General features: G+C 37.9%; 11 protein-coding genes and 2 long non-coding RNA genes across 15 annotated transcripts; 8 read left to right on the forward strand and 5 right to left on the reverse strand.

Moving 5' to 3' along the window:
- Positions 1–14,932: 14,932 nt before the first annotated feature.
- LOC130717799 (uncharacterized protein At4g04775-like) lies at positions 14,933–15,469 on the forward strand. The gene is made up of 2 exons (XM_057568165.1): positions 14,933–15,103; positions 15,200–15,469. Exons 1-2 carry the CDS (start codon positions 14,933–14,935, stop codon positions 15,467–15,469), a joined length of 441 nt encoding a protein of 146 aa, XP_057424148.1.
- An 8,016-nt stretch (positions 15,470–23,485) lies between these two features.
- Positions 23,486–30,090, forward strand: LOC130728903 (probable disease resistance protein At1g62630). The gene is made up of 3 exons (XM_057580480.1): positions 23,486–23,682; positions 24,194–25,803; positions 29,758–30,090. Exons 2-3 carry the CDS (start codon positions 24,194–24,196, stop codon positions 29,843–29,845), a joined length of 1,698 nt encoding a protein of 565 aa, XP_057436463.1. The 5' UTR covers positions 23,486–23,682; the 3' UTR covers positions 29,846–30,090.
- An 11,077-nt stretch (positions 30,091–41,167) lies between these two features.
- LOC130728904 (TMV resistance protein N-like) lies at positions 41,168–42,898 on the reverse strand. Its single transcript, XM_057580481.1, has 3 exons — positions 42,658–42,898; positions 41,608–42,451; positions 41,168–41,493 (listed from the first exon to the last, which is right to left on the reverse strand). Exons 2-3 carry the CDS (start codon positions 42,396–42,398, stop codon positions 41,406–41,408), a joined length of 879 nt encoding a protein of 292 aa, XP_057436464.1. The 5' UTR covers positions 42,399–42,451; positions 42,658–42,898; the 3' UTR covers positions 41,168–41,405.
- Positions 42,899–48,836: 5,938 nt separating this feature from the next.
- LOC130728905 (uncharacterized) lies at positions 48,837–51,470 on the forward strand. Its single transcript, XM_057580483.1, has 5 exons — positions 48,837–49,040; positions 49,662–49,745; positions 49,844–50,207; positions 50,560–51,173; positions 51,261–51,470. Exons 2-5 carry the CDS (start codon positions 49,686–49,688, stop codon positions 51,333–51,335), a joined length of 1,113 nt encoding a protein of 370 aa, XP_057436466.1. The 5' UTR covers positions 48,837–49,040; positions 49,662–49,685; the 3' UTR covers positions 51,336–51,470.
- Positions 51,471–60,393: 8,923 nt separating this feature from the next.
- LOC130728906 (actin-100-like) lies at positions 60,394–63,376 on the forward strand. The gene is made up of 4 exons (XM_057580484.1): positions 60,394–60,578; positions 61,368–61,761; positions 62,335–62,963; positions 63,087–63,376. The coding sequence occupies exons 1-4, from the start codon at positions 60,519–60,521 to the stop codon at positions 63,150–63,152; spliced, it is 1,149 nt and encodes a 382-aa protein (XP_057436467.1). The 5' UTR covers positions 60,394–60,518; the 3' UTR covers positions 63,153–63,376.
- Positions 63,377–71,544: 8,168 nt separating this feature from the next.
- LOC130728908 (uncharacterized) lies at positions 71,545–73,574 on the forward strand. The gene is made up of 4 exons (XM_057580487.1): positions 71,545–71,810; positions 71,901–72,211; positions 72,294–73,156; positions 73,262–73,574. The coding sequence occupies exons 1-4, from the start codon at positions 71,608–71,610 to the stop codon at positions 73,445–73,447; spliced, it is 1,563 nt and encodes a 520-aa protein (XP_057436470.1). The 5' UTR covers positions 71,545–71,607; the 3' UTR covers positions 73,448–73,574.
- A 164-nt stretch (positions 73,575–73,738) lies between these two features.
- Positions 73,739–74,702, forward strand: LOC130728909 (uncharacterized). The gene is made up of 3 exons (XM_057580488.1): positions 73,739–74,262; positions 74,355–74,456; positions 74,538–74,702. Exons 1-3 carry the CDS (start codon positions 73,900–73,902, stop codon positions 74,655–74,657), a joined length of 585 nt encoding a protein of 194 aa, XP_057436471.1. The 5' UTR covers positions 73,739–73,899; the 3' UTR covers positions 74,658–74,702.
- An 87-nt stretch (positions 74,703–74,789) lies between these two features.
- Positions 74,790–78,212, reverse strand: LOC130728907 (serine/threonine-protein phosphatase 7 long form homolog). Of its 2 annotated transcripts, XM_057580486.1 has the most exons (4): positions 77,911–78,212; positions 76,161–77,193; positions 75,330–76,090; positions 74,790–75,237 (listed from the first exon to the last, which is right to left on the reverse strand). In XM_057580486.1, the coding sequence occupies exons 2-4, from the start codon at positions 77,182–77,184 to the stop codon at positions 74,902–74,904; spliced, it is 2,121 nt and encodes a 706-aa protein (XP_057436469.1). In that variant the 5' UTR covers positions 77,185–77,193; positions 77,911–78,212; the 3' UTR covers positions 74,790–74,901. The 2 variants fall into 2 exon arrangements, with proteins under 2 accessions (XP_057436469.1, XP_057436468.1); XM_057580485.1 differs by lacking the exon at positions 77,911–78,212 and having other exon boundaries at positions 76,161–77,378.
- LOC130717838 (actin-1-like) lies at positions 77,759–81,139 on the forward strand. The gene is made up of 4 exons (XM_057568217.1): positions 77,759–77,800; positions 78,405–78,798; positions 80,404–80,502; positions 81,048–81,139. Exons 1-4 carry the CDS (start codon positions 77,759–77,761, stop codon positions 81,137–81,139), a joined length of 627 nt encoding a protein of 208 aa, XP_057424200.1.
- A 3,628-nt stretch (positions 81,140–84,767) lies between these two features.
- On the forward strand, positions 84,768–85,806 carry LOC130728912 (uncharacterized). Its single transcript, XR_009015822.1, has 3 exons — positions 84,768–84,988; positions 85,105–85,207; positions 85,418–85,806. It is a non-coding gene; the product is annotated as an uncharacterized LOC130728912 (long non-coding RNA).
- Positions 85,807–94,605: 8,799 nt separating this feature from the next.
- On the reverse strand, positions 94,606–97,413 carry LOC130728910 (epsin-3-like). The gene is made up of 4 exons (XM_057580489.1): positions 97,206–97,413; positions 95,966–96,088; positions 95,698–95,862; positions 94,606–95,213 (listed from the first exon to the last, which is right to left on the reverse strand). Exons 1-4 carry the CDS (start codon positions 97,310–97,312, stop codon positions 94,763–94,765), a joined length of 846 nt encoding a protein of 281 aa, XP_057436472.1. The 5' UTR covers positions 97,313–97,413; the 3' UTR covers positions 94,606–94,762.
- A 6,489-nt stretch (positions 97,414–103,902) lies between these two features.
- On the reverse strand, positions 103,903–106,360 carry LOC130728913 (uncharacterized). Of its 2 annotated transcripts, none has more exons than XR_009015823.1 (3): positions 105,886–106,360; positions 104,480–105,690; positions 103,903–104,399 (listed from the first exon to the last, which is right to left on the reverse strand). It is a non-coding gene; the product is annotated as an uncharacterized LOC130728913 (long non-coding RNA). The 2 variants fall into 2 exon arrangements; XR_009015824.1 differs by having other exon boundaries at positions 103,903–104,694; positions 105,191–105,690; positions 105,886–106,351.
- Positions 106,361–107,531: 1,171 nt separating this feature from the next.
- On the reverse strand, positions 107,532–111,243 carry LOC130728914 (epsin-3-like). The gene is made up of 4 exons (XM_057580490.1): positions 111,075–111,243; positions 108,787–108,909; positions 108,515–108,679; positions 107,532–108,148 (listed from the first exon to the last, which is right to left on the reverse strand). The coding sequence occupies exons 1-4, from the start codon at positions 111,179–111,181 to the stop codon at positions 107,803–107,805; spliced, it is 741 nt and encodes a 246-aa protein (XP_057436473.1). The 5' UTR covers positions 111,182–111,243; the 3' UTR covers positions 107,532–107,802.
- Positions 111,244–143,018: the final 31,775 nt, after the last annotated feature.

Here is a 143,018-nt window from a genome sequence, read left to right on the forward strand (position 1 = left end):
TGTTTGAAAGCATATTTACCTAAACAAAATCATCTTAAGGAGGCCAATAGGCCTTGGGCCGATCGCGCGAGGTGGTTGGTGGCGGACGACAAGTGGCAGGCTGGCGGCGATTGCTTTAGACCTTGAGGAGAGCAACCCCTAGGTGAGAGAGTGGGAGTTAATAGAGTCAAAAACAAAAGGAGAGAATGTTTCTAATTTAGGTTTTCATCATAGGATTTCTTCTCTTTTAATTTTTAGTACTTTTGTATTTTTTAGACATCATATTAAATTCATTAATATATTTTTTTTTTGGTTACAATTAAATTTCTTTAATATATTAGTAAAATATATTTATTAAATTATCAAAAAAATAACTTGGTAAATGGACCGGCATATCAGGCCTAATACACTTTTTTTGTAAGCCTAGACCTAACATTTTTAGCTAATCAAGCTTTTTTTAAAGCCCAAACCTGATCTTTTTAGCAAATAAGTCCGGCCTAGGCCTGACCTTTGGTATATTAGGTCGTAGACCCCTGATGAGCCGCTTGGCTTATTTCCACCCCTACCCACTACCATCTCCACTACATGTCTTCCAGAATAACATATTGTCAATGCTAACATGAATAATTAAAACTTTTACACTTATTTATGAGTTTTGGGGTGAAATCAAGACAATCCAATATATAATCATGAAAAACTAAAACAAAGTAGATGTTTATATGTTAGACAAACTCGGACCTTCATAATTCAAAGTGAAAATGTAAAAGAGAAAGGTAATTGTTATTGACACCCCCGTCATCTAATTCCACCTCCCTTACATATGTAAAATTTGAAAACACCATTGAATTTTTTTACCTACGCACGTAGAACACACACTTTAAAGTGTGTAGGGAGCTCTTATGAAAGTAGGTTGTTGGGGCTTTCTAAAAAGTGGTGATAAGCCTAAAACGAATAAAAGATGAGGGAGTTATGCCCATTACAAGTTATGCCCTTTAAAGTTCTTCCCTTAACTTGTAATGGGCATTACTCCGTCATCTTAGGCTTATGACCACTTTTTAGAAATATCTAACATTGTACTTTAAAGTGCGTAGGTAACACATTTTTAAAGTGCTAACGATTACAGAAATGAACATAATCGAGGGTTGTACCTTAGACAGAGGCAATGTGGGGCGCGAGGGCGGCAGAGATAGGGGCAACGGGCGGCGCTGACCGGTGCAAATGGGCGGAGAAATTGAGGACGAGGAGGAGGCTGGGTTTTGTGAGAGAAAGTAAGATGAGAGGAGGTATGAGGAAGAAGGGTGATGGGAGGAATAGGATGGAAAGAATTTTTTTTATTTTAAAGGGTATTTTAGACTTTTCTCCATTGTTGGATGAGTGTAATTAGATGATGGGTTGCCAATAATAATTATCAAAGAGAAAATAGTACAGTGATAACTCAAGCTAATTAAGACTACAAACTTTTCAACCTCTTCAATAATGGCATTATGGCAACAGCCCCCGTGTGAATTCTAGCATCAACTACTACGTATTCAATAATTTATTAGTTTATCAATTACTCCCTCCTTTCCACAAAGTTTAATTGTTGTTTCCAGATGAGAATAATCTGAGGAATTTTTATAATTCATATGTACTAAGCTTGAACATATAGATTAACAGCACTTAGAAACACCACCTTCTTCGTTTCTTCCTTTTATTTTAATAACTAGTATTTTTTACCCGTGCGATGCACGGGGATATTCATTTTTTTATGGCATAAAATTTTAAAATATGTGTTATTATTGTTATATGTATTAAAAGATAATAGACATTGATATTAATATCACCCACATCTATCATTATCATCCTCAATGTGTATCACACTTTAAAGTGTGTTACATTTTTTACCGCTACACATTAGGGTGGTTGGTATTAATAAGAGGGTGTGTAGTAATTTTAACAATAACCAAAGATAATTTACAGATTAATAAAGGATATAGTTTAATTTTAGATATAAGAACATATTAATTTGTAAATACTTTTTCATGATAAATGTGTTGGTTTTTGTCTTTGCAGAAAAGAAACTATTATATATATATATGTGTGTGTGTGTGTTTTTCATCCTTATTTATGTTAATCAATAAACATATAAAAAGAAATCTAAGAAATAAAAGGGAGTAAAAAAAGAGAGAAAAAATGAAAATACATAAGAGTTTTAAGCTAGGCAAATTTGATGTGAATTTAAGTAATTTTCATATAGATTTTTATTTTTTGTTTCATGTAGAATGAAAGTAACTTTCCCCTAAGAGAGATAACCTCATAATGATATGAATGTTCTCGACTCGAATCCTTCAAAGAAAGACGTCTTACCCAAAAAGAAAGTAATTTTCATTTTTCTGTGTGGAGGTAACAGTAGTTTTCATATAGAATAATTGTTCATTGAGCACAAAAACATTAAAAAATGGAAAATATAAATAGGTTTTGACTCGGGAAGTTTTAATTCAAGTCCTAGTATTGTGACCCGTGAAATACATGGAGATATTCATTTTTATTTATAATGTGTATTTTTTCATATTCTTAGTTATTTTTATAGATTTACTAAAAGAAGAATCATGAATTATAAGAATACAATTCATTTTAAATATAAAAATTGTTGAATCTGCTTCACATCGGTGCTGTCATGCCTGAAGCCGATGAGTTTAGTGGATGTTCTTGGAAGTTTATGCATCTTGGAGTTCTGGCGGATTTGTTTTGCGTTTTTTTAAGCCAGGAAAAGGTTTTTACTTAGATATCCAAATAACTTTACTATGAAGTATGTATATGAATCTCACATAGAAAAGAAGAATTTACCTAGAACAAATTGGTGCCCTTGACTAACTAAATCCCAAAATAATGTGTGCACTTGGTATTTTCATCATTGCACCTTGAATTAATCTCAGTTGCAAGGTCGTCAGAACTTACACTTAAGCTACTTAACGTCAATTCCTAATATGCTTCCACCAAACATGGTTTCCTTTCAACTGTGTACCCAACCTCGAACTCCATCATCAACATCGCAAGTTTTTGGTCTTACACGGATGAACTATCATAACTAAAATTTCTTCGTTATTTTCTTGGCTTAAGTACACCACCATCTGGTCTGCGTATAAGCCTGAAAGTGTATACACCAGTTGATTGCCTCTGCAATTTTCATTCTTATTTTAACAAAATAAACCTAATGATTTAGGGGAGTCTAAAATATTTAATATAATCAATCAATGTATGAAAAAGACTCACGTCGAATCGTGTAGCGCAACATTTATATGCATATTTGTCTTCCCATCCTTTTCACTTTCTATTAATCCACATTTTTTCAACTAAATGCCCATTAACATCTAACATAAAAAAAGATAAAGATTAATAATAAACTACAATGTGGAGCATGCAATTGCTGTTGTATGAGAAGTAACCTAGCAAGTATTAGTCATTAGCAAAACCCGTTTTGCTAGATTTTTTTAACCGTTTGGCTAGGTTTTGGTTAGGTCTGCAGAATCCTAGAGGGTATTTTTTGGCTGGTTTTGCTTTTTGGATCCCCTTTGAGGAGGGTGAATATCATGTATATCTCCTCATCTTTATTTCAATACATTTTCACTTTCAAAAAAAGTATTAGTCATTAGCGGTTGTCTGAATTTTAGGAAGTGGTACATTATCATATTTTGCTCCATAAATTGTGTCACTTGTAGTCTCTTTAACTTTAGAGATGCCCATTAAAGTAATCTTGTATTTATACTTTGTGACTCTACTTTTCTTAGCAGATGTTTGAACCACAAAATTCTGAATCATATAAACTTGTCCTTCACACAATGTGTCACTAAACTGTGCTATTTGACTCCACATAAAGGTTGCATGGATCTTCGAGTGCTGTTTTATTTTCAAAATGAAAATTTTCAATTATAAAAATTCATGGTTTTGTATGGTAAAAATAAATAGTTTGAATTAGGTACCATGAGAATGGGAAAAACTATTAAAACAGGATACATGTTCATCGATTAAGAGCAACTTAATATTATTAACAACTTGAGGTTTTTTGAAATCTCTTATTTCCCACACATGGAGCACACAAACTCTAAAATATCGGATACCTTATGCAAAGTTTGGGCCATCAAAAAGAAAATATTTTGTTAGGTGTTTCAATTTTACATGATGAAATCAAGTTGAAAATCATCATGAAAAAAAAAACATGTTAGAACACATATAAACATTCTAGGCTAGTAGATCAATAGTTACCCCTTGAATATATGTACCTGAGAAAAGGGCTTGAACCTTGAGCCTTTGAAAAAACAAAAGCAAATACATAAACAAAGATTATGTGAATAGCACATGTTGAATGAGCATTGACACTTAGTTATATACTTGTAGAGAGAAGGGTTATCGTATTATTTTGGTAAGATGTTATTTAATATTAAGTTTGTCTTTTTGAATCTCATAACTCCTAAGAAATAAATAATAATAAATTTATTTAAAATATTTTTGAAGTAAATAGTAGAACTCTATAGAATGACATTGATCAAGGAAGTTCAAGAGGAAGAGATATGATAATTTTTTTATTGAATGACCTTTAACTTTTAAGGTTTAGTATTACTATTAATTATCAGTTGATTAGAGCTTAAACAAATCTAAACTAATAAAATGTATCTTATGGAATGCCCTATGTTTTTTAGTGATATCATATTTAATATTAATTTTGTCTTATGAAATTTCATAACCAATATGAATTAAATAGTAATTAATGTTTTTAAAATAATATTGAGATTAATAGTAGAAAGTTATAGACTTACATTGATAGAGGAAGTTCAAGGGGAAATGGATAGGGATGTTTTTTTTTTCTTTTTCTATCACATATTTGGGATATTTATTTTTATAATTATGTATATTTTTATTTAATATTAAATTTTTATTTTTAAATTTCATAACTCATAAACAATAATAAATTTACTTAAAATAATTGTGAAGGTAATAGTAGAAGTCCATAGAATGACATTGATGAAGGAAGTTCAAGAGGAAGGAGTATATGGGTGTTTTTGTTTATTGAATGACCTTTAACTTTTGAGGTTTATTATTAATATTAATGATTAGTTGATTAATGTTTCAACAAATATAAACTAATAATATGTGTCTCATAGAATTCCTACTCTCAAGCGGTTAAAACTATAAAGACGAAGAAATGAATTGAAATTGAAACCGAAAGTTAGTATTTAAATAACATTTAATATACTTATATTATGGTTGAGTTATAACATAAAAAATTAAGATTCAAATAATTTAACTTGAATGTCATTGGTCCTTCAATTTCAGTCAAAAAATTAAGGATTTCATTTCAATAGGGAAATGAACAAAAAAAATGAAGTACACTCAACCAATAGAGTTGATATTTATATAAAAAAACAAATAGAGTTGATAGATAAAAGAAATAAGAAGGCAGAACAAAACCAAAAATTGAAAAAATAATGTAACGTTAGTACATTTGTAGTGTAAGTGACACCTAAAAATGACAAAATAAATTAAACCTAATGTATTCGAAGAGAAGAAGGACGATGAATATGACAATACTGTATAAAATGAAATAAAATAAAGATGACTCTCATTCAGTAGACCAAGTTGACAATCAAACAATTAAAAAGTACAAAAGATGCAAGAAACTTACATATTTTCAAGATAGTATATTGGAAGAGCGGTAACAATAGCAGTAAAACCTGAAAGAAGAAAAAATTGAAATGAAATCAATTAAATGTAAAATGAGAACAAAGAGACTTCATTGTATTAGATTAGAAGAAAAGAAAATCAGATAGTTGATTTAGTTGATAATGAAACTGAAAAGAAAAGCAAGAAACTTACATTAACTAAAGATTGAACTGTCAAAGAAATGGAAATAACATCATAAAATTGTGCGTGAAAAAAAATGAAACACAATAAGAGAAATGATAAAGAAGAAAACATAATAGAAGTTAAGAAAATATCATAGTAATTTTATTAATCCATAGAAAACTCTTACCGGATGGACGATGATGATGGAGAAGAACATCAATGCCTAAAGAATGAAAACTGATGAAGAAGAAGAAGTGACACATAAAAAAGAAGAGATGAAATAGAAAATTTTCTAACCTGACAGAAGATCTTCTTATGTAGGGGATGATGCTTTTGGAGAATTCAAATGAGAGAGATTTCTTCCATAGAAATAGAGGTTTTGGAGATCAAGATGGGAAAAATGAAAAGAATCTGAAAGTGGAATGGAAACGTGTTTCATATATGGGAGAAAAGGAAGAGACTCTTGCTATTTTTGTAACCACATTCAAGAGTTACAAAAGCAATAAAGAAAACAACCAAGAATGTCAAAAGGTTTCTCAAAGGGTTTTGTAAGAAAATGATGCACAGTTAGGATTAGAAGCAATCAACGGTCAAGATTGATTTTATAATTAATTATTCACAAATTTACATATATGCCCATGAAAAAATATTCACTCATGTGCATTGATTTATTGAATTACTATCTTACCCTCAAAGTTGCAAAAACTCTCCCTTTATATAGTTTATAGATAGATAGATAGATAGATAGATAACACAAAATCATGTTTGGTTAGATATAGTGTTTTTTTTAATTCTTTAAATAAATAAATAAATTAAGAAATCGACAACCCATTTGGCCGGAAAACAATTTATGTCTGAGACCCAAGGTAGTTGAAATTGGAATTTTTAGCCAGGAAAAAGAAAGAATTAAATGGATATGCACCTTAAGTGTAAATAAATTTTACACAATCATCCAATTGAATCCCGTCACGTCATAAAACATATATTTGTTTTAATTATGAATTAAAATGAAAGTTATTATTTCTCCTACGTGACATGTTGTGATTGGTTGTCAGTGTAAAATTATTTTACACAACTGTGCATATCCATTAAACTCAAAAAGATATACTGTTTAAATTAGATACTGAAAAAATGGATTGTAAAAACGCCTGAGTGCAAAAATGAATTATTTGTGATTTTAATGATACTTAAAATTATTAATTATAATAAAACCAATTTGAAACATTTTTTAATTATCTACTTTTATTAGTTCCTGTCTTTGTGTCGCCGTCTGAGGTAGGTCCCTGACCGGAAAAATTTGTGCAAAAGATCCTCGTGAATGAAAAACGTATGGAGCCAGTCCTCGCCGGAGCCCGGACCTCCGGTGAGTGATGAAATGGCATGATGACTGGATAAATGATGATGACGTGGCTTTAAAAAAAATAAAAAAATAAAAAATAAACAAAAATTAAAATTTAATTAACATCTAACCCTAACTTAATTCACTTAAACATATTTCCCCCTAATATTTACCTAATTCCCCACAAATTACCCCAATTCCCAATCCCAATTCAATAATCTGAGAAACCAACCCTAACTGTCTTCGTGTTCTTCATTTCCAGTGTCGTCCATCAACCCTAGCCACCTTCGTGTTCTTCGTTCTTCTTCGTTGTGCTAGTTCTTCCTGTTAACGCTCCTTCTTCATTTATTCTCGTCGGTGTTGGTTCTTCCTTTTGAGCGGTTTGTGGTGTTCGATTTCGAGACCACCGTTGAGGCCAAGTCTGAGCCCAGATTGACAAGTAAGTTCGATAATTTTCATCTCTTCTTCGATTCTGTATAAATTAAGCTTATTGGGTATGTTATTGTGGTGATTATTGTTGGAGTCTTATTGTTGGTGTGGGTTTTGGGGTTTTCGAGCGGGATGGGTTTTGGTGTGGTGTGGGTTTTGGTGTGGATTTTGGGGTGGGTTTTCGTGTTGATTTTGGAGTGGATTTTGGGTTCGTATGTTTTGCCTTGCTGTGGTTGGTTTTTTTGTTGCTGTGTTTTGGGTTGCTATTTAGGGATGGATGAATGTTAACTTGGCTTTTTTGGGATTGACAGGATGGGGTTTACCTTGCTTGTTCGTCATGGTGGTTGGTTTGGAACATCCCCTTACTTGCATTACTTTGGTGGTGTTGTACGTGCTTATACTAATCAAGATGAAGATATGTGGTCCTTTATTGACTCTGTTAACATGATCAAAGAACTGGGATACAAGGAGTTTAATTTGTGGTGGGTAACTGCTGAGGATGTTCCTCAACATGTCTTTAGGCATTACAAATCTGATGCTGATGCACTGGATATGGCTAGGTATGCTGCTTCAAAGGGTGAAGGTCTCATCCTTGTTGAAAATCTGTCACAAGAGCCTCCTCCCTGAGATCAAGGTGTACCCTATGTAGTGAATGAAGAGGAAAAAGCAAAAAAAAAAAGAAGGATCCATCAAAAAAAAATGAAAACTGTGAGAAGGTCTCATCGTTTACAAGCTGTGGTGAGGAAATCAAATAATAAGGGCAAGCCAGCTTCTTTAGTTGTTATCTCTGATGATGAGCCAGATGTGGAGCTTACTGATAATGTTCCAGATGAAGTCACTCTTCATTCTCAGGTGAATGAGCCAGATGTGGAGCTTATTGATAATGTTCCAGATGAAGTCACTCTTCATTCTCAGGTGAATGAGCCAGATGTGGAGCTTATTGATAATGTTCCAGATGAAGTCACTCTTCATTCTCAGGTGAATGAGCCAGATGTGGAGCTTACTGATAATGTTCCAATTCCAGAAGTTCAGTTGAATGAAAATGTTCCAATTCCTGAAAATGTACAGCATGAAGGAGTGGGGGTTGTTGAAATTTTGCCTGAAGTGCAGGTTGTTCCTGATGTGCCCCTTGCTGAAAATTTGCCTGAAGTGCCCCTTGATGAAAATTTTCCCGAAGTGATTGATGGAGATGATTCTCAGAGTGATGTTTCTGTACAAGGTATTAGACTTGAGGATAGTGATGAAGAAAGGGACCTTCAACCTGAGCATGATTTGACCAACCCAGCTTTTGTTGAGGTAGAGGTTATGCTGAATGAGCATATTAGACAAATTCTTAATAGCAGGTCTGATGATGGTATGGGGATGGCTTTTGGGGATGACCCTGATTTTGATGGAAGGTATGAGAGTGAAGATCTGGAGAGTGTGCCTACTGATTCAGAGGTGGAAGATGTTCCTAGGAGAAGGTTCCCAAAGTTTGTGGAGAAGCATATGGGCCCAGACTTCAAATTCACACTTGGAATGGACTTTTCATCCCTTGATCAGTTCAAGAGTGCCCTAACTGATTATTGTGTTAACAATGGCAGAGAATTCAGATACCTGAAAAATGATAGCATTAGGTGCAGGGTGGGGTGCAGAACTGAGGATTGTCTATTTCTCATTTTATGTAGCAAGGTTGGTAACAAACATACATTCAGAATCAAAACTCTAGTTGGAGACCACACATGTGCTAGAGTGTTTGATAATAAGTCAGCCAATGTGAAATGGGTGAAGAAGAAGCTTTTGAATAAAATTAGGACAGTGAATAAAATCAGCACTAATGAAATTGTAGATGACTTCAGAGTTACCTTTGGCACTGGAATAACCAGATACAGAGCATGGAAAGGTAAACAGTTGGCAACTGAAGAGGTTGATGGAGCTATTGAATTGCAGTACACTCTCCTGTGGAGATTTAGTAATGTTTATCCTTCTGCAAACAATGACTGTTGGAGCAGTTTAACTCCTTATGTATTGATGGTTTAACCTAATCTATTTGCTTGTCCAGTTTAACTCTAATATATTTACTTGTCTATGTTGGTTGTCTCTTTTTAAGCTCTTTTTAATAATGTTGAATGTGTATGATGAAGGAAGTACAAAGTCAGGCTAAGAAATAAATTCTTCAACAGTAACACAACAACTATGTTTAATGTCATTAAGGTTGCTTTTCATTAAATTCAGTACATGGTACACAAAATAGTTCCTTCCATGAACAAAATACTGGCAACATGCCATTAACAACAAACAAGTCTAGATGGATGACCTAACATAATTAAACTCCTTCTTGCTAGCATGAACAAATTACTGGCAACATGCCATTAACAACAAACAATTCTAGATGGACATTGAACTATCATAATTAAACTCACTTCCTTCAACACCTTCTTTCAACCACTTCTTTCACAACCTTCTTTCAACCCTTTCTCATACACAAACACCATATTGCTACAATGGAAGCAACCAGAGTAAACAAACATAAGAGCTTCTTCTGGAATCTCTCAACCTCAAGCTTCATCTTGAGCTTCTGAATCTTTTTATTCAAATCAGGAGCAACATTAACAGAGTTTAATGAATTCCCAATCTCAGAATTATAACTCATTGCATCACTTTGAACTTGAGGATCTCTTCCCTGAATTGCATCTCTTCCCTGAACTGTATCAGTTCCCAGATTTGGGTCATCAATCCAAAAAAAGAAACCACAACTACCTGGAACCTGCAACAAACATTCAAGTAGGTTACTCATAATTTCAACAAACTGCAGTTTAAACAACTTGACAAGAAGACCATTCACTTACTTGCCATTTTCTGCATCTGAGAAATCTCCTATCTTGGTTATGTCGAGTACCTGCAGTGTAAATGATGAGAGGAAGACCACATTGACATCTGGCACTTCCACCTGCAGACCTTGTCCTCGACCTGGAGCGAGATGACGAAGCAGATGAAGAATTCATGGTTTCAAAGAGAGAAACGAGTTACCACGAGCGCGATTGACGAACGAAGTTCAGGGCAGGAAGATGAACACGAGCGAGATTTAGGAAAGTTAAGAAGAGTAAGAGGAACGATTTGGGGATGAAGGAGAAGATCAGAGGAGAGGAAGAGAGGAAAATGTGATGAACCCTAATTTCAGCAGATAAGATGAACGAATTGGGTTTGGGAATTTGGGTAATTTGTGGGAAATTAGGAAAACATTGGGGGGAAATATGTTAACTGATTTAAGTAAGGGTTAGGATTATAACAACTTAATCTATGTTAAATAAATTTTAATTTTTGTTTATTTATTATTTTTGTATTTTTTTTAAAGCCACGTCATCATCATTTATCCAGTCATCATGCCATTTCATCATTCGCCGGAGGTCCGGGCTCCGGCGAGGACTAGCTCCATATGTTTTTCATTCACGAGGATCTTTTACACAAATTTTTCTGGTCAGGGACCTACCTCAAACGACGACATAAAGACAGGGACTGATATGAGGTTTAAGCCTAATAATAATAAGCGAAATAATGTATATTAAGTCTCAAACAAATTAAAGACTAATAGAGAAAATAAAGTATTATTAGAAAAATCTTCTAAGAGAGAAAGCATTGGTTAAATACATATTATTTTTAAGGCTTAATACATCAGAAGGCCCCTGTAATTGTAAAGGGAATCAAATTCAGGGCCTAAAAATTTTTTGCATCAAATTGGGTCCCTAGAAAAATTTTTTTAATTCAATTAAGGCCAAAGTGTGCCAGCAGACTATTTTATCCCAATCATCAATTCCACGTGGCTTTTATTATTATTTTTTAATTACAAAAATAATAAAAAATTATTTTTATTTCCAGCTCAATTAAATAATCAGAAAAAAATTAAAAACTTAATAAATCAATCCAGCCCTAATTAACTCATCTAACCCCAAAATTTATTTTCCACCCACATCTTCATCTTCATTCTGTTCATCTTCCACTTCCTCTTCTTCCATCAAACCCAGCAATCTAGAACCACCACCACCTCATCTTCTCTCTTCCATCAATCCCTAATCTAAACGGAGGATTTCTTTAACAAAAGCACAAGAAAACCCCTCCTCCACTATCGAAGCTTCATCACAGCCAAGCTCCAATTCCATCTTTCCTTTGCAGCAACCCACGGTAGAGAGAAGCAGAAACAACAGAGGCAAGGGTTTCTCGTAGATCCAAAGTTTACGGTTGCATCTCCAATCTTTACCCTAAACCCAGCAACACAACAACCTTACAACCTTCATGAACACAGACAGCAACAACAGCCTCCACCACCACAACCCACAACCTTCACCCTTTCTACAGAGCCCAGAAAAACAGACAAGAGAAGGAGAAGGAGGGATCCAGGGAAAGAGATCGAGAGAGGCAGAGAACCCCCGATAGAAACCTCACACCCCAACCTCCATCGAGATCGAGACGGAGGGGGGATGGAGAGGCGCGGTGCGAGGAGCCGAGAGACAGCGAAGCGAGATCGAGAGACGATGGACCACCACCATGCCTTGCACCTTCCACCGCAAACTCCAGAACCCACCTTTGCTTTGGGTTTTTTGAGATTGGTTGTTGTTCTTGGTGATGGAGGAGGAAGGAGAGATTGAGTATTGTCTGGGTATTTTTGGTTTCTTGCTGGAATTTTATTTTTGGTTGTTGTTCTTAGTGATGGAGGAGGAAGGAGAACTTGGTTTCTTGTCTGGGTTCAATTTGGGGATGGGGAAGTTTTGTAATTGGGTTCAATTTGGGGATGAAAGGATTTAATCAGGGATTGGTTATAATTAGATTATTAGGTTAGTTTATTATTTAGATTATGTAATTGTTTTGTTAAGAGATTATTAGATTAGGATTTTATTAAGTTTTTTAATTTTTTTTTCTGACTTAATAAATGAACTGGAATTAAAAATATTTTTTTAATAATTTTTATAATTTAAAAATAAATAAAAAAGCCACGTGGAATTGCTGACTAGGCTAAAATTGAAGTCTGGCAACATTTGTCCTTAATTGAATTAAAAAAAAATTCTTAGGGACCCAATTTGATGCGAAATTTTTTCAGGCCCTGGAACTGATTCCCTTTACAATTTCAGGGGCCTTCTGATGTATTAAGCCTTTTTTTAAAATAATGAAATATTACTAAAAAAGGTGTGAAGTATTATTAAAAATAAATTTCTAAGTTCTAAGAGAGCAAACATTAGTTTTTTTTTTGTTACAAGAGGAAAATTAACGACAAAGAAAAACTAACTAATAGCATCTAAGAACAGTGATACAAAAACAAATGAGGGCGGGTTCTTCCACACTTGAACTAGCCATCCATTCCTGCAGCCTCCCTTGCTAGACAATTTGTCGTGTTGTTCCTAGATCTATCAATCTGAGCCAGTTGGGCATCTTGAAACTTAGTCATGAGCTCACGCACACGCTTAATAGCTTCACAATCCCAGTAATTCGCAACATCCCTCCCTGATTGCAAGGAAGTCACAACTTGAGCACAATATGTCAAGCATTCGAATGACCTGTATCCATTATCCATTGTGTGCAGAAGGCCAAGTTCCATCGCCAAGAGCTTAGCCAAGAAAGCGCTGCCATGGTCAAAGCTCCGTGAAATCGCCGTTACCCAACGACCAGTGTGTTCTCTAATCACAGCTGCACATCCCATATATGCGACCCGTCCGGGGATCCCAGCTGCCATCCACAGTAAGACGAACCACCATCTGTGTGCCATTATCCCCTACGGAACCGCTAGCAGCAGGCTGGTGCAGTCGTTGCTGTAAGGAATGACGCTAAAGTGACTCACCCCTAAGCACACACATCAGTACCTGGTTCCGAGGTAAGGGGAAGAGGTGGACCGAACCTAGTACCTAGGAGCAAGACAAGGGGGCCAACACTCGGCTTTTTTCAAGATGTGCACCATTACATACATACATACATATATATATATATAAAATAATGTGAATACAAAAACTATTTAAGTTCCATTCATCATGGCAACTTTTTCTATAACCTTTGGGGGCAATGGTCTCCCCTGCTCTAAGGTAGTTATGTCAACCCTTAATACAAAGAAAAGAGAGCAAAAGAAAAGAAACACAGCAAAATAAAAACAAGAAACCAACTGACCCAAGGAAATAATCACCTACCCACCCACTGGTAACAACAACAAAGGCACCCAATGTACAGTAAGCAAATAAGACAAAATAAAATATATAATGATTTGCTGGCTGGATCATAAGGCAAACGATTATTGAAGAATGTGAGGTGAACGGGAAATGGTTTACATCTGAATTTTTGAAGTCAAAGGATCTGGACTTCCTAATCATAGAATAATTCAAAGATTGGAGTGCCAATTATGCTTCTTAGAAATATTGATCAAGCATAACGTTTATGTATTGGTACTCGACTCACTGTCACTAATACTGCACCAAATGTTATTGGTGCAACGGTTGTTACAAACTTACAGGAACAAGGCTAAAGGAAAATGTTTTTATCCCGAGGTTGGATATAACTTCATCATAATCTGGACTACCATTTAAATTCCAAAAGAGGTCGTTCCTTGTGTCATTTTGTCAATGACTATAACAAGAGCATGGGTCAGACTCTATCTCATGTTGGTTTAGATTTGCCCATATCAGTGGTTACACATAATCAATTGTATGTTACTCTATCAAAAATGAAATTAGAGAAGGGTTTGAAGATCTTGGATGAAGAATGAGAGCTTTCAAACACCACTAAGAATGTTGTTTATGAGAAAGTATTTCATAACATTTGATTGGTATATATGTTCATATCTTTTTTATTTCTATTTCTTTCTTCCCGTTATTTCTATTTATAAAATCTTCATGTGACACCAGATTAAATTTTTGGGTTAAGCGTCATATTGGTCCCTGTCTTTGTGTCGCCATATGAACCAGGTCCCTCCCCGGAAAATTTATTGATCTGGGTCCTCGTTTCTGAAATGTTTTTGGGACAGATCCTCGCCGGAGGGAAGAGCTCCTGCGAGTGCATGTGTGGCATGCTGACTAGCTTTAATGAAGTGAGGTGGAATTAAAAAATAAATAAAAATTCAAAAATAATTACACCTCAGGTTTTTAAACATAATTAACATAATCCTAATTAAACCCTAACTTGATTAACCAAAACTAATTTCCCCCCAAACTTAACCCAATTCACCTCACTTAACCCAAATTCCCAATTCCCAAATCAATCTGAAGATTTAGGGTTCTTCTTCTCCTTTTATCCTCTCTCTGTTCTTCATCGTTCCTCTTCTTCCTCTAGTGATTCTTCTTCCTCTGGTCGTTCTTCCTCCTCTGGTTGTTCTTCTTCTCGTTTTGGTTCGACATTTTCACTGCAGGTCATAGCATGGATGGTTCTGATTTGAATGGTTCTACTGCTTCGTCCTCTCGTTCCAGGCAAAGGTCATGGTCTGCAGGTTCAAGGGAAAAATGTGAATGTGGTCTTCCTCTCATCCTTTACACTGCTGGTACTCGAATCAACCCAAGTAGGAGATTTCTAAGATGCAGAAATTGGCATGTAAGTTTGGTACTCGAATGAACCCAGATTTTTGAGATTTTTATATTGAAATTCAATTTTTATTCACTTTCCTAACACCTAGCTTGGTTGCTGCAGTTACCAGACACATGTGATTTCTTTTTTTGGATTGATGATCCTGTTGAAGAAAGACAGCCCAGGCATGTAGAGGCTGATTCTGACAATTTTGAGAGTGGCAATTTATCCAACTCTGTGGTCCCTGAACCTGATTTGAAGAAGAAGATGAAGAAGTTGAAGAAGAAGCTTGAATGTGATACATTTCAGAAGAATGTTGCACGTTTGATTGCTCTGATTTCTTGGATAGTCTCAGTTCTGGTGTTTATGTATTACAAGAGTTTTAAGGGTTGAATTTTTTCAAGGGTTTAAATTGTATTCTGTTTTGGGTAGTTGTTTTGTGTTAGGGAATTGTTCAAATTGTTTGTGTTAGTGTTTGGAAGGTTGTTTGTATTTCTGGCCTTGAATTGAATTAGTGGCTTTGCTTTGAATCTTGGGTTGGTGTAGCATGAATTGAAGTTAATGAATTGCAAGAATAGTTGTTGTGTTTCATTCCTGCTTCCCTTACCATACACATTTAACATGAAAGAAAAAATAGCATAAGGACTTAAACATGAACTGAAACATCAGTATGAACTTAAACCATGAAGTTAAACTTCAACATCAATACATAAGGATGACTTAAACATCAACTTGTTGTTTGGACCATAGTAAGACAGCATACTGGACCATAGTAAGACAGCATACAAAACAACATAAAAGCACTTATAATAACAAAAGCAAGTGGGCATAGTACTGTGGTCCACAAATCCCCACTCCCTAAATATTACAAAAAATTAACCCTAGTGGCCATGTAGTCATTTGGTGCTTTTGAAAAAAAAAGATTCTCATCTGATGATTAGTCAACTTGAACCTCCAAGGGTGTTGTCAAGCACAACACTACACTGTGTTGGGATATGCTCTCCAGCTTGCTCCTATATTATCTCCATGTTATGTCCTGCATTTGCCACATGAACTGGATCTGAGCTGCCAGCTTGAGGATTTTCAACAACAGAACATGAAGTGCTTGCACCTCCATTCTCATCAATCAGTGCAGTTATGTATTTTCTTTTAATGCAGGTATCATCAACAGATCTGGGAATTTCAGGTACCTTTTCTTTCTGAAAGATATGTAAGAGAAAATTAAATAACAGATTTGGGAATTGCAGTCTTAAACTTCATGGTTCTCATAGGTGAAAGAAATACCTGTTTTCCAGTATTCTGAGGGACATGAACACTAGCAGTAGTTGGTTCCCTTATAACAACACCAGGAAGAGAAGTTTCATTTTGGGTTTCCTTGGGGTATTTCTTACAACTTGTCCTATAGTGACCATATTGTTTGCACAAACTGCATTTCCTAATCCATTTTTTCTGTTTCAATAAACAAGATGCAACATATTAAAAGCTGCAACTACAACATTTTAATCTAACAATATGTAATAGGGTTTAGTGTTAATACCTTTGCTTTATTCTGTCCAGATGTTGGTTGCTCTATTCCATCAACAACTTGAGAATCCAGGACTTCATCAACTGGAGTAGTAGTTGCTGCAGTGACCTGTTGTGTATCAGCCTCCATATATTGATCCAGTGCTGCATCAAATTGTGCATCAATCTCAGCTTCATTTATGTCTTCTTCAACTGGGTTCTTGCAGCCTTTCCTATTGTGTCCATACTGGTTGCACCTGCTACACCTCACAAAAGCACATCCTCTCTTCAATTTGTTTGGATTAGGGTCATCATATGGGTCCCTCCTTCTTAATTTTTTGGGCCTCCTGCACCTCTTTTAAACAGTGGTGACAGAATGCACTCAGGGTCATTTGGTATCACAACCCATTGGTTAGGGCCAGGTATGGCAGTTATTTCATGTTCATAAGTAGCCCTGAAAGCACCCCTCTTGTAACAGTCATCAACATAGCTCTTTGGATCATAACCCTTGAAGTTAATTCCACATACTGCATGCCTGCAAGGAAAGCCATTGATCTCCCAGAACCTGCAACAGCATGTCCTATCCCTCAAGCTTACAACATGTCTCTCCAAAGTAAAAACATGGCGAACTTCAAACTTCATTTCTCCCACTTGCCTAGGAATCCAATTCTTGCTCTTTCCCACCTTAAATGAAATTCTTTTGAGTGGCTTGGGCATAATCTGACCAGTCCACTTGTTCATCTTCTCCATTTGTTTTGGAAACCTCCCCATTACATATGTCCTAATCCACTCCATGACGATCGCACTGTCGCGGGTGTGTGTCAAAGTATTCTGCTTTGAATGCAGTACAAGGTGTTGAACACCAGGATCGATCTCACAAGAACTTGGTGATGTATTAATTGATATTAGAGTAAAACAAAATAATTAAAAATGGGGTTTGGTTGAATTGATTGAAAATTAAGCAAACATAAATTAAAAGAGATTTAAATCAAATAAGAGAAAGTGTTAGTCATCGGATTATAACATTCAAGTGGAACAAACCTTCATTGGTTACAAAAGATTAATTCTTCCTTATCAATTCCCTAATTCGTGAGAACTAATTAACTAAGCGAAAATTAATTCACAGTTTCCTAAACTAAGCGATCAAGAAACAGTTACGAACTAACATAAACTAAGCGAACATGCATCAACTCTTATTCATAAAACTCCGGAATTAAGCAAACCCTAGATCAGAAATAGATGTAAGATCAAGTTTTGATCTAGTAGTACAACTCTATGTTTTGATGATTACATGTTAACTATTGTGTATGAACAATTATGGTACTCTAACGTTGTTTTCTGAGTGTTTTTATGACAGGCTCTGACTCTGATCTAATTACACATAATTCAGAAGCACTTTGCTCAAAGAGTAACCTCTGCAACGCTTTCGCACTCACTATGTTCAATCTAAACAGTAGACTAAGCTTCAGAAGATCTGAAGATAGTAAAGCTCTGATATGGATTCAGCTCACTTGAAGCTCTGAAGGATCAGAAGCTCTGAAGGTCCGAAAGCTCTGAAGGTCCAGAAGCTGAGTAGTGAAGATTCTGAAGTCCAAGAGTAAGCTGGCTCTGAAGACCAAGTACTTCTCCTCTGAGTCCAGAAGCAGAAGGAACAAAAGTCAGAGGATCCAAGTTTCCCTCTGACTCTGATCACCAAGCTTCACAAGTTCCAACATGAAGCGTCGCTCTGATCAGAAGTAAACTAGGATAAAGGTCATGTCGCTATCCAAAGTACAAAATCAATTGTACCATTCCTGACGACCTTACCTAACTTATTCAGCCACAGCAGAACCTGAAAAACCAGATCTTCCCTCCAACGGTAGCATTCCATGCAAACTTCCAAACCTTATTCCTTGGAGTATATGAAGAGGCTGAAGATGAAAGATGCTTTTTTAGAAGAAACTTTGTTCAAGCTCACGCGATATTCAAATATTTCTCTTAAGCAATCTTTCTTCATATTGTACTAATTGCGTTTACCATTAGCTTTCTGATAAGCATTTCTTTGTAAACTCAAACTTTCAAACAGTTGTTTGTTTTTCCTTAAGGAGACCAAGATTGGTCGGATCCTTGAGAAGACTAAGAGAGTGAATCTTAGTGATAGCTAAGTCAGTGTATTGTTAGTCACTTTGCAGGTTGCAAGTGCAGTTGTAACAAACTCTGATTAGTGGATTGCCTTCATTCTAAGAAAGAAGAAATCACCTTAACGGGTGGATTGGATTAGCTTGAGGGATTTATCAAGTGAACCAGGATAAAATCATTGTGTGCTTTCCTCAACTCTTATCTTAGCACTTTTATCTTTGGTGTTTGAAGAGATTTGTTAAAATCTCAAGTGAGAAAGGTTTTAGATTGAAAACGCTATTCAAACCCCCCCCTTTCTATCGTTTTTCATACCTTCAATAGAGATGAAGATAATTAATAAGAACAAATTCGCATTAAGAATAGAACCTCAAGTTTGCAAACACAAGAATATTAAAAATCCTAAGACTAACTATGGAGTTTAGTAACTCATAATAGAAAAGAGAGAGAGAGAGAAAGGAGGAGGAGGAGGAGGTTATGGTGAGATGAGGTGAGGTGGTGTGGTGAAGAGGTGGTGAGGTGGTGTGTCTAACAAAAGCCTAAACCTCACTTATTTATACTAATAAATAAACTTGTCCTCCAAGTAACAATCCTTGTTATCTAAATCTTTTCTAAATCTTCACAAAATCGGGCCCACATAAAGGAGTAAGCTGTTGAAAAATCAGGCATTCGCGGGTCCCACAATAAGTCTGAATCTTCAATCGAGGTAAACAAGAGAGTTGTAGCTCTTTAAGTCAGCTTTGCGGGCCTTCAATCAGATCCTAATTCGGAGTTCTGTAGCCCAAGATATGATCATTTTAGTGCAGACTGTTCCAGACTCGCAGGATTAGCGACAGCAACTTTTCAAGGAAATTATGATCATGTTAGAAGCTTTTTCTCGAATTGGGATGAACATCAAAGTTGTAGGGCTTCGAGTTAGCTTTCCAAAGACATATTATTCATCATATTTAGATATTTTTAACTCCAGATTCAACCTGTTCTAGCAAAACAGTCACAGAAACTAAAAGTGTAGAATTAAGCTCTTTTCCATGAATAATCCAAATAAACACTAATGGTCAAAACATGGCTAAGTCATAACAATTAAGCACAAGAATGTACATAATGAAGCTTAGAAAGACAAACATAAAGTGAATCAATTATACGCTTATCACTCCATCATGGTGAGAATAGGTTTGTCTCTGGCCAAAATAATTGCTGCATTGAATGACTCCGAGAGATTTTTCATTATGACATCACACCTTGGATAAATGCTAAATGCATGCCTGCACCAGGAAGATGTTGGTTTCTCCATCAACCATTCATAAGCAAGCATATTCTTCTCCTTAATGAGCTGTATTTTCTCCCTCTATGCTTCTTCATATGTAGCTTTTGCTGCTGCCATCATTAAGTCCCTTAAAAGAACTCCACCACCAAACTTGGTCTTTAAATTTGCATACAGATGCCTCACACACAGCCTGTGATTAGAACCTTGCAGCAACTCTTCTTTGAAGACTTCCATCAAACCCTGCCATGATGACATAACACAAGACAGTCAATTAGATTATCACCATTAAAGCTATGTTTTAATTGTAAGAGAAAGAACATGAGAATATATACATTTACCTTTTGTTGGTCTGAGATAAAGACCCATCTTCTTGACCTTGTAGGGTCAATGTCGCCCATCAACAACTCCATAAACCACCTCCAACTGTCCTTGTTTTCAGATTCAACCACATCAAATGCAAGAGGGAAGTATTCCTCATTTGCATCACGAGCCATAGTTGACAAAAGGATCCCTCCGTGTTTAGTTTTCAGATGGCATCCAACCAAGCCAATGAATGGCCTACATCCCCTTAGAAACCCTCTCTTACACCCTTCCAAGCACATATAAAATCTACTAAACCTAGGATGCAAGCTATATCTTGGTGTTACAAAGTTCATCTTGCATGTGTTACCTGCATCCCTTCTTCTTAACTCATTGTTGAATCTCCATAGCAAAGTATATTGCATCTCAGTAGCTCCATCAACCTCCTCAGTTGCCAACTGCTTACCTTTCCAAGCTCTGTATGTAGTAATTCCAGTCCCAAGATTTACCCTAAAGTCATCAACAATCTCATTTGTGCTAATTTTGTTTACAGTCCTAATTTTGTTCAACAATTTTTTCTTCACCCATCTAACACTGGCAGACTTATTATCAAAAACCCTAGCACATGTGTGCTCTCCCTTAAGAGTTTTGATTCTATAAGTCTGTTTGTTTCCAACCTGGCTGCATAACATAAAAAATGGACAGTCCTCACTCCTGCATCCCACCCTACATCTCTTACTGTCATTCTTCAGGAATTTAAATTCTCTGTTATTGTTCACAGAATAGTCAGTGAGGGCATCTTTGAATTGTGTAAGTGATATGAAGTCCATACCCAATCTGAATTTGAAATCCGGGCCCATGTCATCCTTTCTGAATCTTTCAAACCTTCTCCTAGGAATGTCTTCATGATCACTATCAGTGGGGACACTCTCAAGGTCCTCACTCACATAGCCTCCATCTAAATCTGAAACATTTTTCCCATCACCAATATCCACATTACCACCAGTTTGTTGAAGCATTTGGGCAATGTGCTCATTTAGTAGGGTCTCAGCCTCAGCAAATCCTAGGTTTGTAACCTCCCCATTTTCTAAATCCCTTTCTTCATCACCGTCATAGAGCCTATCAACTTCTACAGAAACATCAGAGTCATCATTTCGGTCTTCCTGGTTACCATCAGCAGCCAATTCACCATTCACCCCATCTACTACTTCAGAAACAACAATTTCAGGCACCACACCATCAGGGGTAACAACTTCATGCACCAAAACATCAGGAGTAACAACTTCATGCACCACAACATCAGGAGTAACAACTTCAGGCACCACAACAGATTCAGGGAGAATAGTTGGCTCAGGGAGAACAGATTCAGTAGTTTCAGGGAGATCAGCTTCCAACCAATCATCTTCTTTTTCCAGCATTTCAAATTCATTATCAAATTGGTCATCATCAGATAAAACTACAACTTCAGGAGGGCCTGAGTTTTTGCATGTCTCACCATTGCTTGCAACCGATGTGACTTTCTCACCTTCAGTTTTTCTAGTTTAACTTTCTTCATAGCATCTATCTTCTTTTTCTTTACTGTAGTAGGTAGAGTGGGAGGGTCTTCAAATAAGGACTTTGGTGCATGCATAGGGGGGAGGTCTGAGGATAGATTGTCCACAAATATGTAAACTTCACCCCAATCATTTCCAGCTGCATACTTAGCCAACTCCACAACATCCATATCTGTTTTGTAATTCCTGAAAACATGTCTGGCAGCATCCTCAACAGTAAACCACAGTAAATCAAACTCCTTGTAGCCAAGTCCTTTGACAATTTCCATGGTCTTAGAGAACGACCAATTAGCCTCGTCAAGATCATGGAACTTAGGTTTGCCACCACCAAAGTAATGCCAGTAAGGAGCACTTCCAAACCAACCACCATGTCGCACAATCAAAGTAAACACCATCCTGCGAAATACCAAATTTATCAACCACATAAACCAAAAATGAAGCATGCTAATATAGAAACCATGAAACCCAAATTTAGCAACCACATAACCTTGCAAATATAGCAACCACGATACCCAAAACCCAAACCGAAACTCAAACCCAAAACTCAAACCCAAACCCAAACTCAAAACCAAAACCCCAAACATCTATCGAAGAACAAGGACAGAACAAGAACAAAACAAAAAGAGATTGAAGAGTAGAGGAATAACGAAACTTACTTCGAACAAGCACCAGCAGTAGACGCTTCAACGAGTGGCGACAACGACCGGCGAAGACAACCGGCGAACACGGCCAGCGACGGAGAAGTCGATGAAGAACGTCAGAGGAAGAAGGAAAATTAGGGTTCTTTTGTGTAAATCTTCAGATTGATTTTGGAATTGGGAATTTGGGTTAAGTGAGGTGAATTTGGTTAAGTTTAGGGGGGGGGAGAATTAGTTTTGGTTAATCAAGTTAGGGTTTAATTAAGATTATGTTAATTATGTTTAAAAACCTGAGGTTATTTTTGAATTTTTATTTATTTTTTAATTCCACCTCACTTCATTAAAGTTAGTCAGTATGCCACACATGCACTCACCGGAGCTCCGCCCTCCGGCGAGGATCTGCCCCAAAAACATTTCAGAAACGAGGACCCAGATCAATAAATTTTCCGAGAAGGAACCTAGTTCAGACAGCGACACAAAGACAATGACCACTATAACGCTTAACACTAAATTTTTCATGTCAAATCATGTAAAATGTATTAAAACAAATGTTGGGCCCGTGCGTTGCACTACAAATGCTAGTCTGGATATTATATAGAAAGCTTAGTCAATACATTTGTGGTGCAATGCACAGGTGCAGCATTAGTTTAAATACGTTTGACGTGATTTGACAGTTGTCTATGTCAATTCATCCTCCCTTCACCTTAAAGTGCGCTCTTTTGTCGGTTTGAAGTTGGCATCTACATGTGGATTAATCATTATATATATTTTATTTGGCCTTATTTGGTGGTCTCATTCAATGATTCTAAGTACCGCTAAGATTAAGAATCTAGACTTCTCGTGTTTGTCAGTCTTTTATTATGCACTTGCCCTCTTTTGAAAAAATTTAGTCATTTATATGGACTCTGGATTTAAGAAGGATGGGCAATTCTTGAAGTCTTTGAAATTTAGTATAGTATATATATATATATATATATATATATATATATATATACACACAAATGCAAGCCATGTTATCAATTAGCTGGCTGGATTTGTACACATCTCTCAATTTTACTATTACGTTGACCAAAAAGAAAAGAAAAGAAAAAGACCAACTTGTAATGCCCAACGTCCAGTTCCAGTATTTATCGATCCCGTGAGGAAAAGCTTGGTTAAGGCAGAAAACAAAATCAACTTTCTGGGTGCAGTGCATGCCATCTCCACATTTTGTGGCAGCAATTACACTTTGGAGTAAGTTAAAATTCCATTCATCACTTGTACTACTACTGTTTTCGTTTCTACATTCTATATATTTTCATATCATATAAGTGCTTTCCTTTTATCGATCGATGCTGAATTATGAATTATTGTCTCCCAGCAAAATTTTATATGAATGTTTCACATAATTTTTGAAAGTCGATTTTAAACTATGTAAGTGCTAAGTAACTCGATCATCCTGCAGGCATATATATAATTATAGATTTTATATCCTTATGACTATATATTGTGATTCTCTTACTAAAAAATTGTCTATTACATCATGCGGATTTTGCATTAGAATTTCCAGGAAACATGGTGGATAAATTCTATAAGACTTGCTTATTTTAAGTGTCAAGCATTTTTCTCTGATTTGTTCTGTTTGGTTAAGATATAGGCCTAAGATATAAATCAAATCAAAGAAAATGTTTATGAAGATAAAGAAAATCCTGTCATATGTTGATTAATTAAATTGATGATTTTCCATGTATTTTATCAAATTCAGATGGAGAGCTCTCCCTCGCCTACAATTCAGGCCAAATATGATCTTTTGAATGCACTACAAGATGATACATGCCATTCAATTGGACTGTTTGGAGAGAGGGGCTCTGGTAAAACAGCTCTAGTGAAAGCCGAGATACCCGAGTATCGGAAGATCTTTGATGCAGTTGTATTTGTCACTGTGAAACCATTAGATATCTGGAAGCTTCAACACCAAATTGCTCTCCAGTTCAGAATAAATATGGAGTCCGTTAAAAAACAAAGTGCAAGAGCATCAGTGATACATTCTGCAATAAAAAGTAAAAATAAAGCTCTTGTCATCTTTGATGATGTTTCCACAGGCACAGCTGACTTCAATCTACAAAACATTGGTATTCCTAATCCTAGTATGAAGTGCAAGATTCTTTTGATCACACATGACAAAAACTTCTGCAACATGATGAGATATTACTATTGGATTCCTATGCATCCCCTGCAGTCCTTCCCTTCCGGAAACTTTGGGTATTATTTCAACACTACAAAAGAGGCTTCTCAGAAACTTTTAGAGGCACTAAATGATGATAGCTGCTATGTAATTGGATTGTACGGGAAGAAGGGTTCCGGTAAAACATCATTGGTGAGAGCTGAGATTGACAAGTATAAAATGATTTTTGACAATGTTTTGTTTCCCACTGTGTCAAAAAATCAAGATATCTCAAGCATTCAAGAGGGAATTGCTAACAAGTTGGATAATGTTCATTTTGAAAGAGATGACAGTGATCGTGTAAGATTAATGAAAACAAATTCTGCATTTGATGCTATGGATGGAACTACTCTTGTCATCTTGGATGATTTCCCAACAATTTATAAACCGCAGGAACTTGGTATTCCTTATGGAGGGAAACAGTGCAAGGTTCTCTTGACCACACGTGATGAAGCAGATTGCATCTCGATGGAATGTGACCGTTCAATTTTTCTCAAGCCCTTATCTGATGATGAAGCTTGGGTGCTGCTACAAAAGCTCTCAGGTGTTAACTACAGATCCACTCTATTAGACGTGGCCCAGAAAGTTGCTTTTAAATGCAATGGGCTGCCTGGTCTAATCAAAGAAGTGACATCTTCCTTAAAAAAGAAGTCTGCTCTAGAGTGGGAAGAATCATTAGTCAGTCTAAGCCACTCGACCGCTCGTTACCAGATATTTATCAGTTTTCGAGGAATGGATACTCGAGATGATTTTACAAAGCCTCTATATCAAGGATTGTGTCGGGAGGGATTCGTGACCTTTAAAGATGATGAATCATTGGAGGGTGGGTCTCCAATCGAGAAACTCCTTGATGACATTGAAGAATCGAGGTTTGCAATTATTATTTTATCTAAGAACTATGCAGAATCTGAATGGTGCCTTAAAGAACTTTCTAAGATTCTTGAATGTAAAGATCAAGAGGGGAAGAATCAATTAGTTTTACCAATCTTCTACGAAGTGACACCCACGGAAGTAAGGCATGTAATAAACAGATATGCTGATGCCATGGCCAAACATGAAAAGAATGGAATAGATTCCAAGACAATTCAAGCATGGAAGAAGGCTTTGTTTGATGTTTGTACGCTGACGGGATTTGAAAAGCCTTCCGATTGGTACGTACGTAGTATATTTTTTATTTACTTTTAGTTAAGTTCATAATTTAGGGTGATTGAATGAATTGTTTTAAAATTTAGTATGTGTTGGGAAACTAAAATAAGGTAATGCATGCATTTAATCTTTTTAGGGTATTGAGCTTGGGGACATATTAGTTGGGTTGAGTGATCAGGAAGGTACAAGGATCAATTCCTAAAAGATGCAATTCTCTCTGATGTAAAAAAAATCTTTTTAGGGGACTTTAATACCAAATACTTAATCGGTTTGGGTATTAAATAATTAAAGGGTTGTTTTTTGTTAACATAATTAAGGACTGTTTAAATTACATATGAGTACAATTTTACCTCACTCTATTGGAAAAATATCATTTTCAATTGTGAAATGTCTTTTTTATTAAGATACAGTAAAATAAAAAGTTTTGTGATATATATACTTCTCTCATTCCTAGTTATAAGGCCATTTAAAAACTCTTTAAAAAAAAGGCTTAATCGCACTTTTGGTCTCCCACGAAAGCGATATGTGCCATTGGGATCCCTAAACTTTAAAAATCCCACTTTGCCTCCCAGACGTTAACCTCTGTTAACAACTTTGGTCCCTCCCCTCTTTTCCATCCAAAAACTAACAGGTTCTAGGACCAAAAGTGCAATTAAACTAATAAAAGAAATTTTAAAATAAAAATAAAATAAAAACCCAGAAACATTAGTATTGTTCTTCATCTTCATCTTCTTCCTCTTCAATTTCATCATCTTCAAACCCAAAACCCAGAAAAATCTATGAAACCCCAAATTAAGTAAAACCCAAAATACCCACACTTTTTCCCCTCTATCACCTTGTCTCTCATCATTGAATCACTCTCCATCATCTAACCTTTCGAGATCTGGTCATAGTGTGGGAATGATTACGAAATCAAAAGTGCTTCCAGTGGATGAGGAATCCAAGAACCCAAAATAAGAGAATGAAGAAACCCCATGATTCCGGAATGTAAAAAGATTCATACTTTTTCTAAGAAATTGAAGGGAGAAGAGGAAAAGGAGAAGGAGGTAAAACCCACGTCTTCCTTCATCACTTTCAGACTCGGATTTGCGAGAGGAAAATGAAAGGAGAAGAAGAGGTAAAACCCATGGCTTCAAACAAATCTATCCTTCCAGATTTGTTTGATTTCATATTCCAAATTGCATCTGTTGTTCTAGATATGCAGCAAAGAAATTACATGTTATGGGTTTTTAATTTGCAAGATTGAAATCTGCAGCAAAGAAATTACATGAAATGTTCTGAAAAGATTCAAAGTTTTCCATGGAATGAAGATGATGAAATTGAAGAGGAAGAAGATAAAGAAAGATAAAGATCAATAATGTTTTATGAGTTTTAATTTTAATATTTAATTTTTAATTCTTTTTTGGTTTAATTACATTTTTAACCTCAAAACCGTTAGGTTTGGATGGAAAAGAGGGGAGGGACTAAAATTGTTAACGGAGGTTAACGTTGGGGAGACAAAGTAGGATTTTTGAAGTTTAGGGACCTCAATGACACATATCGCTTTCGTGGGGGACCAAAAGTGCGATTAAGCCTAAAAAAAACTATTTCAAAACATGTTTAATTTAGTATTCGTGTATGTAAGATCATCTACTAAATATTTAGTAATATTTATTTTCCGTGTAAACCTCTCGTATTTATTGAATTTTCATAATTAATTCTAAGATGTTAATTACCACTAATTAACAAAGATATGTTATCTGTAGGATTTGAACTCTGGACTTGAGAAATTTTGTTCCATCAAGTTTCATTTAGGTCATTCTACCAGTTTTACCACTAACAATAATTCTTTTCAAAGCTACACAATAGTACAAATTAAGGCTAACTAGGGAAGAAAATATAAATATTTCTAAGCCCAATACATTAACTAACATCATTAATTTTTTTAATAAAGGTTATTATTTTAAGAGTGTCTTATAATTACAAATCTATCTATCTATATATATATGTAAAGGTTTTGTTGCACTCCTTTACATTAAATGCATTAAATACATTAGCATAAATTATTTTTTGAATGTAATTAACATAAAAACTTAAATACCTTGATATTAAAATATATTAAGTAATAACAAATTATCTTTGTAATCAATATATTAAATAAAAAAACTGAAAAAAAATTCTATTGTCAAAACTCAAAAGTTATTCAACTACTTACATTAATATTCACAAAATTATCTATATTAAATAATAATATTTATAATTTTAAAATATTAACTTGAGTTGAGAAATATTGACAAGTAAAATTAATTAATTATAAATAATATTTACTAATGAATAACTTAGGTAAATTAGATATAAAATTAATCAATATTTGTTATTAAATAATTATTGACAGTTAAAATTATCATAGAATATTTTTTCTATTTAAATACATATATGATGATAAATAAATTAAATAGATTAAAAACTAAGTCAATTAAATTAAGTGATATCTATAAAATATGTTATTTATCTCATGTTAATGATAAAAAATTAATAGAATAATATAATTAAATTTATTTGTCAAAATATCTTAATTTTAAAAATTTTGGCTGATAATAGTTATAGTTTTGATTTAAAATATGGTTTTTAATAATATTTAATATGAGTTTATAACCTCCGATGAGCTTTATCATTGTTCCACTCACCTACAATAGATTAAAAATGCAGTATACAATAAAGTATTTAATAAACTTCCTAAATGCAATTATATTTATGTAGCTACAATATTTCTTCATTGATAAAAAATAACAATCATTCTTAGCCAATTTGCACATTATTATCATTATAATCAGATGCACGAATTTAACAATTTTTTTTTCACTAAGCCCTTATGATTTATTTGTGTTAACCATATGTATCCTCTACTGAGTGAACCATGTTCTACTCGAGTGTAGTGAAAGTTAAAGGTCTATCATAAAGTACAGTCCTTAAAAACCGAATCTCAGTACTCATTATGCAATAAATAATATAATTTTTATATGTGTCACTAAGAAAATGTTTCGACATTACTTTCACTAGCACACTTCCCATAAAATTTCAACTGAAAACACTACTTTGATGGCCAAAACATGAAAGCAAGAGATAAATACCACTTTATAAAAGTCTTTTTACTTTTATAGAAGATTTTACACAAACACATACTAAATTATTCATCTCTAATGATATATTTTCATTATTTTATTTAATATTGAGAGTGCATTACTATTAAAACATATGGTCACCAAATGAATTGAAAATAATTTTTACTATTAAAGAAACATAAAATATGTGCTTTAATATACTGAAAAAAAATAGTGTACAGTAGATTTTTTGTTGAACTTCATTAATGTAATTACACTATATATGTTTATCATATTCTTAGTTATCTACTGTTTAATTTATTAACTTTTCACATGACATATATTATTTCTACAAATAATAGACACATAATAACTTAAAAACAAACCCGTGCCCCGTGCAACGCACGGTTTCTACGTACATTATACAATTACCTAGAGTATTCAATTCTATCTTTCGATTTTTGAAAAATGCATTGAATCAAGTAAATCCTTTTAACTTGCTCAAAAAAAAGTAAATCTTTTTTTTTACATCGAAAAGATAAATTGCACCCGTCAAGAATCAATCCCTGGACCTCCCCCTACCCAACTCATATGTCCCCAGCTCCTATCACTTGAGCTATCATACGGAGACAAAAAGTAAATCCTTTTAACAAATACATTATTGCCATATCAAATATTTTAATTAATGCAGATTAGTGTTCTGTGTGACCATATATTTTTTTGAAGAATTTTAAATCAAGCTTAACTTTTATAACTGTTAAGAAATAAATTGGTAGTGTTTTTTTTTTGGGTGCATCGAAAAGAAAAATTGGTAGTAATAGATGAAAATCAAATTGGTGCATAATGAATTGAAAAGTTTTATTTACTTTTAATTTGCAGGACCAGAGATCAATTCATAGGGAAGATCGTCAATTTTGCTTGTGAGCACAAACATCGCTTGCATATACAAAGCAAGTATATGAATTAGAAGATTTCAACTTCTCATTTTTTTTTTCGAAAACAGAAGAAATTTCAACTTCTCTTTTACAATGAGTGAAACACACAGAATTGGTTGTAGTAATGGTTATTGGCTCAAAAATGGATTGTGATTGCTTATCGTTTTTTATATAGATGTTCTTTGATTGTGATTGTAATTTGTACGTTTTGGACACATTTCTATGGATCGTATTTAGTATTTACTAATGAATTGAATAATAAAAATGTGTTGAAGAAGAGTAAAATTTTTAGGCGACGTGATATTTTTATTTTTTTAATGGAAAAAACAAAAAAAAAAAACTACACCACTAAGACATCATTGGAAAGTAAGGAAACGCCACACTGCTAGTGAGCACCTATTCCTGCTAGACGATCTACAAGACCACTAGCCTGTTTGGAATATGTCTAACATCTTGTTCTTGAAATAAACATTCAAAGAAGGGGTAGACCCCAAAGGCTCAGAGAAATCACACACACGTTCATAGTGAGTTAGTTTGTTATTGATCAAATTAGTCAAAAGTCCTTTACAACAGACCTTTGGTCCTCTATAATAGATGTCTCGTGGGCTTTTGAATTTCACCCTGATGAACCGGTTGGGCCGCACTACTTCAAGCCCAACTCCCTTACATACACTCCCCGCCCCGGGTGTGTACCCTAAGGAAAGAAACACCGACTCCTACTTAAATGAGACCCCGTCGGTGGGCGGGACTCTACGCCCTCTTATCCCTGGGCGAGCCTCTTCAAACCATGGGGGCTCGCCCAGTCCACAAGGCACCAAGCTCCTAGCATAGTGCAATGTGTCTTTAAAACGTGACCGCCAACTTCCGTTCCCATGTGATCCCACTAGCAGGTCGCCCGTTGCCACTTTCCACTTGGTACAACATTCCTCGGCTGGCGGTTTCGACCAACGTACGGGAACTATTCCCAAGCTTCTAGTTGCAATAGCTTCCCCGCCCAAGAGATTCCTAAGAAATGTTTCCAAACATCGCCACGCCAATCGCCATTTCAAATGTTCCATCGCCAATCCCTGCAGACATCACCCGCCCAGTCCACAAGACACCGAGCTTGAACCATAAGAGCATAGTGTGTATTTATTGCCCTCCTGACTCTCGCTACTCGCTTGGGCAGACCAAGTTTGTTACTCGCTACATGAGTTTGCGCTTCTCAGCTGGCGACCTTAACCAGCACGCAGAAACTTCGGGATACTCAGCATATCCCGAAAAATCAGGCTCTATTTTCAAAACGTCACATCCAAAATCAAAACGCCAGATGTCAATCAATCATTTCCTTTAATACATCGCGTCTTCCCAAGATAATCATGATTAGGCGTCGCCTCGATCTCCACTATTCTCCAAGCCACGTGCGCGTCCAAGAACGCACTCCATACCAAAGGTTTTTCATTAACCTATAAGAACCCGTTCAATCCTTCATTAGACATTTTCGATTGTCTTTCCTGTCAAACATCTGATCTCTTTTCTCCACTGACATTTTCGATTGTCTTTCCGGCGCCACCGTTCTCAAACCCCTTCATTCCTTCCGACTCCCGTTACACCGCCCATTCCGGTGAGTTCCCTCTTGACAACTCAACTCTTGCATTTCGTTTCACTTTATTTCTTTCCTTATTTTCTTTACACCATTCACCATGGCTTCAAATACCAAGCACAAAACCTCTGGCAGAATGCCAAAAACGCTAGTCCAGAACCATTCCCCTAACTCCGAAGTTGCACAACCTCCTTCCATACCTCAAATTTAGGCCTTTCTGCGTAGGACCCATGAAACTCTGCCTACACCAGTTCAAACTGCCCCTTCCGCAAAGGTCGTCGACCAGTCCTCCATATACTCCACCACCCTCCATGTAAAAGACTTATTCGAAAGGGTCGGGGGTTCTACCATGAAACTGACTTCAACCAAAAACTGCGTGTCGTTGGCTGCAACGGCGACGAACACCCCTAAGACTACTGGGCGCGCGATGACCCCAACACCCATTATTTCTTCGTTTATGAATTCATCTTTACTGAACTTGGAATAAAATTTCCCCTATCTCCCTTCTACTGCGAAGTCATGAGTTATATCAACTTCGCCCCCATCCAGTTGCATCTGAACGCATGGCCTTTCATGCGCTGCTTTGAGATTTTGTGTGACGCCATTCACCTAGTCCCCTCGCCAGTCCACTTCTTTTATTTTTATGATGTGGACCGCAAATCCTTGTCATCTCAATGATGGATTTCCATGAAGGCCCGCCCTAGCCGCCGGGGCTTCGCTCCCTCTAAGAGCAACGCCAAAAGCTCCTTCGCCTAGAGATACTTCAAGATTGGGATCCATCATGAGTACCCCGAGTTATTCACCCGCAAAGACGGGACCATTCGATTTCCACTCTAATGGACTGAAAAGTCGATTGGTATTATGGATATTGTCGATGACTCCTTGACGGACAAGGACAAAAGAATCATTTGCTTTTTCGCCAAAATTGCAAACATCCCAAGTCCTCAGCCAACGGCGAGACGACACCCAAAAAGGTGAAGAAAACCAAATTCACACACAAGCCCTCATCTTCCAACCGCCAACCCGAAAACCATGAGACGCCGACAATCCCCACCGGAGAAACCACCTCAAACAAAGAGACTGCCGCCAACCAAACCGGCACCCACAAACCAAGTCATCCAAACCGCCATCCCCAAAAAACAGTCAACTCTCCCAACCCTCAGTAGCAAACTCCACACTCTCCCAACCATGACAACAAATCCCCTCGAACAGTAAACGAGGAAGAAGATGGCGACCCGCACCATGTTCCTTTGCATGATACTTACGACCCTGTCACCTTCCTCCTTTCCCACCTCAAGCTTCAATACATAGAGGCTGCGACTGTTGAAAAAGGAATGGCCCACATGGCCAAAGAGGCTTTTATGGCCCTGCTTCACGTCGGGAGCCTGTTTGCGACTCCTTCCAATGCTATAAGACCGCACCAAAGAACAAGAGGCCATTGCTCACGGGAAGAGCCTTGACCTTGAAAACGGCGAACTTCGCTTCGCCGCCGCCCAAGCCAACGAAAAAGTCAAAACGTTGGAAAGAAGCCTAAAGGACCAAAAGGTCCTCTATGAACAGAAACTGAACCTCCTGGGGAGACAAGTGGGCCGGGCCAAGTCAAAATTGACTTGGAGACCCAAAATGACTTGATCGCCCAACAGGAAGCGAAAATCGTTGCTCAACAACAAGAACTCGACGCCAAGGAGGCAAAGCTGATCGGCCAACAATCGGAGCTTGAAGTTAAGGCCAAGATGATTTCTAGTTTGGAGCAACAGGTCGTTGACGTTGCAACAATGAGGCGTCAACTAGCCCTTTCCGCCGCCAAGCAGCGTGAAGAGGGTTTTTACTTGGCTCAAAACCAAGTTCATTTTTTGTCACCTTACGATGAATAATCTGAAAGCAGCGGGGATGAAGAAGAAGAAGAGGAAGAAAAAAATGACGAGGGAAATCAGAATGGCGACCGACCATAAAAATATTTAATGTACCTTTTTTTTTAATTAATGGTTTCGCCAGCCCTCCATGAAGCATTTTGTAATGACTTTAATTCTGCTCGCTTCGAAGAGCTAATGCTACTACGCTTCGTTTTTTTTTTGTTATCACCCCTAAATTTACTTTCGCTATCACCTTCAATATTCATTTGCGCCTTTGTTTCACGCTTTTATTTTGACTGAATTACGTTTGATGACCTTTCATGTGTAAATAAAGTGGGGCTTAGTGCTTGATTTAATTTGACCAAGGCTTGGACTCGCAAAGTGAGACTTTGGATTTCACAAAGTATTCGTCCATTTGGGGCTCAACGTGCTCGGATCCCAATGGCCATTTGGGGTTGCCCAAGGCTTATGCCCAGTTATAAATGCTCGCCCTTATTCCGGGGAGACTAAGGTGACTACTATAACGAAGAACAAAGCTGTTGGTGACAAACGCAGGAAAGCTAAAGTTTTCAATGTGGGAGACGATGTGATGATGTTCTTACGGAAGGAGAGGTTCCCAGTTGGTACTTCCAACAAGCTAAAGCCACGCAAGTATGGCCCGTTCAAGGTTAGTCGAAAGATAAATGGTAACGCTTATGTCAGTTATGTGGTAGCTCCCCCAGATTCCATGAATATTTCCAATACTTTCAATGTGGCTGACATTCATGAGTATCAGGCATATGAGGTCCCTTATCACGAAGAGAACTTGGGGTCGAGTTCTTCAGAGGTGGAGGAAACTGATGTAGCACGGCTAGCGGCACACTTCGAGGACGACATCGCTCGTCGGAAGGGCGGATTGCGTCCCACGTCCGAATAACTATTATTATACCTTTCCGGGCAGGGAATGGGTCAACAATCAATTCTAATGCTTTGCCTTATGCCTTATGCCATGGCTTGAAAACAACATTTTAGTATTATAGTAATTTCTTTTCAGTTGGTTTTGGGCTTATTTCAGGTTTGGGCCTATTTTAGTATCAGGGTTTCTTTCTTTTACTATCTAAACACTTGTAAGGCATATCCGTCATTAGTGTTTAATTGCAACTTTAGTCCTTGATGTTTATATAAACCACGATTTTAGTCCCTCACCTAATTTAATTACAAGATTAATCCTTCACGTTTCCTCCTGTTTGCAACGTTAGTCCTTCCGTCTAATTATTAACGGAGAAGGATTATGTGGCAACACACATGCCTCTCACTTTTGGTCCCCTACTTATACACATTATGCAGTTTTGGTCCTTAAAGTTCAAAATTACATTCAAATTAATAAAAAACAAAAGAAAAAACTGAAAATGATGAGTATTTATGTTCTTAAAATTTAATTACTTTATAAAATCATAATCAAGCATAGTAAAAGAAATTTTAATTTTAAATACTTAAAAATATATGTGCTGATTTGTTTATATTTTATAGAATATAAAAATATCTTTAATCAACACATTCAACCTAATACAAAAGATATCAAGAAAAAATATGGAGGATTGTCAATAAATAATCTCAATTTAAATTAAATAGGATAGAAAGGGAAACAATTACGATTGTTATCAAAACATTACTAAATAAGAATTTAAATAAATATTTTATAAAATCATAATCAGGCATAATAAAATAAATTTTAATTTGAATGCAATTTTTAAAGAAGATGTAAAGTCATCAGTTTTGTTTTGTTTTTTATTAATGTTAATGTGACTTTTGAACATTAAGGACCAAAACTACAAATGCGTATAAGTAGGGGATCAAAAGTGTAGTTAAACAATTTTCTTGGTCACATGAGAGGCATGTGTGTTGCCACATAAGCCTTCTTTGTTAATAATTAGACGGAAGGACTAACGTTGTAAACGGGAGGGAACGTGAGGGACTATTCTTATAATTAAATTAGATGAGGGACTAAAATCAGGGTTTTTATAAACGTCGGGGACTAATGTTGCAATTAAGCCTTTTTTCATTCATAATAAAATTTCAGAGTTTTCTTTTCGGGTGGATTCTAGAGTTCATCGTTAGGATTAGCGCTTGCTAATCTTTTTGTAGTTCCGACTGCATCAGTAGACTAGAGTCAACTTTGCTCTTGGAATACTCATCAGAGGGGCTTCCTATAAACTTGCATGGACAATGACGACAGATCTCGAGCCTATAACAAATACAAGTGTAGTTGTTCATTTACTTAACACACAACTCATTTTAATAAACTCCGAGTACTTTTAAGATCTTGAGATTCCCTCTTAACTCTCTAACTAACTTGGGTGTCAGAGTGCCTTATGCAAATATTCCCCTTACCGTGACGCGCAACCCTGCCACACTAGTAAAGTCGAGCCATGCGGTGTACCACCACTAGAGACAAAACTCTAGAATCACTCACAAAAGAATAGAGAAGAAGGAGGTCATTAGTAGCAGAGCGTCCCTGCAGATTAGAGCATCTCCAATGTTAGGTTCTTAGTTCTTAGCACTATTCACGTGGGCCCGTATTGCCACATGTGCTTAAGCAACTCTTTGCAGATTTTGCTCCAACCATGAGTTCTTAGTTCATAGAACTACTCATCTGGTCCCACAACACCATTATATTAATATTTTTTATTTCCATATAATTTTGATTTAAATTTAAATGTTAATTCAATACTTAAACTAAATTAGTTGATGAATGTGAGAGAAAAAATTAATTTTTTATGCTAACACTACAAGCAAAATGATTTGGCTTAATTTCACTTTTGGTCCCCCAACTTTGGCCTTCTTGCGAAAATCGTCCCCAAACTTCAAAATTAGCAAAAAACGACCCTGAAGTTTACATCCGGTTGCAAAATTGGTTTTCTGTCCAACTTCCGTCCAAAATCTAACAAAAAATGATGACATGACATTTCTAAATTAATTTTAACTAAAAATAATAATTTTTTAATTAAATAACAGCAGGTCTTTTTAAAAAAAATCAAAAATCATATTTTCCTAATTAAACATTAACTTTAATTAATTTTTAAAAAAACATTTATCCTTCTCTCTCCCTCTTCACCTCTTCTCTCTTCAAACTTCTGAAGCCATTACCACAACCGGCTGTACACTTCCAGAAACAACCAAAGAATCTTCTCTTCATCTCCTTCTTCAAAGTGTTCTTCAATTTCTCAACCTTTTCTCCCAGAACTATCCTTTTCTTCCAACACCAGAAGCAACCCAGAACCCCCCAAAATGCAAACCCAGATTCAATCAAAGCCCCATCTTCAAACCCCTAAATACAAAGAGAGATTTGGAGCACGAGAGCATGAGCGACGGAGAGAGAGAGGTAGAGAAGATCGAAGCTTCTGCAATTTCTGGGTTGATATGTGTTTTCCCCTTGGTTTGGTTCGATCTGTTACCACCAGACCCAAATCTCACCTGTTCTTCTTCCTCTCCTTCCTGATCAACGCTTAAAATCAAGGTTCGGTTCTCTTGCTCTTCGTCATCTATCTCTCAATCGCTTCCTCTTATCTCGATCTCATCAATAGAAGCTTGGGTTTGCAGGTTAGGGTTCCAGTTGGTGGTATATTTGGGGGGTTTGAAGATTGCTTGAATTTGGGTGAATGTGAATCCACCAGATGCATGTGGTGTCGCTGATAATGGAGTTTGTGAGTCGATTTGAAGGTAGGAGATATGAGATTTTGGTATGAGCAGGAAGGGTGGTGGTGGTTCTAGCGTTGCAAGAGTTGAAACGGAATGAGGTCGTGGTATTGTTTGGTTGCACGAGATTGATGTTGTTGTCCAATTAGATCTGCTTCTGCAATCCACCGGAAGAATTCTGTTTCTAATCCGTTGAGATTCAGAGGAAAGAAGTGTTATAGAAGCTGAAGGAAAAAGTTAAGGGTGGCTTTGGCTTCTCTTCACATGGTTTGAGGATGAAGGTGATGAAAATGTTAGGGAAATAGGTTGATGAAAATGCTCACTGTAACGTTGAGGAAGATGAAGAAATTTGGTGACTGAATTGTGACGGAGTTTTGACGGATTATCTCCGTCACTAGTCCCAAAAATAAAAAATTATATTTCTTAATTAAATTATTAATATTTTTCAATTAAAATATTATCAAATAATACCACGTCAGCAATCTGTTAGGTTTTGAACGGAAGTTGGACGGAAAACCAATTTTGCAACCGGGTGTAAACTTCAGGGTCGCTTTTTGTTAATTTTGAAGTTTGGGGACGATTTACGCAGAAAGGACAAAGTTGGGGATCAAAAGTGCAATTAAACCAAATGATTTTTAGCGACACTTTTGTTTGCGGCTGTAACATTATTGCCGCTAATTCCATCAGAAAATTAAAAAATTTGTGTTAAGTAATGAGTAGTCGGTAATAATTTGTCTTTACCAGGGAGCCGCACGTGATGTTCACTCATCGTTTCCCATTGAAACCTGAACTTGCCGAAGATTGCCCCTCTCTCACCGAAGCCACAACCATCCCCTGAAACCTGAAGGTTCACGCGAAGGGGAGAACAACAAGGAGATCGCGTGAAGGTTCTCTCTGTTTCTCGATCCGAAATCTCCTCTCCAACTTCGTTTATTCTTCCTCGATTTAATCTAGGGTTTCAACTGAAATGTTCCACTCACATCACTCACTCTCCGTTGTTTCTTCTCGTGCTGAGCTAGGTTTTGAGTTCAGAACCAAAATAGAGGCTGGCCTTCTTCTTTGGTGGTTCGGTACCAAATTAGTTTTTAATTTAAATCAATTTTACCTTGCTTATTAGATTTGAATTAGTTTCAGTAATAGAAATTGAGTTCGATACTTGTGACATCAATTTTAAATTTCAATTCTGCATGTTGGATTTTTGGTTGTGAAAAAATTGTTTTCTCTCTTTCGCGTGTCAGCACCAAAATTTCTATATGGAATCACTTGCCTTGAAGCTTTGATCTCATCATTTCAGGAACTTAATATTTTCCCTGTTGAATCTTGATTGCATTGGTTGTAGTCTTATTTCATAGTGAATCTAAATGTTTTTTTTATAGATTTTTAGATGCATACACCTGATGATATAATGATTGAAGCCTTTTATAATTGGGATTATGTGGTGGCGTGATCCTTGAGCCATTTTTTTACATCTGGCCTTCTATTTCTTATGCTTATGATTCATTTAGTAGAGCAAGATTATATGTCTCCATCTCTGCCAGTAAGATTGATTGTATGTCTGTCATTCTCATCCTCTTTTAAATTGAGAAATGCAAAGTTTAACTATGATCTAAACTGTTGAAAACTAACATAAAGTACTACAGCAATCGTTATCATTCTTGAAAGGTACTAATGAAGAGTTTGAGGAAAGATGTATTGTGAAAATTCTGTAGTGCAATGATATCAAGCTGTATAACTATGGTGCATTTAGGGTGTAGGCACTCTTGAGGACCTCTGGACTTTCTCATGCTATTGTAGCACTTTTCTATGGATATTCACTTGATTTAATTTGGAATGCAACTCAAGATAGATACCACTTGTTTACTTAGGAGTTATTATTTTTGACTAAGGTATAAGATTGCAAGGAATTGTCCCATCTAGTACATTTAAGTATGAGAACTTAACTTTTCTATCTGATTTTCTAGTCACATATGCAAGAGTCTTGTTCTAAGATAGGAAAATGCGGAAACCACAACAGCCTTTATTGAGTAGTGGGGTAAATATTGTTTGAAATGCCATGCTCATATTTGTTTCAGTGTAACTTATTCTTTCATTGGTGCAAGTGAAAGTTCTATGAGTTGTACATGTAAGTTTTTCTGGCAGCTAAGGAAACAATTTATGGCAGTCCGAAACCGCTAAAACTTGTTTTACATCGTGGCTATAGTAAATTCTCAAAAACATGAAGTTCAAAAAAAAAATTCTCAAAAACATGTTTTAGTGGCAATAACAAATGCCAGGAAATATAGCCGCTACAAGGTGATGGTTTTTCCTGGAAATTCAAAACGTCTTTACCAGGGGCGGTATAATTGCTGGCAAAGCTTTTATCGACCGCCGATACAACGGCTGAAATGCGGGTGCCGGTAAAATTTGTAGCAGCAATATTAATTGCCGCCAAAAGCAATAACTTTTGCCTCGAAAAACGCTTTTTGTTGTAGTGAGAAATCAAAAAGTAAAACTCTTAGAGCATCTTCAATGCAAGGTTCTTAGTTCTTATTTCTTCTGAGCTTGAAACTAAGAAATAAGTTTTTAACCATTGGAGGAGACTGACATAAAGTTATTAGTTCTTAAAAATAAGAACTGGTTCTTATATAAGAAATTTTACTTTTTGAGTTCATAGCATAAAAAATTAATTTTCTCTCTCTCATTCATCAATTGATTTAACTTAGGTATTGAATTAGCTTTTAAATTTAAAGCAAAATTTTATGAAAGTAAAAAATATTACTACTATAATGATATTGTGGGACCAAATGAATAGTTCTAAGAACTACTCCCTCCGTACCCAAATGGTTGTTGTTTAAGGAAATGCACACAATTTAAGAGTTCATTAATTGATACTAAAACTTGGCTAAAACACCCATATTTAAAGTTGAGTTTTATTAAAGAGAGAGAATGATGGTTATGGTTAAATGATAGGTGAGAATTGTGATTCGTGAGAATTGGAGGTGGTAGGTGTGAGATAGAATATTAAATGAGAGTATATGTGGAAGAATATGTGATAAATAGTCTTGAAATCCTAAAACAACAATCATTTTAGAAAATACTAGTGTTTTTTTCCTGTGCGTTGCGCGGAGAATATGTCTATTGTATTTGACACATCAATTAATCATGAACGTGATTATGCGAGTTCGTTTTCAGTTATTAATTTTTAAATTCTAAGTTATCTATGTTTTAATCTTTTTTTTAAGTTGTTCTCAATATGTGCTCTTTTCTTTCCCCATTAATTCCCCCTTAATTGTCATTTTTTCTCCCCCAATTTCGTCTCTCTCTCTTTTCTCTCATATGACATTTTAAATTTTAAATTTTCCTATATCTTTTTTCTCCCTGCCCATAAATTGTCATTCTCTCCCCACTCCCCCGATTCGCAAATTAGGGAAAATCTTAGATATGCATCATCTTAGATAATTAGGGAAAATCTTTTAAAGTTTTAATGGATTATAATCTCCGCACTACATATTTTATTTTTATATTGTAGATCATGAGAAAAAATAAAATGAGAAATCAGGGGATTCCTTAAATATATGCAGTAAATTAGGCTTGAGACTTTTCCTAATTTAAAGAGATAATGAGAACGGTTTCAAGATTTGTTTTGGAAATAAATTTAGTAAGGAGTAATCTAAGTAAATCTTAGATAATAAGGGTAAATCTTTTAAAATTCGATTTCAAGATAAAATAACACAAAAGAAGATGAGCTCTCTAACAAATTGACACGTGAATTTTTTCTTATGAGATTGAACCAGGAGTTGCACCTCACCAAATCAGTCTTATAAAAGTTATTTTTTTCTAATATATATTGATATTGATGTTAAAAGATAAAACAACAACCATTTTGGAACGGAGGGAGTTTAAACTAAGAATTAATGGTTGGAGCAAAATCTGCAAAGAGTTGCTTAAGCACATATGTCAGTACGGGTCCACGTGAATAAGAACTAAGAACTAAGAACCTAGCTTTGGAGATGTTCATATAAGGACTAGTTCTTATTTTTTAAAACTAAGAACTCTACGTCAGCCTTCTCCAATGGTTAAGAACTCAGTTCTTAGCTGAGAAATAAGAACTAAGAACCTTGCATTGAAGATTCTCTTACTCGTCTCACAACCCTACCAACGTCTTATACTCAGCTTAAATATTCCTTATCCAAACAACTAAAATTATGTGCAATTTAGATTTAGAATTTTAATTAGTGAGTTGGGATTAAAAAATGCAATATAAATTAAAGCAAGAGCACTTATATCATTACTTACGGTAAAAGCAAGCACAGCTTGAGAAAGTCTTCACAATAAACTAATTTATTATTCAAGATTAAACAATATCCTTGGAATAGAAATGTGTCCAAACAACTTCTTAATATTGAACACAAACATTACAACCAACCACTGTCCATTTGTGAGCTTTGTTGTGAGCCAATACCCGGTCGTATTAGCTCTATCTTGTGAAGTTGAATCTTCCCTTTAATCCATATCCATGCTTTCAATATTCAAGAAATCTTTATTTTTATTGGCTTCTGATACAATCTCTTCAATAAAGTCATCTTCTTTCCTACAAAAGTACACACAAGACTTCTAAAATCAGTTAGACATTTAGTATTAGAATGATTTTATCAACTATTTACACTAGGTGATACAGACAACCCTTTGGAATGATATTACTTACCGGCTAGCATCATAATGCTTTCCAGACAATTCACACACTCCATGCAAAGCCGATCTCCATTTCTTTACTTCCTCAGAACTTTCTCCATATCTTCTTTCGTGTTTAGCCATGGCATTGGCATAACTCTTTTTCTGAAACCTTACGTCTGTTGGATCCACTTTGTAAAATATCGGCCAGACCATCTGATCAACATTATCCATGCAGTCAAGAATCTTGATAAGTTCTTCGAGACACCAGCTGGACTCTGCATAGTTTTCAGACAAAATAACAATCGAAAGCCTTGATCCTTCAATCGCATTATAAAGAGATTGTGAAATTTTATCTCCGGTCTGCAATCCTTTATCATCTATGAAGGTCTTGAATCCCTCATCCGTCAAAGCTTGATAGAGATCATGTGTAAAACCATCCCGAGTATCTTTTCCTCGAAAGCTGAGAAAAATCTGATACCGAGGCATTAGACGTCTTAGATGCTTATTTTTTAAGGGATATCCCAAATCTTTGGCTGGGACTGAAAATGGCTCAAATTTACGGTTGGCATCAAGTGCCTTTATTTTCTCTATCATTTCAGTGTACCATGTGGAATTCATCACACTCGTTTTTTTGATTTGTGGATTCATCTCTTCAATGAGTTGATCCACATGTTTTAGCCACTCCCAAACAGCATCATTTACTTCTTCTGTTTTGTAAATTGCTTGATCAGCTCTACTCAGCACAAAATTTCGCTTAAAAAGCAGTCCCCTCTTCTCAAAGTTGAATTCTTTATGTAACGAAACTGGGGCAGAGATCTCCATCAGAAACTGATGTTCTTATATTTTTGCTATCCAATTAGTCAAAGGTAATAAACCTGGAAAATGATCATCAATTTAACATGTATATAACTCAGACTCGTCTTGACAGAGTTATGTTGCCAAGATTTTATCAACTAATTAAAATTATTTTTTGTTGTGAAACATATAAAAATTTGCTGAAAGGTCTTCAGAGAACTAGTAACCATGTCAATATATTAAAGATACAGAATTAAAGAAGAGGGTGAAAGGAATTTTAACTCACTCAGCTCTAAGGTGTTGCAGTTGCAGGCACAATAGATTGTGATCCCTTGAACCTTTCTGCAAAGAGATGATCTTCAAGTCGGCAAGAGCAACTGGAAAGTCAAAGATCAGAGTGATTTATTTGATTTGTGCTTAAACCAAACTGCTCACGGGAACAAATTAAAATATATTGATGGGAACAGGGCGTTAGGTTGGGCAATTCTTGTGCTTTTAATAAAATTTTGGCTTATCTAAAATACACCAGTTGGCTTGTTTTTTTTTTCTAAATTTCATTTGGAGATATAGCTGACCCAGTCAAAGGTTGTCATTGGGTCAGCACGGTAGCAAATTAAAGAGCACCTGTGAATTCATGCGATCGTGGTAGACAAAAGGAGCAGCAACTTGTTCAAATGGTGGATTAATTAACAAAGACAACTGGCAAATCATGTGAAACATTTAAGAAATTGTTGAAGACGATACAAATATGATGTATTTTTCCATATTATATATAAGGGGTTGTCTAAATGACCCATGATAAAAATTGGGTTAAATCACCCCATATCCAAATATATCAATCACATTATAACATGTGTCCTCTTATTATCCACCTCACTCAATTAACCTTATTTCTTTTATATTTTCGTAATTTTAATTTTATTAAATAATTTAATTGCAAAATAAACCTATTAATTTAGATAATAACATAGGATCCTTCTTCTGAGAGAGAAGTCCAGAGAATCCCTAATCCCCATTTTCTTCCACACTTTCTTCTCTGTACGTTAGCTTTTCAGATTTGATTCGATGCAAATTGTTTTTACATTTAATTCGATTCAACTTTTCCCAAACGCACACCCATAAAAATTGCAGCAATCATTCTATAATCATAGACTGGATGCATACAATACCAAACGATAATTTTAACTTTTTGGTTCATTTTCAATTGATCATTTCCTTTTATCTAATCACATCAAGGACATTGCAGCAATCAAGTAATCAATGATATTTTTCTTCTAAGAATAAAAGGAAAAGTCATGAATCTTTAACATCACGCCTTTTTTTTTTGTTATTGGCATTATAACTCTTGAGATGAAAATCAAGTAATATGGCAAAAAGAGAAGCATTGAAAAGATTATTGGAATCCTTCCATGGAGAAGAGCGTTCAGAAATTAGGAATTCTCTTTTTTTTAGGTTAAAAAAGGAGTACTATGTTTTATCCAAATTAATAGGTTTACTCTGCAATTAAATTATTTAATAAAATCAAATTTATGAAAATATAAAATAAATGAGTTTAATTAAGTGAGGTGGATAATACAATGACATGTGTTATAATATAATTGGTACATTTGCTCATGGGTGATTTAACCCAATTTTTATTATGGGTTATTTAGACAACCCCTATAATATATATATAGAAGGAATCATATAAAATAATGTTATTTTATGGATGGATAAAACTTATGTACATTATTTTAGGTGTTGTTTGTTTATGATACAACGCGACAAAAAACTCAACTACTCATTGTCTTTATTGGAGTTGTCTAAATGATTCATGTGGGTTACTAACTCACAACCCAATGAATCAATCAGATTATTTTTAAATAAATTAATAAATAAAATATAGAAATTTCAACTCACTTTTCTTCAGTTTGATTGGATGATGAATTATTTAACCCAAATTTTCTCATGAATCATTCAGACAACCCTTATTATTATTATAATTTCTCGAACTACCATTTTCGAGTCTGTGTGCATGTTCTGTTATAATAAGACAACAGTAAAAAGTAAAAACTGCACAAATAGAAATACTTAAATTTTGTCATAAATAAATATATTTTTTATATTTTTTTTAGTAAGACAAATAATTGTATTCAACCTTAGCACAAGGGGTGCTAAAGCCAAATACAAGAAAGGAAGAAAAACAGGTCTAGAAATTCAAAAACATGCTAATACTATGGTCAATGGCTACCCACTAAAACACAACCAACAAATGAGTTAACATCCAAGTGAAAGGAAATTATTTTAATTTATAAATTAGTTTTTTATTGTTCTGTAGACAAAGTCTTAAAAAATAGTGAGAGCTTCTTCGGAGCTATTTTTAAGATGGACTTAATAGCACTTTTGGTCTCTCACTTATCACGATTTGGTAGTTTTGGTCTCTCATGAAATTTATTAGCCTATAACGTCCCTCACGTTTACTAATTGTTGCAATTTTGGTTTTCCGTCAACTTTCATTTAATTTTTGACGGTTTTTTATTAAAAAATAAATTATTCCTTTATGAATTTAATTTTGAATTTTTCCAAAACTTATACAAATCAAAATATAATTCCTATTGTATCCCCAAAAGTGATACAAAATATCTTACCATTTATAATTGAAATTATGATCCCAATAAATACCAAAAGGCAATGCAATTAAAATTTATATGCATGACTATGAATAATTAGCATTTTAATCTTTAACATTCAAGACGCTCCCCACCATCACTGCTTTCCACCTGCGATTGGTCATACGCGAGCAGCACCATGCAAAGAGGATCCCTCTCCTGGGCAACCTCCATGTCGGACCTCCGCCATTGAAAAGACCCCGGAGGACCTTGCTGCTAACCATACGCTTGTGGCCACCAACCAACATAACCGTACCCACTAAAATCGTAGTCCCATCCCCACCATTGCCACGCACGAAGCCCATCATAGTTCACTACCTCGCCCCCATGAATGTTGTCGTCATCCTTAGTACTCCCTCCGTTCCTAATTATAAGACCTAGTTTTAAAATTTTCATGTTCCTAAATATAAGACCTCTTACAATAATCTAGCAAAAAGTTTTGTACTCTTCCATATTTACCCCTCACATTAATTGTATGTTTTCAATTCCAAAGTTACCACCTACCATTAATTACTACTAATCCAACTAATTATGACTTTTGGTATAAATGCAATGATTATTAGTGAGAGAAAATGACAAAGGATAAAAGGGAAGAATATATGAATTTTTTAAAAACCAATACACTAATTAGTCACATTAAGTACTCTCTTAATAAGCGCAGTTTTTTAGAATATGTCTTATATTTAGGAACGGAGCGAGTAGCATTTTGATAATCCTTATTGCATTTCCTACAATTAAAACCATTTCATGCCATACTCCACTTAAAACAAATTTTTTATGGACACCCACGATATGACCAACCTATTATTTTGGTTTAGTGGTAGATACGAACATGTTCTTAAGTAAATGTCTTTCACAATTTCATATGTCAACACAAAGGAATCCCCTTGAAAAAATGATAATATATAATAAAATATAAACACATAATCAAAACAAATTTTGATACAGTCCGAATTTATGGGATTTTGACTATTTAGATAGTAATTATTGTGGAAATCCCATTTATTTCCTTTAAAGTAAAATTGATCAACAGAGAAACACATAAAACAAAAATATGTTATTTAACATATGAAATTCAGTTGATTCGTTGGTAAAGAGATGATGGCAAAGAAAACATTAACAAAAAAAGAACATAAATAAAAGGGATCAGGAATATGTTAAAAAAACCAATTTTAGTTTTAGTCAAAATAATTATCAATACTAATTAGTAATAATAAATGTATTAATTAATAATTTAAAAAAGGATTCCAATTATTTTTTATCATATTTTTCGAATTTACGATGTATTTTAAATTAATGTTTGATTTATTTTAAAAAAATAATTTTTTATAATTAAGTTTAAAAAGGAAATAAGGATTAAAAAAATCATAATAAGAATCGTATTGTTAAGATACGATAGATTTCATTTTCTAAAAAAAAAAAGAATCGTATGGTTTTTTTTTCTTTGTGGAAAGAATTGTATTGTTTACAACTTTCAAAAACATAATATTTAAATATATACAATCAAATATTAAATAGGATAAGAAATTACTAATAATAGATGAAATTAAATAGGGTGATGGAGGGTAATCTGTTGAAAATAAACTTGGGGATGCCTTTTTTGTTTTGGAGAGAAACTAAATGATTGAGAGGGGGACACGTGACATAACCTTTAGAAATAAACCTTTTTTTTTTATATTATATAGATATAGATAAATTCTTTTATTCACATTATTAAAAAAAGCCTTGAAATCACATTCAAGACAAATATTTTAACTTCGATATTTCATATATTACACATTTCTAAATATCATGTCATAATTGGAATATTAACATAATTATTAGATTTTTACAAACACTTTCAAATAAAATATGAACAAATAAAAAGTAGTATAAAAATATAAATACTTCTATAAAACCCCGGACTACTTACCAGTGACAAATTAGGGACGTAAAAAATCCCTCTCGAAGATGATGAATTCAAACAAATACAGCAGCGGAATAATTCCCTCGTTATGCTTGCGAGGAAATTAGTGACAGGTTGGTTCTAAAAAGGCTAACTAGTTAGCAATTTTGTGTAATTAGTTAGCAATGGATTCTTCCGTCGCAAATAGCGGCGAAATAAGAGTTAACCTGGTAAATTATTTAGCGACGAAATGGTATATATAAGCGACGGAAATGTAGGTAGCGACGGATTTTTAAATCCTTCTCCAATAAATTATCGACACCACTTTCGGCCACAAATTATGGTCTGTTTCTAGTTCTATCACTAACATGTTAGCGAGTGATTTTTTCCATTTAGCGAGGGATTTCTCCCTTAGCTAATTTGTATTTTTAGTGGTGGTCTTACCAGCGAAGCGGATGGTTGATACGTGCTATCCATATTCACATGTACATATTGATATCCCTACTTACGTAGTAGCCAGTTTGGATATGATACAAACTCCCTCCGATCGTTAATACAATAACTAAATGAGAGGTGCACTTTAGTCTTTATTTAAGTGTCATATTAAATTCTACATCCTATTAATTATTTTTTGAAAATGTTACCCTTATTTAATAATATAAATATGAAGGCTTAATTGCACTTTTGGTCCCCCAACTATGGCCTTCCTGCGAAAATCGTCCCTAAACTTCAAAATTAGCAAAACTCGTCCCTCAACTATACACACAGTTGCACTTTTGGTCTTCCGTTAGCATTCCGTCAGAAATCTAACAGATTGGGACTAGTGACGGAGATAATCCGTCACAATTCACAATCCAGTCACCAAATTTCTTCATCTTCCTCATTATAACCACCACTCATCCTCCCCCTCCTCATTCTTCACTTTCTCCATCTTCATCAACCTCAATCCCTCATCCTCCCCTCCCTTCTCCTTTCATTCCTCTTCACCACTACCTCCCTCAACCATCAACACAAACTCTCCATATTGAAATTGAATTGGAGCGGATTGCTGGAGAGAAAGGGGTTTTGGGTTTTTCTTCAACACTCTTTGCAGATCCCATTTTCTCATCTCCTCATGAAATTAGAAATCCATTTCACAACCCAAAAGAAGGAGTTGCAGACCTCTCCCTCCATATCTTCATCTCATCTTTCTCACTCGCACCTCTCCCTCCACCGAACCCACACCAGCAAACCACAACCCAGAACCACCTCTCCCTCCACCAACCCCACCCCTCCCCAGAAACCCAACCGGAACCCACCCCAAACCCCACCCAGAAACTGAGCCCACAAACCCCTTCTTCCCTCTCACAATAGATCTACCATAACTGAGAAAGGAAAACCAGAGAAGAAAATCCAAGACTTTTTTTTTTCAGATCTCAAACCATTGTTACAGATACAACTTCAACCTATCATATGGTGTCTGGAGAGGGGGAGCTCGAAGCTTGTAACCCAGAAACCCGACCAAAAACCCAGAAACTTTGAAGCTTTGAACGAGAACCATGATCTACAGAAGAGGAGGAGGAAGAGGAAACGGATTTAAGTGAGCTTCTTTATTTTTTCAATTAAAATACTATTTTTTCTCAATTTTATTTTTTCTTTATTTTTTAATTCATTTTTAACGGAATATTCTGTTAGTTTTCTGACGGAATGCTAACGGAAGACCAAAAGTGCAACTGTGTGTATAGTTGAGGAACGAGTTTTGCTAATTTTGAAGTTTAGGGATGATTTTCGCAGGAAGGCCATAGTTGGGGGACCAAAAGTGCAATTAAGCCAAATATGAAATGTCTCATTAATTATAATCTCCTTTTCTCCAACAAATTTATGAGGAAATAATATTAAAAAAATGTGTAAAATATGACCCGATAATCATTTACAACAAGCTCCATCTTTCAGGTTCCGGCAGTAATATAATCAATTAATTACAAGCTTGGGTCAACTTCTCCACTCCATCCCTTATGCATTCTTTCTTGTAAGGATTTGTTAATTTTGAAGACCGGAATTCACATTCCACGGAAATTTCACTTTCAACGGTGGGTCTTGAAGAAAAGGAGGAATTGGTGTCTGGGTGGTTTAGAGGAAAAAGAGTTTGTAATACAGGTACATCTCTATCATCATCCCATTTTGTTTCTTTCCTGTTAATGCTTGAATTTGTGTTTTGGGATGAATTTTCTGTTCATATACACAACTTTTATCCTTTAATATTTCTATGAACTACCATATTTACCTCTTCTTTTCCAGGCTCTTGTTAAATTTACTTTCAGTCTCCAATATGCTACTATAAATTCGTTTATTTCTAACCTTCCATATTTATATCTTCCCAACTCTCCAGCTAAACATATCATCTCTGAAAAGCATGCTTCAGGGTATATTTCATCTCTTGTATATGTTTAATTTAAGCTGAAATATGAAGTTTTCTTGGTGTACAAATGCTGACAATGAAATTTGATGTCAAGATCTCAAGCAAGTTATTCAATCCCCTCACCAATAGTTCAATTCTAATGGTTTGACCAAGATAAAAAGATAAGGCTCAAAGTTGAAATTTTGTATACACAATACAAACAAGTTATTGGGAAATCTTGTGTATTTTGCCACAAGTCTCAGATTCACTAGAGATATGATCAGGATAGTCCTTAGAAAGAGTAAAACAACACTCACCAAGATATTTTGTGTATTTTGTGGATGTTTGCATTTGTACTCAACATTTCCTCATTTTCCCAGATTCCACCACATATATAGCAGAAAATGTCACACTTCGAGGATATTCAATCTGTTATTATTGACAATGGAACGGCCATGATTAAGGTACATAATGGATAAATGTTTATTAATTAGTTGTTTGTGTTAAACTTTTAAACGTATCTATTTTTATTTTTATCAGCAGCAATGTATCTATTTTTCAGGCTGGTTTTGCAAGATATAGTGAGCCACATGCTGTGTTTCCCAGCATTGTTGCTGATGTTGAAAAGGATGCATATGTTGGCGATGAGGCGTTGTTTAAGTATGGTACTTCGCCTCTCAAGTACCCCATCAAGAATGGAGTTATAAACAATTGGGATGATATGGAAAAGATTTGGAGGCATACATTCGATAATGAGCTCCGTGTTGACCCAGAAGACCATCCGGTTCTGCTAACCGAGACTCCTTTTAACCTCAAGGCTAACCGTGAGAAGATGGCCCAAATCATGTTTGAGACTTTTAAGACCCCTTTTATGTATATACAAAATTGTGCCACTCTTTCACTGTATGCATATGGTCGCACTACTGGTAAGTAATTTTTGAGTTGTTTGATGCATTTGGAAAGTGGAATTTGTGTCAATAGGAACCCAATCCTCTTATGATAAAAGCTTCACATGATATCGTTGTTAATCAATTGTGGAGATTTTCATAAGTTTTAGACATTCGTTGGCCCAACTATGATATTAGAGCCGATTCATGAATTAACAATACATTATAAGCTTATTTCCCTGTCTTTGGTGCTTCTTTATTTTAAAGCACCTTCCTGTACAAGTCCCCTTTCAGTTTGTACTTACCTCTTTTTTCATATATATATATATATATATACATATAATAGCTTATCTAAAAAAAAAAACATTATAAGCTTATTTATTTGTTGCAGGCCTTGTGTTCGATTCTGGTGATGGGGTTAGCCACATTTTCCCTGTGTTTGAGGGTTGTCCCCTTAAAGAGGGCATTAATAGTATTGATTTGGCTGGTTGTGACCTCACAAATTTCATGAAGAAAATTTTGACTGATCGTAAGTACTCTTTTAGCAGCTCAGCAGAGCGTGAAATTGTGAGGGACATGAAAGAAAAACTAGCTTACATTGCCCTTGACTATAACCAAGAGCTGAAAGCAAGTAAGGCAAGTTCTTTTGTGGAGAAGCGATATGAGTTGCCTGATGGAAAGGTGATCACCATTGGTGATGAGTGTTTCAGATGTCCAGAGTTGTTGTTCAAACCATCATTGATAAGAAGGGAAGAACCTGGCATTCATAAGGCAATATACAATTCCATAATGAAATGCGACGTTTATTTCAGGAAACACTTGTACAATAACATTCTCCTTTCAGGAGGAACAACCATGTTCCCAGGAATTGCTAATAGACTGAGCAAGGAAATTTCTTTAATAGCCCCCAAAAGTATGAAGATCAATGTTGAAGTGTTACCTGAAAGAATATACAGTGCCTGGATTGGTGGTTCTATCATGGCATCCTTGAAGGACTTCGATCAGGTTTTGTGTGTTCCTCCCTTCTTTTCAACTTGAAATTTTTTCATTATATGATTGCTATTATGACATTATTTCTCCTTTTGAGTGCAGATGTGGATTTCAAAGTTCGAATATGATGAATGTGGGGAATCAATTGTCAACAAAAGGTGCATATCAGCTGTTTGAGGATTAAGATACTGAAATGAAAGCCTTCTAAATTTTTAGAAAAATAAAATTATTGAAGACTAATATTTATGATTTATCATGAAGCCATAAAGTCTGTAATACATTAAACTACAAAGTTTACAATTGTTACAACCACTCAAGGGCGCAAAGAGCAAGTAGTATATTCATAGGAATATGTTTTAAATGTAAAACCAATTACTCTTTTTTTACACTTGAAAAGCTAAAAGATAAACCACAAGACTAAACAAGTAAGTCTTGACACAAAGTGGAATAAAATTGGAAGGAGATACTTCCAAGAACGCATAGGACCTGCATCCTGAGATGCTTGCCGAGCCAACACATACGCAACCAAATTATGCTCCCGGAACATGTAAAAAGGAGATCGTCACCGTTCATGCAACATGTCTCTAATCTTGTGAATCTTCTCTCTCCCAGTAACTATTGATGAAATGTACTGTGATGCAACTTTCTAAAGTTTATAGAAGTGTCAAATTATTAGAAGAGATACCAAGCATATCTTTCATGCGAAGACTAGGATGGTGGAGAAAATTTCTTAGTCATTGTATCAAAGAGTTATCTAGATAATTCATGAACATGTAAACCGACATACTCAAGCCTCTAAATAGGTAATGTGTAGTAGCATTTGTGGCGTGGAGAAATACCAAATCAACTCCACCAATGTACTTGCTAATTGTTATTCAAAATCAGTAAAACCCACACGACTTACTTCACAATCTTTGCTGCCCTGTTTCAATATTTCAACTATTTTCAAATCCAACAAAGTATTTGAAGTAAGCTTTTAGGTAAGCCTAACTCAACCCAGAAGTTAGCTAAGAGTTGAGGTTTGCATTACCATTTAACTCTAACACACTCCCTCACGCTCAGGGTTGAACATCTGGAGCGTGAAATGAAATGAGTGACCCACATATGAGGAGTCAACAAATGAATTTAAGATAAACTCTTATACCATATCAAGCAACCACTTATCACAAAAGCTTAAGCTGTTGTGTAAGGGTCATCTTAATGACTTTATATTATATTCTAACAGAACATACATGACCGAGCTCGATCCATTCTATGTCGGCTATTATTTATTTCAGCTACCCTATAGCCGTATTTCTCTCTAAGAAATTTTGTGTCTCTTTCGTACCTTTTTAATTAGTTCTACGAAGTCTTACTTTTCTTCCTTTTAATTAGTCGAGTCATTTTTTAACATATTTTTTTAATCGATTATTAAGACATTGAGTTTATAGTTATGTTAAGTCAGGTTGACTTTTTGGATAATACTTGTTTAATTTGATTAGATTAATTAAGGTAGTGTGAAACGTCCTTCAACTTGTAGCATGTAGTGTTTTAAGACTTGGCTCGGACAGACCAGTTGGACCGGGATTCGGTGACCTGACCGATCCGAGCCTCACTTCATATCGGTTGTGCATGCCACTCGGCTGGAACCGTTTTGAACTGGCCGGTTTAATGATCAAACCGGTGACTTAACCGATTTTTTATTGAACTGGCAAGTCACCCATTTCATGTTTTTAAATTTGTTTTATTAATTTTTTTTTTTTACGTTGGACCATTTATGGAAGTCCATTTTCCAATTGTCCAGTAATTATTTAACATTTTGAGCCTTTCAAATTGTTTTTTTTTTAATCCAGTTGGAAACATTTTGTATATAGTGGTACAAGGGGGTTCGAACACAGGCCATAGAGGAAATATAGAGGAAAACTAACCACTGCACCATCACGTTGTTATCGATTGGAGACATTTTTTATCATTTATATATTAACTATATTGATTTTCAAAAAAAAAACTTTATATTGCATTGGACATTTTTTATATTTTTAATATACACCGAGTCAAGCAATCGAACCAATGACTCACTGGTCCGACTAGTGACTCAGTAACCCGACCGAGTCGATGACCGAGCCGAGTTTCAAAACACTGGTAAGAAGTATGTTGTGGCCACGAAGGACACGACCATACGACCGATGAATGCATCAACCTTAGGGACACCGTGGAAAAACTCGTCTGAGATGTTAGACAAAGAAGTAACTTGAATGGGTGAAGAGCAAGGAGAACCAAATCCACGGGAAACCATGGCAAAGAACAACGAACCCCTTGTCACACATAAAATAATGGGAGAGAGTGACAAAGATCTCTCGTGATGAGGGAGACTAATGAAGGTCAACGTGCATATAATCTATCTAAGGTATTTTTATGGAGGAGGAAGCTCGAATTCCTGGAAGAAACACTTGAAATTTATCATATTGCACGGATAAGTCACAACGATGCACATATAATTTATCACGAACACAATTGTTAATTACAATTATTGGATATTTGATATTTATGGAGTGATATAAGTGATCTAATTTATTATGACCTCAACTGTTATTATTTTATTTAAATGGTTAAATGTTTATCTGTTATATTATGAATTAGATGAATTTCAAATGTTAACTGTGTTTGACACTTTCTCGATATCTTCTTTATCGCAAACTCCATGAGAGTTTTTTATACTATAACTTTAATGTAATTAAGACTTAAATATTTTTCCAGACCCTCAGAAATTAGGGTGTTTTGGTTTTTATCAGAGTAGGTTATACATAAAGTACTTCAATAATATGGAAAAGAGAAATATGACATAAATTTTAAATTGAATTTAAAACGATGGATAGTTAATCAAAAGTTTAATTAATTTATTACAAATCTACAATATCTTTTTGACTACTTATTGTAAATCCTTTGAAAAACTTCCTTGAAGACAATATTCTTTGTAACATCTTGCTCTGTAGTGTCTTTATTGTCTATTAATATCTTCAAACCAGCTCGACTCTTAACTATGGAAATAGAAACATACAATTATCCATGAGAAAAAACTGGATTTGGTAGATACACACCAACTTGGGATAAAGATTGTCCATGACTTTTGTTTATAGTCATCGCAGAAGCCACTACCATAACTCATTTCCCAATTTTAAACAAAAAAATGTCATTACTCATTAGTGAGACCTATGCAGTTTAAGTACTTCTTGTTGTTTGAAACTTGATATGCAACTGTTACACTAAATTCTATGGTATTATTGGAGATATGTTGCTGCATATTTTGCACACGATGCTATTATTGGTAAAATTCCTTTACATTAACTTTTGCATCTTTAAGGTAAGAATTGCATCTAAATTTTATATATCCATGGATAGATCGTTGAAGTGCTAGACTATATGGACATAGTTTTTTGTTTGATAATTATATCCAAGGTTCCCATCTCATTAACAAAATCGAACAGGATCATTCCTTATTAAATTAATGATTCAAACTTTGTGAGTTTGTGATGTCAAACATTGTACGCAGGAGACCCATATTTAAGATTACCAAATACTCGTGGGATAAGACGGAATATATACAAAGAATTTTAACTATCAAGTTACACAATCAAAACACTAATATACAACATTGTGTTGTTGAGATTGATATTTATTGGCTATATTTCCTCTTTACACCTTTTTGTTGTGAAGCCTACATGTTTCAATCTTTGCCATTCCCAGTTGCTTCAATTGCTTGTTCACATGAGTTGTCCAGAAAGTCAAATCTTAAAGAAAGTTTTAATTGTGTATCAAAATCAAACATGGTCATGTAATTTCCACCATGAAGACACCACTTTTAATTGTGTGCTTAGGAGGATTCTCAACTGTGGCAATCAAGTTAATAGCTTTTCTAGCATGCTCTGCCAGCTCACGACTGGGCTCATGTATCTGAGTATCAATATTAGAATTGTCTTTGCTCATCTCTTCTTGACAGAGGCTGGTTTAGTTGATGAAGAAAACCTCAATCTGAACTCTTAAATCACCGCACTCACTTTGGGCTTACCCATGGACCAGGGTTCTCTTTCTCTCTCCTCTCATCCGCACCAACTCAGCCTCAATTTGTTTATGTTTTTCCTCCAACCCTGCATTAGTCAGTAGGCCAGTCTTGCCAACTTATAGGCTTCTAAATTGTATAATTCGCCCAAATATCAAATGAAATTTCCTCACACCAGCAATTTATTCTTGTAATTTTACTCTTCATACTAAGATAATCTAATTATCTGCATCTAGAAATAAGCTAAGCATTGAGGGAATGAGAGAAGCAAATTATAAACCACCATGATGATTTTTTTTTTTTTTAATTATGTTTGGTCTGAAGTTCTCTCTAATCACCATCATAAATCTAAGCAAAAGAGTTTATGCAGATAGACATTAACAGTTGGGGGGAGATGAAGAAAGAAAAAGAAGTAAACTTACCTAAAACCTCTTGCGCATTGAGGCTTAGAGAAGGTTCTGTACATAGTTAATGTCCATCCATTTATGCACCACCTGTTACCAATAAGCCAAAAGACATGAAAAAATAGGAGTCAGAATATTAGCTCTAGCTATGATTGTTAGGACTGTGTCCAAGTAAATTATTGTCATTAAAAATCTTATAATTGACGGTACACATATACTCTTCCCAATATTTGTCTATACAAAGATGATTGGACACAGTAAAATATTTTAAATTTTCTATTTTGGGTGCTTATTACTGGGCTTGTGGAAAAAGACTTACCTTGCTGTAAAATTCATTTAGCTCAGGAAGAACTTTTTCAACAGCTTGTGATTTCACAAAGCACAAATTTCACAAATCTATACTTAAAATAGAAGCACAAAATCTGTTTGGGGTCATCCATCTCCTACCTTTGCAGCACCAGTAGAACTTGGGATTATATTTTAAGCTGCCCCTCTTCTCCCTCGCCTATCCTTTATTGAAGGACCATCTACAGTCTTTAGTGTTGCTGGTGAAAGAGAAAAACAATGAGATGTTACTAATGGCATTTGTGAGGATATAGTGTTATGGTTTATAAATGCAAAAGAGAAAGAAATCAACGGCTATATAATTAGCAAAAGTTCATAAGAGACATAGTTGCATGGACTGTTGTCATCAAACCTTCAAGTATACCAAACTCCTTGTGAACCACCTGATGAATAGTTTATATAGAATGGATGAGATACTTTTATGCATGTTTATGATAAAAAATGAGGGGCAGATGGAAGGGGAAGGCTCATGTTAAACTTAGCTATGTAAAATTTTGTTTCCAAGAAACCCCCTTCACTTCTCCTCTGTTAAGAGGTGAAATTTACTAATTGATCATATACCAAGATTGTGTACTGTGTATGTACAGCAACTTGCTAATAATATGCCAATATATAGCCACATGATAACATGAGTAGAGGACTGTCATCACAAAATTAAACTTAGGAAGAGTGAAAGTCAAAACAAAAATTATATTATATTTGACAACCACTCTATCCAGTACCAGGAAACAATAGTTAGGATCTTAATGAGTACTTGAAGAAGTAAACAAATCCATTCCTAGATCAGCCTAAGAAAATTTGCAGTATGAAACAACATAACCACATATAAGGAATCCACTCTTTTAAAAGGATTTACATGTAAAAGTTAAACCTCTTCAATAAGGAGCTATCCACCAAAGTCATATTATAATTGGGTATTAAGGAATATGGCAAAAGTATAACAAAAATCTCCCCTAGCAATCTTAGCCTTAAGAGGATGATAGAACTATAAGGTCCACATCAAGAATCAGTTAGTGAAGAAAGTTTTGTAAACAAAATCCATAAGATATAACATAAACAAATTCAAACTAAAGAAATACATCTGTACAATATGTGCTAAAAGCCTAAAACACCTTTGAAAAGAAAAATCAAAAGAAAGAGGAATAAGAAGGTGGATAAAAAAGCAATTAAGCTCTCTGGTGTTTCACTATAATTAAGAAGTGAAAGACCCTCAAAGAAACCATGGGCAAAAGAAACAATTTATTCATCATACTAATAGTCTAAGTTTATCATTGACTCCACCAATGATTTTAGGGAAAAGAAAATTAGAAATAAAACTCATGATAGAACTCTCTATCCAAAACGAAATTAAAAGAGAGGAAAAACATACCACAATGAGGAAAAACTCCATATCCATTCATAGGTCCAGCCATAAAAGAAATGACACTCATTCACCTTTTTTTATGGCCTATTAAGTTGAAATAGAAGAAAAAGTAATAACAGTGGCAGAAAATCTTAAACTAAAGTCATATTAGATTAGGTACTGATAAGAAATAGGTGAATATATACCTAACATCTTAATATGGAATAAGAAACATACTTCACAACATATTTAACAGTCTAAAAAAGAAATAACCTAGAAGAAGAATAAAAAAGGGAAATGAAGGAGAAAATCACATAACTAAGTGGCCTATAAAAGATAAAATGCAGTGAAAAATTAGAAATAATGTAAAAGAAGAATAGGCAGTGAAGCCCACCCCTCTTACACACTGAACATGCATATGACACCCCAACATTTGAGAGCAGATTTCTAAACCCAGCTATTTAGACCAGCAGGAAGAACATAACTTACAACTTATGACAACAGGAGCTCATATCTATCACCATAATCCATAGCTAAAAGAGTAATAAATCACAAAAGATGATGATGTAGGAGCATGAAAGCCATATGATATATGGATAGTGTTAGGAGCACAGTGACATATACCAATTCATACATCAAAATGACTTACAAATAGACATAATAATAGATTAATACAAAATACACTTAAGAGATGATGTCTATAGCACAATCTTCAACGTGGATAAACTTAGTTTCTTAGTAGATTACTCAACATCTGCATCTTCTTCTAGTGAAAAGGATCTTAAACTCTGAAAATGCCAGTTTTTCTTGTTCCCCTTGTTCCATTTCACCCTTTGCAGGCTTGGTCAGCACCAAAACACAGCAAGTATGCCTCTTGGTTGCTCCTGCGCTTGCAAGGTCCTCTTTAGATTGAAACCATTTTCCATTTCATGAACTGAAGTCACAACAGTTGCAACATACCTGTAGTATAAAAAGGGTAATCAATATAGATTTGTCATAAATAATAAGTCAAGATTTAGTATTCATAAGTAACAAAAATTCAACACTTCTAAGGCAAATGCCATTTTAGATTGATTTTAGGCAAGATTAAGCCACAAATTTCTGCCTTATTGGCTATACCAGTACTAATATACCTTCTAGTTGACTCCAATTCAAAATATGTTGCCATAAAATGTCCAGCAGTAGCCATGGTTTCAAGCTCATCAACATTGTAAAATTCCAACATTCCGTTTAAGCCATTCAACTAGTTAAAAACAAATAAAAAGAGAAAATTATCTTAGCATCAATCAAGACAAGTTGCAAATTTAGAAAGTTTAGCAGTAGGTGCCATCTCCCACTTCCTAATAAACCTTGGTCTGATCTTCCATGCTTCTCTATCATGGTTTCAAGCTCATCTACAATAAAAGAATTCAAACAGATCAGTGAAATGAGATGAAATAGAAGGATTGGGATATGAGAATGGTGTGAATGAGAGTTCAGAACATGGAGTATTTATAGCCAAAATTTGAAAGTGTACTGACACAAAAAGACCTCAATGAGCTGACAATATTCATCATATATACATGTGAAATCTCATTTAACAAAAATAAACAACAGGATATCAATTTCACATCTAGTACGAAATACATTCAAAAAAGGACCATAATTGATGAGGATTTGGATTGATACTGGCCATTTGCTAAAGGATTCAACCATAGCAGTTGGGGTTCTCGTGATGAAGGATGACAAATGAACAGTGGACCGTGTGAGCTGTCGATACACAATTGGTTCTACCATAATCGGCGGCGACATTAGCTTCAAACACACATCATGCGGCGGCCGAAAGTAATTGGTCATCAGATCAATCGGAAGAGACTATTTTGATGGATTGGTGAGAAGTGGGTGGAAAGAGGAAGGATAACACGGAAACACAGCTGGATTTGAGATTGATGTGGAGGAAAGTAAGGTTGTGAGAGAGGGAAATCGAAATCAGAAGGATATGGATTGTACGGTAGAGCACACCCGCAAGAAAGATCTAGGGTTGATGAGAGAGGATGAGAAAGAAACCTCAACTGAGAAACGACGTCGTATTACAATGGCCAAAGAGGAAAAAAATATGAACACGTGTCGCTTCGCCATTGGTGTTCTTTTAGCTACAGTAATTGAAGAATAAGAAGTAATAGATTGGTGACCTACGTCGAAAGTCATTTTTAATTGTTAAATGAGTATTATACTAAAATATCTTGGAGAAAAAAATATTAAAAATTTACTCTTGTCCTACATTACATCTTTAGAGCCAGCATATAACACCGACGCAAAATTAAATGCATTTGCGAGTGCCAAGTTGAAGAAGAGAGTTGAGTCGGCTAAGTTTATAAAAAATATATATATTTTTGTAAAACATATGTTAGAGGTAGTTAAATTATGGAATCTGGGTAACAGTAAAATTAGTCTCTGTCTTTGTAGTGAGTTTTAACTTTCATCCCTTCTCGAAAAATATTTAGCGATATCTCCCAAGTATTTCATGTGTTTTAGTATTAGTCCTTGCCGGAGGACACAACTCTGCTATTTCTCCCAACTGTGTTTTAGTATTCGTCCCTTCAACACAACTACTGTGCTATTTCCCTTATTTAACATGTTTAGCTTTTTGCTCAATTTTCCTTATTTTATTTCAAAATTCACTTTTTCACCTGTAATCTGTCCATTGTACAATTATTATGAACAGTGAGTTTTTTTTTTGGTATTTGAACAGTGAGTTTTTGTAAAAATAACCTAAGATATAATAATGAAAAATTAAAACAAAATAGATATTTATATGTTAGACAAATTATATAACTCGAACTTTCAAAGTAAAAATGTAAAAGAGAAGATTGTAGAGAGATAAAATAAAATGTAAAGATCAAGGGCTGTACTCAAAAGCTAAGACTACAAACTTTTCAACCTTTTCAATTTCAATGGCAACAGCACCCATGTGAACATAATACGTACATGTGCTAGCATCAACTATGTTAGCTATTCAATAATTCATTATTAGTTTATCCATCAATTAAAAATCGAGTTTACGCATTTGTTTACTCTTGGTGCAAGTTGCTTATAATTACTTCATAATTATTTTGTTTATATGACGAGACTCTAACAGATCGGGGTTGACCTTCATCATATTAAGTACCTCCCTCTTCCAATTATTTGTAGAACCTCTGCACTTTTACTCACAATTAATTCTCATCTGCCATTCCATCAGAGAGTAGACAGATATGGCATACTACGATGATATTCAACCTATTGTTTTTGACAATGGATCAGGAGTGTTTAAGGTACGTACATATATAATGAAACTGATCTTTTATGTTTTAGAGATGGCAATTTATCTTTAAGTGCCGCTATTTGGCACGATTAATATAGCTAGGCACGATGAAGCTCGACATGAATTTCAATACACAACACTTGTGGTCGATCTGTTATCATCCCTCTCCTCTCCCTAATTTTATCACCCTTCGCTACCTCCAGAGAGCCCCAAGGCCAAACCAAATAACCAAACAAGAAGAAGATTAAGACCCCAGACCCTGTAAGGGTGACTCTCCTAAGAACCATTAAAAAATCAATTTTTTTGTACAGTCCAATCAAATTGAAATATACGAGTTCAGATTGCAAGCTTCAATTGTATTGAACACGAATAAATTACAAAAATGAAAAATTGAGAGAAAAGGAGGAAGGGGTAATTGAGAAAAAAGGAGGATGAAGATGAGCCATGGCTCACTGCGTCGACGAGAGCGGAGGAGGTGAGGTGTGAAACTTATGGTGGTTGTGGATATTAAGGCTTGTCTGGGTACTTGCACTGGCCAGAAAAGTGAAAGTTAAAAAGAGAGAGGGGAGCCCGGTGGAGTCTGGATCGTGACGGTGGCCGCCTCACAGTGGTGCGGCCGCCAGAGCTTTGGGTGGTAGAGTTGCAAAGGATGATTCAGCTTTTATTTTTGTAATTTAAAAATATTATTTTTTAGACATCATGCGTATCATCGTGCATAAAGCTTTAGCATTTCCTTTATCTTTTTGTATCCATCGTTTATGATTATATTTTAATATGAGAATATTTTTTCACTTTTTAGGGTGGACTTGTCAGATATGACGCTCCGCATGCTGTGTTTCCCAGCATCGTGGGGCGCTCTCAACATGCGGGTATGATGGTGGGCATAACCCGAAAAGATGCATATGTTGGCGATGAGGCAGACTCTAGAAGTGGCCTTCTAACTCTGAAATACCCAATTGAACACGGAGTTGTGAGCAATTGGGATGACATGGAAAAGATTTGGCACCATGCCTTTTATAATGAACTTCGTGTTTCCCCAGAAGAGCATCCTCTTCTTCTAACCGAGGTTCCCTTAAACACTAAGAATAACCGTGAGAAGATGACTCAAATCATGTTTGAGACTTTTAGTACCCCTGCTATGTATATATCCAACGGTGCTGTTCTCTCAATGTATGCAAGTGGACGTATAAATGGTAAGCTAGCGTGCAATTCGTGATTTACTTATTTAATTTCACTCGTTCGAAAAATTGTAACTGCTAATCAAGTAGGTTGGTGTAGTGGTTCAGCACTTCATCCTTCAAGCAAGTAGTTGGGGGTTCGAATCCCAACTCTTGCGAATAGAGAAAAGTCCTTGGTCAATCCCCTACCGCTTAGTGCGCTGACCGTGGGGCGAGAGATTAGTCTCACGGCTGTCGGGTGTGGGGATACGTTGATCAAGACCAAAAAAAAAAAATTGTAATTGCTTATCCTTCAAGCTCAACATTTATCCTCACCCTTCCAATACTAGGAGAGAGTCATGAGTAATTAATAGGGGTAGTTTTGAAATTGAACATGAGTAATTTATATATTATGAAAAATATTTATAAAAAGGCTTAATGAAAGGATTATTTTTCACACTTCAGAAAATTTTAGGAGTTAAATACATTTTTTTAAACGTGAAGAATTAAGTCGCACGTAAAGCAAACAGGTTAATCCACAAGTCAAAATTAAGGGACTAAATTTATTTCATTTTCAAGTTTGTTAATTTATTTGCCTTCTCTTTGTAGGTATTGTATTGGAGTGTGGTGATGGTGTGACCAGCACTGCTCCTGTTTACGAGGGTTATGTCCTCCCACATGCCATCCAAAGTCTTAATTTTGGTGGTAGCGATATCACTAAATACTTGATAGATATTTTGGGTGAACGTGGCTATTCATTCACCAACTCCTCAGAGTGTAAAATTGTGAGGGACATGAAAGAAAAATTAGCTTACCTTGCCCTTAACTATGAGCATGAGCTAGCAACAGCCAAAACTAGTTCTTGTGTTGATTATGAGTTGCCAGATGGGCATGTAATCACTATTGGTGATGAGAGGTTCAAATGTCCAGAGGTTTTATTCCAACCATCCTTGATTGGTATGAAAGTACCTCACACTAATGATCCAGCACATGGTATTCATGAGATAATAAATGAATCCATAATGAAATGTGATTCTGAAATTAGGAAAGACTTCTACGGAAACATTGTCCTCTCCGGGGGATCAACCATGTTCCCAGGCATTGCTGATCGATTAACCAAGGAAATTACTAGTATAGCCCCTTCAAGCATTCGCATCAAAGTGGTTGCACCACCTGAGAGGAAGTACTCTGTTTGGATTGGTGGTTCTATCTTGGCATCACTTAGCACCTTCCAACAGGTTTCTTCTGTTCCTTCTTTCTAATTTACTTCAATCTTGACAATTGACATGCTAGCTATTGAGAGTTTTTTTTAATATATAAGACACATATACTAATAAAACAAATTGTCCTTGTGAGTGTAGATGTGGGTTACAAAGGCAGAATATGACGAGTCTGGTCCATCAATCGTGCATCAAAAGTGCTTCTAATTAAGTTGTTCGGAAAATAAGTGTTGTTATCCCATGGGAGGACTATCTGTAATAATATCTCCGGAACCGCTGCAGCTTGTAACACTTCTGTAGCTTTTATTATTTGGTGGAGTGTTTGATTTGCAAATTGTGAGGAGTTGTTTATCGACATAGTCCAGCTTTTTCAGTATATTTGGATGAATATATATAGAAAAAGATGGATCCAAAATCATTTAATTTGAAAAGATTCCACAAAGTATGATTGATTTACCACAACCCAAAGCCAAATTAATATTCAAGTTTATCTTAATATTAAGTACTTAAATGTTATTGGGTTGCGGTAAATCTTAACTTCAATATTAATATACAAATTAAAGATGTCTCTTGGAGCATTTAAGGCTCATCATTTATTGATATCAAAATACTTTGTTATTTTGCTTAACAAAGAGTTTGATCTTGCTAAAAACAATTCTTTGTTTAGCAATGGCTGATTTTAATGTTAGCGGTGGTTTCAAACCTCCTTGACAAAATTTCACTAATAACGAGACCCACAAACATCTACCAACCTATCAACTGAGAAAGAACCAGAATCACTATCTCCTACCATGGGAATATTAATTAACAATGTTCACCACAGCTCCTACCATTGAAATTTCAAAATTAGCTTCATAGAAGCCTGAAAGATTAGGAGGAATTTATTATGCACACCTAAAAACTTGTGTAAGGTTACACCATGTCATTTTTAATCTGCAGTAGCAGGTTTAGTAGGTTTTTTAAAAAAAATCAAAAAACATATATATTAGTAAATTAGTTAATGAAAGATTAGGTTAATTAGTGAATAAATTATCCTCCTCCTTCCTCAACCCATCATCTTCTCCCACCCATCAACCGCCGCAAGCCGCCATAAACACCACCACCGGACCCTGTATCCACTTCCAGAACAAGACCCAGATCCAGATCCATGATGACTCCGCCCGCACCCATCACCGCGTTTCTTCCCCTCCTTCTCTCGCCAAATCCGGTTCTGCTTCTTCTTCTGCAACTCAAAGAACGACCCAGAAAAAATGGTGGAAGGGCTTAGATGGTGGCAAGATCTAGTTTGATCTTGCGATTTTTGTGGTAGGGAGAGGGATTTTTGCGGTTGCTGGGTTGAAGATATGGGTTTCCCACGTTTCTGAGTTTCTTTTGGGGGGGGGGGGATGAAGGTTAATCTGATCTTCTAATGACTTTATCCAATGGTGTGCTTCCCCCAAATATTGACAGAATTTTTTGAACCCATTGAATCACTTCTTAGAAGCTGAGTTCTTCATGATATACAACAAACAACCCAGAAAAAGCCTCCACATGGAGTGCGAAAAATCCATCGCCAGAAAGGTCTGCGACGCCGTTTTGGAAGCCAGATCTAAAGCGATAACCCTCTCGACGAGGAACAGTGGTGCGAATCGTATAGAGGAATTCGCGAAATTGGGGACCGGAAAGAGGGGGAGTAGAGCGCGCCGATTGGAACCACGGATTTCAGGTAGAGCTCGCGGGACATGGAAACATGCTCGTCGAGCTTGAAGGCGCAGATGGGTTTATTTCTATGTGTTTTGGGTTTATTTCTCTTCTGGGATTTCTATGTGTTTTGGATTTATTTCTCTTTTGGGGTTTTGTGTGTTGCGTTTCTTCTCTTCTAGGTTTTATGGGTGTTTTGGGTATATTAATACATGTATTTTGTCAAGGTTCTATCTATGTGATTATGCTAGTTTGAGCTCGTTTTTTGGATAATGGATTGGCGGTAGTTTTGGGTGTTGATGGATTAGTAGTTGGTGATGAATTGCGCTGATTTCATGGTGGTTTGAGGCTGTAATTGTTTTATCTTTTGATGGCTGTAATTTGCTTTTTATATATTAAGAGGGATTAATTTGTTTTTTGCTGGGTGAGGTGAAGTTGTTTTACTGGGTTTTTTTTATACTATGGAGAAGAAGATGAAGATCATGGGGGAAGATATGAAGATGATGAATTTCTGGGTTTTGATGATGAGTCTGTTGATGGGGATGGGTTTTGGTGAAGAAGGGATAGAGAAGAGGAACATATTAAGGAAAAAAATATTTTGAAAATATTTATTAAAGATAAATGTTTAATTAAGAAAATATGAATTTTGATTTTTTAAAAAAAAAACCTGTAATAGTGGGTCAAAAGTGCTTGGTGCAACCTTACACAAGTTTTTAGATGATCATAATAAAATTTTCCGAAACATTAGGTGCAATAACAGCTACGAAAAGTGCAAACATTGCATTTAGTGTGACAATGAGAACAAAACGACATCCAGTCAACCATTTGTCATCATAATGGTGAATTTCATTTGAAGATGTTCCAGAAATCACATCAATTATTTGTGTAGCAATTTTACAAACACATTCTAAACAACGTTAAAGAATCACCAAGTTCAAACATAATTTTATTGAAGAGATTTCCTATCTATGAAGCTCTTTTACAAACTCCTTGTGAATTAACAGCATTAACAGCATATGTGCACAAACTGTATATCCAACACCTATTTGGCACTGAATTTCTTCGATCAAAATTGAGTTTTCATTGTTAAAATGAGTTACCTCTGACACAGTAACAAAATCCCCCACACATAATGGCAAATTTGTTGATTCTTGAATTCTGGATGGCAATGAGAGGAGCATCAATTTGATCCATGACTGAATTCTTCATCACAGGAAGATATAGCTTGTTTCTATTACCACTGCACAATGTTGATTGAACTTGGTCAAAGTAGTACATTGTGTCTTCTTCACAATGCTGATTCAAAGAGCCACACAAAATATGATTCTAAATCTGATAAACAAGAAATAGTCTCTAATTCTCGAAGAGGCAATTATTGTGTCGAAATCAACAAAGCATTGAAGTTATTGTTGGGATGTCAAGTGTGAGTAAGAAGTCTCATATTGGAAGATTAGAGGAGTAATGAGCACGTTATAACTGAGATGACCCATACACCTAATGCCTTAAGGTTTTGGGTGAAAGATGTGGCGTCTAATTCACTTGTGATTTGCTAATGTTAGCCCAATGTGGACGATACCCCCGGTTTTAAGCCTCTTGCGGCCCAACAGTGGTATCAAAGCCGATTGTTAGTGCGATCATGGTGACGGCTCTTTGTGTTGAAATGGTGGCTAGGCGGCGTGTCCCGTTGATGGAGATCCAACAGCGGGGCAAGTATTTGGAGGTTTTCCGCTTGAGATAGACTCACACTTGAGGGGGAGATTGTTGGGATGTCAAGTCTGAGTAAGAAGTCCCACATTGGAAGATTAGAGGAGTAATGAACACTTTATAAGTGAGAGGACCCATGCACCTAATGCCTTAAGGTTTTAGGTAAATGATGTGATATTTAATCCACTTTGGTGTGCTCATGTAAGCCCAATGTGATGATCTCCGATTTATCCTCTTGCGATCCAACAGTTATCAAAGATAAAAAGATGGATGTTACTATACAATTGGCTAGGCGTTTCAATGGTTCTATCAGAAGATGGGAAGGTTCATTTTTTGCAACATTCATCATTTTCTGCAACATTCGTCAGGGTGTGATGGTAGGGATAGGAAGGGTGGGGGCTGGTTTATATGGTTGGCAACAATGTGGCTCATTTGGAACCTCAGAAATAGCACACAAGCATGTTTTAAAAGCCAAACCAAAACCCCTATATCTACATAATAGGGAAAGACCCATTTGAAGTCGAAAAACAAAGACAAGTAACGGGATTTAATCAAACCGCACAACATCTATAAAATAGAGACCTAGCCCAACTCATCCCAACAACAAATACCCACCTGCTAGAGCACCATAGAGCTGAAACAACCTCAAAGAAAACATAAATATTATAAACATAAAACTAGTAAAAGACAAGAAATTGTACGGTAAATAAGCAAACAGCAGCGCCCAAACAGACACCAAGCCACCACTACCAGTCTTGCAGCAGCATCCGCCAAAGGAGAAGACGTTGAGGCCGAAAAGGGAACGTAGCCTCAACACCCTTTGCAGAGAGATGAGAAATGACGACAGGAATAGAACCAAACAGCTGCATCGCACCCACCATCTACCAACGAGCACCACAGCCTCACCCCTCAAACACCATATCCCCCTCTAAAATCATCAAACCGCACGCGAAAAGAAAAGCAAAACTTTTTTCTTATATTTAATTTTTTTAGTAAAAAATCTTACATTTAGTATTTGATAAAATATTATGTAAAAATATTAGATGTAGCTCTATTAAATTTATACTATTTATTCACAAAAAACTATTTTAAATTTGAACTCGACTCAGTCTTCTAATACTTGGAAATAATTGATTATAAAAATTAAAAAGGAAATTGAAATAATAGATATTTATTGAAATAGATACCTTAGAGTGCACACAGGGAAAAAGAAAAGCAAAACCTTTTTCTTTGCGTTATTTATTCAACTTAGAGTCTGTTTGAAATTGTTATGTTGTATAGTATAAGGATTGATAGTATTAAGTCCGATAAAAATTTAATAATATACAACATTTGATCATACACTGTATAACTTATCATTTCATTTAAATTAATATAAACATCTATCTCGTAAAATACTAAATAATGATAGATATTATAAAATGAGGATGATGTTAGTGGGTGATAAGAATGACGGTGGCGGCCAAGGTGGCTAGGACAACGGCAGTAGCAGTGATGGCGGTGATGGAAGGTGGTGGTTGTGGTGGTGGTGGTTCGTGCGATAATTAATGGTGGTGGCAATGGCGATGACAGTGGAGGGTGGTCTTGGTGGTGGATTGTGTTGGTGGAGAGTGTTGTGCTGGTGGCAGTGGCCATGGTGGTTCGGGTGGAGGTGGTGTTGGAAGATGGTTTTGGTGATAGTGGTGGTGTTGGGGTGATGGTGGTGATGGTTATGGTGGTGGTGGTTGTACAGGTGACAGTGGTTATGTTGAGTGGTGGTGGCGTGGAGGAAGGTGGTAGTGGTGATGATGGGTCATGGTGGCGATGGCAATGGCGGTGATGGTGGTGGAAGGTGATGGTGATAGATCGTGTTGGTGGAGAGTACGTATTGTGGCGGTAGCAGTGTTGTAGGGCGGTGGTGGTTCGGGTGGTGGTAGTGTTGGAAGGTGATAGTGATGATGGTGGTGGCGGTGGAGAAAGATGGTTGTGGCAGTAGTGGTGATGGTGGATCATGGTTGAACATAATGGTGGTAGCAATGACAATGAAGGTGAGGGTGGTGGAGGCGGCGACACAGTGGTGGATGGTGGTGGTGGTGACGGTCGCAATGGCGACATCGACGGTGGTGGTGGTGGCGGCGAAGGCGGAGGGTGGCGGTGGCGATAGTGATGACGATGCAGTGGTGACACTGGTGGAGCGTAATGGTGGAGGCGGCAGTGGTGGTGGTGGTGTAGGATGGTGGTGGTGGAGGGTTGTGGTGGTGGTGCTTGGTTAAATATTTTCATGTAACTTATACATCACATTCTTATCATGCCTTATTCATTATTTATGGGGTGGATTAAATAATCTATCATTTTAATGTATAAGAAGAGATTGATATACAAGCTTATACAATACAGTGATAGCAACAAACAATGAATAATCTATAATGTATTGTATAAAAGGATAAAAGGATCAGATGCAGGTTTCCTTGCTGGAAATTGAACTTCTGAATCAGCAAATTAAAGAAAGAATTTGAAGAAGAAATCAAATGACAGAATCTACATCTTCAACCTTAATAGATTGTTCCTACTAAAGCCTACTAAGGGAATAAATGAATATTCTAGCAAATCCTCGCAGAGCATAAAAGGATAAATTATGGCAATTTATCTTTCAGTGTAATCGTAGGATAGCTCAAGAAGTAGGAGCTGGGGACATATGAATTGGGTATGGGGATCCAAGAATCAATTCCTGTTGAGTGCAATTTATCTTTCTGATATATCAAACAAAAATTTATCTTTCAGTCCCGCTATTTGGCACGATTAATATAGGCACGATGAGACACGACATGAATTTCAATAGACAACACTTGTGGTCTGTTATCATCCCTCTCCTCTCCCTAATTTTTATCGCTCATTTTCTAACTTTCCTTTTCCACTTTCTTTTCCATTGTATTGTCCCTAAACCCACTCTGGTCACCGTGAGAAGCCTTTGGATATACCCATCGGCCATCACCCTTCGCCACCTCCAGAGAGCCCCAAGGCCAAACCAAATAACCAAACAAGAAGAAGATTAAAACTCCTAGACCCTGTAAGGGTGACTCTCCTAAGAACCATTAAGAAATCAAATTTTTTTTTTACAGTCCAATCAAATTGAAACATAAGAGTTCAGATTGCAAGCTTCAATTCTATTGAACAGGAATAAATTATAAAAATGAAAAATGAGAGAAAAGGAGGAGGGGGAATTGAGAGAAAAGAAGGAAGAGGAAGATGAGCCCTGGCTCACGACGTCGACGAGAGCGGAGGAGGTAAGGTGTGCAACCGAAAAGTGAAAGTTGAAAAGGGAGAGGGGAGCCCGGTGGAGTCTGGGTCGTGTTGGTGGCCGCCTCGCAATGGTGCGGTCGTCAGGGCTTTGGGTGGAAGAGGGATTTGGGTTTGGCACCCCACCCTTTAGGCTACGCGCCCCAGCATTTTTTTTTATTCCAAAACTACCCATCGGTAAATGATTTGCCGATGTCAAAATAACAATCGGTAAATGATTTACCGTTATTGTTCCTCAGTATGAACACCTTTATCCCATTACCCAGAACACGAAGAACAATATCGGTTAATCATTAACCGATTCTTATATTGATATCGGTATATCATTTACCGATTGGTAATCTGGCAGTTTGATCACCTTTTCACCATTACTCCTCCCTCCACCAACCCCTCCACCATTACTCCTCCCTCCAACAACCCCCCACCAGCCCCCCATAACTCGCCCAAACTACCTTATTCTACCATTACTCCACTCCTCCCTCACATTTCACCTTCCCACCACCACCACCATCTCCACATTTCCACCACCACCACCACCACCACCAAGGGAAAGCTTTTAACTTCTGGTAAGTGGTGTTAGCTTTGGTACTTTATTTATAGTTAGTTTAAGTAGTTAGTTGTTAGTTTAAGTAGTTAGTTTAGTTAGTTAAGTTGGTAATTTAGGCTGCTGAATCGTGAATCGAATCGGTAAATGAATTGCCGTTAATGTATCGGATTATGATTTACCGTTATTATACCGGAATTTGATTTACCGTTATAGGGTCGGTTATTGATTTACCGTTTTTGTTCCAGGGATGACAGAGTCCTTTTTCTTTGGTGAATCACAATTGATACATGCTGCTGGATTGGAAAATGATAATCCAGAGGAGCAACCATCACTAGCTGAACCTCCGATTATATCTATAGATGTCTCTCATTTGTATCATACTGATCAGGTACTCATTGCACAAATTTTTGCATGCTTTGTTTGCTTTGTTTATGCCTTGTTTTATGCCTTATGCCTTATGCCTTGTTTATCCTGAAACAGCGTTTCCCTTTGAAAGATGATCTTATGAAATGGGTTCGCGACATTTCTATGGCAAATAATTTTGTTTTGGTGACAACAAAGTCTGATAGTGGTGCGAAGGGAAGAAAAGAATATGTCATTCTGGGGTGTGAGAAGCATGGTGCGTATATTCCCTACAGAGAACCGGATCTTGTTGAAGGAACGTCAACACAAAAGACAGGTTGTCCTTTTAGGCTAAAAGGACGACGTACGAAAGATGATAAAGGTTGGTGGTTGAAGGTGATGGACGGTAGACACATCCATCTCGCAGCTGAGTCACTAATTGGCCACAATTACGCTGGTAGACTGAATAGTGAGGCGAAGGAGGACGTGATAAATCAGGCTAAGACTTGGGTTCCACCTAGAAAGATGTTGGCGTCCTTGAAGGAAAAAGATCCTTCAAACTTGACTACCATCCAACAAATTTATGGTGTTTGCAAGCGGTTCAGACAATCCGTTCGTGGGTCACTGACAGAGATACAATACTTGCTGAAGAAGTTGGACGGTGAGAAGTATGTTCACTTCGAACGAAATGAACCCGGATCGGAAGTGATTAGAGATATATTTTGGGCTCATCCGAATGCCGTCAAACTTTTCAACACATTCCCATATGTAGTGATCATGGATTGCACATACAAGACCAGCAAATACAAACTACCCTTGCTCGAGATTGTTGGCCTGACCTCCACGGATAAAACATACTCAATAGCATTCTGTTACATTGGCAGTGAGACCACAGAGGACTACATTTGGGCATTGGAGTGTATGAAGTCTCTGATTTCCGACCAATCCAGGTTGCCTAGAGTGATTGTGACGGATAGAGATCTTGCTTTATTGAGTGCTGCTTCACAAAGCCTTCCCACCACCACCCATTTAATATGCTTGTGGCACATCAACAAGTGTGTTTTGGCAAAGTGCAAAGAGTATGTTGGCACGGATGATTTTGCTCAAGAGGTTATGGACAAGTGGGCCGAATTGGTAGATGCTCCAACAGTTCCAGAATTTGAAGCTCATTGGATTGAATTGTTTAACATGTGCAAGCATAAACACAAGTTGAAATTTGCCACTTATTGTTCTACTACATGGTTGGTCCACAAGCAGAAATTTGCCAAGGCATGGACAAATCATGTGATGCATTTTGGAACAACAACAAGTAACAGGTACAAAAATTATGTTATGACTTGTTATATGTATTTCATTTCATAGATTATTACAGTATTAATTCTTACATGTGCGTTGTTGGTTTGCAGGGCTGAAGGTGCACATGCCAGCTTGAAGTTGATGTTGCGGAACAGTAAGGGTGACCTGGCCACATCATGGGATGCGTCGCATAGTTTGACCACCAATCGCCACACTGAGATAGTAGCATCGTTTGAGCGCAGTATGAATAAAATTGATCACCTTTTCAAGACCCCTTTCTACACAAATATTAGGGGATTTGTGTCAATCAAATGCCTGAAACTCATTGATGCTGAACTGACAAGAATGCGAGCCTGCGGCGGCAGATGCGATTGCTTATTGAGAGAGACTCATGGACTACCTTGCGGTTGTCAACTTGCAGGTTACCGGTCAACCACTCTCCTCTCAACTACTTCCAATTATTTATATTTGTGATTCAATGTAACATGTCTGTGAACTTGCAGATTATGAGAGGATTCCGTACGAGGCCATTCATCCATTCTGGAAGAGCCTAAGTTGGGAGCATGTACCTGTTGCAGATACTGGCAGCTCAGATATTTGCGGACTAAACCATGGAGAGATGCACCCAGAAGTTGAGGCACTGACACGTTATTTCCATTCTTTGGATACTGGAGGGCAGAGTATGGTAAGGAGGAAGCTTCAAGCGATATATTGTCCTGAAAGGAGTACACTATGTACTCCTGAGCTTCGGATAAAGTCCAACCGCACTCCTAAGTTGAAAGAGAGCAAACAACCCAAGGGTCGAGCAATAGGATCCTTGACTCGTGATCCTTCAGCGTTTGAACTTACAGACAAGAAGATTAAAGAGGAAAAGAAGTCTTCACAACCAGCAAAGAGGAAGAAGCGTGTGAAGAAGTCTGATACAAGCCATTTCATGTGTAACTTTCCAGCCTTTCTCCATCCATATATTGGCACAATTACAGATGTTGAGGATGATGGTAACTGTGGCTATAGATCCATTGCTGCATTAATGGGGCATTCCGCCGGTCAGGACGGTTGGCCTTGGGTTAGGGCTACATTGATACAAGAACTTGAGACCAATGTGGTAATGTATAATAGGATGTGGGGCACAGATGTTGTTTATGGCTTACATAATCGTCTCACTCTTCCTATTGGTGACCCGGCCACCCCTGACAAATGGTTTCAACTGCCAGAGATGGGATACCTTGTTGCCACAAAGTACCAATTGGTTCTCGTATCATTATCCTCTATGGGTTGTAACACATACTTTCCACTGATAGGAGCCGGCCCACGAGATGAGCATTCTGTTATAGCTATTGGACATGTGATAAATCACTGGGTACAGGTATATTTTGACCAAATACACTAATATTTTAGTTGCCTACTAGCTTGTCGATTAATTTTTGTATGTGGAAGTTATCTAATTTTATGGTTATTCTCTAAAATGCAGCTCCAATTAACTCCTGGACATCCTATGCCGACTATTGCTCCCCAGTGGGAATGGCACAGTGATCTTGCCTCCAAATACTGGCGCAACCTATATGGTCCACGTTTAGGCATGTATGATGCACAATTCCAAGCTTGGCTTGGTGCTTTTAGTGGTCATGCGGACTATGTGGACATCACCACAGATTGAATGTTCTTGTATTGTGTAATATTAATTTGTAAACTCTCTGTAATTTGGTAGAATGTGGCCCTTATCACAGGTTGTTGTTAATGATGAAAATCTAGACATCATCGTAGATTGGCAGGTTCATGCGTGTACTTTTGGTAATGTTAATTTGATGCACTTTTGGTAATGTTAATTTGATGCACTTTTGGTAATGTTAATTTGATGTACTTTTGGTAATGTTAATTTGATGTACTCTTGTCATTTTCATTTTCATTACCCTCCACCACCAACCCTGACATTACTCTCAACCACCAGCCCCAACCACTCTTCTACCATCCACCAGTACACCTTAAATGTTTTGACCGCACGCCTGAGCTATAAATATCTGTTGTGTCTTGCCTCTTCTTCTTACTCTTCATTCCTCATCTTCCTGTCTATTGTGTCTTGCCTCTTCTTATTACTCCTCTTTCTACACGATGGAACAAGACCCAAATCCATTCCTCCGCCATTGCAAAGGTCAAAGCAACAACTCTGGCAGCTCTCGTCCTCTCATTCCTGGCCCGGCTGGCGCCATCCAGGCTGCCATGTATGCCCGTAGATCCACCCCTAACACACCACTCATTCCGACCCAGGAAATCGTGAGGCGTGTGCTAGATCATGGATCAACCGAAACCGATCCTGATTTCAACTCACATGCTTGGCTATCAGCCCTGCAAGAGTGGGGAATAGCCACTCCGCTGGGCTCTCTGACAGCGAACGTTGAGAGGGTGGAGAATGTTGTTGCTGTTATCAAATCTTGCACTCCCAATGGGTTTGGAGATGCGAAAGTTACCCTCAAGGTATGTCTTGTCCTTGCTTTTGTAAGGCCTTGCTTTTGGTCCCCCTTGACTAACCGTTCTAATTTACTTCTCAAACGATTTCAAAAATTTAGGACCCCACGGGTGCTGTTGATGCTAGCATCCACCGCAAGGCATTTACTCACAGTGAATTTGCGAATGACATAACTGTTGGATCTGTTCTCGTTCTCCAAAAGGTCTGAAACCTAAACATGAAACTTGCTTCATTTTTTGGACAGTTAAGCATGGTTTAATTAAAGTATACATTTCACATGCAGGTTGCTGTGTTTGCACCTAGAGGAACTGTTTGTTATCTTAATATAACATTGCCCAACCTAGTGAAGGTATTCCCAAAAGATTGCGGACCCCATGACTTCATCGATATCACAGAGGAATAATTTTGTTTTCGGTGTTGCTTATGTTTAATTTGGTTGTGTAACCGTTTAACTTATTGTCATGGATTACTACATGCTTTGAATTATTTATATGTTGTCGTTGTTTCTGTTTTTTTCATTATAAGAGTCATAATATTAAGACTAAAAATATAACACATGTAAATAAAACGAGGCAAGAGTCATAACATAACATAAAAAGTCCTAACATATACATAATAATGGATCCCACATAACAAGTGTAATAAAATCACTCTCCCCGACCCCGCCCCCTGCGACCTCTGGGTCCACGAGCTCGACCTCCACGAACACCCTCTCCAGGATCACCCTCTCCACGAGCTCTGCCTCCACGAGCTCCGCCTCCACGGGGTCTGCCTCCACGAGCTCTGCCTCCACGAGCTCTGCCTCCCGCAGCTGCGGCTCCTCGAATAGCAGAAAAGGCAACTCCCTGGGTACCAACGAAGGAACTCCGTCGAAAGAGATCGAGCGCCCTCTCCGTGAGGATTCGGGGCTGTGTCCCTGGAGCAAGAGCACCTGGCACCTCCAGGGACTGCTCCAACAACTCCACACCCCTACGTATGGCAGACTGCATAAAAATAATATACAAAAATAATTTCATTAACAAAAATCACAATTGAATGAATAAAAATAATATACAAGTTTAGAATCCAAACTTACCACGGCACTAAGCTCCTCCCTCCTATCCTCAGGGATGATGAACACATGTGACACTCTGCTATACCACCTCATGTAACCCTCCACCGCCTCTCCCGGATATGTAGCAGGTATCCCCTGAGGGCAGAGGTGCGGCTCAAACTCAGCATAGGCAGCATCTGTGGTCTCAGCAAGGGACCCCGTCGTCTGGATCTCAGAGGGGTGTCGAGGGATGTCCTGTATGAAGCCAAACTGGCGCATAACCCGCTCTGGTAGATGTCGGCTCACAGACCGGCCGTAAGGTGTCCGGATGTAGCCGGAATAGAGGGCCCTGGGATCCCGCGGTCGAACATCTCGATGGTCCTCAAAAGGGGTCCATGTGATATCATCCACTGTAAGCTCATCGAGCATGACTCGTCTCTCATCGAGTCCGGAATGCGCGATCCGAGACGTGGACCACCGCTGCGCCCTAGGCTGGTCCTGTGTGTAGCCGGGGACCTCCGTCCTGATAATGACGCTGCTGGATATGTACTCATACGCCCATGACAGCACGAGGGAGGTGAACCCACCGATCTGCGCTGTCTTCCTGCGGGATGCACGACTCAGCTGTTCGTACAACGAAGCCAGCGCAATCGCACCCCACGCGTACTCCGACACGCGACCGAGGTCCTCAAGCATCCCGATCCAGTAGACAGTAGTGTGGTAACCACCACTCTTGCTGGCAAAGAGGGTGGCACCAAGCTGATTCACCAGCCAGATCCTAGCAGCATCCTCATAGCGTCCCCCTACAATGAAATGAATTAAGTTAACAGTTATTAATAATACTCTAAAAATAAAGTAATTATTAAGACATACCATCCATAGCAGACGTGTACATGGTCTTCAGAGTAATGAACCGAATGTTCTGGCCACCCGCCGCCTCAAACTCAGCCAGATAAGCAGCAACAGATCCTCCCAGGAGCTGGGCGCAGAGCGCTGCAACCTCGTCTCGCTCCCCTCTGCCCGGAGTGTAGAACCTCGACCCTGTGGGAAGATGGAGAAGAGTAGACACATCGTCCAGGGTGATAGTCATCTCCCCGAACGGCATGTGGAAGCTACTCGTCTCCTCATGCCATCTCTCAACAAGGGCCAGTACGACAGCTGGGTCTGTCTCCGGTAACCCGCACCAAGGCAGGTGATACAAACCCGTCTGCTGCAGCAGCTGTCGCACATGTGTGTGGGCCTCTGAATCGCCATCACAGGGGAGGTTCCATACCTTTCCCCCAACAGTGGCCACCCTCAATGTCCGACGGTCCACGTACCGCGGGTCTGTGCGAAGAAGTGCCTGCCACGTCCAAGGAGCCTTGTGGTCAGGATAATGCGCAAGAAGCGACAGATCCTCAGGCCCCCCGGGAAACGGTGCCACCCTCTGGATGAGGTCGTCATCCGCACCGCCCTCTGCACCGCCCTCTGGCACCACATCTGGCATAACATCAGCAGCATCAATCTCCTCCTGCAGAATAAGAGGCTCCTCCTCCTCACCACTAAGCTCAGAAGAAGAAGAAGACTCCTCGCCACTAGGCTCAGAAGAAGATGTCTCCTGACGAGGTAACTCAGCCATCGGAGACAACGGAGCAGGGTCCAGCTCAGCCGGAGCCCTAGTAGCAGACGGAGCGGGGGTAGCTGACGGAGCCCCGACCGGAGTAGCAGATGGAGCCGGGGTAGCTAACGGAGCCTCGACCGGAGTAGCAGATGGGGATGGAGACGGAGCTGAAGCCTCTACCGCCTGAGTGGCTGCAATATGGTCGCCGCGCCTGGTAGAAGCATGCAAGCGCTCGTGTCGATCCGCTGGATCCTCACTAGTAGAAGCATGTCGTGACCTCTTCCTCCCGCCCTTCATTCTCGCTATCTGTGCAAAACAAACAAATTTAACAATACTTGTCATAATAAGTAAAGCATTTTCACATATGAGCATATCATTTGAGTCATTTTTTAACTTAATCAGGAAATTTCCAATCAATCGTTTAGCAACTAACCATAGGAAAAGGAAAATATAGAGAATTAGTTGTTAGTTTGCATGTGAATGTGATTAAATTAAATTTCTAGCTGTGTTAAGGTCCGCAACCATCATCACAAGCAAACAAAAACAATAAACAACTTTCCTAATTACAACACATGAAGCATATGATTTGAGCGCTTAATCTTTTCCAATAAACAATAAACAATAAACAACTTTCCTAATCACAACACATCAAATCTATCTTGATCTTTTCCAATTCTCAACAAATCAGCAAAGTAATCCTGGAAGCTAAATACATGCCATGGTTAAATATTGGAAATAAATTTTGGAAGTCTGCACTGTCATACTGTCATATCGGAAAATCATTTTCCATTACCATATCGGAAAATCATTTTCCATTATCATATCGGAAATTGATTTTCCGATATTACAGTAAACCCAGAAACAGACCCAAATGCACCCCACTCGTGCTCGTACTCGTTTCATGGAATTTCAGGCAACAAAACACAACAAAACCTACCTCTAATCATCAATCAACTACCCTAGTGTTCAACCATTGACCTAATTCAAACTTCAAATGTGAAAATCATTGAAATCAAAACTTACCTTTTGAATGTAATGGAATGGGTCTTTGTGGGAGCTTTGATGATGATTAGAACCGACCTTGAGATGATTTAAGTGGTGGAACCGAGCTTTGAGAGAGGATGCGATTGAGGGAGGGAAATTTGGGTTTTGAAATAATGGGTTTCAAAACCCAAACTGTCGTGTTTATATGTTTTAAACACGATCGGTAAATGATTACCCGTTATAGAGTCGGGTAATCATTTACCGTTTTTAATCAACTGGTTTTCTGGTAATTTCGCCCCCCAAGGTGGGGCGGGGGGCCTAATGGGTGGGGTGTTAAACCCAAATCCCGGTGGAAGAAGGTTGTGGGGGGTGGAGTTGCAAAGGATGATCCAACTTTTATTTTTTTAATTTAAAAATATTTTTTTTAGACATCGTGCTTGTCATCGTGCATAAAGCTTTAGCATTTCCTTAATCTTTTTGTATCCATCGTTTATGATTATTTTTTAATATGAGAATTTTTTTTCACTTTTTAGGGTGGATTTTCCGGAGATGATGCCCCGCGTGCTGTGTTTCCCAGCATCGTGGGGCGCTCTCAACATGCGGGTATGATGGTTGGCATGACTCGAAAAGATACATATGTTGGTGATGAGGCAGACTCTAGAAGTGGCATTCTGACTCTGAATTACCCAATTGAACATGGAGTTGTGAGCAATTGGGATGACATGGAAAAGATTTGGCACCATGCCTTTTATAATGAACTTCGTGTTTCCCCGGAAGATCATCCTCTTCTTCTAACCAAGGTTCCTTTAAACACTAAGGATAACCGTGAGAAGATGACTAAAATCATGTTTGAGACTTTTAGTACCCCTGCTATGTATATATCCAACGGTGCTGTTCTCTCATTGTATGCAAGTGGACGTATAACTGGTAAGCTAGCGCGCAATTCGTGATTTACTTATTTAATTTCACTCGTTCCAAAAATTTTACTCTTTCCGTTTCAAAATAACTGTACACTTTTGACTAAAAGTTTTGTTTCAAAATAACTGTTCACTTAGAATTTCAATGCAACATTAAATGATGTTTTCCTATGCAATACTCCTACCAGCACAATAAATGAGGAGAGATAAAAGTACACTTTAAAGGATAAAATAGGAAAGTTGGTACTCTCTCCGTTCCAAAATAACTGACACTATTTCTAGCTGGATTTTGTTCATAATTATCTGTCACTTTACAAAGTTCAAGAGAGCATTAATTATACTTTATCAATTGTACCCTTCATTTATTGGTGGTGGGAAAATTGAAAAGTTAGAATTAATAAGAGAGATAAAGGGTATAATAGGAAGTTACATAGTAATTTTAATAAAACAAGAACATTAATTGTTATTTCTTAATACTTGTACAACGACCTTAAAATGTCAGTTATACACTACTAGAAAATATAGATTTAACATCAGAGTTTTTACATCGGGGGATCAAACACCTGATGTGAAAGATAAAGCGGTGGCAAAATTGAAATTACAGGGAACTTTAGTGAGAGATTTCACATCGGTTGATGCTATGGCCGATGTGGAAAGTAATTAGTAAACATTTTTTACAACGGTTGATATAACAACCGATGTGAAATATAATGCGGTGGCATTTTTGAAATTTTAATAAAGTACTTTTCACATCGGGTATAATACAACCGTTGTGAAAAGTCCCTCACACAACACTGAAAATCCAACACGCACAAACTCAACCAATCACGGAAAAAACCTAAGTTTGCAAACACTTGGAGGAAGAAGATGGAAGTCGCTTAACTTGGAGCTTCCTGCACCAACGACGCCGTCGCGAAGACCCTTCCTGTTGTTCGTGCCAAACGACGCCGTCTCGAAGGTACGCATCTTCTGAGGTCCTCTCTTTTCTCTTCTCACATCCTATCTCACCATAAATTTCATGCGTTCTTCTGCATAACTCTCCATTCATGATGCTTGCTTCGTTTTCTAGGGCTTTCCTCGTTCCGGTATCGACATTCCAGCTGTTTGTGCCGAACGACACCGTCTTGAAGGTACGCATCTTCAATTACCCTAAGTTTGCGCTGAAAATTTTGATGCTACTAGCTATGAATACTGGGTAAAAATAGCACTGATGGTCTATGTGTAAAAATAATGATTCAGTGTTTCTTTTGGTTAAATACTATCCAAGATTGCTAGGTTAGAATTATCCCTAGTTAAATTCACAAGAGTATATACCCCTCAGAAATACTTATTTCGCCAACTACCAAGTTAATTCAACTGTCAAACTACTTAAACACTCATTTAGGTATGATGTTGATATTGCAGAGAAAGAAGGGCAATGGAAAACAGATGGTTCATAGCCCAATGACATGAATGATAGAAGTTCATGTGAGGGAAAATTGTTACAGTATCAACTAGTTCAATTTGAAACCAAATTGTCATAACTGTATTTTGGAAGCCAAGAGTTAACAAAAATTGCAAATTCTGTGATCTGTCTAAGGGCTATAATCTCTCATGGTTTTGATGTTCTGTGCAGAGTTGCGTAATGACCACAAGGAGGTAACTGAGAAAATCAATCAAAACATACAAATTTTGCATTCTGCAAGACTTGGAAAATCACCCTTCAAGAATTCAGGTATTCAGTACTGGAGAATTTATTGTTTCTCATTGTTAACTTTGCCTTCTTGTTGATGTTACATTACATTGTTTGCTTTTGAAGACAATAAATACTTCATCATATATGTACGAGTGAGAGCCGGAGCGACATTCGTTAGAGAAATTAAGTGGAAGGAATATGTTAGGAAGTGACTATATAGAAATGATATTTTCTTGAACTCTGTATAGAAGGTTTATTGGTTGAGATAAATGTTCAGATTATGCTCATAGAATTTGTTTCTAGGCTTTCATACTCTCTTGTAGACTTATTAGCATGTTAGTCCACGGGCATTCAACGGTAAAAATAGTATAGACCAGAGTCCTATGATCCTTGTTCTGAATTGCAGCTACTTCAATGAAACCAGTTTTCTTTCTTCTTCAATTGTTATTTGTATTAAGTTGGTATGTACTTATCCAGATTCCTAAGAGGCTAGGATCCTTGATCTGGATTTCAGCTACTTCAATGAAATCAGTTTTCTTTCTTATTCAATGGTTGTTTGTATCAATTTGGTATGTACTTATCAGATTCACATGTAAAGTTCATTTCAAGGGACAGTGTTACTGCAAGGGTTGAAGTATATAAAGATCATGCGAGGAATAGACATAGGTTATATTAAATGTTTTGATTGTAAATCTGGTTCCATTGCTTTAAACAGAGTTGTGCTAACACTTAAAAATCATGTTTGAAACTTCTATACAGCTGGAAACTAGCCCATGGGTTTACTTATTTAATTTTTCCATTACTGCACTTTTGAAGTCTTGATATGCTTTGATGGTCTAATTTTCTGAATTTGATTTTGATTCTATCATTGTTTGGTTTTTACATTGTATATGAATAGTGTGAGTGGTGTCTATATTATCATTTTTTATCCTATATATGTTTGGTTGTCTAGAGTGTGTGAACTATATAGGTTAGAGAATGAAGCATCTATTTGGAGTTCATTTAAACAAGTGAACCAGGATGAAGTTCTGAAACATCAGTTACAACTACCTTATTATTTGGTTCAATAAAACTATGATAGCTTGTATTTCTTGGTCAGTAAGCTGTGTAATATTTATCTAACTTCGCCTGTAACCACCAAAATCTAGTTAGGCCGCCATTTTGTGTCTATCATTCTATGTCTATTTGATGTTATGGATTGGGTGTTATTAGCGGACTCTTTATTCCTTATGATAGCATATTACTCTTGGTAACCTGGTTCTTATCACATATTTCTGTTTTGCCTGGTTCCTTCTGATCGTGGAACTTCAGCATCTGCTTTGAAGAGTGAGGTGTGAAATTCTTGAGTGTCTTTTGTATTTTTCACACTTATAAAATGCAACTCTATGAGTACATATAGAGAGTGGATGTTGGTATTGGGAAAATCATAAGCTTTTATGAACGAAGGTTGTGGGTTTCCTTGCAGCCTTAAGTTTTTTAATGTCATCTTTTTGCATATTTACTCATGTTTTAAAAATAATGCTTCTATATCATCTCTTTCTCATGTGTTCTCCTTTATGTATACATATTGTCTCCACGACTTGAATATGATTGAAAATGGATGCAGTATGTCTTGCTCAACTAAAATTTTGCACTGCTTTTTTAGTTGTGGATTATTGTTTTAAAACTTGAGTATGCATTGCTCATTACTCTTTCATTTTGGTTTACTATTTAGTTCTTCTCAACGAAGCCTCTACCTTGTGATCCTTCAAGCTTGCCAAAGTATCCTCCTAGCAAAGAATTCGATGCCAAAGTACGGGATGAAGAAGCTACAAGGTGGGTGTTCACTTTTGGTGTGGAATTCTAGTTATATGTTAGTATTGCCAAAATGCACTAATACAAATTGCACTAATACAAATTGCAGTTCAAAGGGGATCCTTTATGTTTGTGTATCTCTGCAGTTATTGTAGTTGCATCTTTTTGTGTAAAATTTGGTTGACTTAGGGTATGATGGTGATTAGAAATCGGTTTCCAATTTTTACTGGAATTTGATGTTTTTTTTTGTCTTGTTTGTGCAGTATTACTATGAGCCAGGCACTGGAAGGCAGTTTCGCTCTCTGATAGCTGTTCAGCGAACTCTTCCACCTACTCCAGCTCCGGCAAACTCTTCCAGCCACTGCAGAACTCTTCCATCTTGCTGTAAGTTTATTTTCTAAGGTTGTATTTAGCTATTCATTTGAAAAATGTTGATGAGTTTGGTCCCAGTGTCAATAATGTTAACTTTGGATCTAGATTAGCACAATAAAGTAATTTAATATCTGTTAATTTTCAGAATGTAGCTATGGATCGTAGTTGGATGAGAGCTAATCGATTAAGTCATGAGTTTAATAATGGAGTGACTGAATTTCTAGAATTTGCTGATAAAAATCTTCGAAACAACAATGGACTTTTTCCATGTCCTTGTGTTTCTTGTGGGAACCGGGAACCAAAACTTTCTATGAATATGCTGGCTTCTTGTGTTGACACTCTTGTTTAATTACCTCTGAATTATTGGTTAGTAGTAATAGTATCTTCCTAGTGATTTTTGTTGTTTAATATGAATATGCTGGCTTCTTGTGTTGACACTCTTGTTTAATTACCTCTGAATTATTGGTTAGTAGTAATAGTATCTTCCTAGTGATTTTTGTTGTTTAATATGAATATGCTGGCTTATGTGTTGACTTTCTATTGTTTAACAAACAAATTTAGGAAAAAAGTCAAAAGGGTAGGGATAATGTGGCTAAGAATCTTCACCCACATACATTATCTCGTGGAGGATATGATTTGCTTGAGCAGAAAATGATTAAAGAAAAGAGTCAAGAACTAGAAGCATCAGGAGAACTAGATTGTATTCCATCTCCACCGTCACGTCATGACAAATGGAAGAGAGCACGACAAAAGCGAGGGGGAGAATACACATCAGAGGCTACACGGGTTGTTGCTGAGAAAATTGTAAGTAAAATACATTTTCCATGATTACTTTGTAATTATACTTGTAAGTGTTCCTTGTATGCGGTCTTTTCCACTAATGAAATATTAATTTATGTGTTCTGTGTTTTGCAAATGTATGCGGTCTGTGTTTTGCAAATGTAGGACTCACTGGTTGAAGAGAATGAAAAAGGAACCGTTGTTTTAGAAGGACGTGATGATATCTTGTCAAAGGCAATTGGAACATCCGAGCATGGTGGTCGTGTTCGTGGTGTTGGAGGATTTTATAATATATCCAATTACTTCGGAAGGTCTTCACGTCGAACACAATCCATAGATGTTAAGGTGATTGAAGCACAACTTGAGGCTAAACTTGAAGAAAAACTTGCAGCAAAGATTAAAGCAGAATGTAAAGAAGAGCTTGAATATCAGTTGTCCCTAGCTCATGAGAAGATGCAACAGTCATTTATGGAGACTCTCAAGACTATGGGTTTGTCTGAAATCTCCCCAACAAACAAACAAGGAGATCAAAATGTTTTTGGTCTTGTAAGCACAAAAGGTTCTTGTTCCGCAGCACAAGAAAATTGCAGGGAGGACTCAACCGCTGACAATGTTCAGAAAGTGTTACTTATGTTTTTGAAGGAGCAAAAACATGTATTTTTACCATTAGAACATGAAGCTGAGATAGAAAACTTTTGGATTTCACCAAAGTGTATTAAAGAGTTGTTGGTGGGTTCGGCTTGGCTTGACGTTTCTATTCTACAAGTTTGGTGCACGTAAGTACACTATCATTTCTACGTAAGTACACTATCATTATCTTTTATAACTGCAATATTCAATATTAATTTCAAATTTATTCAGGTATATCCATCGTCTATGTATTGAAAGAAACAAATCAGATGTGTTTGGAATTTTGGACCCAGTCATCTTGAGTTTAGCAGGTCCAAATATCCAAAAGTCTAAAAGGAGAGTTCAAACACACATACTATCTAAGTTACGTGATTTCAACAAAGTGTGTTACTTAGCACCATATCTTGCTGAGTAAGTATATGTAAATTTGTCATTTCTTTTATTTTTTTTAATCCAAATATATCTTACTTGACACACTTATTGTTCTTCAACGCTTACAGTGGGCATTGGCAATTAATTATCATTTGTCCTAAACACAATACCTTAGTACTCCTTTGTTCATTACACAAGGATCTTCATTCACCAATGAAGGATATTGTTATGAGGTAAGTGTATATTTTATGTCGCTTTTGTTATATATTTATGTCCTATTACCCTGAAATGTTTAATTTTCTTTGTTGATTGTTTTCAATTTTTTTGATATAGAGTTATGGAGATTTATCAATTGGCTGAGGGTAGTAAAAAAAGGGCTGAATTGGTTCGTCCCAAAGTAAGTGTAGGGTAGATTATGGTTGCGTCTTGTTGTTGTTGTTTTGATATATATTAAGTGTATAAACATCGAATTCATTTGTAGGCAAGGTTGCAGCCTAATGGGAATGATTGTGGATATTATGTGATGAAGAATATGCTTGACATTGTCTCTGCTAATATTACTAAGTCTTGGAATGAGGTATTTTAATTTTATGATAAGTTAAATGTTTGTCTCTTAATTAGTTTGTCTCACTGTTTGAGTTCTTCATCAAAATGTCACAAACCTTGTATTTTAACCCATTGTACAAATTGTAGGTATTCAATGATCCAACGGCATTAACAGAAGAAGAGTTGTATGATTTGCGAAACAGTTGGGCAACTTGTTTTCTAGAGTTGATTAAACCTTAGAATTTATCAGGTTTATGCCTAAACTGTCTGAAAAACCTTAGCTCTCTTTGTATTGTGCTTTTTTCTGCACCTGCATTTGTCTTTGCTGCACTTGATGCGTGCGTACGTACCTTGTTATACTCTAGTTTTTTATTCTCTTTTGTCTTTGTTTTGGCTATATGTTGCTTGTTGAGTTTGTTTAGCTGATATACTGATCATATCATTAGTTTGTTTATGCTAGATTGATTGAATTGCTGGGAATTTTGCTGATATGGACAGTAGATTGGTGGAGAGATGATTGAATGGATTCATATGAGGCACTTTTTCTGCTGAATTGCGTGGCTCAGAATTTCAAGTGGTAGTGAATCTCTTTTTGTTGTATTGGTGGTCTTGGAGGCTTGGTAAAATTTGGGATAGGCACTAACATTTGGGCAGTTTGTTGCCTTTGGATTAGTAGCTTTAGAGTTCTTACTACCTTAGTCTTTTCTTTAGCTTAGCTAGTTTATCTTTAGCTTAGCTAGTTTTGGTTACTTTGTATTTTGGCTTTGGACCGTTTCCTTGGTTTTTTCCAAAAAATATTTGGCAATGCATGATCAATTATTAATGATCAATGAATATTCAGCTCAAATTACTGTAAAAAAAAGGAAAAAAAAGGACATTTCACCTCGGTTAGAAAATCAGCTGATGTAAAATATGTATATAAAAAAAAAAAAAAAAGAGTATTCACATCGGTTGCGAAAATAACCGATGTAAAATGTCTAACTTTCCACATCGGTTATTTCCTACCAACCGATGTGAAATGTATACTTTTCACATCGGTTATTTGATTCGCCCGATGTGAAAAATTACTTTTCACATCGGTTGTACAACCGATGTGAAAAGGTGGTGACATACTACATCACCCTTACTTACATCGGTTATGAACCGATGTAAAAAGTGATTTTGGCCCGATGTTAAAAGTAGTTTTTCTAGTAGTGATATACTTATATAGGAACGGAGGGAGTATTAGTTTTGTGAATTTTAACAAAAATGATTGCATTTCTTAGGATGTGTGTCAACCTTAAAAATGGACAGTTATTTTGAAACGGGGAGGTAGTAATTGCTTAATCTTCAAGCTCAACATTTATCCTCACCATTCCAATACTATGAGAGAGTCATGAGTAATTAATAGGGATAGTTTTGAATTTTTTTTTACATCATATCGGAAAGATAAATTGCACCCGCCAGGAATCGATCCCTTGACTTCCCCCTACCCAACCTATATGTCCCAGCTCCTACCACTTGAGTTAATCTACGAGGACAGGATAGTTTTGAAATTGAACCTGAATAATTAATAAATTATGAAAAATATTTATAAAAAAACTTAATGAAAGGATTATTTTTCACACTTCAGAAAATTTTAGGAGTTAAATACATTTTTTAAAACGTAAAGAATTAAGTCGCACTTAAAGCGAACAAGTTAATCCACAAGTCAAAATTAAGGGACTATAAATTTATTTATTCATTTTCAAGTTTGTGCTTTCTCTTTGTAGGTATTGCATTGGAGTGTGGTGATGGTGTGACCAGCACTGCTCCTGTTTACGAGGGTTATGTCCTCCCACATGCTATCCAAAGTATTAATTTTGGTGGTAGTGACATCACTAAATACTTGATAGACATTTTGGGTGAACGTGGGTATTCATTCACCAACTCCTCAGAGTGTAAAATTGTGAGGGACATGAAAGAAAAATTAGCTTACCTTGCTCTTAACTATGAGCATGAGCTAGAAACAGCCAAAACTAGTTCTTGCATGTGTTGACTATGAGATACCAGATGGGCATGTAAATTACTGCGGAGGAGTGTTTGGCAGAAAACCAGATTGCCTTGGACCGGTCTTACCCAAACCCGGTCCACCTAAACCTTGTCAAAATTCCAACGCTTCTGGTTCATTCCCCTCTTCTCCCTTCTGCAGAAAACGATGCTCTGTCGGTGGAGAAACCCAGTGACGAATCCTCAATAGGTGCGTCAATATTAGCGGTGGATGATGTTGTTCAACTCTCTGTCAATGACGACACTGCAGTGAGCCTGCAGGAACTTAGGAGCTCGATGATGGCTAGAGGGAAAAAGCTTGTAATCCCAGGAGTGAGCAGTAAGTCGAAAAGGAGGAAAAAAGGTCGTGAAGCTGCGCAGAGAAGGAAGAAGGCGCTTGTGGCAGTGTGCTCAACGTCAAATTCACTATCTGATTCAGGAATAATGCAAGGCAATGGACGCTTCTGGATCAAAAACACTGAGAATGAAGCCCAAACACTGTGGGCCTTGGGGAAAGAGCTCGGGGTCTCCACAAAAGGGCAGGACGAAGAGGTGATTGGGAAGATGATGGAGATGGAAAAAAGAGATCAGGAGATGGCAACAAGCGTGGCCAATCCTGGTACAGCAGGAAATGAGGTTGGTAATTAAATGAATATATTGTCCTACAATACAAGGGGGTTGGGGAGTTGTCTGAAATGGAGAGCAATCAGAGAACTAATTTCAAGGGAGAAGGTTGAAATGATCTTGTTGCAGGAGACTAAATCACAAGTAGTGGATCAACGATTGTGTAATACTCTCTGGGGTGAACCAAGTAGTGGATCAACGATTGTGTAATACTCTCTGTAGTAGAATTTTCTGTCTTCTGTTCAATTCAATATGGTTGTTCCCTTATCAAGACTTTGCTTTATGTTCTCACTTGCACTCTTTGTCAAATTGTGCTAATAAGGGGGAGAGTTAGTTATTTGTGTTTTGTGAAGACTTTGAAGAAGATTCTGTATGAAGATCTACATTCTACATGTTGATTGTTTAAATTAGCTAATTTTCTGGTAGCCCCATGTAGAAGCTTGTGCTGCAATGTGTTAAGCTATTTCCGTTGTGCTATGATTAGTGTGTTTGTGCATTGAAGCTTTCTATGGTAGAGAAGAACTTTGTCTGTGAAGGAGCTAATTTATTGAAGACCCTCTGAATGTGTTTTAGCCAAAATTTGCCAAAGGGGGAGATTGTTGTTCCTGTGTTTGTGATGTGTGTATTGGCTGCATTTTGCTTCAACACATTATTGTGCGACCAGATGATGCAACATGTGGTCTCTGCTAAATTGTGCAATCAAACGCTGAAGGCTTTGTGTTACGTTTGATTGTTGTTTGTGCGTTCAAGAAGACTTAAGTGAAGCTGTGCGTTTTGTGGATGCTTAAGGATTCGGTTATGATATATAGCGTGTGCTAACCTTGAAGTTGTTACAAGTTGTTAGCGTATGAACCTAGTTTGAAATAAGAGATATATTCTATTTTTAAATTGGTTCAGATTTGATTCTGGAAAGATATGATTCCCTGAAGATTCGTTTTCCAGAAGATGTGTTATGGACTCAAGACATCAAGCCCATCCAAGACCCAAGTCTCTACGCTGGATGTCTATTTATTCAAGATTTGTAACCCTAGCTGCGCAAGGATTTTGGGCGTGTGTTTTTCATTCCTAGGGTTTATTGTGTGAGTCCTTCTTGTGAGTTTTGTACCAACTTAGTGCTTTCGTGTTCATCAAAGTACTGAGTTGATTTGTTTAGTTGAGTTGTAATCTCATCAACAATAAACAAGTCTTGATCGTTGTGGCAGTGGTCATTAGGGGTTATGGCAATTTACAAATGGTTAGGACTCTTTACTTTAATTCCAGCAGGAAGAACGGGGCCCTTCTGGCAACACGTCTTTTCCTATAAATCGAAAATGAAAAAGCAGGGTGCTTGGACAATTTCGGTTGCTACTGTTTGGTCGATATGGAATCAGCAAAACGCATGTGTCTTCAGGAATGAAGCAGTGAGTGTAGAAAAGATTCTCAGTTCAGTTCAAATCCTGGAGTTGGTTGAAAGGAAAAATTAACGTTTTCCCATGCACCTCTTATGAATGGCTTGTGAAACCATCCCACTTCATTGCCTCTCTGATTGGGGTGGTCTTGGAAGATGTCACTTTTTTTGCTTCGGCGCTGTGGGAAAGGGGTTTCAATTTGTTATGCACATCTGCATTGGGCTAGAGTATTGCAATTGTTATGCAATCTGTGCGTTAGGATCTTTTCAATTTGGCCGCTGATCTTGCTCTATTTGGGGCGGTTTTTCAGCGTTCTTCCTCTTGTCCTTCTGTTTTGTACCTTAGTTTGTGGTTTTTCTGTTTTTACCTCACCTGAGAACTTTGTATACTCTTTGGTTTGAGTACCCATTTGTACTCATATATATACAATTTTGCTTATCTAAAAAAAATCAAATTAGGTCCTTAAATTTTTTAATTTAATTGGGTCCAAAATGTGTTTCAACATGATGTGGCACGAATTTTTCCAATCAGCATTTCCACGTGGATTTTTTTTAATGCAGATGTGTAAATGATTTTAACAAATTAAAATTAAACCCAAATTATTTTCTGATGTAAGAAAAAGAAATTAAACCCAAATTGAAAACCTAATTTCTCATCTCTATTCATCCCACACAGCCTCCTTCTCATCTTCCCTTTCTGGTGCAGTGCAGTACCCACACCACCCTACCACCATGCTACTTCTTCCTCTCCCCCCAACGTGACAACCACCACTCACGCACACCATGTCTTCTTCTTCCCGGGAAAACCCTCTACTCTATACATAAGCAACCTCATCATTTCTCTCTCTCTCTCACCGCCACCGTAGCCTCCTCTGTTCCGACGAGCTTCATCCACCAGCCCCATGGACGAAGGAGCAGAGAAGAACGACGAGAGAAACCGAGGAAAATAGAGGAGAAAACGACGAGAAACAGAGACTGAACCACGACAACGACTTCAACTTCTCTCCTATTTTTCGGCGAGATGGTTGAGCCAATGGTGAAACCAAGATCACGAATAGACTCCCCTTGAAGCCAGCTTCGAAACCCCTAATTCAACTTGATGATCGGCATCCATCAACTCCGGCGACGACGCCGCCACTACCGTCTTTTCCGGGGAGTTCGAACCCTAGCGGTGATGATTTGAGACCAAATTTCTTTGGAAATGGGGAAGAATGAGGAGCAGCAATAGTATTTAAGCAACGATTGCTTATTCTCTTTTTTCTTGCTTTTTGATTAAAAAATTATATTTTATCTTTCATTCATGAACTTAAATAGTGCCATGACCTTAAAATAATATAAATATATGAGATATAATAGGACCCAAACAAAAGTAAAATAAGCAACCGTGGTTTGAGCGAATTCTACTTGGATTGCTTAAATCCTATGTGGCAGTTTGGGCCCACCAGAATAGTATTTAAGCAACTCAACTAGCAACTTTGCATTGGAGATGCTCTTAGAGAAACAAAGAAGGGCGAGGGAGAGAAGACACTCGGTGGACACGGTGGTCGTCACGGCGGAAGCAGCAAAGGCGCAACAGACCTGGTTTTGGGGCGATGTGGTCCCTAGCTTCCGCAGTGGCAGCCCTGGTACGGCTGGCACAATGGTTCAACGGTGATGGAGCATGGAGGACTTGGTGCTCAGCGGCGGAGTGACGGTGGTTGTCGAGGTTCTAGTGGTTTCTCTTATTGATCTTCTCTCTGATTGTGGTTTGGGGTTCCGTTCTGGTTCGGGGAAGGGTTAATGAATGGTAGCTGCCCGGGGCGGAGCCTGGATTTTGACACCAGGGTGACTAAATATCAAACAAAAAATTAATTTTGCTTTTTTTTTTTTATCTAAACAATGTTTATTTTTTAAACTTACTTTTACGTATAATTTCTATACACATTTAATCTTTTATCCTTTATTTTATCAAACTTCATTATATCAAACATAATTTTATCAAACAATAATCCAAATGTTTCGATATGTGTAAATCCTTAAAAAAACATATGTGTAAATCGATTGAGAATGTGACCAATTATGATATTAGGTTTGTGTATAAATATATAAAATTGTCAATTTTGTGAATAAATTTCTTCTAGCACAGTCAGTAGCGGAGCCAGGATTTTTACGGAGTCTGGGCAAGATTAACCCTAAGCCTAACTGTCCGCACCTGACGTCTGATCCAAAATTTTAAATTGCGGTTGCAGGTGCTGCAGTTGCGAACATTGCCGTGTTGCGACCTGCATAACATGTTAGCATGACAAATTATTTCATTAGATATACTAAAATACTTGGAATATTTATTTTATTATTTATTTGTCATAAATAATTTCATTCCCATTAAAAGTTACATATGATTTTCATTTATATAGGGTTTTTTTTTTTGGGTCAAAAGTTGATTATTTGCAAATAGGCATAGCTCTTACATACAAACAACAAGAAAAAAGGAATAGAATAAACAAAAGGCCTGCCAACAAGACACATAGTATTTTTTTTTTTTGAATCTAACAAGACCCAGAGTATGCATGTGAAAAACTTTTTTTGTCAATGATTAAAGTTTCATTCAAGATGGGCCAAGCCCGGAACAAAACAAAGGGACCCAGACCTGAAGAAGCTAAAACACGCATAGCCAAGGAAAAAAACATACAATCACGTGGCTAGCTTAGCAATTTCAATTCTTCTGACACAAACACCCACTAAAGTCAAAAAAAACTACCCACTTTCAATAAAGGCAAGTAGCTGGCCTTGAGTAGAACACACAAAGTTTCGATGCAACCAAGAAAGGTAGAGAGAAAGAACCATTATTTAGAACTACCAGAGCTAGGGAGGGTGCGGTGGAGGACGGTGGGTAGCGGTGGGTAGCAAAATGAGCCTGGGAGGGAGAAGGAGACAGAAGCAAACTCCAGTAATCAGGATGAAGAAAGCTTGGCTCGAAGCTCTCACTCACTTGTCTCTGTTCAAAAAAAAATTCCCTTTCTCTCTTCTTCTTTTTTCCCCAAAAGCTTACATGTTCCAAAGAAAAAAGTTTTTTTTTCCCAGAGCTCGGGCAAAGGCCCGAGCTAGCCAGGCGGTGAATCCGCCCCTGAGCACAGTGGTAAACATGCATATGGAACTTTTAGCATAGGAGTAGGAGGTTCGACAAGAAAGAAAACATTCATGTGCAAACCGCTACGCCTAAATGATTTGTTCTACCTTGTAAAATATATTAATTATCACCGGGGCTAGAAGATAAAAATACAAAATATCGGGATAAATATCGAAAATATTCGGGGGCGCAGAGAACTGGTATGCCACCCTGGTGGCTCTGCCCGCGGTGGTGGTTTCCGATGTGTTCTGGAAAAGAAGCTATGAGTGGTAAGGCAATGAAAGTTTGGGTAAAGATTAAGGAGGAAGTTTTGATGGTGTTCTATGTCCTCATGGAGGGAGATGGGTAAAGAGTTGGGTATTTTCATGGTGGTTTGAAGAGGAATGATGTGGCACTGGCTTTCATCTCAGTTTATGTTGTGGCAGGGGTGTTTTTATGAAGTTATTTGGTTTGGGTAGCTTTTTGGTTGATGAAGGAATGAGGTGAAGGTCGTGTGAAGATTGAAGGGGAATTAAGATGCTGATGGCAGGTTGTGTTTTTAGCTTAGGTATTAGAAGAAGAAGAAGAAGGAGGAGGATCACTATGAGTAATGAGATGAAGGTTGGTTGGAGGCAGTGGCGGATCCAGGACTCCGGGGTCAGGGGTTCAAATTTTTCAAATGAGCACATTGATGATGAGCTTGATCCACATTGCTCATGACCTTGCTCTCTTTACTAAAAATTTGTCCATGACCTTCCTAAAATTAAAAACATACCAATACCATAATCATAATTATTAATATGTCTTATGAATTAGGAAAATCAATTTAGGGAAATCAAGCTTTACACAACAACAAGAATTAGGGACATTGCACAAAAACACTAACCCAAAAATCACTTGAAAAATCACTTTCACGTTTTTTTTTATAAGCCATGAATTATATATTGAAACGAAGTACAAGGGGTACTTCAACCCAATACAAAAAAAAAAAGGAAAAAACATCTAAGAACAAGATTAACTATAAACTGCCACAAAGTCTGATTAGCAAAGCCTATTGCCATGTCTACTAGCCCATTACTCCTTCCAATACCAGATAAGACCCAATTGCTAAAGCTGTAGCAGCCCTTGAAGTCCATCACAACCGAATCCCATAAGCATCTTGCCAAGAATGAATTAGAAATGATACAACTTCAGTGAACCAGGGGAAACCAATACTAGAAACTGTCCTCACATGAGTCAAGAATCCCCATCATAGCACTAGCATTATATATAAACCAACCTGCCCCATATTAAACCATTATCTACATACACCCAGCACCGCCATCCAAAGTGTCCTCAAACCATTATTCTGCTTCTGATTTAACATTAATAGTTCATGTTGCAGTAGATGAAATTTTCGATCCTTTTGTAAAACAGTAGACAATCCTAACCAATTATAACAGCAATTCCATACCTCCACATTGCACAACACGCACTTAGCCTCATCCTCACTGTAAATAATATTTCTTCTCCTCATATTGGCTCTTGATTGAATCCTGTCAATTACAACCTTCCAAACAAAACCAGTAGCATTAGATGGCGCAATACCAGACCATATTTTCTTAAATAGCACAGAGTCCTCCCCTTCAATTGGGCCCAACAGCGCTTCGTATGCGAACCGGACAGTAAACTTCCCCTCAGTTTCAGGTAACCATTTCCAAGCATCCTTCCTATTCTGGTTTAATTGTGCCGGCAGTATCAATCACTCTCACTCACGTTTAATTTTAAAAAGAAAAATACAGTGCTCACTGTGTGTAAAGGGAAAAGACCTAATGAGACTGAGAGTGCGAGAAAGACTGGGTGATCTGTGAGTGTGTGAGAGAGAGAGAGGTGCAAGTGGGGTCATGGGTGCAAATTAAAAATCTCAGGGGGTTCAAAAAAAATTTAATACAGGGGGTAAGTAGATTTTTTTTTTCTTTTCAGGGGGTTCAACTGAACCCCTCAGTGCTACGTGGGTCCACCCCTGGTTGGAGGAATGCAAATGGGTGAAGATGGAAGATGATGATGGAGATGGAGGTTTTTTCAATCGTCAAAGGTGAAAATCCATGTCATTGAACCCCCTTTTCTTTATCCCACCGTGTGCTTTCTGATGCTTCTTTTATGTGTGCAGTGTGCTTATTTTATTTAAGTTCTGCTTTTTGACCAAGCAATGAGAACAAAGTCCTTTAATGCCCTATGATCGATGTGTGCAAGTGTGCAACCAGATTGTTGCATCTGCTATTTCTTCCTTTCGAATGTGTGAGGTATGGTCTAGTGCTGCAGGTGAGTGGGTGAGAGAAAATAGAGTAGGGAATGGAATTGTGAGAGAGAAAGAGTGAAATTGCTAAGCATCATTCAAAAGGGAAGATCTAAGAAAGTTGTTCTTTTGTTCAAGAGTAGCATTGCACGAAATTTCACCTTGTCTTTTGTTCTCTTTTATTCTTATCTGGCTGCCCTTGTATCGTCTTTCTTTTTTGAATACTTTTCTATTTTTTAAATATTTTTAATAATAATAATAAAGACAAAATTGAGTATTCACGGTACTAATTGGTGACTTCAGTTAACTGAGTAGCAAATGAAACTTTAAACAAAATATAACAACCCCTCACAACTAACACAGCACCTGAATAAGCAATTCAGTTCTCTTCTTCTAATAATTATACTATGTAATTTCTTGTAACTTCTCATTTCACAGAAAGCAGGGATATTGTTGTCAGCTGGTTCTCTTGGTCAAGTGCTATTGTTCTTCTATGTCTTCTCCTGATTCCTGAATTCGAGTCATTTTCTTGCTTTAGTAGCTTGAAGTTCTCGTTTCCGAAAACATGTTGCTTCGCCATTCTTTTATTTCCATCCTCTGAAACGAGTTTCTTTTCTAAGCTTGTGAAATCATCATATTGTTCATGATGGTGATGATCACCATAGTCAGACTTACATCTCCCATATTTCTTAGAAGAAGTGTCATGTAACCTTTCATTTATTGCTGAGCTTGAGCTTCCTTGGCTAAAACTTCCAAAACCTTGTATCGCATGTGAAAGATTACGTGCTCTTTCTCTTTCTTCTTTGAGAAAATCCTTGTTTCCTAAGAGCTTTAGCATTCTCTGTGATAATGTTCTTACACACAAACCCCAGTTGACCCTGTAAAAATGTAACAAGATTCTTCTCCAAGGTTATGTTTCGATTTCCGTATAAATTGACATTAACACTCAGTTCCAAATAAAAACTCAATGACTTCTTACGAATTGAGATGAAAGTTCGTCTACATTGCGCAACAGACATTATATTCATGAAATTAACAAATTAGGTTTGAGTCACAGAAAAATACTCCCTCCGTAATCCGTTCCTTATTAACTGTCAACTTTGAAGAATTTTTTTTGTTCCTATATAACTGTCAACTTAGAGTTTAAAGAGAGCATTAATTGATGTTTTTCCAAGAAATGCCCTTACATAAGCAATAAATGAAAAAAGATAAAATACATTCTAAAGGGTGATATAGGATAACAAATAATACTGTTATGAAAATCAACACAATTAATTATTTTCCTTAATTTGTATGAACATTCTCTTCCTGTACAGATAAATAGGAACGGATGAAGTATTTAATTTGGAACTGCACACCTACCCTTTCTCATCAACATATTGAAGTTTTCCAATCTCTTCAATAACATTTATATGATCACATTGAAACTCCTCAAACACTCTTTTTGGTCCATGAGTTAGAACATGTTCCAATAAAATTAGTGTCTTATACGAGGCTCTCCAAGACCCTTTATCAAATTTGGACAACCTGTAATTTCTCCACATAAACAGAAAACCGACATTACACTTCAAGAAAAGAGTCTTTTAGATCAAAACGGCACAATCAAATAAAGATATAAGAAAACACGAACCTGTGATGTAAAATATGCACAATTCTCTCGTATTCATCAACTTCAAAGGCAGCATGCGATATTATTCTCATGGTACTTGTGTCTGGTGGCCATGGATTCTCGCTTGTGGCTTCTTCAGTCATTCTTAAGTGCCGGTTACCATAAGAATAAGTGAAACATAAATCAAAAACCAAGTATTTGATTGTACCCAAAGAGAATAAAAAGAAAAAAGTTGATGCACTCTTTGTAAATTTCTTTTGGCTAAATGATCAATTTGGTGGGTGAGGGGAGGAGTATTTGAACCCATCGTCGGGTGCTAAAACACCATTCCCAACTGAGCCAAGATCTCATGATTTTGGAATGAGTTTTCAAACATGCACTAAGTTTCTTCACAAAATTGATTCAAGCTGCAAAACCAATGTAGAAGTTCAACTAACCATGCACTAAGTTCAACTAAATACTAACTCATCTTGTAGAAGTCATGAGAATTTTTTGGTTAGTTAAACTTGCTTATTGTTAATTAACATGTTTGCAATACTTCTACATTGATTTTGTAGTTAGAATCAACTTTGTGAAGAAATTTAGTGAACGTTTGGAAACTCATTCCAAAAAACATTTGAAAAGAAATTTTACATGTTTAATTTTCGAATGGTACTCCAACCCGAAACTATGCTTGGAAGGTGTTGGCTGAGAGATGGATGGTTGTCATAGAATGGAAGGTGGAAATCTGGGATGTTATATGTGATTCTTTTATATATAGTGGAGTATTCTGGTTTATGGTGATGGAAAAATAAACTTGTGATGCTATGCCATTTCAATAGTTTTTACCTGCAGGGATGCTATTATTTGGCCCAAGACTCATTTGGGCCTAATTAATTATGGAGATATCATTTGAATAAGAAGCAGCAAGTGGCAACATCACCTTATTGGCTCTTATTGGAGAATGTGCATTTTAGGTTTGGTGGGGCATGCGAGACAGAGTGGTGGAAATGTTTCCCAAGTTGCAATTTTTATTGGTTGGGGGTTAGTATGTATTGATAATAGTTGGAATTGATCTTGTTAACAGTGATTCTAGCTAATAGTCTGTGTAAAGTTCATGCTACTGCTATCTTATGTAATTTTTTTGATTTTTTGTCTCTGTGTATTCCTTTGTCTAGAAGAGCTTATAGCAGCATGATTGAGCTCAAATAAATGATCATGAAGAGCTTATAGCATGATTGAGTTGAGATGAAAAATTAAGTAGAGGAAAAGGAAGACTTACAGTTGAACTGGGGTTACATCTGTCAGAACTAGCCTTGCAGTTTTAATCTTCTCCTTCAAGAATCGAAAAGTTTGCCCTTTGATTTCATGGATGAGAGGAGAGCTCATATTTTCTGTCTTCTTTAGAAGAATTTTGAGAATAATTGATATCAGCCACACTTGTAAAAACTAAAAGACACACGGTCGAGGGAGAGAAATAGAGGAAGACACAAAATACAAGAACTGTGTTTATATAAGAGTATGAAATATTAAAATATTGAAAACTTCATCAAGAAGTATGTTACTCCAGCCACTAGTACTAGTGCCCCAACATGTATCTAAGTTCAACACAACTTCTATTAAGTAGTTGTTGAGTTTTGGCTCATTAGAAAGAGTTGTTTCAGATTTGTTTCTGTTTTATTTTGGGTTAAAATCTTTAGTTTATTAGGATTTGATTTAATGGGGATTGTAAAAGGTTTTAAGGGATTGTTATAGGATTTATTAGGATTTTATTGTAAAATAGAATCCACTATAAATAGGTTAACAGTGTAACCCTAAAACACAAGAGACACAAGAGGCACTAGTGCAATTGAGAGAAATTGCAATTGCTGAGTGATTGTATTCAGGTTCGAATCAATAAACGGAACTATAGCTGCTCTATAGTCGCAGAGGTAGGCAATTTGGCCGAACTGCGTGAACAAAGCCAAGTGTGTTTCTCTCTACTTTGATTTGTATTCGTGTTGTTGTTCTAACAATTGACTAACTGCTTGTGCCAAATCCGGTCTAGTGCAAACCATAGCATACATCAAACAACCAACTGCACTGGCATAAGGAATCTTAGACATACCTTCAATCTCTGAGTCTGTCTTCGGACATTGTTCCAAAGAAAGCTTAAAATGATTCGCCAATGGAGTACTCACAGGATTTGCCTTGCTCATGTCAAATCTGCTCAAAACACCTTCAACATAGCTCTTCTGAGACAACCATAATTTCTTAGCGCCTCTGTCCCTGTGAATTTCCATCCCAAGAATCTTCTTTGCAGCACCCAGATCCTTCATGTCAAACTCCTTACCCAACTTGGTCTTCAACTCATTTACATCATGTAAATGGTTGGCAGCAATCAGCATATCATCAACATAAAGTAACAGGAAAATAAAAGAGCCATCATCAAGGCTCCTCACATAAACACAACAATCATAGTCACACCTTCTATAGCCAATCTGAAGCATGTATGAATCAAAGCGCTTGTACCACTGCCTTGGAGACTGCTTCAAGCCATACAAAGACCTCTTCAATTTGCAAACAAGTCTGTCATCTCCAATTTCACTGAATCCCTCTGGCTGCTCCATGTAGATTTGCTCCTCTAGATTACCATGGAGGAAAGCTGTTTTCACATCCATCTGCTCTAAGTGCATATCCCGGCTGGCTACCAAAGCTAATACTGCCCTGATAGAAGTGTGTCTAACCACCGGACTGAAAATCTCATCATAATCAATCCCCTTCTGCTGTGAATACCCCTTTGCAACTAGGCGAGCCTTGAACTTTTCCCCTTCTTTTTCTGTTCTTGTACACCCACTTGCAACCAATAGCTCTCTTTCCATGTGGCAACTGAACAAGATCTCATGTCTCATTCTTTTTCAAGGACTCCATCTCCTCCACCATTGCACCCATCCACTTATCTTTCTCCTGGCTAGCCATAGCCTCATGATAAGTAGACGGGTCTCCTGAGCTGGTAAGAAGGGCATATGCTGCTAAGTCTTCAAACCCATATCTCACTGGAGGTGTAATACGACGGGGCTCCCTATCACGCACAAGTGTATAGTCTTGTACTCCACCTGAATCTGAGCTTGGTTCACGCTGCTGTTGGGCTACAATCTGCCTAGGACTCACTGGTGTCTCCTCAATGTCCACCTGAATCTTGTCCTGACTGGAATTCTCTACCTCAGTATCTGGCACAACCGTCACATCTGACTGTTTCAACATTGACTGCTCATCAAATACAACATCTCTGCTGACAACCACCTTCTTCTTGACTGGATCCCACAACTTGTACCCCTTCACACCTTTATTATAGCCAATAAAGATGCATTGTTTTGACTTTAGGTCAAGTTTAGACCGATCCTCACTGGAAATATGCACATATGCTGGACACCCAAAAATCCTCAAATTACTGAGATCAATGGGGTTACCTGTCCACACCTCCTCTGCAACTTTTCCATCCAAAGAAGCTCGTGGTGACCTGTTGACTAGATAGCACGCCATATTGATTGCTGCTGCCCAGAAACCTTTTGAAAGACCAGCATTCAACCGAAGGCACCTTGCCTTCTCTGTCAGAGTCCTGTTCATCCTCTCTGCAACACCATTCTGCTGTGGTGTCTTCCTCACAAAAAAGTGCCTCTGAATTCCATTCTCCTCACAGAAATGCATGAAGTTCTTGTCAGTGTATTCATTTCCATTATCAGACCGCAAATACTTTATTTTTCTCCAGCAACACGAATACAGATCAGAGTAGAGAGAAACACACAAAGCTTTGTTCACGCAGTTCGGCCAAATTGCCTACCTCTGCGACTATAGAGCAGCTATAGTTCCGTTTATTGATTCGAACCTGAATACAATCACTCAGCAATTGCAATTTCTCTCAATTGCACTAGTGCCTCTTGTGTCTCTTGTGTTTTAGGGTTACACTGTTATCCTATTTATAGTGGATTCTATTTTACAATAAAATCCTAATAAATCCTGTAACAATCCCTTAAAACCTTTCACAATCCCAGAAATCAGAATCAGGAAACTAAAGCAGCAGATCTTCATAGGGGGAGTCCGAAATTCGCCAAGGTGGAGATTGTTGAGTTTTGGCTCATTAGAAAGAGAAAAAAATCATAAAGATTTGTTTCAGATTTATTTCTGTTTTATTTTGGGTTAAAATCTTTAGTTTATTAGGGTTTGATTTAATGGGGATTGTAAAAGGTTTTAAGGGATTGTTATAGGATTTATTAGGATTTTATTGTAAAATAGAATCCACTATAAATAGGATAACAGTGTAACCCTAAAACACAAGAGACACAAGAGGCACTAGTGCAATTGAGAGAAATTGCAATTGCTGAGTGATTGTATTCAGGTTCGAATCAATAAACGGAACTATAGCTGCTCTATAGTCGCAGAGGTAGGCAATTTGGCCGAACTGCGTGAACAAAGCTTTGTGTGTTTCTCTCTACTCTGATCTGTATTCGTGTTGCTGTTCTAACAGTAGTAATAGCAAAAACTCTATGTTAAGTAAGTATTGTTTTTATATAAAATTGAGAAATAATCTCTCTAAATATTGGTAAAGTAACCATACTAATAAATACTCTTTTCGTTTCTAATTATTAGATCTTTTTGAAAAAAATTGGTGTCCCTCCGTTCCTAATTAATTATAAGACCTTTAAGAACAAAATTGGTGTCCCTTAATATAAAACTCACTACTAATTTCAAGAAAAAATTATTATCTTTTTCCATATTTACTCATTGCATTTATTACGATAAAGTGAGTTAACATTAAAAAGATTAGTGAGATACAATTAATACAATGATGAAAGAGATAAGGATATATATGGAAGATTGTATAACTTTCTTTAAAACTAATGCCTTAGTTTCATTACATGTTTCTTTAATAAACGTAATTGTCTCAAAGGGGTTTTAATAATTAGGAATGGAGGGATGAGTAGTTTGTAAAAGCTCAGTCATGGACTGAACCATAAAAAATAGATTGAGGGGGCAAAAATTTAACACTTAAAGAATGATTCGTGGAAAAAATAACAGAAGAGGTAGATGTAGTAAATGTGATATATGATATAATTTGATAAAATAAATGAGATAGAGTGGAAAATGGGGTGAAGGGAAGTATCAATTTGATGTTCAAGTATCATTAGCTTATATTTAATTTGCCTTTTAAGCCTCTAACTATTTTTTTTTACATCGGAAACTTTACGGCTCTAACTATACAATTACACAACAAACTAATAGCTAAACAACGTTAAGTAGAATTACAAGAAGTTAAATAACAAAAATTAAACCAACAATATTAGAAAATATTAGGGATGGAAATTAAAAGTGAATATGAAAAATGCATAACTAGTCTATAAAGTAAATACGAAACTAAAAAGTAAAACAACAATGAATAAGTAATGAAACTAAATTGCGGATTAAACGTTAACTTGAAGGAATTACACTCTAAAAAAGGATGTAATTTCTTTAAGGATAAGGGTGAAGACTTTACTTTTATGAGAGGCTTCAATTACTTTTTGGTGTAAAATATAAATTGCCACGGGGGCTAAAAGTTCTTTTTATTGTAAGATAGTAAGTGGCCATTGTGCATCCAGGGGGCGATTGCCCCTTTACACCTGGTTCCGTCCCTTACTTCAACCACTACGGTTAAAAACTCTCAAAAAACCTTTAAACCCCCTAAAAGCACACAAGCATGTTTTAAAAGCCAAACCAAAATCCCTATATCTGCATAACAGTAAAAGACCTCATTTAAAGTCGAAAAATAGAAATAAGTTACGGATTCTATCAAAGCGCATAACATCTATAAAACAGAGACCTAGTCCAACTCAGCCCAACAACAAATACTTACCTACTAGAGCACCATAGAGCTGAGACAACCTAAAAGGAAACATAAATATTATAAACATAAAAGTAGTAAAATACAAGAAATCCAACGGTAAACAAGCAAGTTAAACAACAACGCCCACACAGACATCAGACCACCACTAACAGTCCTGCAGCAGCATCCGTCAAGGAGAAGACGTTGAGGTCGAAAAGGGAATGTAGCCTCAACACCCTTCGCAGAGAGACGAGAAACGACGGCAGGAACATAATCAAACAACAGCGTCGCACCCGCCATCTACCAATTAGCCCAACAGCCTCTCCCCTCGAATACCAAATCCCCCTCTGAAAGCATCAAACCGCACGCGAAAAGAAAAGCAAAGTCTTTTCCTTATATTTAATTTTTTCTGTAAAAATTCTCTTAAATTTAGTATTTGATAAAAAAAAATTATGTAAAAATATTGGAGGTAACTATTTTAAATTTAAACTATTTACTCACCAAAAAACTATTTTAAGACAAGGAAATACTAGGAAATAATTTATTATAAAAATTAAAAAGAAATTGAATTAATAGATATTTATTGAAATAGATACCTTAGAGTGCGCGCAAAAGCAAAGCCTTTTTCTTTGGGTTATTTATTTAACTAAATTCATATTTGGTATGCTGTATAATATAATGTCTTATGGTATTAATTAGGTCTGATAATATTAAGTTTGATAAAAATTGAATACTATACAACGTTTGGTCATACAACGTATAACTTATCATTCCATTTAAATTAATATAAGCAGATATCTCGTGAAATTCTAAAATAATGATAGATATTATATGAGGATGGTGTTATTGCGTAGTAAGGATGGCAGTGGCGGCCGAGGTGGCTGGGACAATGGCAGTGGCGGGAATGATGGTGGGTGGTGGTTGTAGAGGTGACAATAGTGATGTTGAGTGGTGGTGGCGGTGGAGGGAGGTGATAGTGGTGGTGGTGGTGGGTCGTGGTGGTGTGATGGAGGGTGGTCGTGGTGGTGGATGGTGTTGGTGGAGAGTGTTGTGGTGGTGGCAATGTTGTAGGGCGGTAGTGGTTCGGGTGGCGGTGGTGTTGGAAGGTGACGACGATGATGACGGTGGCAATTTGACGGTGGTGGCTGTGGAGGAAGGTTTTTTTTTTGGTAAGTCAAAGTGATATTAATAGGGGAGTACAAGGCTGTGGAGGAAGGTGGATGTGGCGATAGTGGTGGTGGTGGGGATGGCGGTGATGGAGGATGGTCATTGTGGTGGTGGTTGTAGAGGCGGCAGTGGTGATGCTGAGTAGTGGTGGTGGTGGAGGAAGATGGTAGTTGTGGTGGTGGGTCGTGGATTTAGGTGGTTGTCGTGGCAATGACGATGGTCGTGGAGGGTGGTGGTGGTGGTGGGAGGTGGGGTGGTGGATCGTGTTGGTGGAGAGTATTGTGGTGGTGGTAGTATCATGGGCCGATGGTGGTGGCACTGGCGGTGGTAGTTCATGTGGTGGTGGTGTTGAAAGGTGATAGTGACGATGTTGGTGGTGGTGGCAGTGGCGCTGGTAGCGGTGGAGGAAGGTGGTTGTGGCGGTAGTGGTGGTGGTTGTTCATGGCAGAATATAATGGTGGTCGTGGTGACGATGGCAGTGGAGGCGGCAACGCAGTGATGGTGTATGGTGGTGGAAGGCGATGGTGGTGGGGTGGGTAGTGGAAATGGTTGCATCGACGGTGGTGGAAGGTGGCGATGATGATGGCGGTGGTGGCGTAAGATGGTGGTGGTGATGGTGGAGGGTGGTGGTGGTGACGGTGGATAAAATAATTTCATGTAACTTATACATCACATTCTTATCATGCCTTATTCATTATTTATAGGGTGGTTTAAATAATCTATAATTTAATGTATATAAGGAGATTGGTGTATAAGTTTATCCAATACAATGTTGACACAAAACAATGGATAAATATATATTATATTGTATAAGCTTATACTATCATACCTAATACGAGGTAACAAACGAGCCCTTATAAAACGAAAGATAAGTGTTAGAACAGTAACACGAATGCAGATCAGAGTATAGGTAAAAACACAAAAGTTTTGGTCACGCACTTCGGCCAAATTTCCTACTTCTGCGACTATAGAGCAGCTATAATTCTGTTTATTGATTCGTTATAAATACAATAATTAGGGTTTCAGTGTTACAAGCACATATAGAAATACTAATGATGCAGATTACATGTTCAAAAAATAATGCAGATTACAATAATACTCTGAAACTCAGCACCTTATCCACTTGACATTGCCTATGATTCATAATCAACAATAAGCCCAAGAATTTTGTGTGCAATTATCCTCATATATTTCGAAAAGATCGCAAAGACATTTATCCCTCGGTGGCAAAATCCCCAACACATGGTTTGTTGATTCTTGAATTCTGGATGGCCATGAGTTCAATTTGCTCTATGACTGAATTCTTCATCAGAGTACTTTGTGTCTTCTTCACAGTGTTGATCAATAAATCATCGAAGTTACTCAAGATAAAAAACATTTAGTTTCTTCAAGAGCCAATATTTATTGTGTCGAAATCAATAAGTCATTGAAGTTAACTGATGATAAAAGTATCAGATGCAGGTTTCCTTGCTGAAAATTGAACTTCTGAATCAGCAAATTAAAGAAAGAAATTGAAGAAGAAATCAAATGACAGAATCTAAATCTTCAACCTTCACAGATGCTACTTGCTCCATGACAGAATCAGAAGATGATGACAAAGAAAATGAATCTGGGGAAATCACGACCCTAAGATTGGTCGTGAGATCTAAGAAACTGAAGGAGGAGAGTCTGGCAGCGGTTCGACGACAAGAATGTTTAAAGACTCTACCGCGGGTGGCACGAAGATGATGAAGCAGATCGTTGGTGAGCTCCATTATTCTTAGAGCTATGATACCATATTAGAAAAATTAGGAATTAACATACCTTTTCAATCTCTCTCGCAAGGAATTAACAATGGAATTCAGTATCACATTGGACGTAAGTTTGATATGTCAAAATTACATTTGAACCATGACAAGATTAAACTTCTTGAAATATTTTCAAGGTTATAATATGAAAAGCTTCATCTAGGAAACTAATGCAATGCAGTAGAAGACAAAATCATTACAGCAACAAAGCCATTCTTCAGCAAATGGGGTCAGACGACCACATTGATTAAATTTAAACACCATCATGTATGATTACAAATCATTTAACTATTTAAATCTAAGTCATTAACTGTTTAAACTATAGTTATCAGCAAACTAATTACTATGAAACAAAAGCAACATCAATGAGTAGAAGAAAATGACATAAGAAGAAACAACTCTGTCTACATCTCTAAGAGAGAAAAATAAATGCAAGTCAGACCAAGCTACATGAAGTATTAGAAAATGAAATACCTCTTTTGGATTGTTGGAAGAAATTCTTTTGCTGGATGAAAAAGAACTTGATCACAGTACAAAAGCCACACATTGTGAGACATCATTGACAAAAAACTCAAAAAAAAAAAAGAGTTGAAAAAGGCACAAGATAACAATGCAGCACAAGAACATCTATATCTTGGATTAGAAATAAATTCACAAATTAGATGATCCCTTAGAAGGTGTGATGCCAGAAATTGGCAAAAAAAATTCAAGAGCAATATATGTAAGCAAATACAATTAGTCCTCAAGCCTAAATTCAACAGCTATATATGTAAAAAAAAGTAGGAAACAATCAGAGAAGCCCTATTTTTTACTTCCCTAAGAGTCAGTGGGCATTTTTCAAGTCAGAGCAAGTGAGAAACCATTGTCTTTGGGGGGAACATCAAGATATGAATCTGGCAGTACCCACAAAACTCCAAGTAACTCCACTCATATGAGAAAAAGATTGCGACAACAGTCAAGATTGTTAATGATAGCTGCACAAATAAAAACATACATATCACCATTTGGCATATCAAAATCCAATTCCAAAATCAATAATCAGTAGAAAGAGAACATGTAGAGAATGAATTTGAACCTGGCAACCAATGATTCAATTTATAAGCACAAAAAAGCTACAAATGTAATGATAGTGAATCCAACAATATTGGCAGGGCATCAAATCAACCAACCTGTAAAGAAGAATTAAGAGCTAGCTTTCTGAAATCTGATCTAGAGTGTAGCCACACAACCTGGAAAGCAGAATCAATAGCTGGTTTTCGAGGTAGGGTGTAGATAATAGATCACTGATGGAGGGTTACATCGAAGCTTGAACCGTGCAAAGGAAAATCCAGCAAAGAGATACAGGAAGGACGACCTAGAGAAGAGTAGAGCACATGGAGCGCATGAAATAGCTAGGGTAGCAGAAGTACGATTTGCAAAAGGTGATGAAGTGAGATGATGTTCTGAGAGGGGTTCCGGCAAGGCAGATGATAGGAGGAAAAAAGGCGGAGAAAGGAAGATGAAGGGTGTGGATGCTCCATGAAACTGGATCAGTACAACGTAGCTTCAGAGGATAGGAAGAGAAAAGCAGAGAGAGGACTGATGAAGTAGGTTTCAGCTACACTACAGGAAACGTGTAACAGAGGGAGAGAAAGCCTCAGCAGAAACAACCCTTTATCAGAAACAACCCAATAGGCCCAACAAACTTTCACTTGATAACAAAAAAAAAAAAAGATGGCCATGAACAGTGAAACTCGATTTTGCAACTTAAGTTAGTAGATGTCACTAAAAACATTAATTCTTGTAGTGAAAGTAACTAATTAACTACTTAATTACTTGAATTAACTAACTAAGTAGCAAATGAAATTAGGCAAATTTTTACATGCTGGTTGGTGAGGGAGGGTTATAATGTTGTTTCTCCCATATCCAATCAATGAATGCCAAATGGAGATTTGTGTCATGTCATTTTAACTTTTAAATTTTTTTTAAATAGATCCTCCAACTATTTATATTATAAATTTAACCATATTATAAAAGTTTATTTTCAAATTGATTTTAAACATTTCAAGCTGATTTGGGGTAAATTTATTGACCTAATCCTTCATCCTCTCCTCTCCTCTGAGATCATATTCTTATCTGTGGTGTTGTGACAAATCAAATACAAGAAAATGCTAAACACTCCAAAACGAAAACTCAAAAACACAAACATTGGGCAAACTATCCCTCCCGAAGGAAAAAAAAAACTCAAAAAAGCCAAGAAGCCAAGAAGCCTTCAAACCCCTTTAAACAGAAGGCTAATTTAATCTGCTACATAAAGTAACCCTGCATAAGTAGTTGCAAATTTGCAATGGCTTGATATGGTTTCTTGCAACAAAGCTAAGACCTGCTCCACAATCAGGTTTTGATAGACGCATCCATATTGATTTTAATAGAATCTGTTGGAGGAGTGCAATAATTGGAAGGGTGTGATGAATGTAGGAGGAGCGCACTATATCAATACAAGTAGGCAATAAACGTGAAAAAGCAAGTGCCAAAGTTTGATTTACAGACTTGATAAATTGATTAAAATGAGTTTTGTTTCTTCTTTGCATATTTTCATTTTTATCAAGCAAATTGGCAGAATGAAGAAGCAAATTTTACTCATTTCACAAACAAACTCAATAATTATCCATGTCGGCAGGACAAACCACCGCTAAGGGGGCGGCTTGCAGCGGAGGTACAGAGCAAAATAAAATATTATTTTAGGTTAACTTAATTTTTTTATTTCAAAAACAATTAAAAATTATAAATAGTTGAGGGATAAAATACAAAATTTTAAAAAATTTAGGGACCCAAGTTTAGAATATAAAATTTACTAATCAAAATAATGACATGGCATCCTAGCATCTCACTATTGGTCAATATAGGGGGGCATGGTTGCTGTTTAAAACACAACCAGCATTTTTAAGTTTGCCATGAAATTAACTACAATTAACTACAAACAGAATAATACAACCCCTCACAACTAACGACACCAGAGCTTCTAACAAGCAATTCAGCTCTCTTCATCCATAACATAGCTTCCTATCATCTAATAATTATATTATGTAAATTCTCGTTACTTCTCATTATACAGAAAGCAGTGATGTTGTAGTCAGCTTCTCTTGGTCAACAAAGGGGTGTTGCTCTTCTATGTCTTCTCCTGAATTTGAATTATTTTCGAGTTTCTTTTCTAAGATTGTGAAATCTTCATATTTTTCACCATAGTCAGAATTACATCTTCCATATATCTTAGAAGGTGTGTCATGTAACCTTTCATTTATTGCTGAGCTTCGTTGGTTAAAACTTCCAAAACCTTGGATCCCATGTGAAAGATGACGAGCTCTTTCTCTTTCTTCTTTGAGAAAATCCTTGTTTGCCAAGAGCTTTAGTATTCTTTGTGACAATCTTCTTACACACAAACCCCAGTTGAACCTGTAAAAGTGAACGAAAATGTTAGCTAGACATATGGTTTGTGTCTTGACATACAGGCCCAAATTAGTGGAGGTTTTTAACAGCCACAAATATTTGCAACGTTTAAAATTCACCACTAATTTGTATGCTAACACCAAACCATATGTTCACGTAGTACAACTCAAAAAATGAAATGTAACAAGGTCTAAGGCTATATTTGGATAATAATGTGAATGGACGTTAATTAGCATTTACTCTAAGATAAAAAGTCGACGGACTTCTTACATGTTAACATGAAAGTTCATTTACATTGCACCCAACTTACACATTTACATTCATAGAACAAAGTTTTAATCACAAAAAAATTATTTGAGATTGGACACCTACCCTTTCTCATCAACATATTGAAGTTTTCCAATCTCTTCAATAACATTTATATGATCACTTTGAAACTCTTCAGAGACTCTCTTAGGTCCATGAGTTAGAAGATGTTCCAATAAAATTAGAGTCTTATATGAGGCTCTCCAATACCCTTTATCAAATTTGGACAACCTGTAATTTCTCCACATAAACAGAAAACCAACATTACACTACAAGAAAAGAGTCTCTAGATTAAAGCAACATGATCAAATAAATTAAAGATATAAAAAACCAGGAACCTGTGATGTAAAATATGCACAATTCTCTCATATTCATCGACTTCAAAGGCAGCATGCGATATTATTCTCATGGTACGTGTGTCTGGTGGCCATGGATTCTCGTCTGTAGCTTCTTCAGTCATTCTTAAGTGCCGGTTACCCAAAGAGTGAGCGAAGCATATCAAAAATCAAGTATTTGGATTGTACCCAAACCAAATCAAATAGTTAAACCCAAAAAAAAAAAAAATATTTGCTATATTTGAGTCTGTAGTTAGAAACTTGGTAATCACTATAAGAGAGAATGTAGCTTTTAGATTGGCGTGCTTTGAATTGTGTGTTCATCGTAAATCCAAACACATTATACATGTTTGAACTGATTCTCTTAATTAGTTTTGACATTTGTATATTAATATTAACTTATTTTTTCTGAAAATTAATTATGACAACGGCAAGCTACTCAATACTCATATAAGTGTTTATTCAGAAATTAGTTCAAAAACCACGATGAAGTTAAAATTTTATGGACAGAAGCAACTTTCTTAATTTTTGCTTTTTCCACCTTGATTTTGACTTCATCGTGGTTTCTGAACGAATTTACAAAAGGCTATTCACAATCTTGAGGAGGAAATTAGGGAGCTGCGAACCTCTTGAGCTTTTTGGCGTTGCCTTTGGGTTTTCTTTGTATTGTTTCTGTAGGGGTCTTTTACTTGAGCTTGTTCAGCTTCGGTTTTGTATTTTATGTTTCTTATCTATGGGGAGCCTCATGGGCGGACCCACGTGTAGGCTGGGTGTGGCTATAGCCACACCAGATTTTTTTTTTTGTTAATATCGTATATAGCGGCGGTTCTGGATCCGCCGCTAAAAGTTTTGTGTTAATGTATGGCGACGATCAAAGCGCCGCCATAGCTTAATAAGTAAAAAATCAAAATTCACGTTTAACATCAAATTAGGACGTGGTTTTTCTTTCTTTCTTTCTTCCATTGCTGCTTTTCGGCATTCATCAACTTAAAACCCTTTTCCCCAAAAATTGAAAACCCACCAATCTTCACCTTCCTAAATTTCTCATCGTATGGAGAAGCTGATCACCGCACCAATCAACCACAATTCAAGAGGAAATCCAATTGATTCATTGTCTCAGGTAAATCAACTTCGTAATTCACCTTACTACGCTACACACAATTCATGTTGGATGATCTTTTCCTATTTCTATTTTTTTTATTTTCAATTTTCAAAGATTTTTTTTGGTTTATGAACTTGTTGCACGTGTTGAGTTGGATCGATTTTTTGGGTGAGAATTTTTGCTTGTGAACTCAGCAGATCTGAGTTCTTTGATGGAACCATGTTGGGTTTGGAGCTACCTCTGTTTGTTTTTGCTGATGAGTTTTCCTGTTATGATTGTTGATTCGTGGCTGCAAATTTTGGAATGTTAAATTAGCAGCATTGTAATGTTTTCTCCCAAAAAAGCAAAATTTGTCATTTTTACTGCACAAATTAGTCTTAACTTTTCATGGTTGAATAAACTTTTCTGCTTTTCATGTGAGATTATAGCTACTTCTTGCTTGCTACCTAATATAATTTCTACTTTGTATTTTAGTCTATAATTTTTTTTATGTTTAGCCACACCGATATATAATGTCTGAATCCGCCCTTGAGGAGCCTGTATTTTTTTGTTAGGTTTTAGCATTGTTTTGGGGTTTCCATTTTGGTTTATCGGGTGTTTTGTATATGGGAACTTTTGGTGTATTTTGTTTGGGTTGTTGGTTTTGGACTTTAAACTACGTACTATTGGAATGGTTGTTCTCATATTTCTTTAATAATATATTATAGTTTAACGGATATACATTGTTTGTGTAAAACAGTTTTTCACTAACAATCAATCATGGTATGTAATGTGGATTGAACAATTAATTTCATTTCAAATTTTAATTAAAGGAAAAACATATTTTTTATTTGGCAAGACTGTGTAAACAATGTTTATACGTGTGCACAGGCTTTAGTCCATAATATTGTCCTTTAGCTTTTAAAAAAAATGTTAAGGATAAAATTGAAAAAATTTATTTAATGTTTCATAAATATTTGAAAGGAATTTTTTTTTATTCTAAGAAAGGAACTTATATTAAGAGACATAAAAACCTTGAAAAAATCTTTTGGTACGTGTTGAAGTTATAGGTGGTAACATTCTTTTGGTACGTGTTTACATACAGCTATCCTAGCAGAAGGATTTTTTTTTTCTCAAATAAACCAATAGCTTATAGCATGATTGAGTTGAGATGAAAAATCAAGTAGAGGAAAAGGAAGCTAAGACTTACAATTGGACTGGAGTAACATCTGTCAGAACTAGCCTTGCAGTTTTGATCTTCTCCTTCAAGAATCGAAAAGCTTGTCCTTTGATTTCATGGATGAGAGGAGAGCTCATGTTTTCTGTCTTCTCTGGAAGAATTTTGAGGATAATAATGATGAAGACTCAAGATTAGTTGTGTCGTATATACATAAATAATTTCCCATTTTCCCTACCTATGTACGTAACACGTGCAACTGCTCCGTTACCAAAACCACTAATGTTTTTGTTAAAGTGGATTTGCACACGTAATGAGATGGAACAGGCCTAACTTTTTAAAATGAAAGGATGAGGATCATGTAAGAATCTATATATATATAGGAAAAAGATATTTAACACGACCAAAGCGTGCACGAATAGGCACGAGAGAGTAACGTGGCACCGTTCAGTCCGTTTTCCTTTTCTCTTTTACCAGTAGATTCGAAATGGGTTCTCTCTCCACAGTGTTGCACTTGCATCCCTCAATTTCACTTTTAAAAAAAATAAAAAATCCCTCAATTTCTCCGTTTTCTTCCATGGGACTACAAAGACCCAGATCAGTGTTGGGTCCAGCATGACCACACAAGATACCCAGAGCTCTAATTTGCTGGAAAAAAACAACTTGCATGTGAAGAGTGAAATCATGATAGATAATTCATTGATTGGAATTCACATAATGAAAAGAGGGAAATGGAAAAGAAATGGGAAGGAATATATTGGGGTGGAAGTGGAAAGGGACATAAAGGGTTCACCGGATCTGATGGTGTAAAAGGTGGGTGGCGGACTGACGGTGGTTGTGTGAAAGCAGCGACGACGGTGGGGAGGATGTGCGTGACTCGGTGTTTTCCCAAATTGTTTCACCCTTTTGGTTTTATTTTTGAATCACCGTTTTGGTTTTGTTATTTTTGTTTATTTTTTGCTTTTAAAAATGATTTTTTTAAATCATCGTGCCCCGGTCGTGCACCCTTCCTCGTACTATATAGCGGTCCTCATATATATATAAAGCACACTTGAAAATATAGCATTGAAGTATTAAACACATTAGCAACAAGAGCATTAAACACATAAGCAAAAATGAGTTTCAATTTTTTAACCTTCAGTTTATTTTTGTAACTTAATTCTCAACTTCCTATTCATTTCCCCGTATAGAAAAAAAGAACAGCTTGGTAACCGTTTCCAGAACAGAAAAAATATGAATTTAAGCATTAAATTGACATTATAGTCATATGATTTATGCAGAGCAAAAATACAAGACCAATTTTGTTCAGAGTTTATATTAATATTTCTCTTTAGCAAAGCAAACTCCTTGCTATCATGTTGTTTACGTGGATTTTTGGTAAACAAATATCCTCTTAGTTCGATTAAAGGAAGTTTAGATTCGGGGTCCTTTTGAGAAAACGCTTTGCCAAAGTGTTGTGTGTGTAAATGCTTTTTTCGACAACGACGAGTTGGTTCAAACAGAACTGAATTTCATTAAGCACAGGTCAATTACAAAGAAATCACATACATCAAAATAACATAAAAGCTACAAGAGATGAGGATCTCGACGGGAAAATGCATAGAAGAACTGGGGAATTAACAAGCTTAAATACAGGAAAACTAAAGTGTTGGTTCTGCAACATACTCCTCCATCATCACGTTTTGCTCTCTGAGTCTCATTGATGCGGACATTTAGAGCTTTTTGGTGAATTTTCAGAGTTTGAGTTGGGAACCCCCCTTTCTGCTGCTGCTTCTTCTATTTATAGTGCTGTTTCTGCCTCCACGTTCTTGGCGGTTTTTTTTTAATGCATGATGGCTTCGTGGGTTTGAATTTTGGCGCCTTACCCCACGTTTAGCCAGTGGTCTTCGCGCACGTGACTCTATTGCCACGTGGGTGGTCCTGAGTCGTGGGTAGCCGTTGCTATTCGTGGCATCGTGGGTATATGCACGTGCTTGTAGTTGCTTGTTACTCGGTAACTGCCTCTTCCGTTAGGATGATCGAGATTCCTTTATCTGCTGAGTTTGTCGAGATATAGCTCTTACTAACTTGGCTTTGGGGGACACCATGTGCTGAGTCGCCGGTCTCGCCGTAACCCTTTCTGTCGAGAATATACCTTTGCACCATGATGTCGAGAATCGTAGTACTCGTAATTTTTAGCTTAACAGTTGCCCCCCAAGAATGTTGGTTGTCGACTGCTTTAGCTTGGAGACACCAAGCATTTTTTATCGCAGCCGTTCGATTCTAACGATTCAAATACTTTGTGCTCTCGACCATTCGATCTTCAAGTCCACTCAGCAGCCATAACGTCTGATGACTTCTCCACTAGCTGACAGTTATAGCCTTTTTAGGGCCATGATTTCACCTATGCCAAAAAGCTGAGAGGTGACATGAGTTAACTAATAAAATAATCGCTTGGACCCCAAATTTTTATAAATTACTGCTCAATGCGGCCTGGGTTCCGTTTGCCCTTCTGTTTATAAATACCCTCTTGGTATTCCTCGTTCAAGCTTTACTCTTTTCTCAAACCTTCAGCTCCTTCCCCCAGACTTCTCACTTCATCTTCTTCCGTTTTCTCTGGAATATCTACCGTTTCCTTCAATGGCTTCCAATCCTGAGCAGACCATTCCGTTGGCCACTGAGCTTAAGCTGGATGAATCCAAGCGCGTGGCAATCCCGGAACCTCCCAACGAAGCAGACAAGAGGGCTATCTGGAAATCCCAGGTGCTCATTCCTTTCTCTGTTAATGGTACTTTACGCGCCATTTTGGGTCCTTTGAAAGTAGTGAAGCATGATAGGCCCAATAGTCTCCCTGAAGAACATGAGTCATTTCACCCTAGTGTTAGGGGAGAGGAGCTTATTTTGGCTTTCCAACCTTCTTACCGGATGCCATTTCTTGCCGACCCAAAACGAGCTTTTCGTTCAGCTCCTCCTAACCCCTCTGCTAACGACAAAGCCTACCTGAAATGGTTAGATAGGGTTGAGGAAGACAAGAGGCAACACTGGAAGGATGTCGGGATTTTAGACTTGATTCAGTTGTCGAGGTCGCAAATCTCGTATAACCCTGCTATGCTACTGAGTGCACTTTATTTTTGGGAGAGGTCTACCAATTGCCTCCACGTTCCCTTTGGCATGATTACTCCCACCCTCTTGGACGTTGCTGCCATTACTGGATTATGGCCCATTGGTGACGATTATCACTCTACATCTGCAGCTGCTAACCCCATTTCAATTCCTACTGACAATATTTCGTTTAGTCGATTTATTAAGGACCATTGTGTCGAGAGTGGTGAGGTGTCTGATGCTGAACATGTCACTTTCTTGCTGTATTGGCTGTCTGCTTATGTTTTTTGCACCAAGTCTTTGCGTATACCTGCCAAGCTTTTGCCCTTAGCCAATCTACTTCACGAGGGTCGACAACTCGCTATGGCTAGGCTTGTCCTTGGCAACCTCTATCAAATGCTGAATGAAGCTGTCGAGGATATCCGGAATACCAAGACCGTCTCTCTGAATGCGGCTGGACCTCTCTGGCTGTTTCAACTTTGGTTGAATGCAGTCTTCGAATCTCTTCTGCCGGTACAAGATAATCCTCCAACTGTTTCTAACACCAGGATTGATGCCCATAGGCTCGAGACCCTGACCCCTGCTTATGATGCGTCGAGTTTTGAAGCTGATTTCAGAAAGTACTTTACCATGTTTCTCGAGCTGAAGCATTATCGTTCCAGTTTCTCTCCTTATAGCAAGGCTGTTCGTGGCCCTTTCTGGCTGAGGAATTCTTATCCTAATGCTTCTGATTCTGCACTGCCCAAAGAACACCACATCACACTCTGGAGGACCCTCTTATCTCCTAGGGTCTTAACAGTAGGCTTTGCTAGCAGTGACTACACTCTATGTGGCTACAACCCTCAATTGGTTTCTCGACAGTTTGGGCTTAGCCAAGTTCTACCCAACACTTTGTTTGACAAGAGTCTAGTCCTGTACCCCGGGGCTATTAAGAGGGCTTCTGCTTTCGACACGACTGTTCATTTCTATAACAAGAAGCTTCTCAACCTGAGCCCCTTTACTTACGCTCCTTCATATTATGCTACTAATGCTTTCAAAGCCTGGTGGTCTGAGTATTGGGCTCAAATTTCGAAGCCCCTCATAGATTGTCTGCAATGCATGACAGATGCTTTTCTTTTGCCGAAGCAGGATCCGAAGAAGACCAAAGGTATGCACCTGGCAGAAATTCGATCCTTTCAAGAGTTCTTTGGTGTGGTATATTACCCAACTCTTCGCCTTCGAGATACGGTTGCGAAAGCAGCTCAGGTATTAAGGCAAAAATGGGAATTTAAAGTCAAGAAATCCAAGTTAGTTGTTCCTCCTGGTGAGGAGGGTCTATCTTTTGTTATTCGAAAAACTGACTTTAGGTTCCCATCTTTGCCCACGAGTAGGTTTGCATTGGCCTTTCCACCGGTCTTGCCTAAATGGGTTGACCATGTAAATATAAATGTGTTGGCCAATCAAGCCCTACCTCCTCGAAAGCGAGTGATGTAAGACCCGGATTTTCGGAACAAGTTAATTTCCGACTCACGCGTGGAATCAGTGTAAGTGTGACAGGAGTTTGATATTTGAGAAAGATTAATGAAAAAGAAAGTTCAGGAATTGCTCGAGGAATGTGGCGTTGTTTCTTTCGGAGCTAGTGCGAGTCGTCTGCACACCTGCCTTATGGCGAGCGTGTCCAGAATAGGCTATTTCGCTCTTAAAGCAACGTTTTGAGTGAGATTTCGAACTCTCGGAAAATTTAAAGTTTCTCTTTATTTTTCCATCGACCAGCGTTTCATTTCGGAACTCTGGACTGTACGCACGATAGGTTTCACTTTTCGGATGTCCGCCGACGCTAATTTCTTTGCTTCGAAACCCTATTTTCGAGCAATGGATGAAGACTTTTTCTATTCGGGACTTCTAAAGAAGATTCCGTCCGCGTTGCCAGATTTGTTTCGACGTTTCCAATCTTTCTTCAGAAGGAAGTTTTGTCGTCCGGCGATCACAGCAAAAAGTAGTTTTTCGGGACAGATTTAACTTACACCGCTTTTGAGATTTTCGATATCGTTTTTCCCATATCATAGATATTTGTTTTGAGTTCTGGATTTCTGACGCCAGAATCTCTCTTAGAATTTCTCGGTGATCGTGCTGCAAAAATCGGAATCGCGAAATTTTCATTTTCCCGCGATTTCACCCGCCTATAAATAGCGCGAAAAAGCAAAAATCCTCTCATTTTCACCATTGGAGGCCCAAATTCGTGGAGAGCAAGGGGGGAGGAGATTTTCGCGAAAACTTGACCAATCTTCGTGCAGTTCGTCCCTACTTCTAGGTATCAAGGTAACTAACACGATTCCTACCTCTGATTGTTGTTTCTGTTGCGTTTCTGAAGTCGTTTCTGTGCTCTAAGTTTTGAGCTTTTTCTAAAATTGTCCGATTTCTCTGATTTCTCGCTTGGGTTATGTTCCTTATGTTCCCCTGAGTCTAAAACCTCTGTCAGTAAACTCTGATTGCGATTCAGTTGTCCAGGATCTGAAAAATTGACTCAAAACTCTTTTTGTCTCACATTTCGAAACTTTATTGTCGTAAAGCTATAATCTGACTTCGTGCCTTTAGGATTTGTTGTCACGGATGTCATGAGGATCGTTGCTGTCAAATCTGTTTTCAGAACGGATAACTTTGAAGTTTTGAGTCTTTATTTTGGACCAAAATGCCCCTGCGTAGTCGTATTTCGGCCCGATTGTCCGAAAATTGTTCTGACAGTTTCTTTGCCTTAGTTTTACCCTAAAACTACCTTGTGAATTGATTTGATCAAAGAAAAAGAGCCGAAGCCCTTTTTCCTTTGAGGCCGTGGACTATTTCCTTTAGGGGGGAGTTTTTCGGTTTCGAAAACTTGTCTTTTCGTACCTGATTGTCCTATTCTGAAGCTTTAATGCTTTGTCTATCGTTTATGTATTGTTTTGCGATCGAACTAATCGATTTTGTTTGGATTCTGCTTTGTTTTTCTCCGAGGTTCAGTTGAGGGAACTTTGGAAGACTTAGAGCAATTGTTTGAGGAGAACTTTGTTTGCGAAGCTGGAACAGCTCGAGGTTAGGGCAACTTACATATATATTAGCTATGATTTCATAATAGGCGTCGATAAATTCGACTTATGCTTTGCTATGATATTGATTATGATGATGGTTTATTGTTATGAATGTTTTCATAACTTATGATGTTGATGTTGTGTTGGATTGAGCGTTTTGACGCGACTTCGGAGTGGAGATTCATTGATCTGGTGATCTTTGACATTTCGGGTTGGATGAAAAACCCTAGGCAAGTCCAAACGAGGGGTTTGAGGCTTAGCCATTTGTTGGGATTCGTTTGAATACTTAGACTTTCCCCGGGAAACTTCTTTTGGAGGGTTTTTGGAAAACTTAGAATGATTAGAATTTCGAAAACTAGAGACTCTGGGAGAGTTAGACTTTGAGAAGTAAACTCATAACTTGACTAATTCAATTCGAAACGTTTTTACTAAACGAATAATCATAGGAGAACTAAAGGGGAAAATATTTACGAAAGACGGGGAAAAGTCGGCTTTTGTTGTGGGTTTGGAGAGTTTTGGAATTGGGGAAAGCCACTAAGGTGAGCTATGGTGATGATTGAAAGTCACCGAGTACTCTAGTACTCTTGGGAGTGTTGTTCGAGTCGTGCTGTATTGACCGGCACAGACTCTGGGTTTTGTTTGGGCTGTGTTGTATTGACCGACACTAGACCCTCGTGTATTCTTGTTGGTGGAGTTGTGTTGTATTGACCGACACTAACTCTTGGGTTGTTTTGAGTTTGGGTCGGAGCAGTTTTTGACCATCGAGATTTGATGAGTCAGATGACTCAAGAAGTCATCAAGGGTGATCGCACTCCTTTCATAATTAACTGTCTTTTGTCGCCGAATCGACATATGCCTTCGGGTACAGTATATACCTTCGGGTACAGTATATGCCTTCGGGTACAGTATATCTATATACCTTCGGGTACAGTATATGCCTTCGGGTACAGTATATCTATATACCTTCGGGTACAGTATATACCTTCGGGTACAGTATATGCCTTCGGGTACAGTATATCTATATACCTTCGGGTACAGTATATACCTTCGGGTACAGTATATGCCTTCGGGTACAGTATATCTATATACCTTCGGGTACAGTATATACCTTCGGAGCTTCACTGAGGCGTGAGACTTCGTGAAAGCATGGAACTTCACTGAAGCGTGAGACTTCGTGAAAGTGAGTAAGCTTCACTGAGGCGTGAGACTTCGTGAAAGCAGAAACTTCACTGAGGCGGGAGACCTCGTGGAGACGGGAACCTTTGCTGAAGCGGGAGACTTTGCGGAGGCGTGCAACTTCACTGAAGCGTGAGACTTCGTGAAGGCGCGAAACTTCACTGAAGCGTGAGACTTCGTGAATGTGTGAGATTTCACTGAAGCGTGAGACTTCGTGAAAGCGTAAGACCCCATTGAAGCGTGAGACTTCATGGAAGCGTGAGATTTCATCGTCGTTTACCCTAGGGCAATGACAGGGAACATTGGTTTAGTTGGATACGTGTGTGTTGGGAGGACGATACATTGTTTGACTAACCTTATCACCTAACTTCATATGTTGAGATTATGATGATTTGATGTTGATGAACATCGTTAGGTATTAATGATTGAATTGTGTAGGAGATTCGAGAACATGCTATGTATATACCTTAGAGTAGGCAATACATAACTTATATGTATATATATACAACCTATGTATATACCCCCTTTATCACAAGTTGATTGTATATCTATTGTATTCTGTAAGTTGACCCTAGCGCCTTGGCTTTGTTTGTATGTTTGTGTTTGGGCGGTCGGCCTGCTGCCAGGCGTCTGTCAGCCGGTTCGTGATGATTCGTTGTGCGGGAAAGACCCGGAGCGGAACGACTATTACTGAAGCTTTCGACGAGGACCCGGACTTCATGCCTGATCGAGGGAGGGTCGATGATAGTAGTGTGGGGTATGGGTGGTTAGAGTCTTTTGAGTTGGTTGTCACTGTCATAGCTCTGATTCGTCTTACTTTTGGGACCGGGTAGGTTCCCGATATATGGCTTTTTGTGTGGTTCTCTTGCTGAGGATCACAGAGAGTCTGTCGGACTATAGGGGTCTTGGGTTGAGGCCATTTTGAGGCCGACTTTCTCTTGGATAGTGGTATATTTGATGCTTTTGCGTACAGTTCTGGTTTGTATATATTCGCCTACGGGCACGCTACCTTGGAGTCACTGCGTGTGCGCGTGACGGGATAGTGCAGCAGAGGCTGTACCTTTGTATATGTTGTTTATCGGTTAGTTTAGTTGTTGGGCTTTGTCTTTATTTCTTTATTGCTTTTATTAAAAGGAAACAAACAAAAAAAAAATTACCTGTTTTCCGCGTAAAGATTATTTTTGGTTACTAAAGTGACACCTGGAAATCGGGGTGTTACATTGTGGTATCAGAGCTTAGTCGAGTCTTTTGGGAGTCTTTGGGGAATAGGTCTTCTGTGCTAGGTTGTGTGACTCTGCAAAGAGTGAAAATTGATTGTCTGCAGAGCGATTTTCGCTCTAATTGCTTGCGTTACTACTCAATCGGATTGAGTGGTTTGTCTAGTGCTACCGTATGGTTAGTACTAATCGGACGTTCGATGGGATATAGGATGGTGGATCTTAACCGGATGGCGGAGGCTACACGTGAGCATCATCAACGACTGATGGCGACAGCAATGTATCAACAAAGAGGAATGAACCGAACAGGAGCTGGGGGACCAATAAGGTCAGGATCTCAAGGCTACAACAGAAGGGAGAGCTACCATCAGTGGGGACCGTATCAGCGTTTCAAGGGAAGAGATCTTATCTCAAGAGTCTACAAACCAACGACTGCTGATACTGGAGGGGAGCCAGTTGGTGACAAAGGTGTGACATGTACTCGTTGTGGAAAGTTTGGGCATTTTGCTAACAAGTGCTCAGTGACTGGATGGAGACGCTTCAAGTGTAACCGAGAGGGGCATCTAGCTGTGAACTGCAAGACACCCCAGGAGGAAACGTCTGATAGTAAGATGAAAGGGAATGATGCTACCGAAGGGACATGAAACAAGACTTCGGGAAGAGCAGTGACGTGTTACAGGTGCAGGGAAGTAGGGCACTATGCTAGTAAGTGCAAGATCAAGGGAAAACTATGCTTTAATTGCAACCAACCGAGACATTTCTCCAGAGATTGTAAGGCACTCAAGGGCGAATCATCAGGGAATGTTGGGAAAGGAAAACAATTTGCTACAGAGGAAAGGATTCATACCAAGGAGGGGGCAAGAGCTGAGGAGTTGAACGAGGAAGAACGTGGGAACGATGGTAATATTTTAACTGTTCTTTTATTCTAGAATAACTTACTCTTTTCTCTTCGAAGCGAGTGTGACGCGCCTAACTTGTATTTACTACTTAGACTATGATCCTATGATTATTATCCCTAGTAGGACCTTATTCGAAGTTGCTCGTGTTTTAACTATAGGAGTTACACGAGGTTGGGAATAGCACACTAAGTCTAGAAAGTAGCCTTCCACCGATGCGATTATGAGGAAGCTAGTAGCTGAAGAACGAATCTTAGGGAGATTCCGTATGGGTAGTATACGTGTCATGTTGAGGGTGTGTAGTTCCGTAGCGGGATCATTAAAGGATTTAGTATCAGGATATTTGTGACTACTGGAGGATAGGAACTCATTGACTGTTCCAGTGGGTTTTTCTAAATTTTCACCTTCGATGTATTAGGCCTGATCAACCTAATATTGAGGGGGTGATATTCGGAATCACAGCTGGTTATGGACTTTGATAGAAAGACGGGTAAGATGAATTTGAATTGATTGAGGATTAGTCGGATTTGGGAGGAAAGTTCGTGTTAAGCATTTGATTGTAAAAGATTAAGATTTGAATCTGTGGAAGTCGATGAGTGTCGTATAGACATTGATTGGTTAGTTCGTGTGATTACTCCAAGTAGAGGTAGACTAAGTCAAGAGGTTTAATGCCGGAAAAGTATTAAGTAGTTTCTCGGAAGTTATGAAGTCATAGGTTATGTGATTGCTGAGGGGAGTTGTTAGAGACTAAATAAGTTGGATTTAATCATGTTTTAGATGATACCTTGATGGTAGCGAGATTGAGAAGAATTAGCTCTGAACTAGATTGTTATAGTCGAGTTCGAGGAATAAGTTTTGCTAAGCGTTTGATTAATATGTGGAGACATTATAGTCTTAAGAGATGAATTTTCGCTTGAAAAGTGTTGAATTAATGATTAAGTTGGAGAAAGAAAGTTTTAGCATAAGTTGAATACTTGAGGTTGTTGATATGGATTCCAAAGAAATATGCTGAGATTACTAAGTGAGATATACTAAGTTGGATTGAAATCTTAGGGTTAAGATTGAATCTTGAGAGCCGAGAATCACGTACGAGTAGGAGATCTTATGGTTGTAGGTGTGACAATAGGAGTTGAATCTTAGAAGATTGAAGACCTGAAGGTGAGTTTCGGGTTAAGACCATTGAGGTGTAGTATAAGAGAGATCTTGAAGTAAGGGAATTCTGGGTTGTGTGGAGTGTTAAGGTTGGTGATCGATTGATGTTGATTATGAGGTTGCGGACATAATGACCATGTGATAAAATTTGAATGATGTTAGCATAATAAGTTATGATTATGGATAGCAGGATCAAGTGGTGAGTGTGGAAGCATGACGACATTTATCAGGTCGTTTGGGTAAGTGAAGGAGTTATAGTTTTAAGGAACGGATATTCATTTAAGAAGTATTGAAGGATTAAAGGTCGTTAGAGGACCAAACTTGGTGTAGGTTTAGGTTTTAAATCTATGAATGTCTATCTAAGGTGTGTAAGACTCGAAGGTTGTCAGAATTTGATTGAGGGATTAAGAAGTTGAGTGACGAGATGGTGATGGAGTGACAAAAAGGAAAGTGTTAGTATTAAGATGAATACTTGAAGTTGTTATGTTTGGACAAGTTCCTCAGAGTCTAAGAGGGAATGAAACTTTGTTATGGATTTTGATGGTGCACATTACGGGTAACAAGTGAATTTTGCTAAAGTTGAATAAGAATCCTAGGGCTAAGGTTGTCCTAGAGAGCTGAGATTCCTGTACACATAAGAGATTTGGTGGTGTTAGCGGTTACGGTAAGAGTTAAATCTCAGAATGTTGAAGGATCGGATGATAAGATGGCTAGTTAAGTCCCTTGAGGTATAGTTATGATTTAATCTTCTAGAGGATAAGTCTCGATTTGTGCGAAGTGTTAGGAATTTCAGTAAGTGTAAATAGGTTTGAGTGAGGGAAGTTTTGAGGAAGAAGACGATAATAATGGATTGTTAGATATTAAGAAGAGGATTATCTTATAAGTTGTTGATAACTTGATGTTGAAGGGGATAAGATTAGTGAAGGACAAGAAATAAGGACATAAGTCGAGTTTTAATTCGAATAGTGACTAAGTAGAAGTTGAAGGTGTGAAAAACGACTAGAAGGGGGGGTTGAATAGCGTTTTCAATATAAAAACTTTCCCCTTAAGATTTAAAGTAAATCTTTTCGGTTTCTCTAAGATAGATGGTGCAGCGGATAAAGATAGAGAGAAGAGAAAAGCACACAAGTATTTTATCCTGGTTCACTTGATAAATCCCTCAAGCTAATCCAGTCCACCCGTTAAGGTGATTTCTTCCTTCTTAGAATGAAGGCAATCCACTAATCAGATAATTGTTACAACTGCACTTGAAACCTACAAGTGACTAACAATACACTGACTTAGCTATCACTAAGATTCACTCTCTTAGTCTTCTCTAGGATCCGATCAACCTTGATCTCCTAAAGGAATCACCACTAAGATTCACTCTCTTAGTCTTCTTAAGGATACTGACCTACCCGGTCCCTTAAGGAAAATCAAACAACTGTTTGAGGTTGGTGTTTACAAAAGTTTGCTTCTAAATAAGCTGAGTGTAAACCAAATAAGAATAGATGAAGAAAGTAGAGGCTTGAATCTTCTCTTGTATTGCAGCTCTTTGTTTTCTCTCGCTCTTCTCGCTCTCTTAGTCTTTCTTCTTTTCTTCAGCCTTTTATGGTCCAAGGTGCAAAGGATATTTCTGTTGAGAGAATATGACCGTTGGAGGGCATTTCTGGAACTTCCAGAACCTGCAGTGGCTGAACTTTGGTAGGTAGGCATTTCAGAATAGTACACTGCTCTTGTACTTCTCGATAGAGACATTTGCCTTTAACCATTGACTTCTGATCAGAGTTATGCTTCGTGTTGGAACTTGTGAAGCTTGGTGATCAGAGTCAGAGGGAAGCTTGGATCCTCTGACCTTCGTAACTTCTGCTTCTGGACCTTCAGAGCTTCTAAACCTTCAGAGCCTCTGGTCCCTCAGAGCTTCTGGTCTTCAGATCTTCTGATCCTCAGATCTTCTGATCCTCTGATCTTCTGATCCTCTGATCCTCAGATCCTCTGATCTTCAGATCCTCTGATCTTCAGATCCTCTGATCCTCAGATCCTCTGATCTTCAGATCCTCTGATCTTCAGATCCTCTGATCCTCAGATCCTCTGATCTTCAGATCCTCTGATCTTCTGATCTTCTGATCTTCTGATCTTCAGAACTTCTGACGAATATATCTTCTGGTGTCAGAATCAGAACCTGTTTGTCAAAACACTCAAGACAAACATTAGAGTATCATAGTTGTTCATCCACAAATATGACAACTCAACTCCTACATCATTTAGCTCAGAATCTAGACTTTACTAACGTTGATATTAAGTATTAGATTCAGGGGGAGCTTAGCTCAGAATCAAGCACGAGACTTGGATTCAGAAGGAGCAAGATAAACTATACACATCAGGATAAGTTTTAACTCTGATACCTTATACTCTGAGTGTATTCAGTTTATTTGTTTAGAGTTGTTCATCAAAATACATGGTTTTGTTATCATCAAAACATAGAGTTGTACCACATGACCAAATCTTGATCTTACAATCTCCCCCTTTTTGATGATGACAAAACCATGTATTTTGATGAACAACTCTAAACAAATAAACTGAATACACTCAGAGTATAAGGTATCAGAGTTAAAACTTATCCTGATGTGTATAGTTTATCTTGCTCCTTCTGAATCCAAGTCTCGTGCTTGATTCTGAGCTAAGCTCCCCCTGAATCTAATACTTAATATCAACGTTAGTAAAGTCTAGATTCTGAGCTAAATGATGTAGGAGTTGAGTTGTCAAGATACTATAAGTTCTCCCCCTTTTTGTCATAAGCAAAAAGAATGAAGGTGGAAAAAAAATAGTAAGAGTAAAAGACGAAATACTCCCCCTCAGAAGTAATACCAAGGGATACTTGGCTTCTGAATAGCATTTCTTCTGATGAGAGCAGAGGTGTGGTTCTGGTGACATCTCCGTTCTGGACAAAATTTCATCTTCAGATACTTCAGAATGAGAAGCTAGGAACCTACTCTTCTTCTGATGACGCAAGTCAGAAGTTGTAGTAGCATCTTCTGATGTTGTTGCTTCTGGTTCGTCAAGTTCTGAGTCTTTGTTTCTTTCTGAAACGGTCATTCTCATCTCTGCAAGCTTTTTCAGCTAGCTTTGACTTGTCAGAGTCAAGCTTATCATTAATTCTAACATGAATAGCGTTCAGAATATCAACAGAGGGGTTCATATCAAAAACCAATGATTCCTTGACCAAATCTTGCTCTACTGATGCCTCCAAGATCAACTTCACCTTCAGGTTCAAGTTTTGGATCTTGGGACATATGCCTTTCTCCCGTCATGTGTTGCTTGCATCCACTGTCCAGGTTCCACGGTTGGAGTTTCGATGGACCTATTGAAGATATCTGCAACATATATAATCTTATCCCTAGGTACCCACTTTCTGGGTCCTTTCTTGTTAGTTAGCCCAGAAGTTCTGACAACTTTGGGTCTTTCAACAGGATAATATAAAGGAATTTTAGCATGATATTTTGACATAGAGAAAGTTCCTTTTATAAGAGGAGGTTTAGCAGCTTCAGCAGGTACAGGGTCAGGCAATATGGTACTAGAGGGAACAAAGCATTCATACAAAGATTTAGCTTTAGGCACAGAGGGCTCATTTCTAATTGGTTTAGAATAGCCAATGCCATGCATTCCATTTCTGCTTACGCCATAGATCATAGAAGCCATTAAGCTTCTATCTACGCTTTTAGCTAGGAATCTTTGAAAAGATTTTTCATACTTAGATTCATGCTTACTATCAGAGGCATCGCAGGCAATAACTTCTTCTAACTTAGCAATTTGATTCTTAAGCACAGAGTTAGAATTAACTAAAGCATGGTTATCATTTTTCAAATCAGATATGATTTTCTCATGTTCAGAAGAAGTTTCAGAGGCAGCAGAGAAATTCTTTTTCAACCTTTTATGCTTAGTCAAGAGAGAGTTATATTTATCCATAATTTCAGACAAAGCATCTTTAAGTTCAGAAGTTGAGAAAGAATCAAATACCTCATTTTCATCATCAGAGTCTGGATCTCCTTCTGATTCTGAGTCAGAGTCAACAGCTTCCTTTGACTCTGCTCCTTTGTCTTTGACAATAGCCACGAGTCCTTGGACTTTACCATCAGAGTCAACATCCTCTGATTCTGATTCATCAAAAGTCACCATCAGACTTTTCTTTGGTTTGAAATGCTTCTTTGACTTTTCGTCCTTTGATGAACCTTTGTATTTGCTCTGCCTGTGCTTCCAGATGCAGTTGAACTTTCTGGATATCAGAGTCAGCTCATCTTCATCAGAATCTTCTGATGCTTCTTCGGATTCTTCTGTTCCAGCTTGGAGAGTCTTAGCCTTTTCAGATTTGGATTTCAAGGCAATAGACTTCTTCTTGTGATCTTGATGTTCAGCACGCTTTAATTCATGACACTTCAGTATGCTTATGAGTTCTTCCAAACTCATCTGCTCAACATCTCTAGTTAGCTCCAAGGAAGTTATCAAAGGCATCCAGCTTTCAGGAAGACCTCTAAGGATCCTCATGACATGATCCGCAGTGGTGTAGCTGTTGCTGAGGGGTCTTATTCCAGCTACGAGCAACTGAAATCTGGAAAACATATCCTCAATGGATTCGTCAGGTTCCATTTGGAAGGATTCATACTGCTTGATTAGAGACAACGCTTTAGTCTCTTTCACTTTCTTGTTTCCTTCATGAGACATCTGCAAGGATTCAAAGATGCCCTTGGCGGAATCACGATCAGTAATTTTCTCATATTCTTCATATGAAATGGCACTTTGCAGAATAGATCTTGATCTGTGATGATCTCTGAATTCCTTCTTTTGATCTTCACTCATCTTCTTCCTTGGGATCTTTACACCATGTTCATCGACAGGAGGGGTGTAGCCATCAACAACAAAATCCCAAAGATCAGGATCAAAGCCAAGAAAGAAGCTTTTGATTCTGTCTTTCCAGAAATCAAATCTCTGACCATCAAAGATAGGTGGTCTTGCACTGTATTGATATTTGCTTGTAGTAGTGGTGGCATCCATGAGTTTTTCACACTGGCCCGGATCTACTGAACACTGTTAAGTGTGGTAATCAGAACTTGCGCTCTGATACCAATTGAAGGTGTGAAAAACGACTAGAAGGGGGGGGGTTGAATAGCGTTTTCAATATAAAAACTTTCCCCTTAAGATTTAAAGTAAATCTTTTCGGTTTCTCTAAGATAGATGGTGCAGCGGATAAAGATAGAGAGAAGAGAAAAGCACACAAGTATTTTATCCTGGTTCACTTGATAAATCCCTCAAGCTAATCCAGTCCACCCGTTAAGGTGATTTCTTCCTTCTTAGAATGAAGGCAATCCACTAATCAGATAATTGTTACAACTGCACTTGAAACCTACAAGTGACTAACAATACACTGACTTAGCTATCACTAAGATTCACTCTCTTAGTCTTCTCTAGGATCCGATCAACCTTGATCTCCTAAAGGAATCACCACTAAGATTCACTCTCTTAGTCTTCTTAAGGATACTGACCTACCCGGTCCCTTAAGGAAAATCAAACAACTGTTTGAGGTTGGTGTTTACAAAAGTTTGCTTCTAAATAAGCTGAGTGTAAACCAAATAAGAATAGATGAAGAAAGTAGAGGCTTGAATCTTCTCTTGTATTGCAGCTCTTTGTTTTCTCTCGCTCTCTTAGTCTTTCTTCTTTTCTTCAGCCTTTTATGGTCCAAGGTGCAAAGGATATTTCTGTTGAGAGAATATGACCGTTGGAGGGCATTTCTGGAACTTCCAGAACCTGCAGTGGCTGAACTTTGGTAGGTAGGCATTTCAGAATAGTACACTGCTCTTGTACTTCTCGATAGAGACATTTGCCTTTAACCATTGACTTCTGATCAGAGTTATGCTTCGTGTTGGAACTTGTGAAGCTTGGTGATCAGAGTCAGAGGGAAGCTTGGATCCTCTGACCTTCGTAACTTCTGCTTCTGGACCTTCAGAGCTTCTAAACCTTCAGAGCCTCTGGTCCCTCAGAGCTTCTGGTCTTCAGATCTTCTGATCCTCAGATCTTCTGATCCTCTGATCTTCTGATCCTCTGATCCTCAGATCCTCTGATCTTCAGATCCTCTGATCTTCAGATCCTCTGATCCTCAGATCCTCTGATCTTCAGATCCTCTGATCTTCAGATCCTCTGATCCTCAGATCCTCTGATCTTCAGATCCTCTGATCTTCTGATCTTCTGATCTTCTGATCTTCAGAACTTCTGACGAATATATCTTCTGGTGTCAGAATCAGAACCTGTTTGTCAAAACACTCAAGACAAACATTAGAGTATCATAGTTGTTCATCCACAAATAAATACTTGTTATCATCAAAACATAGAGTTGTACCACATGACCAAATCTTGATCTTACAGAAGTTTGATTACTTGGTGTGTGTAAAGATAGTTACGAAGTTGGAGGTGTTTTAATGGACTATTAGATTCCAACGCAATATTTCGTCTAGGAGTTATCGAACGAACAAGTGGAGTTTTGGACTGTAGATGAAGATCACGAGGACAAGTTGAGTATCTACTTTGAGATGACAGAGAGGCACCGAGTTTAAGAAGGATTTCGGACGACCGAAAGTAAAGAAGTAAGTGGCTAAGGTTGTGCGACTGCACGGAGTGCCAACCGGTATCATTTCAAGCAGAGATCCGACGCAAAGTGATCGAGCCAGACGACATGAAGTTGAATGATGGTTTGTCTTTTGAGACACCGACAGTTAGTAGTGGGGATAGAAGAGTGAAACAGTTAAGGGAAAAACAGCTTGCTTAAGTAAAGGTTATGAGGAACAATGACACGGGCAATGCTACATGGGAATTGGAAGACCAGATCAAGGAACTGTATTCCGGAATTTTCTCAGAACTCTGAGTTTCGAGGACGAAACTTCCTTTTTGGAGGGGAGTATTGTAAGACCCGGATTTTCGGAACAAGTTAATTTCCGACTCACGCGTGGAATCAGTGTAAGTGTGACAGGAGTTTGATATTTGAGAAAGATTAATGAAAAAGAAAGTTCAGGAATTGCTCGAGGAATGTGGCGTTGTTTCTTTCGGAGCTAGTGCGAGTCGTCTGCACACCTGCCTTATGGCGAGCGTGTCCAGAATAGGCTATTTCGCTCTTAAAGCAACGTTTTGAGTGAGATTTCGAACTCTCGGAAAATTTAAAGTTTCTCTTTATTTTTCCATAGACCAGCGTTTCATTTCGGAACTCTGGACTGTACGCACGATAGGTTTCACTTTTCGGATGTCCGCCGACGCTAATTTCTTTGCTTCGAAACCCTATTTTCGAGCAATGGATGAAGACTTTTTCTATTCGGTACTTCTAACGAAGATTCCGTCCGCGTTGCCAGATTTGTTTCGACGTTTCCAATCTTTCTTCAGAAGGAAGTTTTGTCGTCCGGCGATCACAGCAAAAAGTAGTTTTTCGGGACAGATTTAACTTACACCGCTTTTGAGATTTTCGATATCGTTTTTCCCATATCATAGATATTTGTTTTGAGTTCTGGATTTCTGACGCCAGAATCTCTCTTAGAATTTCTCGGTGATCGTGCTGCAAAAATCGGAATCGCGAAATTTTCATTTTCCCGCGATTTCACCCGCCTATAAATAGCGCGAAAAAGCAAAAATCCTCTCATTTTCACCATTGGAGGCCCAAATTCGTGGAGAGCAAGGGGGGAGGAGATTTTCGCGAAAACTTGACCAATCTTCGTGCAGTTCGTCCCTACTTCTAGGTATCAAGGTAACTAACACGATTCCTACCTCTGATTGTTGTTTCTGTTGCGTTTCTGAAGTCGTTTCTGTGCTCTAAGTTTTGAGCTTTTTCTAAAATTGTCCGATTTCTCTGATTTCTCGCTTGGGTTATGTTCCTTATGTTCCCAAAACTCTTTTTGTCTCACATTTCGAAACTTTATTGTCGTAAAGCTATAATCTGACTTCGTGCCTTTAGGATTTGTTGTCACGGATGTCATGAGGATCGTTGCTGTCAAATCTGTTTTCAGAACGGATAACTTTGAAGTTTTGAGTCTTTATTTTGGACCAAAATGCCCCTGCGTAGTCGTATTTCGGCCCGATTGTCCGAAAATTGTTCTGACAGTTTCTTTGCCTTAGTTTTACCCTAAAACTACCTTGTGAATTGATTTGATCAAAGAAAAAGAGCCGAAGCCCTTTTTCCTTTGAGGCCGTGGACTATTTCCTTTAGGGGGGAGTTTTTCGGTTTCGAAAACTTGTCTTTTCGTACCTGATTGTCCTATTCTGAAGCTTTAATGCTTTGTCTATCGTTTATGTATTGTTTTGCGATCGAACTAATCGATTTTGTTTGGATTCTGCTTTGTTTTTCTCCGAGGTTCAGTTGAGGGAACTTTGGAAGACTTAGAGCAATTGTTTGAGGAGAACTTTGTTTGCGAAGCTGGAACAGCTCGAGGTTAGGGCAACTTACATATATATTAGCTATGATTTCATAATAGGCGTCGATAAATTCGACTTATGCTTTGCTATGATATTGATTATGATGATGGTTTATTGTTATGAATGTTTTCATAACTTATGATGTTGATGTTGTGTTGGATTGAGCGTTTTGACGCGACTTCGGAGTGGAGATTCATTGATCTGGTGATCTTTGACATTTCGGGTTGGATGAACAACCCTAGGCAAGTCCAAACGAGGGGTTTGAGGCTTAGCCATTTGTTGGGATTCGTTTGAATACTTAGACTTTCCCCGGGAAACTTCTTTTGGAGGGTTTTTGGAAAACTTAGAATGATTAGAATTTCGAAAACTAGAGACTCTGGGAGACTTAGACTTTGAGAAGTAAACTCATAACTTGACTAATTCAATTCGAAACGTTTTTACTAAACGAATAATCATAGGAGAACTAAAGGGGAAAATATTTACGAAAGACGGGGAAAAGTCGGCTTTTGTTGTGGGTTTGGAGAGTTTTGGAATTGGGGAAAGCCACTAAGGTGAGCTATGGTGATGATTGAAAGTCACCGAGTACTCTAGTACTCTTGGGAGTGTTGTTCGAGTCGTGCTGTATTGACCGGCACAGACTCTGGGTTTTGTTTGGGCTGTGTTGTATTGACCGACACTAGACCCTCGTGTATTCTTGTTGGTGGAGTTGTGTTGTATTGACCGACACTAACTCTTGGGTTGTTTTGAGTTTGGGTCGGAGCAGTTTTTGACCATCGAGATTTGATGAGTCAGATGACTCAAGAAGTCATCAAGGGTGATCGCACTCCTTTCATAATTAACTGTCTTTTGTCGCCGAATCGACATATGCCTTCGGGTACAGTATATACCTTCGGGTACAGTATATGCCTTCGGGTACAGTATATCTATATACCTTCGGGTACAGTATATGCCTTCGGGTACAGTATATCTATATACCTTCGGGTACAGTATATACCTTCGGGTACAGTATATGCCTTCGGGTACAGTATATCTATATACCTTCGGGTACAGTATATACCTTCGGGTACAGTATATGCCTTCGGGTACAGTATATCTATATACCTTCGGGTACAGTATATACCTTCGGAGCTTCACTGAGGCGTGAGACTTCGTGAAAGCATGGAACTTCACTGAAGCGTGAGACTTCGTGAAAGTGAGTAAGCTTCACTGAGGCGTGAGACTTCGTGAAAGCAGAAACTTCACTGAGGCGGGAGACCTCGTGGAGACGGGAACCTTTGCTGAAGCGGGAGACTTTGCGGAGGCGTGCAACTTCACTGAAGCGTGAGACTTCGTGAAGGCGCGAAACTTCACTGAAGCGTGAGACTTCGTGAATGTGTGAGATTTCACTGAAGCGTGAGACTTCGTGAAAGCGTAAGACCCCATTGAAGCGTGAGACTTCATGGAAGCGTGAGATTTCATCGTCGTTTACCCTAGGGCAACGACAGGGAACATTGGTTTAGTTGGATACGTGTGTGTTGGGAGGACGATACATTGTTTGACTAACCTTATCACCTAACTTCATATGTTGAGATTATGATGATTTGATGTTGATGAACATCGTTAGGTATTAATGATTGAACTGTGTAGGAGATTCGAGAACATGCTATGTATATACCTTAGAGTAGGCAATACATAACTTATATGTATATATATACAACCTATGTATATACCCCCTTTATCACAAGTTGATTGTATATCTATTGTATTCTGTAAGTTGACCCTAGCGCCTTGGCTTTGTTTGTATGTTTGTGTTTGGGCGGTCGGCCTGCTGCCAGGCGTCTGTCAGCCGGTTCGTGATGATTCGTTGTGCGGGAAAGACCCGGAGCGGAACGACTATTACTGAAGCTTTCGACGAGGACCCGTACTTCATGCCTGATCGAGGGAGGGTCGATGATAGTAGTGTGGGGTATGGGTGGTTAGAGTCTTTTGAGTTGGTTGTCACTGTCATAGCTCTGATTCGTCTTACTTTTGGGACCGGGTAGGTTCCCGATATATGGCTTTTTGTGTGGTTCTCTTGCTGAGGATCACAGAGAGTCTGTCGGACTATAGGGGTCTTGGGTTGAGGCCATTTTGAGGCCGACTTTCTCTTGGATAGTGGTATATTTGATGCTTTTGCGTACAGTTCTGGTTTGTATATATTCGCCTACGGGCACGCTACCTTGGAGTCACTGCGTGTGCGCGTGACGGGATAGTGCAGCAGAGGCTGTACCTTTGTATATGTTGTTTATCGGTTAGTTTAGTTGTTGGGCTTTGTCTTTATTTCTTTATTGCTTTTATTAAAAGGAAACAAACAAAAAAAAAATTACCTGTTTTCCGCGTAAAGATTATTTTTGGTTACTAAAGTGACACCTGGAAATCGGGGTGTTACAAGTGACTTGGACCAAGTACCACTTATGGAACTTTCCGTACCATGTGCCCGTCGAAATCTTCAACCACATATCGCTGAACATGCGTATTGGTCAAGGTAATATTTCGACTTGGCCTAGGTTTTCCTGTTTTACCTTTTAATTTCTCCTTCTGTTTACAGCTGAAGTCATTACCCAACCAGCTCCTCAAGTTATTTCTCCAGTGGCTCAATCTTCTAAGGACAAGCCAGTCGTGATTGAGGACGATGATGATGATGATGAGGATGATAATGTCAGTCTCGCTGACAAGCTCAAGGTACTTTCTTCATGACTTTTCCCTTTTTTTTTTCAATTTCTTTGGAATGTGGACTAACGTATTCTTCGACAGAGTCGAAAAAGGAAACCTAAGCCTGCTGCTTCGGCCAGTCAGAAGAGGGCCAAGGGGGCTGGTGTTTCCACCACCAGTGGGGCTTCTAAGTTGGCATCTGATGCTCAACCAGGAGTCGATGGCAAAGAAGGTGGTGGTGACGCCGCCATTCAGGTATGTTCTCCATTCTCGAGGGTACCTTGTGACATTTTAACCTGTGATTTCCTGATCGTTTCTTGTTCTTTTTTTTCTTTTAGGCTGATATCCATGAGCATTCCACTTCCAATCCTCCATCTCGTGAGAATTCTCCAGCTCCCAACCCTGCAAAATCCAAAGCTGAGGGTGTCGAGAAGCCTCCCAAGGCCGCGTCTTCGGCCAGAAAGACCTCGACATCTGAGGGGAGGGGGAAGGTTAGGAGCAAGTCTAGTCACAAATCTCCTCGTCGTTCCAAAAGCTCCACCAACTCAAGCCCCTCTAAGGAATCTGCTTGCCAGGTATCTTTACATTTCTTCATGTTCTGTTGGTCCCTCTATTGTGCATTTTACTTTATTGAAAAGGGCATTAAAGAGGTTTCTCTTGTAGGAAATTCAAGGTGCAACCTCTCCCATTCGCGAAGCAGAAGCTCTTCCAGGCAAGGATGATACCCCTATGCCTCCTCCAAAATCGTCTGCCACTGTGCAACCTTCGCCTCAAGCCAAGGGTGGCTCTTCGTCTCATGTGTCTAGTGAAAAGCTTGACACTTTGTTCGAGGAGGACCCGCTGGCAGCTTTGGATGGCTTTCTCGATGGCACCTTAGACTTGGATTCTCCACCCCATCAAGCTGATGCCACTGCTGAGACTGCTCAATCCAGTGGGGTGGCCAACCTTCAGCAAATCGAGGAGAGCATGGGTCGGCTGAAGGCTATTGTTTTCGCCAGTGGATTTCTCGACCAGATTCAAGTTGATCCTCAAGCGAGTCATGCTGCTAAGGAGTTGCTTGTCTTCCTTCTTGGCCAAAAACTTGATTCTCAGCGGGCTGCTGCTATGGCCAACCTTCAATCTTTCTTAGTGGATGCTTTAGCTACTTTTCATCAAGCCAAGGATGTTGGCCAAGCTGTCAGCTTTAAGGAGGAAAAAGTCTCTTCTGGTAAAGCTCAAGTTGCAGCGATGAAAGAGGACTTCAAGAAATATACTGCTAGGAAGGTCTTGATTGCAGATGAAATTTCTGATGTCGACACTAAACTTGAGGAGCTGCATCGAGAGATTGCCAAGTTGGAGAAAAGGCGAGCTGATTTGGTCGAGGAAGGCCCTGCTGTGAAAGCTCAGTTGGATGCGCTTACTAAGGAGTCCAAGGCTCTAATCATCTCGACGAAGGATGTTATCAAAGAGTTGGAGATTGACCAGGCTGTGAAGAAGGATCTCGACGCCAAGATTGCCACCTTTGCTGATCGCCTGAATTCTTTTAAATTCCTGCTTTAAGACTTTCTCTTATTAATATGTAATGATGGCACTACTCTAACCATGGCTTTTGATGCCAATTTGCATGTAATATTTCGACAATGGTTTTGGCGCGTAGGCCATATAATTTGACGTTTAATTTGCCAAGTCTCTTCAGTTTCCACTATGCATTTATTCTGACGGCTATTCACTTATTGTTGCACCGTTCAAACTCCATTGCGCCCTTTACGTGGTCGTTACTTGGTTTCTGGGAAACAAGCCAATTTATTGCCATCTTATACCACGTGGTAGTGGTAATTTACGTGGCCTGTAACCATAAGATGAAGAGTTGGCAACTGATTGCCACCAATTAATGCACTCCTTTGTTGTTATACTATAAATAGAGCGTTTTTGGTTAATTCTCTTCAGTAACTTCTTCAAACTCTCCCTTGCTTCTTTTCCAGAATTCCTTTCCTGCTCTTACAAACCCCTTCAGCCATGGCTAGCCGTCGTGTTCTCAACCAGATCCGGGGCTTGGCCTTTGATCAGGACCTGTTTTGGGAATTGCATTCCTCTCTTTCTCTGGCTGAAGAGCTTACCGGGCTCATTAACCAGCTTCTGCAAAGGAATATTATTGCCTCTGTAAAGATCCCTCTCCTGGAGTTTCTGGGCCTCCTGCATGAAGCTGTACCCTTATATGAAGAACACCGGGAGCTTACTGCTCGAGTGTTCTTTGCTGAACACCAAATTGATGAGAAGATGGAGGAATTTGAAGTGTTGAAGGCTGCTCTGAACCAAGCGGACCCTGGGGGGAATGTGGGAGCTCTGAAAGCCTTGGTGGACAAGCTTTCTTCCACTGCCCGTGAGGAGCTGGATCTTCGACAGGAGAAATCGAGACTGGAATCCCAACAAGAGGATGTCTTGAGGCGCATGGAGCCTCTTAGGGCCACATACGATAGTTATAGGGCCAATCCTCCCTTTTAAAGTTTCTTTGCCATAGTTGTAATGCTCTATTCTAATTAATAAAACATTCGAGTTTGGCAATTTATTTTCTTTTACTTCCTTATTCGATGTTTATTTCATGCACCGTTGGCTTATACGTTTTCAAGTATTTGCCATTTATCGTCATTTGTCGATTTCGACTTCCTAATTCCTTAATCGAATAAGCGTTGTTTAGAAGAACTTTCTCGACCGTGAAAGGGCCTTCCCAGTTTGGAGCCCACTTTCCGTAACGTTTATCTTTTTTATCAATTGGTAAGACAACCTTCCATACGTAATCACCGGGCATAAAAGATTTAGCTCTAACCTTTTTATTATAAGCTTTAGCAACGCGATCCTTTTGCCTGGTTAAGGTATCCAACACCAATAGCCTTTCTTCGTCGAGATCGACTAATTCATCAAGCATCATATTCCAATAATCTTCACTTGGGATTTCCTCTTGCCTTTGAATTCTGCATGACTGTAAATATACTTCTGCTGGTAATACCGCTTCTTGGCCGTATGCTAGTCGAAATGGCGTTGTTCCGGTAGCTTCCTTAGGTGAATTCCTGTAAGCCCAAAGCACTTGGCCTAACGTTTGATGCCAGTTTTTAGGTTTTCGACCGACATGTTTTTTAATCAAAGAGATTAATGCTTTATTGGCCGCTTCTACTTGGCCGTTCGCTTGAGCATAATAAGGAGTCGAGGTTAGGAGTTTTATACCCCAAGACTCTGCGAATGACGCCACCTTTTGGCCTACAAACACTGTGCCTTGGTCTGTAGTGAGTGACTCAGGTAGCCCAAAGCGATACACTATGTGATTCTGAATGAACTCGATCACCGTGTCCTGGGTCACATTTTGTAGAGGAATTGCCTCTACCCACTTGGTAAAGTAATCTATAGCCACTATGATGTACTTATGCTGTCTAGAAGAACATGGGTTAATTTCTCCAATTAGGTCTAAAGCCCATCCCCTGAATGGCCAAGGTTTAATGATTGAGTGTAATTCGCTTGCTGGCACATGTTGTATCCTTGCGTGTTTCTGGCAATCTTGGCACCCCTTGGCATACTCCATACAATCTTTCATGATAGTAGGCCAGTACATCCCTTGTCGAAATAGGATCCATTTCATCTTGATTCCTGCCTGGTGGGCACCACATAACCCATCGTGAACAGCCGAGATTGCTATGAACGCGTCGTCTTCACTTAAACACTTCAATAGTGTTCCGTCGACGTTTTTCTTGAATAGTTCGTTTCCCATGATGACATAGCTCATTGCCCTGTATTTTGTCTTTCTGTCTGTGGTACCCACAGGATTTTGCAAGTAATCGACAATTGGTTTTCTCCAATCATTAGGTGCCATATTGTCAATGACCAGGATGTTGAGGTCAGAGGGGTTTAGTTTTTCTTTGATCTCGATAAGCTCTTTTAGCCTACATTTATCGACCATATATCCTGACGCGATTTGTGCCAATTCATTGGCTTCTTGATTGTCTACCCTGGAAACATGGCCTAGCCTAGCTTCATCGAATTTGGCCAACAAACTATTAGCTTTCGTGTAGTACCTAGCTAGATTTTCACTGACGCATTTATATTCCTTGGTAAGTTGTTTTATTACCAACTCAGAGTCTCCTTTTACGACAACATTCTTTGCTCCAAAGGCTATCAGGATTTCGAGGCCTGATATCAATGCCTCATACTCGGCCTCATTGTTCGAGCAATTCTTCTTAATCCTAAACTTGAATTTCGTGGGGATGCCCCCTGGGGATACTATGAACATCCCGATTCCGGTGCCATTTTTATGGCTGGAACCGTCGAAAAAGAGCTTCCAAGGTTGGAGGCCCACATAAGTTACAATTTCTTCAGGCAAAGTATGATCTACTAGGAAATCAGCAATTGCCTGCCCCTTAACTGCCTTTAGTGGGGCGTAAGTGAGTGAATATTCGGTTAGGGCCAGATCCCATTTACCAATTCGACTATGCAAGATAGGTTTAGATAACATGTGCTTTATTATATCATAATGAGAAAAACCATTACATCAATTGGCTTTATATAATATTTCAGCTTTACACAAGAGAAGTACAAGCATAAGCACAATTTCTCGATCATGGTGTATCGAGTTTCTGCATCATTCAACACCCTACTTAAGTAAAATATGGCTCTTTCCTTGCTATCTTCATCTTCTTAAGCCAACATGCTTCCAATGGTTCCATCTGTGGCAGAGATATACAGCTTCATTGGCTTTCCTCTTATAGGTGGTGCCATTACAGGTGGGCTGGACAAGTACACTTTGAGTTCATCGAACGCTTTTTGGTGCTCTGCTTCCCAGCGGAACGCATCTTCTTTTTTAAGTCGAAGAAGTGGGGAAAATGATTTGGTCTTCTCGCTGAGGTTGGCAATGAATCTCCTTAGGAAGTTAATCTTTCCCAACAATGATTGTAGTTGTTTCTTGCTGGCTGGTGGACTTGTGTCGAGAATGGCTTTAGCTTTGTTTTTGTTGATCTCGATGCCCTTTTTATGCACCACAAAACCCAAAAAGTCACCTGCAATAACACCAAAGGCACACTTAAGGGGATTCATCTTCAAGCCATATTTCCTCATCCTCTCAAAGGATTTCCTTAAATGGGCTAAATGGTCATCCCTTGATGGGGATTTTACCACGATATCATCGATATATACCTGCATAAAAGTTTCAATAAAGTCATGGAAAATGGTGTTCATTACCCTTTGGTAGGTCGCGCCAGCGTTTTTCAGTCCAAATGGCATGACCACCCACTCGTATGTCCCCAAGGCACCAGGGCATCGAAAAGCTGTTTTCGACACATCTTCTTCTGCTATGAAGATTTGGTTGTAGCCTGAATAACCATCTAACAGGCTTAGGTATTCGTGGCCAGCAGCTGAATCCACCATCATCTCGGCAACGGGCATGTGATACTCGTCTTTTGGAGTGGCAGCATTAAGATCTCGAAAATCAATGCAAACCCTCATCTTTCCGTTTTTCTTGATCACTGGGACCACGTTAGCCAACCAATCTACATATCGAGCTGTTCTGATAAATTTGCACTTGAGGAGTCTTTCGATTTCTTCCTTAATTTTCACCAACACATCTGGGTGGAACCTCCTGGGTAATTGCTTGACTGGTTTCTTGTCTTCTTTGATGGGCAATTTCAATTCCACTAACTCTCGACTAAGGCCAGGCATTTCATCGTAATCCCAAGCGAAACAGTCTTTGAATTCCTTGAGTAGTTTCACCATCTTATCCTTTAATTATGGGTCGATAAGCGCACTGATGTATGTTGGCCTCTTTTCTAAGCCAACACCCAAGTCCACTTCTTCCAAAGGGTCTTGTGCTTCCATTTTCTTGGAAATGTCGACGACTGGCTTCTCGAAAACTAATGGACCGTCATCGTAGATGCAATCTAGCCTCAAATTGCAAAGGTCTTCGAATTCACATTCCTCGATACTCTGTTCGTTTTCTTCTATGCACGTGTTATCCTTATTTGTTGTTGCCTCCTCCTGAGATGTCATTTCGACAGGCAGAATGGGGGCATTGGCTTCGTCAGTAGCCATTTCTTTGGCTATTCTTGCGGCCTCTAAGGCCGTCCTTATTCTGTTTTCGGCTGCGTAAGCCGAAATTCGAGCTAGGCTCGAATTAATCATCTTTAACCTCATTTTGCCACTCAGTTGTGGCATCCTTTTCTTCATCGCTGTGCCATCCACTCATGGCATCAGGTTTGTATGCTTCATTCAGGTTTAGTCCCCTAATGGGGTCCAATGTCACTGAATATTCCGAGTAAGGATTGAAATATTGATTAGCCACTGTGTCTAGAGGAGCAATTGTGGCTAAACTTTTCTCGAAATTCTTTTTGCCGACGTAACCTGTCTCCACTAAATAGTAGCTTTGATCTGCTTGCACGTTCTCGACGACCCCATCTGATTTCCAAATGGAGATGCGTTGGTGCAGGGTTGAGGGCACTGCCACCACGCCGTGGATCCATTCTCTCCCCAATAGCAGGTTGTAGTTGGCTTTTGAGGGCACCACGATGAACAATGTGGAACGGGCCACCGTTCCTACGGTTATGTTCAACATGATTGCTCCTAAAGAAGAACCTGTCTTCCCTTCGTAATCGGAAAGGACCATGTCGTGAGGGATTAGGTCTGCTTCAGTCTTGCCCAATTTCTTGAGCATGAACTTAGGCATTAAATTGATTGTGGCCCCTCCGTCGACAAGAACTTTATTGACTCCTTTTTCGTCGACTTTGGCCCAAACAAATAACGGCTTCAAGTGGCTATTCATCTGCTCCGTTGGCCTTTGGAAGATAGCTCTTTCGTCTTCGACGGATCCTTTTTGCATCACGTAGTAGCACAAGGGGTTGTCATCTGGCTCTTCCTCGTCGTAGTAGTCTTCTTCATTCTCGGTGACCTCCGAGATTCTGTCGAATTCAGCGGGTAAGATAGACACTATGCAGATGATGTTAAGATCCTCTCCTTCACTGTCATCAAAATCCTCGAGCATGTCCTCATCCTCATCCTCGACAACATCCTTCCCTTTTTCCTTAGCTGGATTTGGTGGCAGGGTTGCTCCTTGTTTGATGGTGTGGTCAAGTTGATTGTGTAAGATCAAGTTTTGATCTAGTAGTACAACTCTATGTTTTGATGATTACAAGTTAACCTTTTGATATGAACAATTGTGGTACTCTAACGTGTTTTTCTGAGTGTGCTATTTGCAGGTTCTGACCTCAACTCAATCTCACACAAATCAGAAGCACTGTGTATAAAGAGTGACCCAAGCAACGCTTTCGCATTCACCATGTTCAGTATGAACAGTGGAAAAGCTTCAGAAGTTCTGAAGCTATACAAACTCTGATGTGGACTCAGTCGCTAGAAGCTCTGAAGATCCAGAAGTTCTGATAACCAAGAAACACTGAAGGTTCAGATGTTCTGATGGTGTAGAAGACTCTGAAGATCCAGAAGCTGAATAGTGGAAACTCTGAAGTCCAGAAGCAAGAAACTCTGAAGGCCATGTTCTTCCCTCTGAGTTCAGAATCAGAAGATACAATGGTCAGAGGATCTGTGCTTTCCCTCTGACTCTGATCAACCGGCTTCACAAGTTCCAATACGAAGCATTCCTCTGATCAGAAGTCTCCTAGGTTTAAAGGTCGCGTCGCTATCCAAGTACAAAAGCAACTGTACCTTCCTGACGACCTACCTAACGTTCTCAGCCACAGCAGAAGCTGGATTTTCCAGAACTGCCCTCCAACGGTAGCATTTCCCATGCATCGCTCAACCCTAATCCTTGGAGTATATAAAGAGGCTGAAGACTGAAAGAAACGGCTAGAAGCTAGAAGCATTCACATACACAAGATATATTCAAATCTTCTAAGTTTTCTTTCATCTGAAATTCATTGAGTTTACTATTAGCTTTTTAGAAGCAAATCTCTTGTAAACGATTCTTTGATAAACAGTTTGTTTAGTTCCTTTAGGAGATCAAGGTTGATCGGATCCTAGAGAAGACTAAGAGAGTGAATCTTAGTGTGAGCTAAGTCAGTGTAATTGTTAGTCACTTGTAGGTTTCAAGTGCAGTTGTAACTCTTACCTGATTAGTGGATTGCCTTCATTCTAAGAAGGAAGAAATCACCTTAACGGGTGGACTGGAGTAGCTTGAGTGATTTATCAAGTGAACCAGGATAAAATCCTTGTGTGCTTTTCTATTTCTTATCTTTTGCACTTAAGTTCTCGAAAGATTTGTCAAAATCTTTAAGGTGGAAGTTTTATACTGAAAACGTTATTCAAACCCCCCCTTTCTACCGTTTTTCATACCTTCAATTGGTATCAGAGCGCAAGTTCTGATTACCACACCTAACAGTGTTCAGTGATCCGGGCCGGTGTGAAAAACAATGGCTGCCACCACCAGTGAAACTCAAAGAGATGGTTACAATGCAAAGCCTCCTATGTTCGACGGTCAAAGGTTCGAATATTGGAAAGATAGACTGGAAAGTTTCTTTCTGGGTTTCGATGCAGATCTCTGGGATATTATTGTGGATGGCTACGAGCGTCCAGTTGATGCAGATGGCAAGAAGATCCCAAGGTCAGAGATGACTGCAGATCAAAAGAAGTTGTACTCACAACATCACAAAGCAAGAGCAATTCTTCTAAGTGCTATTTCCTATGAAGAGTACCAGAAGATTACAGATCGTGAGTTTGCAAAAGGCATTTTCGAATCTCTGAAGATGTCTCATGAAGGAAACAAGAAAGTCAAAGAATCAAAGGCATTGTCTTTGATCCAAAAGTATGAATCCTTCATCATGGAGCCAAATGAGTCCATTGAAGAAATGTTCTCCAGATTTCAGTTGCTTGTAGCTGGCATACGACCTCTCAACAAGAGCTACACAACAAAAGATCATGTCATAAGGGTCATCAGGTGTCTTCCTGAAAGTTGGATGCCTTTGGTGACTTCAATAGAGCTCACGAGAGACGTTGAGAATATGAGTTTAGAAGAACTCATCAGCATTTTGAAATGCCATGAGCTGAAGCGCTCAGAGATGCAAGATCTGAGGAAAAAGTCCATAGCCTTGAAATCCAAATCTGAAAAGGCTAAGGTTGAGAAGTCAAAGGCTCTTCAAGCTGAAGAAGAGGAATCTGAAGAAGCATCAGAAGATTCTGATGAAGATGAGCTGACTCTGATCTCCAAGAGACTCAACCGCATCTGGAAGCACAGGCAGAGCAAGTTCAAAGGCTCTGGAAAGGCAAAAGGAAAGTATGAGTCCTCAGGCCAGAAGAAGTCTTCAATCAAGGAAGTCACATGTTTTGAGTGCAAAGAATCTGGGCACTACAAAAGTGATTGTCCAAAGTTGAAGAAAGACAAGAAGCCAAAGAAGCACTTCAAGACGAAGAAGAGTCTGATGGTGACATTTGATGAATCAGAGTCAGAGGATGTTGACTCTGATGGTGAAGTCCAAGGACTCATGGCAATTGTCAAAGACAAGGAAGCAGAGTCAAAGGAAGCTGTTGACTCTGACTCAGAATCAGAAGGAGATCCTAACTCAGACGATGAAAACGAGGTATTCGCTTCTTTCTCTACCTCTGAACTGAAACATGCATTGTCTGATATCATGGATAAGTATAACTCCTTATTGTCTAAGCATAAGAAGCTGAAAAAGAACTTATCTGCTGTTTCCAAAACTCCTTCCGAACATGAGAAAATTATTTCTGATTTGAAAAATGATAATCATGCTTTGATCAATTCTAACTCTGTGCTTAAGAACCAGATTGCTAAGTTAGAAGAAATTGTTGCCTGTGATGCCTCTGATTGTAGAAATGAATCTAAGTATGAAAAGTCTTTTCAAAGATTCCTAGCTAAAAGCGTGGATAGAAGCTTAATGGCTTCAATGATCTATGGCGTAAGCAGAAATGGAATGCATGGCATTGGCTATTCTAAACCAATTAGAAATGAGCCCTCTGTGTCTAAAGCTAAATCCTTGTATGAATGCTTTGTTCCCTCTGGTACCATATTGCCTGATCCTTTACCTGCTAAAGTTGCTAAAAACCCTCTTAAAAGGGATCTTTCTCTATGACTAAATATTATGCAAATACTCCTTTAAAATATCATGTTGAGACACCCAAGGTGATCAGAACCTCTGGGGTAACTAACAAGAGAGGACCCAGAAAGTGGGTACCTAAGGACAAGATTATCTATGTTGCAGATATCCTTGATAGCTCCACTGAAACACCAATCATGGTATCTGGACAGTGGATGCTCGCGTCACATGACGGGAGAAAGGCGTATGTTCCGAGAGCTAAAACTTAAGCCTGGAGGCGAAGTTGGCTTTGGAGGAAATGAAAAGG

This window comes from Lotus japonicus, chromosome 1, assembly GCF_012489685.1.
Source record: "Lotus japonicus ecotype B-129 chromosome 1, LjGifu_v1.2".
NCBI classification, from domain to species: Eukaryota; Viridiplantae; Streptophyta; class Magnoliopsida; order Fabales; family Fabaceae; genus Lotus; species Lotus japonicus.

Bases quoted from the DNA above. Each gene is read 5' to 3' on its own strand.
- LOC130728904 (XM_057580481.1), bottom strand. From the start codon at position 42,398: ATGGAGATCTCTGCCCCAGTTTCGTTACATAAAGAATTCAACTTTGAG. The intron at 41,494-41,607 runs GTAAGTAATATC...GTACTTTTGTAG, and splicing joins AAGCATTATGATGCTAGCCG to GAAAGAAGATGACTTTATTG.
- LOC130728906 (XM_057580484.1), top strand. From the start codon at position 60,519: ATGGCATACTACGATGATATTCAACCTATTGTTTTTGACAATGGATCA. The intron at 60,579-61,367 runs GTACGTACATAT...TTCACTTTTTAG, and splicing joins ATGGATCAGGAGTGTTTAAG to GGTGGACTTGTCAGATATGA. The intron at 62,964-63,086 runs GTTTCTTCTGTT...TTGTGAGTGTAG, and splicing joins CACTTAGCACCTTCCAACAG to ATGTGGGTTACAAAGGCAGA.
- LOC130728908 (XM_057580487.1), top strand. From the start codon at position 71,608: ATGGACAAGTGGGCCGAATTGGTAGATGCTCCAACAGTTCCAGAATTT. The intron at 71,811-71,900 runs GTACAAAAATTA...GTTGGTTTGCAG, and splicing joins GGAACAACAACAAGTAACAG to GGCTGAAGGTGCACATGCCA. The intron at 73,157-73,261 runs GTATATTTTGAC...TCTAAAATGCAG, and splicing joins TGATAAATCACTGGGTACAG to CTCCAATTAACTCCTGGACA.
- LOC130728909 (XM_057580488.1), top strand. From the start codon at position 73,900: ATGGAACAAGACCCAAATCCATTCCTCCGCCATTGCAAAGGTCAAAGC. The intron at 74,263-74,354 runs GTATGTCTTGTC...TCAAAAATTTAG, and splicing joins ATGCGAAAGTTACCCTCAAG to GACCCCACGGGTGCTGTTGA. The intron at 74,457-74,537 runs GTCTGAAACCTA...TTTCACATGCAG, and splicing joins CTGTTCTCGTTCTCCAAAAG to GTTGCTGTGTTTGCACCTAG.
- LOC130717799 (XM_057568165.1), top strand. From the start codon at position 14,933: ATGGATGGTTCTGATTTGAATGGTTCTACTGCTTCGTCCTCTCGTTCC. The intron at 15,104-15,199 runs GTAAGTTTGGTA...TGGTTGCTGCAG, and splicing joins TAAGATGCAGAAATTGGCAT to TTACCAGACACATGTGATTT.
- LOC130728903 (XM_057580480.1), top strand. From the start codon at position 24,194: ATGGAGAGCTCTCCCTCGCCTACAATTCAGGCCAAATATGATCTTTTG. The intron at 25,804-29,757 runs GTACGTACGTAG...TTTAATTTGCAG, and splicing joins TTTGAAAAGCCTTCCGATTG to GACCAGAGATCAATTCATAG.
- LOC130728905 (XM_057580483.1), top strand. From the start codon at position 49,686: ATGTCACACTTCGAGGATATTCAATCTGTTATTATTGACAATGGAACG. The intron at 49,746-49,843 runs GTACATAATGGA...TCTATTTTTCAG, and splicing joins ATGGAACGGCCATGATTAAG to GCTGGTTTTGCAAGATATAG. The intron at 50,208-50,559 runs GTAAGTAATTTT...TATTTGTTGCAG, and splicing joins TGCATATGGTCGCACTACTG to GCCTTGTGTTCGATTCTGGT.
- LOC130717838 (XM_057568217.1), top strand. From the start codon at position 77,759: ATGCACCCCACTCGTGCTCGTACTCGTTTCATGGAATTTCAG. The intron at 78,799-80,403 runs GTAAGCTAGCGC...TGTTCTGTGCAG, and splicing joins TGCAAGTGGACGTATAACTG to AGTTGCGTAATGACCACAAG. The intron at 80,503-81,047 runs GTATTCAGTACT...TGTACTTATCAG, and splicing joins ATCACCCTTCAAGAATTCAG to ATTCACATGTAAAGTTCATT.
- LOC130728907 (XM_057580485.1), bottom strand. From the start codon at position 77,259: ATGCTCATATGTGAAAATGCTTTACTTATTATGACAAGTATTGTTAAA. The intron at 76,091-76,160 runs GTATGTCTTAAT...ATTTCATTGTAG, and splicing joins GTACACGTCTGCTATGGATG to GGGGACGCTATGAGGATGCT. The intron at 75,238-75,329 runs GTAAGTTTGGAT...ATTTTTATGCAG, and splicing joins GGGAGGAGCTTAGTGCCGTG to TCTGCCATACGTAGGGGTGT.
- LOC130728910 (XM_057580489.1), bottom strand. From the start codon at position 97,312: ATGAGCTCTCCTCTCATCCATGAAATCAAAGGGCAAACTTTTCGATTC. The intron at 96,089-97,205 runs GTAAGTCTTCCT...CCGGCACTTAAG, and splicing joins GATGTAACCCCAGTTCAACT to AATGACTGAAGAAGCCACAA. The intron at 95,214-95,697 runs GTAGGTGTGCAG...ACATTTTTACAG, and splicing joins CAATATGTTGATGAGAAAGG to GGTCAACTGGGGTTTGTGTG.
- LOC130728914 (XM_057580490.1), bottom strand. From the start codon at position 111,181: ATGAGCTCTCCTCTCATCCATGAAATCAAAGGACAAGCTTTTCGATTC. The intron at 108,910-111,074 runs GTAAGTCTTAGC...CCGGCACTTAAG, and splicing joins GATGTTACTCCAGTCCAATT to AATGACTGAAGAAGCTACAG. The intron at 108,680-108,786 runs GTTCCTGGTTTT...GAGAAATTACAG, and splicing joins GTGCATATTTTACATCACAG to GTTGTCCAAATTTGATAAAG.